Source organism: Atractosteus spatula, chromosome 6 (genome assembly GCF_055471065.1).
Source record: "Atractosteus spatula isolate fAtrSpa1 chromosome 6, fAtrSpa1.hap1, whole genome shotgun sequence".
NCBI lineage: Eukaryota > Metazoa > Chordata > Actinopteri > Semionotiformes > Lepisosteidae > Atractosteus > Atractosteus spatula.
In genome coordinates this window covers 25,507,545-25,629,440 of record NC_142711.1, presented here as the reverse complement: position 1 = coordinate 25,629,440, position 121,896 = coordinate 25,507,545, and the positions used below count along the sequence as shown (strand labels likewise).

Sequence of the window (121,896 nt, the reverse complement as noted above, 5' to 3'; positions counted from 1 at the left end):
GTTGACACAAGTGGTGGTTTTGTTAATGATCTCAGTAAGTGTACCCCATGGCACACATAAAAACCATGATATTTATCATTAACCCCATTAAAAGGCAGTGCAAAAAATGAATAATCTTATTTTAGTAATCTAATAATCCTGTGTACAAATATCTAAAGAATGGTGAGGGTTGAATAATTTAAATTTATCAAGCTTGTTTCATTTTTACATTTCCCTTCTGACTTGCTTTATGATGAAAGTTATCATTGAGACAAAAACATTTATACTTTTATACTGCCAGAAGTCTCTAATGTCTCTGTCACTGATAACAAACATTATCTACCAATTTCAATAAATTACTAGCAAAAGAAGCGACCACATTAATTTCAATATATGAATGGAGTATTACAATTAAACTTGGTTTATGCCTGGGCTGTCACCTGTGATCTGTGACCAAATAAAAGTATATATTGTCAGAGGAATCAACAATCCATGCAATGATGAATTGTCTGGCATGTTTGAGCTTGCAATTTTGTCACAGAAACTGTAGCACTTGAGAAAATAGGAACAATTACAAAAGTAGAGGAGGCAATTTGTCCCATTTAGCCAGCTTGGTAGTTTGTGGCTAATTTAAGATTTCATCCAGCAATTTCCTGAAAAAAAGCAGTATACTGGCTTCCAAAACAAGGAGAGAAAACTTGTACCAGACTCCTCCCCTTGGGTCTAACCCAGACCATTTGTGAAGAGAGGGCCTCCTTACTCAGTTATAATTGTACTTTCACATAGTTCCCTTCTATATCTTCTGGTTTGTGTTCCACTACTGATTCTGAAGAAATCCATTGGATTAACCAATGGATTGATTAATGTCTTTGTGGTCTTCCTCTGCATTTGAGGACTTGATCTCACATAGATTAAGCTAATTTGTGATTTCATACACATCAGTCCTCATCAGTAGAGCCATAAAGCAATTTCCACAACCTCTTTACATGGAGGGTCTGTTGCATTTATTTATTTCCAGAGACACATCATTACGTAGGTGTAAATAATGAGGTGAAATGGAGGTTATTGAGGACCAAATCAGATTTCAGTCAAAACAGACAAAATAATTTGGGTCAGAATTAATCTCTGCATGCCTGTCCATCCCAGTAATGACTCAATACCTAACAATTCCAGATTTTGCTGGAAGACAAAAGCACTACATTTACCACCTTTTCTTGAGGTTGATTTTATGGAATAAGAATTTAACTCAGCTTCTATTGTAAAGAGCAGTTAGATTGTATATATTAAATTAGTGAATTGACATTTAACTTAAATCCTTTCCTGACTCTTGTTTTATTTTTTTTTGTTCAAGTATTTATCAAATGGAATTAATTAAGTCTGTCTGGATTTCTCAGTGATGAGCAATTCTTCCATCTGCAGCCTTTAATTTCCTGGAAATCAGGTTAGCAGTATAAAAAATGCTCTTCATGCTATTTAGTGGGATGTGAAAAATTGGATTCAGCCTTTTTAACACCAGCAGTTGAGTTATGCTGGCATGGTTTAAAGTCCGTTTGTGCTGCAGAGTAACAAGGTGCTTTTTTTTGTAATGTTACCATATTCCAATGTTAGTACCCTCTCAAAGCATCACCAAATTGACAGGGTGAAATTTCTTAACCTTCCTCTAATCCACTCCAATCCTTTAATCTCTACAGCTTTAGGTATGTTATGGTATTAAAATGTTGATTAAGGCATGGTAACTACTGGCTGTTAGCAGCAGTGTCCAGGATTCATAACAAGCAGGTACTGTAGATGTTGATTTTTCAGACATATTTAGTTTTGTTCATAGTGGACATATCTAATGCATAAAAGCAAAACCTTACATTCATTTTTTAGCTTGTCTCATAGCAAAATGCCAGACTGAAAACTGAAATTTGTCATTAGACAACTGCGTGAAGGGTTGAGTGGACTCAACTTATCTAGGATATTCTCAGCTCAGCTTGCCCTGCAAACCAGCATTATCAGTGACAACTGCATGAGCCTTGAGCAGAGCAGAGGGAACTCCATGGGAGGAATAATAATAATAATAATAATAATAATAATAATAATAATAATTATAATATTTTTTTTAAACTCCTGAAGGAATATCACGCCTGTTGTACTAACCTGAGAGCACCATGTTCAAATTTGGATCGCTATTGCGACCTGATATTTTTCTTATTTATATAATATTAAAATATGAGAAATATCATATTAACATGTTAGAAAAAGAAATTATACAGTTTTTTTTTTCACAAATATACCCATTATCAGAGAGGCACACATATTCCATTCCTTATTGCACATACTCTTGAAGTATGTCTATACATTCATATACATTTAATCTTATATTAGCATAGTATCATATATCCAGCATTTTGTGTACATCTGTCTTGTATACATTCAGGCAACACTCATACTCACTTATAAGGTCCAAATCTCTGAATTATTCAAACCGGACAGTCATTCACCTTTAACAGAATTAGTATTCTTATTAACGAATATTAGCATTACAGTACCACCTGCTGGCTAATATAGGTAAATAAAAAAATACTTTCATTACCTGTGTTAGTTGACCAGATTGTTTCTTATGATTTTATCTATCTGAATATGGACTGAATTTTTCTTTTTAATTCAGTACACATTTTATTGTTTATAACATCTTAAATTCCCTTTGAAGAATATATGTATCATGTGATATGATTACCTTATAGCAGAAACCTCAAAGTATCATCAGAAATGATGCCATGAAACTGTAATACACAGTAACTTTGGTAAATTACAATTTAACTGTTAAGAGCTTCCCTGAGCAAGGATCTCTTTGAATAACCTTAGGAATTGTACTTCATCACATTTGTTCTCAATAGATTGTGAATACTGTGTTTTTCACTTTTTTGATCTGTTGCGTCTCTGGGTTATTATGACTTGCTGTACATTAAAGGACCAAGGCACAGATAAATGTTCTGACAAACATTTGGAGTCTGGAGTTGGGAACACAATAATCCACTTGCTCAACCACTGCCACTAAAGTCTTTATTGTTAATATTTTGAAATAACCAATTTTGCCAAGTAGTGCGTGGATTTAGTATACATTTTTGATGCTCAAAGTATGGAGTTCTGATTACCTTCTCTGACTCTTGGATATACAGTATGTATGATTCTGAATTTTTTCATTGACTTCAGTCTTTATCTTTGCCATAGCCAGAATGTTACATGAAACACTAATATTCTCAGAATAATTTGTACACAACACCTTAACCATGATTTTAGTCTCACTGGTATGTGTAATGTGCAGTAAGAAACAGGATGGAAAAAAGTCAGTTATTTTTTAAAAATGTATTTCCGTTATATGAGTTCTTGATTAAATTCATAAATCCAGCATCCAAGAATGCTGGATTCCACAATAGTCCAGCTTAGTTTGTACTAATACTTTGCGCTAGCACATTTTTACCTCTTTAATGTGTAGTTAAAGTATCTTTTCAGATTATTTTCCATTATTATATCCCATTGTTTCAAACACCTTGTATTTTGCCTTCCTTCAATAAAAGAGGAAAAACGTGAATTTACTTGCCTGCTATTTTGAAGAAATCTTTTTTGACTGACTTTGTCAAATCCTTTCAGGATTTTGAATACGTCATCTGAATCTTCCGGAACTTTTTTTATCCTGGAACAAAACAGGACATTAGAGAGATTTAATTAAAATCCTGGGACCATTAAATTACAGGTTCATATTTAACACACAGTTTAATACTGGAGGCACAAGCCAAAACTGTGTTTTGGACCTCTGGAGAGGTACTTGCGATCCAGTATAATTAGAAAATGGTTGCTGTACTTGCTTATGCTACTATAGTATTTGACACCCTCACACTGATACAATTACAAATCAAAATAAATTGAAAGGTGTATTTTGAAAATTCCAACTTTATAAACATATTTTTATTCTTAGTATGTCGAGTTTTGAACATGTTGTTAATACTGTGGCTACTGGAGAGGAAATTTCAAAGGCAAGAGCAAAGGAAACAAAGGTCTAGCTAATGCAGGCTACGTGGAAACTTTTGCTTCATCCCATTTACAAGTCTCTTCTCCTTGACTAAAGGTTTATGAACAGTTTCACCCAGCAGTCCATTCGTTTCCGAAACTTTTTATCCAATACAAGGTCGCTGGGGAGTCACAGCCAATCCTGGCAAGCAACGGGCACCAGGCAGCGTACACCATGGACTGGACACCAGTCCATCGCAGGGCACACACTCACACCAAGGCCAATTTTCACAGTAGCCAATTAACCTGCCAGAATGTCTTTGGAATGTGGGAGGAAACCAGAGCACTCAGAGGAAACCCATGAGAACACAAGGAAAACATACAGACTCCATGCAGAGAGAAGTCCAGAAATTGACCCAGGGCCACAGCATTTCAAGGCAGCAATCAATGCTAACCACTGCACCCCCATGCTACCCGAAGACGCAATTATGTGTTAGTGTGTACTTTGCTGTTCTTAAAGAAACATTAACACCTGCACTATATAAGAACAATTGAGATCTTCTGCAAATCATGCAGTTGGATTGGGAGAAACAAGAAGCCGTCACTCAATACAAGTTAAAGGAAAACGAATGTGTTTTTTTTTCTGAAAAAAAGAAGGGAGAATGAAATAAGAACTATCGTTTTTAAAACAAGGAGACTGTGAATCAAATGTGTTGGCCCAGAAAGAGCCAATCTAGTGTCGTTATATCTAGTGTCAATCTAGTGTCAAACAATGGGAAGGAAGTACCTAATGTACTTTTTATGGACTGAATGCATGCATTTGTCTCAGCTGTTTAGTGCTGATCTGCAAATGTGTTCTGAACAGTATTTCTGTATGATTTGCAATCTATATTCTGTGGCATATTTAATCAGAACAGCAATTATGTATACATTCTTGCATATACAAAAGCTCATAAATTGTGAAAATGTGCAATAGACAACAGAAATAATAGTACATATATCCAGAGCATATGTGTAGCAGAATAGTGGGTGAAACTAGAGAAATCCCTTAAAAGGAAATATTTTTTTGTTGTAAACCACAATAGTTTACCAGACTATACATAATTCAAAAGTATGGTGTTCTAACAGTAAAACTAGAGAGAACAAAAACATATGTTCACAGGAAATGCAGCATCTGTACCATTGGGTAAATTAAATTCGAAATACTCCAACTTAAGTTTTTTTAAAGCGCAGTAAGCTTGTCAAAATGTTCTGTCATTGCCCGTTGCTATGCAACTGTAAGGAGACAGAGAGTGTGGGTTGAGTAACCACATAATGCTACAATATAATTCAACCTTTTACCTCAGCAGTTGTCCAAGTGCAGTCTTTAAAGGGGGAAAGCTTCATTTCTCTGAAATATTATGTCACAGGCAAAGTTTTCCTATAATATTTCTTAGTGAAAATTCACCAAAGTTGAGAGATATGTGAAAAATAGACTCCTACACATAGGAGTCATGTAGGAATATGATTTAAGGTGATAGCACATTGCTTACATCACTCTTATCCATTTCAGGTGAGTTTTTATGTATTGTTACTAGTATTATAGTTATTAAAAAGGGCTCATAATTGCTCAGAGGCATTCTTTCCACTGGGGAGTGAGATATGAGCGGGACAAGAATAAGAACAAAAGGTCAAATGAACACTTCACTTCAAGTATTTTTTAAAATTTGATTTCAAAAGATGAATTACCTCATTGGATTTACTGTATGTTTCAGTGTTTTCGTGTACAGTTTCACATTCTGAAGCTCAGTTTTGGATGTAGTTCAGTTTAATGTGAAAATGTGTAACACAATTCAGAGATAGATAGCCACTTTAGACTTGGTACTGCACCACACTATATACTTCTGATCTACGAACTCTGTGGATTAACACAATTGTTACGGATACATTCAGGAATTCCACAGTTCCTGTAGTTATGATAACATCAAATGATTCTTTTTAGCAGTATGATGAAACCAAGCAAAGAAAGAAATTATTATTTACTGTCTTTCAGGTTTACTGCTCCCTATATATCTTCAGTCTAATCCATTATCTTCCCAGTGGTTGATAAAAGGCACAGAGATTGTGGGTTTAAATTTAGATAAACAAACAACAGTGTTTGAATAAATAAGGTAGTAAGACCTCTCGTGATTGAGATCAAGTTACATTGGTGGATTTGAACTTCAGTAAAAAACATATAAGGTGTTCATATATATCAAATTGTGAATATCAAAATATACATCACTCTGATTATGTATGTGTTACGACCCCAAGTGTCTAGGGGTAAAGGGGTGTAACATTTAGGATAATTCTTTTGGAAGCAGGTGGGTTTTGGTGAGGGACTAGGAAGCGTGATAACAAGGGTAAGGAACTAGAGTGGTGCCAAATGAAAGAAAATAACAAACAAAATGGAGCTGGCTAGGACAGTGAGGGAAAGCTAATCTGACTACAAAAGAAAATCCAAAACACACGGTCTTCAGCGTCTTCAACACCCTAGCTAACCTGCACTGACTACCCAAAACCATACAAGACAAACGGCACTCACCCGTACTAAACTAGTGTACTAATACAAAATCAACTAAGTGTGTAAGTGTACCCAACAACCTAAACTAACCTTATATACAAAAGTTCACACAAAAACACAAGTGAACCAGGAATACAAATAAGGGAAAACAAGAGTAATCAACAGGAGCGGGGTACAAAAGAACACAAAAGTTGAACATGTAACACTGGGGCAAGGTAATGGCAAAACAAGGATGAACACACAAAGAAACGAAAGTACAAAGAAACTAACAAAAAAAAACAACAAAACAACAAAGCCGAAGCTCTACGAAAATACACACACACAAAGCAAAACAAACCAACAAACGAAGCCGAAGCAATAACCAGAAGCGAAGTGAAGCGATAACCAAAACCAAACGGGACCAAAGTCAAACAAAAGGCCTTTTCTTCCTGAAAGCCTCCATGTTATATGCTGAATAAGATGTGTTCTGATTGGCTGAGAGCTAATGATGACATCAACTGAAAGTGTGGTGTAATGGTGGGCCAATGGGGAAGGGAGAACAATCAAGGGTCAACAGTGTGGACATAACAGAGAAAACACACACTGGGACGTAACAGTATGATTTTAGAAGAAGAAATGATACAGATTTAGAACAACAAATAAAAAATCAATTAATTGATCATTCAAAATTGTCTACTGTACACTACGTCACTTGAATAGTGAGAAAGTTGTTTGCACAGAGATAATGAAGTGATTTAACCTGTCCAATGTCCATTCAGGTGGGTAGCTGCATCAGCATGCGTAGGCTGCAAAGGAACAAGTAATAGGTTTATTCCATGCTGAAAAGAGAAGAAAGAAAACACAACATTTCGGCCATGGAGCCTTCTTCAGGTGTGAGTACACCCCACACCTGAAGAAGGCTCCACGGCCGAAACGTTGTGTTTTCTTTCTTCGTTTTCCAGCATGGAATAAACCTATTACTTGTTCCAATGTCCATTCAGGTGAAAATCATGCAAGAAAAACACAAACACGAACCGATACACCTTCCTAATGATGAAAACTATGTCTTTGTGCCATTGTCTTGATGAAGCAACATATTAATACCTGAGGTAGGCTCAGTAATGCAACCAAGTCCTTTTTAGGACTTCAGCAATTTGGTGAAAAACCAAGGAGTTGTGTTGAACACCACAATAAATGTCAGTGATCATGACACAGAGTTCGGAATGATATGCTAATCGTTACAACAGACCAATGAGGAGGTCGAGGTGTGATGCTCTAGCCAGGACAGTCTAGATAATACAAAACTCCACTTGTAGTGACTGATGGTAGCCTAACTATGGCACTGCAGTACGTTGATCAGGTCCTGGACCTTAACCCGACAAATACCAGCGAGACAATGCCCACACAAATGACAATGGCTGACTTGCAAAAAAACAGTTATGCACAGCATGACTACAGCCTCATTGAACATTTGTGAGACTAGCCAGGACAATATTATGTGGCATCTAGGGATCAGAGACTAGTGAATAGGTTCAGTACACGTCTGCCCAGCCTCGTGCTGTACACCCACAGCAGAAGAAATGGCAATCCTATGTTTTTGTGATGTAATTGTATGAAGGGCTGCTGAGATTGTAGAGAGCGTTGTATTTCTCAGCTTCAACACTTTTAAGTCTGGAATTATTTCCATCTTTGGAATTATTTTTGAATTAAGCTTTTCACAGGGGGTATTGGGCTGGTATGCTGAAAAAAATAAATAATATTTGTATTACATTTTATAGCAGAGTTCTATTTATATTCCACTTAAAATGTGTAGCCATGAAAAAACTGACATGAAGCATAAAACAACAGAACAGGATGCAAGTCATTGCATTCTGCTGCACTGCTGATGTGCTGTGAGTGTCGACAATGTTGTCAGTGCAGTAATGTGCAATGGGCACATAACAGGAGCATCAGACGTGCACAAAAGTGCAGTAAGTGTAGATCAGCCTTTAGTGTTCAACCCAGTAACTTCAAGCGAGAGGAAGTACAAATTAACTTTAAATACATTTCAGAGGGAAAATGTCAATATTTGGTTGGTTATCCTTTTGACAATAACGGCAGGAAGTCTGTAACCCATTGAGCAGACTAAGCTCTTTGTGTAATCATGTAATGTGTGTGTAATCACATTTCCAGAGGTGGCCATGCATGAAGAATGTATATATGATATTGTACTTATCCATCCATCCTTTTCTAAACCGCTTTATCTAGTACAAGGTCACGGGAAAAGCGAGAGACTAAACCAGTAAGCAGTGAGCACAAGACCAGATGCACCCTGGATGTGATGTCAATCCCTCGCAAGGTACACACAAACAAGCACAGCATATTTTTGGACTGTGACTGGAAACCGGAGCACCTGTAGGAGACTCAGGTCTCAGGTCAAACCCAGGGCCCCAGCCCCAGAAGACAGCAGTGTTAGCTGCTGCACCACCGTGTCGCCCTTTGTTCTTATCATTCATATTAATCCCATGATCATCAATACAAATAGCTTGACTGTAAAGCTAAAAGTTCTGCTTTTAAGGAGTTCTGCCTTTGCTGCCCAAAACAGTCAAACTAAATTCCCAAAAACATATCAATTGGTTAAACACCTAGAGCTACAATATACATGTGTGGCAGAAAAAAAGGTCAACTTAGAGTAGAAAAATATAAATGCTCAAGTAAGCAAATGCTGGAGGAAATGGATAAAATGCTAAATGACCTCATTTTCTTTTCTTGAAATTAACAAATGCAGGGAATGTACTTAATGAGTAAGTACTTACTGTACTCTGATGGAGTACTAGCAGAGCAAATATTAATAATGATATGCATAACTGCGTCTGCCTGAATCGACTACAACTGAGTACTGCACATAGATTTTGTTTCAATTAATCTCTCAATCCATTTTCAGCTTTTATTATTTTATAGACATTTTTCATTAAACGCATAGGATACTAAAACAATTTGTACATAAAAGTGTCTTCAGCCTTTTTGTGTTCTTAGGTTTAAGACATTTATTTACTGATTTTTTAATTCCCAGCTCTTATAAAAATATTTTACTTTCTATTGTACTTGAGCAAATCTGAAATAAATCATTACAAACTAAATAACTAAATGAAAATAGTTTGGTTGAAGCATTACCTTAAGTTCTTAGTTCAAAAAGGCCAGATAGAAATCACACCCTACTTCGTTCACATTAATAGATGATTAACATTACTTTTCTTAATGTGTGAGCGTTACATTAAGAAAATGTATTAATCACAAGAATTATTATTAAATCTACTGCTTACGCGTGGACATGTAAGGAAGTACATTGCTGCCATTAAGGAAAAAAATACTTATTGTGGGATGTCGTGTTTAGGCGAAATTATCTCATTATTACAATAGTACATTATCTCGTAATAATAATATGGTAAATTATCTTCTATTTACACGATAGGAAATTATCTTGTTATTGCAAGATACTAAATTATTTCCAATGACCATTTGAGTGTATGGACGACCCATTACTTTGGAGCGCATATAAGCTAGAAGCTACAGAATGTATACAGGCTTATTTTCAATTGGGATATAGTCATAACGAAATGTTACAATTTTTAGTTATATAATAACCATGAGGACACTCACACTTGTCCTTAAATAGGAGTGTACCGTGCCATCGATTCTACTGTTTCAATAAACTGAAAGTCGACTAATGATAATGTACATGTAGGTATTGTATGACAATTGTGCTATCATGTAATTAACACATACGCGATACGTACTAGTCTTGTAATTTCAAGATCATTTTCTTGTAATTAAGAGATAACACATGAAAGATTTTCTTTTTCCTTGATGGTAGCATTGTGCTTTTTTAAACTTGTAATGCTCACACCACTTTTCTCAAAATATGATATTGTGTATTTTTGAGTGTTACTTTTTCAGAGTGAAAGAGTTCATATGTGCTATACCTTTCCCATGTGAAACTGTCATGGTGAATTTATTCACCATTTCCTACGGATGTAACGTGCCTTCTCAGTGTAGTAAAACAAAGTAAATGCATATTGAAACCATTTTTTCATTTCAATAATAAAGATAATGTACATTTATTTTTGTTTTTCAGTGTTACACAAAAAATAAAAAAAATGTAAAATGCTTTATAAATGACATAGCTGTACTCAATGACTTAAAGAAATGGTGGAAGATTGTTGTCCTGCATTTGCTAAACAGAACAAAGTTCTCACAAGTACCATTAAACATTTTGATATTTATCTTGACACCAACCAACTTCAAATGTCTTGTGAAGGTATTAGGCATGAAGAAAACATTTCAACTTGCATTTAGAGATGCCTAATTGATTCTAATTTACTGCCTTTTAGTTGCAGAAAGCACATTAGTACCTATTATCTTTTCTATTAATGAGGTACATCAAAAGAGCCCTATGATAATGGATAAGGACTCATATGGTGCATTAGCCTACTGTAAAAACATTTGCAAGCCAAGTGTGTTTATTTTACACCCAAGGAGTAGTCAGTCAACAGAGGAAATGTGAAGCTTTTACAATATCATATAATGTTTAGAACATTAGTAATGCATTAAATATTGAATTGAATAACCAATCTTTTTTCCAAACTGGGAACTTTATTTCCTAATAGCAATGTTTAACTGTTTAAAACACAAACATAAGTATTTGACAAGACTGAAAAGAACACAATATTTTTATGGAACAAGTAATAGGTTTATTCCATGCTGAAAAAAAGAAGAAAGAAAACACAACGTTTCGGCCGTGGAGCCTTCTTCAGGTGTGAGGATGATATTTTTATTATTATGCTACGCAAATAAAAAAGAAATAACTTAAATGTACTTTTTAATTTTATTGATTGAACATATATGCCACATGTGAAACTAATTTTAAAATAGAGAGACAATAAAAGAAGGCATAGCCATCAATGATAAGATTGGGAACTCGATAAGAAATACAGAATTTCGTATTCCAAAAGCTTATAGCTACAACACACATCTAAGAATTCAATGATTGTGATTTTTAATGTCAAATATGATTGGTCTAAACAGACTTATGTTGTAAAACAATATATGTGTGAGAACTTCAATAAAGGGAGATTTGTGAGGCTTTCTAATGGAACGGTATGTCACTAAGTAAGATGATTTGGTTCTAGTTCAAGAAAGCCATTACATCTACAGTGATATAAAGTCAGATATGGGGCACAAAAATGGGTTAGGTTAGCTTCAGGATACTATTACTGTCACTGTAATAGTCTTCTTGTCTAACACTGGTGGACACTCCTGGAGTTCAAGTTTTTGGTCAGAAAATATAAATAGGTTTAAAACAGGAGTGTGTTTTAATTGGAATTATTGAGGGGTTTTCGTACACTACAGAACTTCACTGTTGTTTTAAAAAGCTGTCAAATTTCAACATTGCACTTATTCTCTGAATCAGTCAACTGGCTATGATGCTTTTTCTGTCTGTATTTGAGGTTATTTGTCCAATGGCTTCTGTTAAATAGTAGTTTCCAATGTACTCTAATTTAGTAATTTCCTTTGAGGCTTACCACATTCAAAATGCTGTAGTTGTTAATGGAATTCAAATTGCCCATGAAAGCCTTGTGGTACAATGTAGACGATGACACTTCCTCATACACCCATTTTCGATTTAAAAGAAATACTAAGACTAGTATGGGAAACAATACCTTAAAATGGGACAGTGTTGGTAAACAAGAGACATCCAGAAAATACATAGAAATGGTGCTGAATTTGAAATCTCTGTCAAAATTAGCTCATACTGCACAATTTAAATTCAGGATGATGAAAATAATTTGCAATGTATCTGTAATATCATTCATTAGGGTGAATTCTGGAGGGTGTGAGTTTTTACTGTAAGTGCTTAAATATAAACACTCTATTAGTTGCAATCAGTACAGTTTTGGTTGAACTCACATTGCCAACCTATGGGCAGAGGTCATGTCATTCGTTGACTGTGAGTTTCCTAAGCAGCAGCACACAACGGGCTGAGAATCTCCAGGGATGCGTGGGCTGGAGTCGGCCTTTAATGTTATCCTTGAGAACTGCGCTTGTCCTCCACTTGACACAGTACTGTCACGCCCTCTGCAGCCAGAGGGCGCTCCTACTCTGTCCTAGTTTCCTGTTCTTCGCTGTCCTTCTGGTGTCTCTCTGTCTAGGGCTATATATTTCCGGGTCACTCATTCCCCTTTGCTCAGCATTGACGTTCGGATGTCCTGAGACCTGCCTAGCACCAGGCCGCCGCTCCATCCGTGGCCTGAGGGCATTGGTTTCTATACGGCAATTCCTGAACTCTTGCACTGCTAAGCCCGGGCTAACTCCCAGTTCCGCCGCTTTGCATAGGGTCTTTTTCCGCTCTCCTGTCATTCCACGGTCCGTCCCTTCCGACATCCGTGACAAGTACAGTTCTGATCTTGCAGTGTGTGAAATGGCAAATGGCTCAAGAGTGTGTGTGTCATTACAGTATGTAATCTTGATTCCCACTGTGCTATTGCAAAGAAAATGAATCAGAATCACTTTATTTGCCAAGTATGTTACATGTACATGGTGACTTAGTGCAAAAAAGCATAGAAACAATTCAATAATGTTCAATAACTGGTCCCTAGTCATTAAAATGTGCTATTTTATCCTTCGTGGGAACAGGAATGATAGTAGAGGATTTGAAGCATGCAGAGACCCTGCACTAGCCCAGGGACTAGTTGAATATGTCTGTGAACATGTCTGAGATAGCCGAGCAACACAGTGCTTCAAAGGGGCTGGAGAAACCTGATCAGGACCAAAAGCCTTCTTGCAGTTTTAATTTGCAAAATTATGTTGACTGAGAGGTAGAAAAATATTTATATTTAAAATATTTTTCATAAGTGAAGAATGAGGAAATAGAATTAATTCATAAGACTGGTCACAAATAAGAAGAGGCCATTCAGCCCATCTATCTCATTGGGTAGTTTTAAGTGCACCTCCACATAGTGTCTACTCTTGCCCTTTGTGTTTCCTTGTTTACTAGTTTAGTTAATTTAGTTCAGGCAAAATGTGTTTGCACGAATCCTTATCACATTTTCCCAGTAAATTAATATTTTGTGCAAGCAGCTCAACAACTAAATTTGTGCATCGCATATACCTGTTTCATGGGTCTTGGAAGTACATCTACCTCTGAAGAGCCTGATCTCAAATGCCCTAAGTACTGGCCTTTCTGTGGCAGCTGGAAGGCAAAATTTAATACCCATATTCCGGCAGAACCTGTTTTTTTTGACCTGTTAGTCCAAAATAGAATCAGCTTTATTCTGGATAAAAAAGTACGTCATGCTGGGGCTTGTGTAAGTGCCGGGATCTCTGTCCCTTCAGGATTAGGATATCATCAGTGTAATGAAGCAAAAAAGCCCGTCCTTCCTGTCCTTGTGGTGTGCAGAAAATTGGGTTAGGATCTTTTCTGCTCAGTTCACAAGGTCATCACATTCTTGGACATAACTTATTAGCGGCATTTGTGGTCATCAGAAGCCCATCATCACCACATTGATTTAAATAAAAGAATGCCGTCCGTATGCAGGCTCCATTTATAGGAAGGGTTAGAAATTCCACATGGATAACGTTTTGCTTTATATATCATATTATTAAAGGCAAATTAAATGTCTTTTTTCACTGTCAAGGCTTTGACAGATAACCCTATAGAGTAGCTTTTCTGTGTGGCTAGTTATTTCTGCTGCCCATCCTGTTGTTGTTGTTGTCGTTGTCGTTGTCGTTGTTGTAATAATGTCTTTATCTCTTAACATGTAAGTATGGTAGTAGATTTTTCTGAAATACTTTTCCAAACAATCTTTATCAGATTAAGATCCATCAGCATAATGAGGCAAAAGGCATTAAAATAGATGAAATGCCCAGATTTGGTGTCATTGTCTTAAGGGTAGTTGGATAATTCCTATAGTATGTTAATGACATCTGAATTGCACTGTGCAATACCAGCGAAAGACGAAAGACATTATAGTTTTAGAGATTGAAAATAACCTGTTAGAATCATTTGTATGCTTTCTTTAAAAGGTGCAAGATTACTGATAACACAGTACAAATTAGGTTATGCACAAGGAAAAAATATATTTAAACAGGCCATGCATAGCAGAGAAGCAATTGCTAATATTCAAACAAGTGAAATGCCTAAAAATCTCAATGATTTTATATCAGTTTTTTTTATAAATTATTATGCATTTCTTTCTTTGTCATAAGTAAAATCAATGTCTTGAATTTGTAATATGTCGGGCTATACTTTGCCCAAAAGCAGGTCTGATTCCAATAAAAGAAGATGTGGCCTTTATGTATCCAGCTAATTTTGCATGTATTTGTAAGATTCGTACTTTGACGTGTACAATTCAGCTGGGTCTTATCGAGGTTTTAGGAGAAAATCAGGAGTGAAGACATCACAGACAGAACAATTGCCAGATGGTGAGACAGATAAACCTGATCCCTAAGCAAAACTGGCATAGAAACCAGGTGCCCTTTCTACCAGCCCAAATTTCTGCATTCTGAGGCAAGCACAAGAGATTATTGACCCTTAATGCTACATGAACTGTGAATAAGGACAAAATCCATAATAAAAAGCTGTGTAAGTCCAACGAAAATGGAAAGAATTTTAATTCCTGACGCATGAGCGCACTGTCTAGGAAGGAGCTTTTTCAAAGTCCCCTGTCAACAGAACAAAGCAATTAAACAAAACAATGGTTCAGGAGGCAAAATCATTTTTTCTCGTCTTGCATGACAACACTAAAGCACATGCTTGCCACTTTACTTCCCTTGCTCTGTACATCATCACCCTACCAGGCAATTAACTTACAATTGTTAATTAATAAGTGTCCAATCATCCATGTTGTGATTGTGCATTTTGGATTCATTCCTTCCTCCCTGGCTTCTACCTGCTTTTGTAGTTCTGTGTCAACATGGGGTGTGAAGTTATAGTATACTGCCTGGCCCAGCTATGGATTATCTCTAGTCAAGGATACATAACTGAAAAGGTAGATTGGGAAGTGTAGGCATGCTAAACATGTAATGAATGTAAAGTAAATGCTTAATAAACACACTTGTTTATCTAATAATAAACACAAGTTCATTATCTGTGAATTTGACTAATTTACTGACTATACCAGAATCTAAGTCTCTGATATTATTATGGAGCTGTCCCACTGTCACCTGTCCACTCTTCACAGCCTGGAAAATAATAAAATAATAAGTTCACACACTTTCATCAGGGATCAAAAATATGGCACTTAAGATTTCAGGAGTTCACACTTCAGGGCCACCGTGTCTAGACACAGATTTCAGAGGGAAAATTAGAGAAAATTATCCCTAAGGACAATAAGGCACCTATAGGGACATATATCTGTCTTCTAAAACTGTATCTTTTTCTCCTTCTTTCTCCGTCTTGATTAGATTCCTCTAATAAAAGGATTTTGCATCTAGTCCCAGCCCCAAACCCAACTCTTGAACCAGACTTCAAACGTGCAACTCTAGAAACCCTTGAATTTATATTTAACTCCTTCCTGAATAAATACTAACCCCCACAACTAAGGTAGTCAAAATAAACAAAATCCAGATGAGGATGGTCCAAACATTCTCACCCTCAGCATCATACTGATGACTTGCTGTATACCCAAACTAACCAAAATCCTCTTGTTTATGCCAACAGAGTAATGAGAATGCTACCAAGGGCAGGCCTTGCATGATCCAGTACTCCTCTGTTCTACATGATCACAGGAGCAACCTCTGTCCAAAATCCCAGATTAACACATTAGAGGTAAGAGCAAAATTAAGCTTTTTATTGTAACAGTTTTCTTAGTTCACTGTCTTGCCATTTTCCCCCAAGTGCTGGTTCCCACTTTACAGCATCAATAGAGGCAATGAGGAAACACAGATGGCGTGGTCTGTGTCTGTCATAAGAAAAAGAAAACAACCTGTCCTAACCCTAATGAGACATGGTCTTTAATGTCTATGTTAATTAAAATTAATTGAAAGTCTTACAGGAAAACAAGAAAAAACTTAGATACTGCTACCCTGTTCTTTCCAAGCTTCCTTTCCACAGTCGTACCAAGGGCATCCATAGTTCTCCTCCTACCAAACATAACAGTCCTTTGTATGGAATCACTCAATTCGGATGCTGGTATCCGGTTTGTTGCCACTGTCAATGTTTATATGCTCTAAGTGCTACGTTTGGAAAGTCCTAATAAAATTACATTGAAACACCACAACAGAAACTAATCTGCGCAATAAACTACCTGAATCTCCTTAATTAACCCACATCACAGAAATCTAACACAATAAAGCAGTACAATGGGAGTGACATACTGCTCTATGCAGAGGATGATTACTACAGTTAATTGGCTATTCAGTTAACATTATCAACAAAATTCCCAATAAAAGATGGCAGATGACCTTGTAATTTTGTGGTTGGATCTAATAAGCTAACATTATTACACGTGCACTTCCTACCAAGTCCAAACCACCCTAGCAAAAGCTGGAAAGGAAAATGCTACACTAACTCAATTCACCCACTAAAGATATCACGTTGATAGAGGCCGTATCTGTTTGAGATCATCTGGAGAGGATGAATGATTGTTCCATGGTCGCAAAGCAAGGTCATCTCTCCCAGGCAAAGTAAACTGTTTATAGTTCTGCAAGTGAGGTTTAGGTAATAATATTGGAAAGACCATGAATACTGGTTTTAAATGTGCTGAAAAACCAAATGAGCAGCTGTAGGTGTGAACAAGAAGCTTCCCTGAAAGTGTTACAGTCTGACTCCTGGGCCAATCAAACCAGAGACATGACTGCATCATAAGCAAATGAATTATATACACGTAAATGTAAATATCAACATTCTTGCAATATTCTGAACCCATTACATTTTTATCTTTAATATTTCAAGTGGGTATCTGCATCAGCTGAAACATTGTGTTTCCTTTCTTCTCTTTTCAGCAGGGAATAAACCTATTGTTGCTTTTTAAGTTTGGTTTCATGACGTTATCATACTTATGGCCTTCAAAATACAGATACTGTTTTTTTAACCCAGTCTTGACCTCTCCTAGCAGCAGAAACACATCTGCTTGGATGGTCAAATTGTGACTAAATAGATGCTGGTGCTGCTTTGTGAGCATTTGCATCTCCTACCCTGGGATCATTGGCTCCCGTCTTGGAAATGTTCACATGCAGCTGATGCGACCAAATCCTTTTTCCACGGCCCTTCTATCATAGCTGTCCCAACTTTAATAGAAGGTCGGAGGGGGTTACCACCGATTGTGGGGGAGGAGGGTTTTATGGGATGCTTGTGCATACGCAGCACTGTAACAAGACTCACGCTGTAAGAATTTCAAGCACGGTGAGGCCCGAGAACTTAATCGGGTATGAGAATTGTGAAGCACTACAAGCTAGAATATAAATTGCAACAAAGATAAAGCTACAATACATATTTTGAATTTTGATCTCCTTCAGTATTTATTCTGCAGTTAGTGTACAAAACTAATTTACGTTTGATTTCTGGCCCTTCGTCCACTCTGCTGTTATGTTGTGACGCATAAAAGAAGATGGCTAAAAAATTGGCTTCAGAAACTAGAGCATTTATACCTTCATGTTCCTATAATTAGGTTACCAACAAGAGGCAATTATTTAGCCCATGTAGCTCATTTGGTTGCAAGCTAATTTACTATTTATTTGGAGGAAACGTTTATTCCTAATGACTTACAGAAGTTACATTACCTATTTTTATATAATGCACATTTCATTTAAATTTGCTTTATGTCCTAGACCCTAATATCAGCAGATCTTGTTTCTTTAAACACTGGTTACAAATCGGTCTGCCAGGATCAGGTTTTTAACAGGGAGTCCTAATTAGGTTTCTTGCAATCACCATAAACTACAGTGAGACTTATGAGGATGGGGGTGCTCACCAGTGATTTTGCAAAGAAATTTTCAAAAGGAAAGCAGAAATTAATTCCTCTTATCTATAACCTACACACTATCATATATGAGAGGTACAGGAAAGATCCTTGTAGTAGAACATAATTATTTCATAACGAATTAAAGAAACATGTTAAGTTTGTGATGGGGAAATTTAACGTTACCATTAAGTTGACAAGAGATTACAAATATTTTACAAGCACTCAAAATATAAAAAGGATAATTTAAGAATATGCAAAATGCATGAGTGTGTGACCAAATCAGTTTTATCACTTTCAACCTTGAAAATATTTAAAAAACAACAAATATGTTGTTGTATGATGTTAATATAATATAAAATATATGGGATGAATGCTAATTTCTTCTACATTTTTTTGAGGTAAATGAATTACTGTTTTAAAGAGCAATTTGCATACAAAACTACTAAATGTTTAGGTATAAGGTGTTATCACACAAGCTATTACATTCCACTTATGTATGTCAAACTTAATTAGCTTAGACTTGTACCTAATGACAACTATCTGGATCATTTCCCAAGTTAACTTCCTTTTAAAAATAGCATATGGAGGACTGCAACAAAATAGACCTTTTTACTTTTAATTTTTAGAATTGGCAAAAACATAACATAGCAGGTATAATGCTGATGAAAACTGTAGCAACTTTTATGGGATTACTTTTCTTATCATAATAAAGCCTTTTTTAACTATTAAGAATGACTGTATAGAGTACTTAATCATCCTAGGAAACCTGCAAGCTTGAGCTCTAATATGCCTCTAACCACAGCTCAACCATGATGGCAAACATTTATCTGAAACAGTTAATTGGAAAGCATATGAAAACATATGTTCCACCATTATGGACTAGTGATAAATACAGAGGAGAAGAATAAAGATCTTAATCTATGAACCTATTAATCTGAGCTCAGAGATGTGACTATGTGCCACTTTCACTGTCCTAAAATGTTAGTATGGAACACAGAAGAAGCACTATTCAGTTGAACAGTCTTGTCTTTTATGGGGATTTCAAATTACAATTTGTGGTGTTGTTAGAGAAGACAGACACAGTAGATGTAAACACTTGCAAATGACCAATGAGCAAAACAAACCCAACCAGAAGGGAAAAATGAAAGTCAATATACTTTATACGTGAAAAAACAGAGAGCCTGTACTGTACCCAAATAAATTACAGAGGATTCTAAAAGTGATATATTATAATAAATCACAATTTGTTTCTAAAAAAAGGAGTAGCAATTTATTGGTCTCTCATGGCTGAAAAGGCCAATGTAATTGTCCAAATTTCTATTTAATTTGAGCTTTTTGATTATCAGTGCAAATGGCAATTGTCAGGTTCTCCCACTCTGCACTACAGAGAGATGGAATACATCTAGCTACATGTGCATGAGCAATTCAGTGGATTTAATAAACAGCCCAGTACAGCTGTTCTAAAAAAATAGAAATACTTCACTCTCAAGAGGCCTGTAGGCAGGAAACAAAAAGGTAAGCTCATCCATATTTGGAGAACAAACAATAAAAAAAAACAAAAAGCAAACTTAAATGAAGAAATAAAAGATGCTACAAGTGCTGAAGTACCTCTTCCAGAGATAAGTCAACAATGCATCAAAATAGCACTGATACTGCTGTAAAGATCAATTTATATAAGTGTTGCAATGTGACAATCAAAGGGCAAAAAGAACTGAGCAGGTGAAAGCTTTTAAATCATATATTTTCCATACTTAAAAACAGATGAACACACTCTGCATGTTCATGATGTTGACATAATAAGTAACTGTAACCTCCTTCCAAGTCCCTCCTTTCAACTGCAGGGCAGGTGTAATTATCCTGACTTCCTCTCCAGTACCACCTTAGAACTTAATTCTTTCTTTTTCTCCTCATACAGCCTGAGCAGATAGTCATCAGGTTCAATTCCAGACTCCTTCAATTCGGACATTATCTTCTCCAGTTTGGGCTGAGTCCTGGCACTGGTCACCTTGCGGCCCGTGATATAAAGTGTGAATTCCTGGAAATTCATCAGCTTGCAAGTATCTGCATCACAGAGGTTCTGAACAGGCTGCGTTTTGTCCAACTTTGGGAAGAAAGTAAGACCTGACATCTTCTCCAGGTATTGCAGACTGACCTGGTACTCTGTCAGAGGATGGTCAAAACTTATTGGCTTGTTTGGAACCACAAAGGCCCCCAGAGCAAGAGGTTCAGAAGATGACTGCTTTCTTTGTACAAGGATGACTTTGTAGAGGTGTGTGGGGACAGCAACGTCATCTTTTCCAATTACCTAGTTTAAAATAAAAGAGTGTTATGTAAATACAAGTCTGAATCAGTACTAGTGTGGACAAAATCCACATTTCTATGTATTAAATATTTACTTGAAAGCTAAAGAACATGACAAATACAGCCCCTTTATCAGATTAACTATACTGTACATATTTAAGAAGTGCTAGCTTTCTAGAATAATATTTCATACATAAATTAAACAACAAATATAATTCATTATTAATGACAGAAGCTATTGAGTCTAACCAGAGGTTTTACTCTGTATACATTTATATTACGATTTAGCAGTAAAATGAACATAGACTTCAAGATCATTATTTAATCAAATCAATCCATTCAACCATCCACTTTCTAACTGGTTTATCCAGTATAGCATTGCAGGGAAGCCGGAGCCTACGCCAGGAAACAACAGTTACACAGGATATATCTGGAAGGGACGCCAGGGAACCACACATACAAACTTGCACACACTCACACAAGGCCCAATTTTTCCAGAAGCCAATTAACCAACCAGTATGTCTTTGGACTTAGGGAGGATGTTTAAGAAAATCTGCAACTAAATTTGAACTGCAGTCTTATGAGTTCAAATGGATGAAGGGAAAAGAAAATATGGAAAGGATGAGAAATTTAGAACTATATGGGTAGATATATCCTAATTGACAGTATTGACAGAACTAAAACCTACGCCTACGTATTATATGCCATTATTAAATTCAAATAATGTTTAACAACCTTTCAAAAAGAAAAAAAACATTGTCTATTTGCACCAAAACTGTTATACAGAAACAGCAAAAAGCACTTAATCCAAAGAAAATGTCTTTATATAATATACGACCAAACTCAACCCTTAATATTAGCTGTTTCTTGTACAAAGGTCTTCCTTCATCCATGCTGGTAATTAAGTACTGCTTTTTAGAGAGCTGGAAAAAAAGTATGTGTGGGTGCTTAAGTGTTTGCACACGTAAATGGAGGAAAGCCTACAGGCAACACTTCCTTTTACATAAATACATTAGGACATTTTACACACTGTATTAGATTGTCTACATCACTAAGATTTCCATAAAGCACAATACTGACCTCTCAAGGACAAAGACAGGCACTGACAGCTCTCTTAAAAGGTACAGGGGCTGTAAGCAACAGTCTTGTATTCATCTATAGTTATATTAATAATTAACACTTATAATAATTGAATGGCCAACAGATTGACTTAGAACATCATGGCTAACACAAACATAAAAAACATATATAAATATTTACATAGGGGCACATGAATTTTGAGTGGGGAGTTGTATTAGCATACAGTTTTATTAAAAAACAAGTAAATATTAATCAATTCTATAAAGTATAAATAAATATATGAGTAAAAACAACGTTTTGACCATGGATCATTGAATTCTATACGTGAACCAAGACTTCAATAAAACGTGTATTTTATTTTTCATTTAAATTAACCTCTGCTTGTTCCTATTTATATTCATAATTATAAATACACGGTCATCAACACACTGAGATTACTATTTAGATATTGTATACTATATATTCTGGAACACAGTCATCAGGGCTCATTCAAAATAATTGCTACTGTAGCTAAGATGAGCTGCTTGACATTTAACAGTATACTATTCTGAAATTAAGACTTTCAGTCTAAACTCTACAAGAAGGAGTCTTTGTTGTTACAATGAAGAGTCAGAAGAAATGATTTACTACAAAACATTCCAGGACTATCTGTAACACTTAAATCATTTTTTGTACAGCCAAAATACCTTGCATTGTTTTTAGATTTTATTCATCACCTTACACTAAGTTTCATGGTGTTGACATTCATATGCATAAGGAAAATATAAATGAAAAATGAATCACAAGAATAAATTAATGGCTTCTCACTTCTGTAAGAAATGCATAAATCACTTTGTTAATACTGACCTTAGGAAGACAAAATGTTGCTTTTATCCAGATACCAAAAACCCACTAACATCACTAACATCAAAAATGAGAGATTTACTTTGTAATGGTAGGCAAGCATCATCCAGATGGCCTTGCTCAGCACTAATTACATTTAAAATGGTCTCTTTCTAGATGTATTTTTTCCCTGTGAAATGAGCTGCCACCTTATATACTATTAAATGCAAAAAAGACAAGCCTGTTAAGGGGCTAATTAGGATGCTTTCAATAATGTGCTGCTTGTTGCACTCTCAGTGTAATCTAACACCCTAATTGTTATCTGCCAAGTATAATAGCGACTCATGTTGTAAGCTGTGATACTATGTTCTCCAAAATGTAACTTACAGGAGACAAGGCATACCTCGGCACAAACATATGCAGATAATGGCTTTTTAGTGCTGTAATATGTGGTTCTGCTAACTGGTAACTTTTCCAGAAAGTGCATGCTATGCATCTATGACATTACCAGAGTAATTCTAAGGTACAGTATATGTGTGGAGCTATTAAGACATATTTCACCTTCACCTAGACCTAAGTTATTGCTGCTAAAGGAGATGCCATTAATTAAAAAAAATAATTAAATAGAAAAATTAAAATAAGTTGATTTTGTGTGTGTTATTTGTCAAATGATGTTAGTTTTATTTACTATTAGGACTTGGTAAGGACAAGGTGAAGGTCAAATATGTCTAAATATGATAAGCCAAAAATCTTTTCTGTTTTCTGTTTTTGTGAATTGGCTACTTTTCCTGAATGTGTATATGAACCATCCATGCCATTACCTGAGTAATGTACAAAGATTTTAACTTAAAAAAAACAAATATATTAGGAATGCATTTTTTTGAAAAGATAGATTTCATCTGGATTTTTCTTCAGTCCATTCTTTTCAATTGCCAGTCTTTTAAAGTAAAATAAACCAAGAGGTTTCTTTTCTTTTGTTCTTTTACTCATTTATGATTTAATTATATTATTAATAGTTATATTATAATAACAACTATATGAAAATCTTGGCACTCTACATATTCTGCAAACTGCAGATATGATATGCCACCACATTATTACTATAGACTGTCTTAAATTAGAACATGGTTGCACCAAAAATCCCTGGCATAGATCCAGTGGAAAGTGTAAGGATCCCGAAAAATATTTTTTAAGCAATTTCACTAGAAGGCAAAAAGCCTCTCTGACTATCCTGAAAGCATTGTCATGCTAAACATTTTCCTTCATGCTAATCAATGTTCACTAGCCTTTGCATTGTGCCCCCAATCATGACAGGTAGGGAACTCTGGCAGCTGCCCTTGATGATTTAGCCAGTCACTCACACTGGACACAAAGGGTTCCCAAGGAAGCCAGCTGTGCACATTACTCCTCTGCATGGCACTGGTTAGCAAACAGACAGAGAACTAAATGCACTTTTCCCCAGATGGCTCACAGAATATAATAGAATTCATTCCAGATTAATAAACATCATCATTTCACCCTAGAATACCTCAGACCGACACTGTACCAAATCCTCTGGGCATTAGCAGAGAAAAGGTTAAACCAGAATAATGTGAATTTACGGCTGATTTATTTTTCATAAGGTCGAAACAACATGTTTCTTTCAACAAATGAACTCTGAAGACTCCTTTGCCTACATGACAAATTAAGCCTGTGTTAGTATACACCCCACATATATTCACTGATGGGCAGTGGACTGGATACTGCAGCTGAACTGCACTGCAGCAAATTTTGCAACAGACATTTCAAGACCCCAAAAATATGACAAACAAAAGTTCTTCTACTCTTACATACAGTAGTGGAGATGTCTTGATGTGACTCTACATTTTAGTATAATTCTAGTATTATATTGAGGCCAGATGCAGATACATTTATTCTAATTTATTCTTGCCTAATGTAATTAAAACAATGCAACTTGCTTCAGCTGAACTGTACTGCCTGCCTATGAAAGCAGGAATGATATGCCTATGAATTCCTTTCATTACACATCTGAGACTCCAGTTGTTTATTTAATTAAAACCTGGGATTATTACTTTGAGCTTTTCATGAATCATAATCTACTAAAAGAAGGTGTAATTCTTTTAAACAAGGGTATTGTTCATGCAGATAAAACTGTTTATCCTTTGGCTTGGTTTGCTTGGGCTTTTGTGTGGTATGATAGTACAGAGGAAACACACTACCATCCTTTGTGAAAGAAGAGCTAAAGAGGATTTGAGAGTGATGCCACAACAACAGTTACTTTTTTCTAATTGTACCATTGTTATAATTAAAGTGCTTGTTTAAAACTGCCAAGTCAAATTTTCTGATATCAAATAAGTAACAGTATACATATAGCTTTTGTCTTAATATGCATTTGTACTGTATTGCCCATTTTGTTATTTATATACAGTATTATATATAAAGTGAAAAACTATCAGTTGAATAAATATGTATACACATACATACGGTCATGTGAAAAAGAAAGTACACCCTCTTTCAATTCAATGGTTTTACATATCAGAGCATAAATACCAATTTTCTGGTCTTCACCAACTTCTATAATTAGACAAATCTAGCCTCATAACAGATTTCACTGTCATTATTTATTCAACAAAAAGTAAGCCAAAATGCAGAAACCATGTGGGAAAAGTACACCCTTACTGCTTCCATAGGAATTAAGAAGGTAATTAGCAGCCAGGTGCTTCTAATCAAATGCACTTGATTAGTTTATCATCAGGAAATGTGACCACCTCTATAAAAGCAGAACTTTTGGCAGTTTGGTGGTCTGGAGCTTTCATGTGTGTGTTAACACTATGCCAAGGAGAAAAGACATCAGCAATTAACTCAAGGAAGCAATTGTTGCTGTACATCAATCTGGGAAGGGTTATATGGCCATTTCCAAACAATTTGAAATCCATCATTCTACAGTAAGAAGGATTATTTACAAAAGGAGAACATTCTTTCATCCCAGCAATTTCACCTCAAGGTCAGACTGTATAATACCCAGAGAAATCGCAAAGAACCCAAGTTCATGACGGTACGATCAGAAAAAGACTGAACAAGTATGGCTTTCATGGAAGGGTAGCCAGGAGAAAGCCCCTTCTCTCCAAAAAGAACATGGCAGCACGGCTTTGGCTTGCAAAGTTGCACCTGAACAAACCACAAGATTTCTGGAACAATGTCCTTTGGACAGACGAGACCAAAGTGGAGATGTTTGGTCATTAAGCACAACGCCATGTTTGGTGAAAACCAAACACAGCGTATCACCACAAACACTTCATACCAACCGTCAAGCACGGTGGTGGATGGGTGATGATTTGGACTTGTTTTACAGCCACAGGACCTGGGCACCTTGCAGTCATCGAGTCAACCATTAACTTCTATTTATACCAAAGCATTCTAGAGAGAAATGTGAGGCCATCTGTCCAACAGCTAAAGCTTGGCTAAAATTGGGTCATGTAACAGGACAATGACCCCAAGGACACCAGCAAATCTACAACTGAATGGCTGAAAAAGAAAAGAATCAAGGTGTTGGAATGGCCAAGTCAAAGTCCAGACCTCAACCCCATTGAGATGCTGTGGCAGGAACTTAAGAGAGCTGTGCATAAACGAATGCCCTCAAACATCAATGAACTGAAGCAATGTTGTAAAGAGGAGTGGGCCAAAATTCCTCCCAAACGATGTGAGAGACTGTTAAACTCATACAGAAAACAATTACTTCACATTATTGCTGCTAAAAGTGGTTCGACAAGCTCCTCAATCATGGAGTGTACTTAGTTTTTCACACATGGCTTCTGCATGTTGGCTTAGTTTTGTTAATGACGTAGTGGAATCTGTTATGTGTTGTACGTCACCTGAGGTTAGATTTACCTAATTTGAGGACCTGGTAAGGACCGGATGATTTTTTGTTATATCCTGATATATAAAATCACAGAATTGAAAGAGGGTGTACTTTCTTTTTCACATGACTGTATATAACTGTATCCCAAGGAAATGCAGTCATGTTTTTAATTAAGTTTATGTATTACGTAGGTTCTTCCTGTGAACATATAAGTTTCCTCTGGGTTCTCTGTTTTCCTCCCACAGTCCAAAAACATACAGGAAGGTTATTTGGCTTCTGGGAAAATTGGCCCTGACCTCAGTGTGTATGTGCCTGTGTCTGCATGTGCCCCGTGATGGACTGGCGTCCTGTCCAGGATGTATCCTGCCTTGTGCCTGTTGCTTGCCAGGATAGGCATTGACCACCCCACAACATTGTATCCATCTATCCATAACATGGATACATGGATACAATAAATAGAGAACAAGTGGGGACTAGTGTTCCGCTAGCATCCTAGAGGAAGGGTTATGAATTGAAATCCCAGGTGGACATTTTGCTGCTGTACCTCCAGAAGAAAGTAATATACTCAAAATTACTCCAGCAGTATCAGCTGTATAAATTGATACCAGAAGCCAAATGACTTAGAACAGTGGTTCTCAAACTTTTTGGACCAAGTACCACCCCTAATCCAACCAAAGCATCCAAGTACCACCTACAAGTCATCATCTCATAGGAACCCCAGAAATTCTTAATGACCAACATGAGCGCGAGTGCAAACACACTCACACATACATATAATAAATATTATAATAATAAACTTCGTAGCGCCTTTAAAGGTGGTTTCTCAAAGCGTTTTACAGAAAAAAAAAACGGTAACAACAACAAATAAAAATAATAAAAAAGCACCATTTCAGTGAGAGGGGTGAGCCTGTTTAGTCGAGCAAAGCAGATGTGAATTAATTTTTCGAGCCTTGATACAATTCACAACAGAGTCTAACAGATTTTAAATCGTCAGGCATTTTCTTGACGGCAAAGGTCTCGCGGTGGATGTTGCAATGCATCCATTAATTTCTGGAGCAACCTCTCTGCTTCGTGCAACTACACCGTTATGTCGGCTTGTCATTGCTCTAGCACAGTCTGTACAAACTCCGACACATTTTATCCAGTCGATGCCATTCTCTTCGATAAATTCATTCAGAAGCTGAAATATGTGCTCTTCTGTAGTTCCTGTTGGTAGCGGTTTACAGAACAGAAAGTCCTCACGGGACATACCCTCAAACCCGTATCTAACGTAAACGAGCAAACTGGCCAAATCGACTACAGACTCATCTAATTGCAGTGAAAAACATCTGCTCACCTTAACGCGCTCTATCAGCGTACTTTCGATATAATACTTCATTTCAATAATTCTATTAATGACTGTGTCTTTCAGGGGGGGGCAGCAGGTCGAGCTGTTCTGCACCTTTTTCTCCACACATAATAGTGTGGGGCTTACCTGCTTTAGCAATCCGCAAGCTTGCATTTTTCCACGTTTCCGTTTTTATTTCAGTGTTTATTTTATGTTTTTATTTCATGCGCATGGGAGAGAAACACAGAGACGCTCGGTGTATTTTTCTCAAACTAACTTAGAACAGTTCTTAAATATTTTTCTGTTATCTATCACGCTTTCCTGTGCTCACAAGATTACCAGCGTTCGTAGCACGTATTTCTATGCATTCCTGTGTTTACAACGTTGGCATTGTTCCAAAATCATGCACATTCTCTTACCTCCCTATTTGCTGGAGATACAGTAGCTTTTTTTAAATACAATTGGTCACTTGCGTCCATAGCACGCATTTCTATAGAGTGGTATTGAATTACAGAGTATCTCTTGTGTCCACTGAAGTATTAGCGCATGCTGTATCGTAGTACGTAGGCTGCGTATTCGACACGTCTTAAAATACAAAATATGAAAACCTGTCCCGATTTTTCAGCGCACACAACACAGTTCCAGGGTCATTTGGCGTACCACCTGGCGGCACTCCGCGTACCACTGCAGGTACGCGTACCACAGTTTGAGAACCACTGACTTAGAAAACAATAAATCCTTTGGGGAAAAAATGAATATATGTCACTCTGGATAAAACAAAAACTGCCAGACAAATAATGTATTTAATAATATTGAGTTATTATTTAGGAGTTATGGTTTGCAGTAATTGCATTAGTCTGCTCTGCTCTACTGTCTTAATTCCCAATCCCAAGTCCAACACTGCCATCTAGTGTACATTTAGCTGTTTATCTAGTCATATATTTGTTTCTGCTATGAAGGCCAGCTACCGGGTTAAATGTTTTCCTGTGTTTCTTTACCAAAACACTGTATTAGGTGTTAAAATTAAAGATATGTAAATATGCAAATGCCTCCATCTCAAAGATTACAACACCTTCTATGAACATTCTGAGTTAAAGGTAAAACCCCTAGAAAAATCATTGTTAGCTGACAACACAGGCCTAATAATTTAAATTAAATCACAGAATACAAAAGACATTCCTCAAAACTGAACGTAGTAAGATTTTAACTATGGTTAATTTACCTTCAAGATTTATCCTAAGCCTGCAATTAATAATCTTGTTCTGTAAACTGGCATTTCCAATTCATCTACAAACAACACTTACTACATTAGTAACAATCATAATAAGAACAATTATTACTTTGTATGATACAGTTTTGCTCCCATCAGCTCCAACTTCAGGCAAGACTAGGGGTCCTGTAATGATCCATACATCATCAAACCTCTTTGTCAGATCTCTGCAGTACATTTCAAGCCTGAAAAAATAAAACCAATAACATTAATGATCAGTTCTTTATTATTACAGAATTCTTTCCAGTATCCTGTTTTGAAAACTCACAAGGGGTAGTAATCACACAGAACAAAAAATATTCACTGGAAGTATTTAAAAAATCTTGGAATCTTTGGAAGATGATGGATTAAACAAGTCACATAAAATTAATGAGCGGATTGATTACAATATATTTCCACATTTCTCATGGACCGATAATTTTACAGCCAAAATGCAAGTGCTGGCTGAACAGCGGAATACATCTTTCCCATTAACAATTTTCTAAAACTGTATTTGCTTTACCTGTTCCAGAAACCACCATTGTTTTCAATGTTCTGTGGCACGATATTAGACAGGTAAAATGTTTCAGCCATTGACTGCTGTGTAAAGAAAGAGATATAGTAAAAAATCAATCCAAATGTGCTGAGATGTTAAATGGAACTTAAAGTAATCCACCAGTAAAAACAAAGAGAAGAAGTAAAAGAAAATAGCAGAAAGGATGAAAAAAATGAAACTTTTAAGGAATCTGGAGTATAGTCTCTCAATGTCTCGCCTTAGTCCACCCCTTTAGCTATCACTGTAAAACACAGACAATTGATCCCCTCACTCTCACTGTGGGACTTGGGTAATGACTAACGTATGGTCAGAAGGACTGCCTTATAATTTACCTCACTACTCCTTGCCCTAGCCCAAGAGAATACCTTTCTGTGGCACAGAAAAAAAAATCGAGCATTAAACTTTAAGATTTAAAAAATTAAGACTGTTCAGATAATACACAGCCAGAAATTAAAGAACCTGTATTGGCTCATGAAAGACAATCACTTTTGAATGCAAGGAATAGACAAAATGTAGCAGAATTTGTAAGTGTTGTCCAACTTCAACACAATTAGAAGTGCATATTCTCTGCAATATTTAGACTGAATACAAATGAACAAAAAGGTACATGTATTTAGTCTATTTAAAGACAGTCAAGTACATCAAACAAGTCTCAATCCTAAAGAATAATGGAGTTTTAAAGTCCATTATAAATGTATTCCCATTATCTGCACCTTAATTTAACCAAAAGCATATCAACTAAAGACAAAAGGGTTAGTACAAAACTTGTCTGTTGCCACAATTCAACTTTGCATCATAATAATAAGTGGAGAGAAGTCTCATGATGTGTGCAGGGATAAAATATTGTCTTATAAAAGAAACAAAGGTTATAGTCAAAGGGAAACAGAAGAATAGGGTAACAATACAACAGCAGTCAAAGCATGTGCCCTCCATATTACAGAAGTATGTAAAAACTGAAGTTAGCATACTACAAGCAAAAGCGAGAAGAATCCCCACAGAGCACTGCACAGAGTGAATTAAAGCAAAAAGAAGAGAATACTGAACATATGTACAAATGTAATACTTCTGAATATTTATTGTCACCCGCTGGTGCCATATGTCCTCGTGACCAGCCGCTGTGCAAATAGTCCTCGTTCACAGCTGTGAAAAGCAGAGGAACACTTGGGTCGGGCTTGAATTTGCAGTGCTTCCTGTCTGCTTTGCCTGAAGGACCAAAAGGAAAAGAACAATCACATTCTGACTGTATTTTCGTAAGACCATATGAGAGTTTGCAAAGGTGAGGAGGCCATTAGGCCCATCCAGACACCATTTGGTATTAAGTAGGTAATTGGCCAAAATATATATCTTTGGCCTCGATGATAGGGTTCAGATTTCAACAACATTTCTGCGTAGCATGTTCCATGTTCCACAATCCCACAAACTTGTGTCCTTGAGTTTATGTTTCATCGTTTATTTTGAAGTACACAGGTTGACTTTGGCAATGCCTTTGAAGGTGCTGAATACTTGTATCAGGTCTGTTAGTTATTTGTCTCTGTTCAAGATTGAAAATATTCTGTATCATAATGCTCCCCTGACTTTTCATATTGTAAAGTAACTCTTTTCAATTTCCACAACCACTACTCCAGACAGACACGGTTAACAAGTAGGCAATATGAATTCATAGACACAACTTTTCTGTGCATGTACAAAAACTATCAAGCTACCCTTTTTTATTATTTTGTCCTGCTATCATGACTTCTGCTGTTTTACTAGTGAGTGCTGCTGACATCCCAGTGCAGCAAAACTGCACGATTGTAAATGCTGATATGGCATTCTGAGCTCAGGCTGAATGACAGCAGAATGCATACTATAGAGACAGCATTAACCACATCACTGCAGCATGAAATACACAATGGACACCTTGAAAAATAATACAACTAAATTCTGTAGATTATTAATATTCTGCTTGTGGTAAATCATCGTTTATATCTGGCTGGCAATACACTGTATGACTTGCATGCCCTGATTGCACACCCTTGTTATACTGTTGTAGAATAAATATACTGGTATGTCAAAATTCTTATAGAAAATGCTACTTAAAGGGGAACGGCAACACTATTTTTATACTTTGGGGTTAGAACGAAATCAGCATTGATGAGTGCATTTTCAGCTACAATCAAAGTAAAAGGTACACATTAGCTTGTAAAACCTCCAATTTCCATCACAAAACAGACAAAATTTTCACCATATTCTGCGATTCAGAATGAGGGAACAAAATGTCCGGGGACGTGAAACAGCCCTCTTACATTTTTAACAAGCAAGCTTGTACATCCATCTGTTTTATAATAGAAATATTAAAATCACTTTATTGGCCATATACAATTTCTTGTTTTAGGAATTTGTCTTTTTGCATACCCCAGCTTGCTCTCCATGAGACACACAGACAGGGAGAGAAGCTTGGGGTCAGAGCGCAGGGTCAGCCATTTATACAGCACCCCTGGAGCAGCTGAAGTTAAGGGCCTTGCTCAGGGGCCCAACGGAGTAGGATTCCTCTGCCGGCCATGGGATACGAACAACCACCTTCCAGCCACAGCCGCAGATCCTTAACCACAGAGCCCCTGCACCTGGTCCTTCCAGTTCTTTTTTTGAGACTCAGTGCCCCAGGGTGAATCCATGTCTGATCACCAGTTACTAGGTCAGCAGAAAATGTACTGGATCAACAATGCAGTTTTATTAAGCATAACTTGTAGTGGACCAACCTGGAGCTTTTACTGGTAATAATTTTGAGAATTGAGATTTCTAGAAAATTTTCTTGTAGAGACCTTTGACATAAATAAAACTTAAGGATGATCCCCTAAGCACTTTCATGGGAACTGCTCCCCTCTTCTGTTTCACGTTGTGTTGCCATGAGTTAAGCACTGGACCCAGGGTATTTACCAAGGGACAGTGTCCACCCTTGAGTTCAGCTGATCACTCTGCTACAGTCATGTTTCTGGGCCCTCCATCATCACCAATCCTGATAGATTTCCATTAGTTTTGCACCTGCCTTAACTAGAAACATGAGAATTTGACCCAAAACCGACACAATAGCTTCCATTGGCTCCACAATAAAATTTCTCAGGAAAGAAGACTTTATGTTACACGTGTAAAGAGCAAGTAGCAAGTTCCTTCTGTGGATAAAGAGTGCAGACTGAGGAAACTGTGTGCCCACCAGGGCTCTGTTTTACACTTCAGGAATGTTTAGCTTTTGTGCATGTCTGGCTACCACTACATATTATTTTGCACTTTTTCATTGAGAATTGTGAGAAAATCAGATTGCAGTCACGTTAGGAAAAGCTCCCAAGTGATTTTATTATTTTTATTACTCACTGTGCGTTTTATTTTGTGTTTAATTACGGAACAGTAAGTAGAAGTGTAAGATAAGTGTTAGCTAATGAAATGTACAGTTTTATGAATTAAAAGTTCATTCTAATGTAGCTGCTGCATTTGTATGTGTATACTATATATGACATTTCATTATTCTAATTAGAGTTTTTAAAATGTTTTTTTCATTAATTGATTTATTTCAATATAAATGGGGGAAGCATCCTTTTTCTACCTCATGGACTGTTAACTACTGCTATGTTCTCTCTCTTACTTTCAAGCCCCCTCCATGATGAGCACACACACCTGTTAACCAGAGGTGGACAATAAACCTTGGTGATCCTGCAATTCTGCTCTATGGTCCTTCCTTCCTCACTGACAGACACAACAAAGGAAAATAATGGACAACCGCCGAAGTATCTTAGATGGTATACAGTATGTATTCGCACAACAGCTAAGAAAGGGACGCATTGATTTATGCAAGATTTGAGTTCAAGACTGCAGGAATTGAACCCTTATGTAACTCAGGGAGTTGGTGCACATCTAAAAAGTTGAACACACTGGAGGATGTTCATAGCTTACCTAACAATTTTGCACTTGAAATATGTTCAGCCACCCATCTAGGTATCCTTTTGGCCTGGTCATATGATAATGTATGGTTGGTGTAATATCTTAGTTCTGCACCTGTCAATGGAAAACCATACCTCCCCAACTCTTCATATTGAGGCTCTTCTGTAAAACAAACAAAAGTTGTTTTTTTAATGTACTTTCTCTGAGAAACAATGTAATCCATGAACCACCACAAAATTCTGCAAGAACATAAGGTTACAAACGACCGATTCCTAAACTGTTCCTCTTGTTATTTAAGGCTGTGTCCGCCTTCTTGCTACAGTATTTTGCGAAGAAAAAACAGTACAAAGTGTTTATGCCAAAATAATAGTGCTTCCTTGTACGTAAAACCCCTGCAAAGACAAAACAAAGTCTACGTGTAGTTACGTTCAGATGCAGGCATTTACGATTTTTATTTCAAACAACAAAAAAAGAAAACATACAAAATATATCTTATGTGAAAATCGTTTTATAACAAAACAATTCTCTTATCATATATATATAGCCTGGATTACAGTATCTTCAACCAGGTCAATACATTTCAGATACCAGTATCTGTCGACAACTCTACTAAAACTGTACTAAATTTTATTCCGTTTGAAGCGCTGGTTTTCTTTAATTTATGAATCTCGCTCGCGGTACGTGTGCATACTTACAGTCCTACGCCACATGGCGTACAAGGAAACACGGAACTCGTCTGTTAAAAAATTAAAGGAATTTGTCTTTGGTTACATTGCTGTGCAGTGTGAGTGAATTAAGTCGGTCCTACTGTACTTCATCTTACCATTATTTCTACTATCAATCTTTTCCGAACTATTCCGCTTGTAAAATTGCATCAGTGTAACGCATGTTGCTGTGCTTACTGCAGCACCAGACACAAAACCACTAATGAATTTGTACTGATAGAGTTTTTTCCACCGTAGGAACATTTTTTTTCTCCTTTTTCTTCTCGCAAGAGCAAAACGTTTTAGTTGAGCTTCAAAATTCCTTGCAGCACACACACAAAGCAAACCTACGGAACAAGAATCAACGTTAACGAAACAGGAAAGAGAGCAGACTACTGTAACGTTAATAAAAGATTGCGACTGACATCTAGTGGTAGTAAAAATGTACGCTCCTGTATAAACCGTGCAATCAACTTTTTCTAACCCCTTTTACCATTTGGAACAACAGATGTATACAAATTAGAAATAAAACCTTGTTTTTTAAAAAATTGGGTCAAAAATTGTATAATTTGGGTAAAACAATTAATAAATGCTAATGGTGAAATATATTATAATATATAATTACACCGAGTTTGTTAATAGATATATTTCAATATTTCACTGTAATTAACGCGAAATATTGACTCTTTTAAGGAATTGCAATAGTACTCCATTAGAAACGTTGAAAGAATTTACAGCTCGCATCAGACTACAAGGAAAGGACATTTTGAGTTGTGGATGTAATACATTTTTAAGATCTCTGTTGCAAGATGATAGTATCCTCACTGTTACAGTATATTGGAATTCCTCATTTGGAAAATGGATTTCCCAAACAAAATAAAATAACTGGATAATAAAAAATATAAGAAAATAAAAACTGGATGATGCCCAATAAATATTGTATAACTAATGAGGTTAAGGAGGTTTCATACAAAATAATTCATTGAATTTACCCAATTAAGACCCGTGTTGTCCAGTGATTTAAAATTAATATAAATGATAAATGTGTTTTTTGTGACAGAAAATAGAGTGAAAATTAATTATAATTAATGCCACTATTAAACATATAAAAATTAGAACTGCATATCCACAGATCCTTTTTAAAATTGTTTTAGCAGATCACATATTTTACTATTTTGAGCATTATGGGTTTACAGAATTACTATACATTAACATATACTAAAGGAACACAAAATCTGTTATTAAAAATTGAAATGAACAAAGAAGAGAAAAAAGACAAAAACGTATGTCAGTCAATTACAACTAATTTGACATAAATTATGAGTAAAGAGATAACAGAGTAGATAACACTGTCAGCTTTCTGTAGCCTTTAAGAGAATTACAGTAATCTACCAAATACAGTATGTTCCCTTTTCTGTTGATAATCAGCACCGGGTGAATGATAGATCAGATGTATTAAATACCTAAATTCTATATGGATCATTTTGGGAGTTAAAGTACTTTCAAACCTACCTCAAGAAACAAGTCAGTATTTTGATTTACTAAATGTTTATCTACCAGGGCTTAATATGCAGTTTCCAAGCATAAAAAGGGCCAGGCAATTGAAACAAAGGCTTGTGTGAACCACCCATTGAGTCCTTGCTCATATGACTGGGAATGCCAAGTCAAGAAAAGAAAAGTCTAGGTAGAAATTGCATGTAATTTTGGAATAAAAAAAACCAATGCACACCTCTTCTTCACTTAAAAACAGTTTAATACCATATCTTAAAAACACTATATCCTGTTGTTAGTCCTTCCTGGGTATGGTTTGTTTGACCTTCCACGTCTTTCAGGCAGAGGCGGGGGTATCATTGTTATTTACAAACTTTTTTACAATCTAAGTCCATTACTGTACCTCCTCCCTCTTCCTTTGAGTGTCTTGTTTTAAATGTTTCTATCCCCCAATCTACTATTATTGCCACAGTTTATAGACCACCCAAACCCAGTGAAGCCTTCTTAGGTGAGTTTGCTGATTTTCTCTCATTTTTATGCCTTAAGTTTAAAAGAATCCTTATTCTACTGGGCTTTAATATACACATCGATTCAAGGTCTTCCAGTCTGGCTAAAGACTTATTTTCTCTATTGGGATGTTTTGATCTTACTCAGTTTGTTTGTACCCTTACACATAACAAAGGACACACCTTAGATTTAATTATTGCAAATGACTCTTTTGTCTCCCACTGCTCTCCCCTTGATCTAGGCCAGTGGTTCTCAAACTGTGGTACGCGTACCAGGAGTGGTACGCGGAGCGCCGCCAGCTGGTACGCCATATGACTCTGGAACTTTGTTGTGTGCGCTGAAAAATCGGGACGGGTTTTAATATTTTCTATTTTAATACATGTTGAATACGCAGCCTACGTACTACGATACAGTGCGGCCTAATACTTCAGTGGAGATACTCTGTAATTCTTTACCACTCTATGGGAATGCATGCTACGGACGCAAGTGACCAATTGTATTTAAAAAAAAAAAGCTATCTCCAGAAAATAGGGAGGTAGGAGAATGTGCGTGATTTTGGAACAATGCCGATGTTGTAAACACAGGAATGCATAGAAATACGTGCTACGAACGCTGGTAATCTTGTGAGCACAGGAAAGTGTGATAGATAACAGAAAAATATTTAAGAACTGTTCTAAGTTAATTTGAGAAAAATACATTGAGCGTCTCTGTGTGATTGCTAAAGCAGGTAAGCCCCACACTATTTTTTAAGAACCTTATTTACAAAGAGGTTCTTAACCTAAAGAGCTGACACGTATTATTTGTGGAGAAAAAGCTGCTAAACAGCACGACCTGCTGCCCCCCCCGAAAGACACGGTCACTCATAGAATTATTGAAATGGCGGATATCAAAAGTGCGCTGATAGAGCGCGTTAAGATGAGTAGATGTTTTTCACTGCAATTAGATGAGTCTGTAGTCGATTTGGCCAATTTGCTCGTTTATGTTAGATACGAGTTTCAGGGTACGCCCCATGACGACTTTCTGTTCTGTAAGCTGCTACCAACAGGAACTACAGGAGAGCACATATTTCAGCTTCTGAATGAATTTATCGAAGAGAATGGCAACGACTGGATAAAATGTGTCGGAGTTTGTACAGACTGTGCTAGAGCAACGACAAGCCGACATAGCGGTGTAGTTGCACGAATTAGAGAGGTTGCTCCAGAAATTAATGGACGCATTGCAACATTCACCGCAAGACCTTTGCTGTCAAGAAAATGCCTGACGATTTAAAATCTGTTAGACTCTGTTGTGAATTGTATCAAGGCTCGAAAAATTAATTCACATCTGCTTTGCTCGACTAAACAGGCTCACCCCTCTCACTGAAATGGTGCTTTTTTATTATTTTTATTTGTTGTTGTTACTGTATTTTTTTCTGTAAAACGCTTTGAGAAACCACCTTTAAAGGCGCTATATCAAATAAAGTTTATGTATGGGTGTGTGTGCACACGCGCTCATGTTGGTCATTGAGAATTTCTGGGGTTTCTATGAGATGATGACTTGTAAGTGGTAAGTGGTCCAAAAAGTTTGAGAACCACTGATCTAGGCCTCTCTGACCACTTAGCTATTCTGTTCAATCTGGAATTACCTGTTTCAACAGTTCGACAACATCCGGCATCACATTCTCTCCACTACGCATATCATTTTCATACCTCCTCCCTCCTCATCCAACTTCTCTGGTTCCCTTCTCTCTTCTTGACTCAGCATCCCTTAATAAACTAGTTACACGCATGAAACCCACCACATCTATTTTAGATCCCATTCCCACCACTTTATTTCAGTCCTGTTTTTCTTCTCTCTTTCCCATTGTCCTCAATATTATACATGAATCCATGAGCACTGGCATTGTACCAACGGTCCTCAAAACTGCTGCCATTACCCCCATGCCAAAAAAGCCTAACATGGCTCTCAAAAAACCTTAACAATTTTCGCCCCATCTCCAACTTACCCTTTCTTGCAAAAATTCTAGAACGTGCTGTCACACTTCAGTTACATAACCACCTCATGGCAAACAACCTTTTCAAACCCCTCCAATCTGGCTTATGTCAACTTCATAGCACAGAAACTGCCCTGGTCAAAGTCACTAACGATCTTCTAATAGCTTCCGATTCTGGTTCTGTTTCTATATTCATCTTTCTTAATCTCAGTGCTGCTTTTGACACTGTTGACCATGACATCTTACTTTCTCATCTTGAGACTGTGTTTGGAGTTTCTGACACTGCTCTCAAATAGTTCAAATCTTACCTCACTGATCGCTGTCGCTTTGTCTCTCTTAATGGGTATAGGTCCGAAATTGGTCTTGTTAAGTCTGGTGTTCCTCAGGACTCAGTACTGGGCCCCTTGCTTTTCAGCATTTACATGTTTCCACTTGGTCAGCCTTTAACATCACATGGCCTCAGCTATCATTTCTACGCTGACAATACTCAAATATACATCCATACCAAACATGACACTGATGTGGCCATCTCTATTCTATCTAATTGCATCTCGGACATAAAAATTTGGATGACTCAAAATTTCCTTCATCTTCACTGTGACAAGACTGAAGTCATGCTTATTGGCACCCCCATCAACTTCGTAAAGCCAGTCCTATAACACTATCTGTAGATGGTTCTGTACTTGAGCTTCAATCTAAATTGAAAAACCTTGGGGTTATATTCGATTCTGGCTTAACATTCGACCCACATGTGCAGCATAGTGTCAAAACATCTTTTTTTCACCTCAGAAATATCGCTAGACTACCCCCTATGCTATCACTAACAGTGGCTGAAAAGCTGATCAACACATTTGTGTTTTCTTGAATTGACTACTGTAATGCTCTACTTGCTGGGGTGTCTAAATCTACTTTGAACAAACTGCAATATGTCCAAAATTCAGCAGCCAGAATCCTGACCAGGTCTAGTGCAAATGATCACATTACTCCTATCCTGGAGTCCTTGCACCAGGAGTCCTGGCTTCCTGTCAAATTCTGTGTAGACTTTAAAATCCTCATGCTCACCTATAAAGCTCTGCATGGCTTGGCACCTCAGTACCTGTGTGAACCATCATCGCCCTACTCCCCACCTCGCAACCTTCGCTCTTCTAATTCTAGTCTCCTTACTGTCCCCCAAGCCTGTCTGCATTGTATGGGTGACAGGGCCTTCTCCTGTTATGCCCCCAAGCTCCCCAAGGATATCAGAGAGTCACCTTCTCTAAACTCCTTCAAATCCAGACTCAAAACCTTCCTTTAGAAGAGCCTTTACTTAACTGGTTCCATTCTTCACCCCGTCTGCTTTTCTTAGTACCACCATCCACATTCTCCTCTGTATATTGTAATTGTGTTTTATCTTTTTATTTATTGTTGTCATTCTGTAAAGCACTTTGAGAAGCCACCTTTAAAGGCACTATATAAAATAAAGCTTATTATTATATGTAACTACAGTGCTTTGCAAAAGTATTCACTCCTTTCCAAAGATGCCCCATTTTTTTAATTACTAGTGACATACTTTTTAAATGACTTCAATCAAAACTTGAATGCTCAATCTGAGCACATTTATGGGGTAAAAGTCAAATGCCAGTGAAGCCTGCAGATAAAAATGAGAAAAACAAGTGCTGGTTGCATTTACCCCCCCACGTCAATACCAGGTGGAAGTGCTTTTTAAGTCACAGGATAGTGTCATGTCCATCCATTCTTATTTACAAATCTGCTCAAGCTCTGTTAAGTTCTGCTGCAAGGTGAATTTGAGGCATAATCCTAGGCCTTTAACACACAGACAGGCTTTCCTATAGTATTTGCCTATGACTTTGGTCTATCCATTTCCCCCACAAATATGACAAACCAAGTCCCCACTGATGAAAAGTGCCCTACAAAACAATGCTGCCACCACCATGCTTGAGTGCAGGCATAGTGTTAACGGAGTGATGCATAGCGTTAGGCTTACACCAGATGCGTTGCGTTTAGACACATAAGTTTGAGTTTTATCTTTCGGTAGTTTGGAAAGGTCCCTGGTCTTCATGCTCGAATCTTTATTTGAAATTACTGATTGATGGGCCGTACATAGATGCATTTACTCCGAAGTGATGCAAATCACTATTGTACACTGAGGCCTTTTAACTAATCGTCTGACTTGTCAAAGCAATTTTGTGTTCCTGTTCTAATTTAAGCTTGCCATAGTATGGAGGTTGAATACTTCTGTAATCAGTTATGTAATTTTATTTCTTGTTTTATCCCTGCATTTTTTAGTGACATGCAGCTTCTTTCATGCATAAAAATGCAGATTGAGCATTCACATTGATTAAAAATATTCAGTTTAAAAAGTGTATAATTCAACAAAACCAGACATTGGGAGTAGAAAGTACTTTTATAAGACACTAACTACTGAATACTTGGTCGAGGAAAATTAAATGCAATGGTCATTTTGGTTAACTATTCGCAGTATAAGAATTTGCACGAGTGCCTATTTGCAATTGACCCATCTAAATCATCTTTATTGAAAAAAAAGATGCACCCTCAAGAACTCCTAAAACTGGAAGAGTTTTTCATTTGTTTGGTAATAACAGACACCATCTTGAATGGTTTATCAGTATTTTATTTTCATATACAAAAAGATAAACTTGAAATAATCCTTTCTAGTATTTTTTCTCTACATGTTGGGGTGTAGTTGCTTCACACAGGGCAAATACTACATTCATACTGGTTTATTCTGGCACCCAGTGTCGAGAGCTGAAACAACAACACCCCAAAACTAGGCAAATCTAAGTCAAACTCCTGATACTCAGTTCTAAAATTACCACAGTAAAAATGAACAATAATCCACTGCAAATTAATGAACTATGTTACAATGATCGTTCAAAAAAGTCCTCATTTCATTACGGCAATACAACTGATGTTTTTTTCCAGGGCATTTCATATATATATATATAAAACTTAACATACTTCCATCCAAAAAAAGGGGATACAGCAACAAGTTTAATTCTCTGTATACATTTGTTGTCTTTTACAGGATACTTTTTAGTATAATTGTTAAAATCAGTAGTACAAGCCATTTCTGATCTACATTTTTAGCTACAATAGTGAAATATAACCTACAACATTTACATTTCACATCCTGGTATAGAAACAGCACTTGAGTGACCCCTTGACAAAGAAATCTCTTCTCTTCATCCCTACACAGATCCCCCTTTACTACTAACTCCCCAGCAGTTTATTTGGGAATCCCAGAGACTTGGGTGGATACATACCCTGCAAATGATGGAAACACACTTTCAAGTTTGCAATTGACATTATAGAAACTACGGCTATTGGTTTGAAAAACTGTCAAGTATTAGAAAAGGCCTTCCTAAATTCAGTCCACTAAAAAAGTTGAGTTTTCCCAAACACTACAGTTCAGACAACGTAGTGCTGACATCAGTTAAGAGCAAACGAAATGGTATTGTGCAAGTGTTATGTTGTGTTAGAGCAAAGCAGAAAGCAAGATGTCAGTAACTGCTTCTTAAAGATGAAGAATCTTTGACATTTCAAGAGCCATTAGCATTCATATTCAAACTTTTTCAATTAGGGGAGATATTAATACTTTTTTTACCAAAAACTGTAAATAACCTAGTCAGCCCTACCTGAAGTTCAATACTTACAGTAAACACTGATAACTTAGGAACATGAGGTAATGATTTTGATGTAGAAATGTGTACCAAGACAAAACTTTCCACAGCTCCGCCAAAATTCATTCCGAACTGTTTATTTTAAGGTAAACTTACTGGCATAAATATTTGTAAGACTTAATTTTAGAAATTATCACCATTAAATATTAAATACTGAAAATAATGAAACTGTATAGTTAGCCATAATTTTTTGCTGTTGACATTAAATTATTAAACTTTCCTGAAAAAATAAATCTTCTACAGTGCTTGTGAATGTTATTCAAGGAATACTATTGTATTTCATTTTCTACTACTTTTATTTTTTATTTTGTTTAGGTGTTTTTTTATAGTTCTATGGATTGGAAAGCCAATACTAAATGAAAACTTCACATAAATGTATAACACAGAAAACTACTTAAGAAATCCTCATTGTTATGGCTCAAGTACCAAAGTTGGGGACACCAGTATTTTAGGTCATCTACATCACATATGAAAAAAAATAAAGTAAAAAGGAAGCACTCTTGAATATTTACAGCACAATACCATTTCTCAGCTCAATTTCAAAGGTGTGAATCTGAAAAGAGGAAGGTTTCACAATTGGCAAGGGGGTCGTTACACGTTACACTGGTACAAAGAGGTTTCCTGTTTGTGTTTTATAGTATACATTATGTGATATCAAGGAGTATCCAGCTAGCAACACTGTTTCACATGAGGTTTGAGGTAATTGGTTCCTGAAATACCTGGATCTCTGACTGCATCCAGAAATTACAGCTGGCCATATTTTATGAACTTTTTGTCAGGTACTACAACAAAAAAAAAAAAGACTCACAGCAGTTGCTTTTACTTGTTTGAGGAAAAAAAAAGGCACAACATCAAAACACACCTTCATTTCTGCAAGATGGCCAAGTCTTTGTTCTCTGTATTTAAAATATTAATGCCACTGATACCCATACGCATTCTGATCTCGAGGACAGACTTTGTGACTTTTCTGTCATCATTTAATCAGGAATACACCAAGGTCAGTCTTTAGAATCTGTTGGATAACTACATTAAAGCTAATACATCGATTTGGAAAAAATCTGAAGTGATATTTTTGAAAAATATACGAGATTATCTAAACATCTACCCTGGTCTTATTTTATTAAGTAACTCAGAAAAGGGGAGCTAAAAACACTCCAGCAATTTCTCTGCCCACTCAAGAACCATTTGAAAACTTCTCAACATGGCACCTTATATTTCTACACATTTATTTTCAAAAAGTAAATAATTTAAAGAATTCCACAAGCTGGAAAAAAATAACCTCATGTAAAATGTAATGTTCTACAGAGCTCTGTACAACTATTGCATATTTTTGCAGATTTGCACAAACAGGAATTTTATTAAACATAATACTGATCACAAGACGTTGAAGTTAAACATGATTCCATCCCACGTCTTAACTTACTTCACTTATGACCTTTATAAAAATCATTCTAGAAGGTTATGCTACAATGTAAAAGCCAAAGAACTGTTCGAAGTTCCATGGTGAAATTCAATACTATACAGCACCCCAAAAATCCACCCCCCCCCTCCACATTTCAAATTCAAAGCCTAATCTAATTTCAACAATCAACACTGAGTTTATTCTGACTTGATATATGTAAAATACTCTATTGGCTATTTTATAGTTTACGGAATAAAAACAAACGTCTACAAAATTAAAATTTTATAATTACAATCCTCCATTTAAAAAAAAATGGAGAAAACTTGCCTTTATGGGAGAGTGAACAAATACTTGTCCTTTCCATAAAAAAAGCAATGTAGTGTGTGGTACATCATTTTATCACAGGCTTTTAAATATTTTGAGACTGCTCTTTTCATAAGGTCCAAAAAACAGCATGATGCTGGATTTACACAAAGCAACACAAGGCTAAACCTGATCATCTTACTATTTCCTGTACCAAATTAATATTTCTAGACATGATCAGAGCAGTCAGAAGCTTACATTCTTAATTGGCCAATAAAATTTCAATTTGGTTTTTTCAGAGATTGTCTAAAGTCAAAATTCTCATGTGCCTGAAAAAAATAATTAGAAAAGTCAGAATGCTGATCTAGCCATCCCTTACATTAAAAACAGACACAATGAAGAATATCCTACTCTACTAAAAAAATAAAACTTTGGTTATTTTCTAAGTAGTCAAATGCTTGCTTAAAATTAGAAGCATTACTGAAATACTTAACTAGGTTAAATTTGTCAAGGTATTTCACAATATGACAGTTACACATTTTATACTTGATAAACTTCACCTTAATACTTAAGTAAAATTAAAAATGTTCTAAAAAAATGTCAGTAAAACTGTTCTGACAATCATTAACAACAAATCATTTTTCATTAACTGGATCTAGTGTATTTCAAAGACCTATGGACTTTTTGTAGGACTTCCAAACCTTAAGTCTAAAACAGCACAGCATATGGTGGTCTTTATTAACAATTTGGTTGATTGCTTTAGGGCCATTTACAGTACCCAAGAGTTCATTTTTTAAACCTGAAAACAGAAAAAAATATATGCCTTAAGGCTATTGCTGTTGATATTGCTTGCTACATAGCTTGCCAAGTCCTTTTGTATCTCGCATCGGAAATTCAAATCACAAAGCAGAACCCTCTTGATTATATCCCTGTAAAAAGTAAATGATTTTTAAAAACTACATTTTAGCCTTCTGAGATTAAGCATGAACTTAAATTTAGAATTAATGGATAACTGAAGTTATTAATGATGCCTGAAAGAAAGAGAAAATGTCATTCAATGACACCAGTTAAAAAGTTTTAATTTCACAGATGTATCCAAAGCTAATGGTTGAATTCAATTCTAGGTTTCTGACTTGGTTGTCTTTATATGAAATGCTGCTTCACGAACCCAACTCACTGTTTTTAAGTAATACTCAACGTTATTAGCTGAAGAAATGCTGTAGATAGCACCCTTCCCATGATTCATAAACCTGACAATACCTTTGCCACAGTAAAAGAGGCAGACACCATTACAAGAGTGAGCTGCTTCAGTAAATTTTCTGGTAATCCATTTCAAAAGGGGCATTCTTCTACCTTTTCAAAAACATTGGTTTGAAAATTATCTACCTATTAAGCACTACTATAAACTTTAAACCTCAACTGAACAGAGCTGTACAGATATTGCTTACCCACAACAACCCTGACTAATGAAATACTTAACAGTAACTAGTTAATGAGATGATTTTTGACAACAAAAATGAAAAAGCCCAAAGTCACAATGTGTGTACCCTTTTCATGAAAAGTATCAGAAATCATTTTCAATTCATATGGTTCCAATTAAATAGATATCCGAGCAGAAAAGTAAAACCTCTAGATAAATATGGCACCATGAAAAAACAAAGCTCTTAGGAGGGAGAATTTTTTTTGAAAAAGCAACTGCTGTATAGCCTTAGTCAGTATGTGTAGAAAACAGCTGAAACAGCACAAAAACAGGGACACTAAACCTTTTTGATCTCTATCAATTCAGCCTTGTATCATACTTTTTATAAGCTTTTTTGTTTGTTTAACGGTATAATTATACAATTATATGGCTCCAGACTGAAATATGTGAAGAAATTTGTCCACCAAGTCAACAATAGCAAATTGGACAGATGTAACCCCATACCTGCGTCAAATCCCACGCAAAACTTAATTCCTTTAAGTGCATTGAATGATTACATTTCTTCTTCCATTTCTGTTCTGCACAAAACCAATCCAGAAAATGTGCTTAATAGATAGTATGTACCAGAAACACTTTCCAGATGTTTACTGAAATTCACCTGGAAATCTAAAAAGGTTTGTAAATGGGTAAAAAAAGGTTTGTTGTCCCTTTACATGTCAGACAAAAATGTACAAACAGCCAGCACAGAATGAATAATGCCCAGGTACCTTGTTTAGGCAGTATTCTACAACTGTATACAGTTATTTACAGGTTTTCTTTTTTGTTTATACAACATAAAATGGTAGCACTTCCTAAAAGATTTTGGAACTTTTTTTTTCAAAACTCCCTTGTCATAAAAGCCAACTTACATTAAAATATACTTACTACAAGACAACACAACTAACAAAATATATAATAAAACTGATACACGTAGAAAAATCTGAGGTATTTCTGGTTTGAGGTGGTCTGTGGTCATGAACTTTATAGTTTTGTTTTTTTTAATTTTGTTTTTACCTCGGAAGCCACGTGGTTTCTGTTTATGTGTGTTTGCATGTGTATGCTGTTATCTTCAGAATGTTGCACATTTTGCAAAAAATAATAAAATAATATATATATAAATTCATCTTTGAGTTGAAACAGCAGCATTAGGGACATTCACCGACTGTGTAAGTTATGGCATACTGAAATGTTTTCTATATAAAGAATATGCACCACTTTAAGACATAAGTTATCACTGTGGTTTGTGTAAGGAGAAAGTTACCACTCACAGCCTCTGTAACCTGAATGTGCAGTTGAATCTGTAGTTTGTCATCCAACCCATTTCCCCATGTGGACCTAACTTCAAAGTACGGCCTATATGTTCAGAAATCTTTTTGGTCCCTGTGAGTAGAAGTTAAAATTAAGGGACCTAACAAGTCAGATGAACTGAATCTTCTCTCCTAATACCTCTGTAAATGAAAATACAGGCTGATCCGAGGACTGAGTCTGGTCTCAAAACAGGTCCTTAACTCTTGCTGTCCCAAATATACACTGTTTAAATAAAGAAACTTGGACACATCAACAAAATAGTTGCTTAAGCCCACAATATCTTTCTTACACTGTATATCATGGACCTAATCAAAAACATACATACACTCGCACATCGATACATAGTACATACACACACACATACTTATTCCTTCACTATGGTCTTCCATCTGCTAAGGATTTGTTTGGGCAACTACCACTTTAGTCTATTAACCTCGGCTGCATTGGCCATTTTTAATGATGCCTAATGAACCCCTCCCCCCACCCAACCATCATCATCATCCCTGTTCATGAGTGGATGTTCTGGCTCTCTCCTTACGTAATTGGTTGCTGTTGACGACACCCCGCCTCAAAAGCTCTGCCCGATGAGACCGGTTACCTGAGAAGTAGTTCCGTACCTAACGAAATGTTTTGTCCAAATGCTGCAAAGCTCAAATCTCAATTTTGCCATATTCTCTTATCCTTTTTTTTCCTTTTACCCCCTCTTAAATATGCTTAACGAACCCCTCATAGACACCAGTCTCTTAAGAAACAAAGAAAAACAATTAGTCCTGTTGCCTTCCACTTTTTTTACGTGTTCTAGTGACACCCGTTAGTTCCGTAAAAGACACGTTTACCGTTATTTTGTTAAGCACTCGCTTTCAGCAAAAAGAAAAATAAGTGTAAAAGAAAAAATAATCCCTCGAGGAAGGTAAATTGTATGTAACAGTCTTAAGTTTCCTCCAGGGTTTTGCAGCATTGTTATATTGTCCAAAATGGTTAGATGGTTTATTTGTCACAGACAGTCCTGTCTAAATGACAGGAAAAAAGAAAAACTTGAGTAAAAAAATGAAATGAAACAGTTGAGGTACCTGCACCTTTTTCAGCATTCATAAGTCGGCACCTGAATGCGCTTGAGATGTCCATTTTAGCTTTTTTCCTCTCGAAAAAATACAGTAGAGAAGTGTGCTGGTAATATTGATCCAATCAAAAATAATAATTAATAAAAAAGTCAGGATAAAATAGCAGCTGCATTCATGTTTTTTTTTCCACTGTTTTCTGAAATCCACTGAGTCTGGAAAGACAAGGGTTTGATGGACTCAGATACTGGACTCTTTGGGTGGCAAGTCCACATTGGTGACAGAGGTCACCATGGAGACCAGGCAGTCCGAGGTAGTGCCGTTTGTCAGTCTGCGAATTTGCGAGATGCGCTCCTCAACGCATCCTGCCGACAGACGGGCCTCTGCATCGTGGTCCCAGCATTCTTCTATTGTCTCGCACAGCTGTGCCAAACCCTTTAGAACAGAAGAAAATTAAATTCATCATCATGGCCTCTTACACCATCGGTCAGGGCTCTATTAAATCTGTTTTCACCAGTCCTTTGGAAATTTCACATTTAACTATTTTTTTATGCCGGCACTGTGAAATTCAGGCTCTCCCAAAGTTAATAAAACCAGTGTATTTTAACAGCAAATTCTCATTTTAATCATTGATATGCTGCAGCATTCTAAAATCCAAAATATTTACAGATCAGTCTTTAATATGCCTTAGCTGCCTTAAGTGAGCCTGGAGTGAGCACGGCTCACCCTGCAACAGTTTTAGTTATTCTACTGTGGACATACCAGTCCATAATTAGGCACAGTTCTCTATGCTTGACATTTCACAGAATTGCCCAAGAGCTTTGCAAGGTGTGTATTTCTCTCTACCAGCTTCCAAAACCATAGCAACTTCTGCAGCAAAGTTGCTGTAACCATGAATAATACATTACAGATCACAGAGAAGAGTATGTCAACATCAGCATGCAGAATTTGCCTTACAAATCCATTCACATGATCTAATTTAGTCTTTAATAGATCGATGCTTACTAATATCCTTTGCATCTTGGCCATAAGTCATTATAAGTCGGATAAAAGCACCTGGCCAATGAATACATGCATATCTAAAGGTATACACTGGCCATTCAAATTACCATGACGAATTAGGACCTTCACAAGCACAGCGAGATTTCTAAGGAAATTCCCTGCCTCTGCTCCAACCCATGGGACTACTCTCTTACCTCCCAAAAAATAATTCATGAATCAGGGCATTTGGTTTTAATGTTCTTAAAAATGAAGATAATGGCATGGATGATATTTTACTGGATTTCATTGCAATGCCATTTATTAGATTTCAGTTTAAAATAAAGACTTATTTTTTAATATTTTCATATTTCATTATCCATGCCACATTTTTACAGTTATGAATTTGGTGAGGCTTTAATCATAGTGCTCATCATGGTATGGATTAGCAAATCCATTTTGTTGATTTAAAACAGCCAGTATTTTGTGTATTGATTGATGAACTGAAGGAAAGGGATTATGAAATCAGTTTCTCCACGATTATTACTTATACCTCCTTTGATGTTCCTAAATTGTCCCTTGCTGTTCAAGGAACAAAAAACACCACACAGGTATGGAAACTAAGTGTCAAATCAGAAGTATAATGAGGACACTCACAGAATGTTTGAGCCAGCAGTCCTTGAAAGTGGGCCTCATCTTTTTGTGGACAACCACTTCCTGCAAATCCTCCAGGGACGGGTGTTGCCCAATCTCCTCTTCAAATGGCAACATGTACTCATCTACAGGGCCTGAAAGAAAAGAAAGACCAGTTGATGAAGCGATACTGCCAATTAGCATACAAATGCTTTTAATTCTCACAGGTGGATAATGTTGGTAGATGCTGGAGCTGGATAACGTTGGGGCGGTGTGGTGGCTCTGTGGCTAAGGATCTGCGCCTGAGGCTGGAAGGTTGCCGGTTTGTATCCCGCGGCCGGCAGAGGAATCCTACTCCGTTGGGCCCCTGAGCAAGGCCCTTAACCCCAACTGCTCCAGGAGCGCCGTAAAAATGGCTGACCCTGTGCTCTGACCCCAAGCTTCTCTCCCTGTCTTTGTGTCTCATGGAGAGCAAGTTGGGGTATGTGAAAAAACAAATCCCTAATGCAAAAAATTGTATATGGCCAATAAAGTGATCTTATCTCACAAAATCCAGAGTGAAATAGTACATTAATAAAATATATAGATATGAAAATGTATCACGTCTAAACTAGAATTTTACATTTGCAGTTAAAATCCTTTGAATATCCAAAAAACAGGAGTCAGTCTGAATCTGTACTAGCAAGTGTATTCTGCTTTCTCAATGCAAGCTCAGTTATACCTACGTGATTTTCAGAATTCAATTCCATTAGGGACGGGTTTCTCATAATAGTTTTATGCCATTCAACCTTAATTCTCAGCAAAAGCTCTTTTTTCTGATTCGCAATTTTACTTAAAAATCTATTATTTTAACAATTCCTTAGAAGACGTTCAGGAAACTACTGAAATTCAAACTTATACCTGATAAACAGACACTTATACCATAGACAAGATGTCACCCCTTGATGACATCTGATGTGCAGTCACAAGATGACTGAAGACGTTGGCCGAAAAGTACAGAGGACTATCAGTCCAGTTTTAAATGACCTTCACTACAGAACTGTTCAGATAGGACAGCTGGAAAATGGCACAGGTGTACACCAGACAGAAAAGTCCTTTTCATAGGACTGAAAGTTTCTTTCAAAGGTTTGGGTAAGCCAAAGCAGCAACTGTTAGCACCTTAGTCTCAGAGAAATAATAATCGACTTCGTAGTTCTATCTATGCATATAACAGTAGGTCCCACTGAATTTAGTTATTTTTAGTACAGCAACTTTTGAAGTTAAACTGAGACCAATAATTCTTTGGAAGGTCCCCATTGCTTACCATCAGCAGCTTTGCATCGCGTTACCAGTTCCCACAGCACCAGGCCCATGGCATACATATCTATCCTCAGAAAGGCATCTCGCTGGAAGTTAATGGCCCCCTCCAACACCTCAGGTGCCATGTATCTCCTCGTTCCCACCTGCATACAAAGAATTTTCCAATCAATCCGCAACTATGAGCCACAATCCCCAACAGACAAACTTTCAGGTAACTGGTCACGAACATCGATCAAGAGTCATGTTAAGCCGTTTTTCATACCTGGCCATGTGTATCTCCTGGTGGCTTCCCAGGCTCAAATCGAACCGCAAGTCCAAAGTCTCCTATAATAGCTGTCAGGTCGTGCTTAAGCAATACATTCTTACTTTTAAAGTCCCTGCAAAGTTCCAGAAAAGAATGTCAGTTGTGAAGTAAAAGCAGAACCCATGCATCATAAGAGAAACGGTAATTTCAGTATATGATTTTTGCCAAATATGGATAGTGTATTATGCGTAAACTGTTCTGCTTGGTTACCAAGCAAAAATAGATTTAAGCACTAGCTTACTTTTCTGAGGAGCTAAGCATCTCCAATTTGTAATAATTTAACCACTAATTTGATGTGAAGTATATAAAGGTAAATGCATCATTTAGATTTTTTAATAAATTGTACCGTGCAGTTGAAATGTGAAATCTTTAACCCATTTTAAGTAAGTTCAGTAGTACAGAGAGTAAGATGTGCAAATCGGAGGCTTATAGTTTAACGGCTGGCAGCAAAGTTCAGTAAAAACAGGTCACATCACTGCTCAGCAGTCAATATGCAATGAGCACAGATACAACCACAGACTGTCGTAATGACTGAAGAGACTGGCAGAAAAGTGTGGATAAAACACTCAATTTTTAAAACTGGCTTTTTCACAGAATTTTTCCAGTTCATAATGACATTCAATATGAAACTGCTTAGACAGGACAGTGGGAACGTGGAACAGGTGTACATCAGGGAGAAAGGAGCACTTTTCACAACACTGAAAATTTGTCTTTCAAAAGGTCTGCTTGTCAAAAGGACAAACTGCAACACTAGCCAGAAAAACTGCACATCTCTAATGAACAGATAATTCAAAGGCATCTCCCAATAGGTTGGATGCAAACTGTTTAATTTTAAACTAACTTATGATTCTTGGATATTCTTATACAAGTATATTAAAAAAAAGTATAGGGAAAAAAACAGTATAAAGTTCTCCCACTGGAGGGCAGTGTCATCCATAAAAAATCAGTATAGAAACTTGCTTACTGAAAGTTCTGCAATCACATTATCTGCTTCATATGCACTATAACCAAATGTAAGCCCTGAAGAACCATTAAAATTGGTACATTTCTAACATCCACTCTCCATGTGCTGCCATTAACAAGATCTGTCATACAATAAATCACTTCTATATTAATGACTTTCATCTTAATTTGAAATTAATTGAAAGTCTCCCAGGTGCTTTATAGGATTATGTAGAAAAAAAAAGTTTAAACCCTTGATCTGTTCTACAGCACTATGTGCAGCAGGCTGGTGATCTTACCTGTGGGCAATGGCAGGCTTGGGCCCTTCGCCTTTGTACCGAGGCACATCCTCGTGCAGATAGGCCAGGCCACGGGCCATCGTCTCCGCAATGTGACACAGCTCATTCCAGCTCACGATGTTTCCTTTCAGGTAATCAGTCAGGGAGCCCTGTGCACAAATTGAAAACAAAAACATCATGATAATTAAATAAACACAAGACATACCTACTTTTCCTTTCCCCAGAACGTTGTGGTCTGGGGATGTTCATGTTCATCTGCTTTTCCTGAATTTATAACTTTCCACTTCCAAGGTCAGTTCGGAAGGATTAAGCAGTTATCTGGTCCAGAGATCTGCGATTTTATCTGGCCCAGGGCTGCCACAAAAGTGTGTTTTCTCATATATGCTCCAGACAAGTGGAGGCAGGCCTCAGATGGAAAAGGTTTAGGTTACTGGTTTGAAGGCTAACTTAGAAACTGGAGCAATGTTATTTTCATATGTTTGCAAACTCCATAGTCCCCCTCAAATACAAAGATATTTATATTTCTTGACTTTCAGTATGAGCTACATCAGTTTAAGACAATATATATCAACACAGTATATGAACTGTAAAAAAATTGTTTGGAATGTGGTTCACACTTCTCCTATAAAAAAAAATCTCTTCTTTAATCAGTGGTCACGACACAGTAGGCTCCCTCGGCTGTGATTTGTTAAACCCAGGCATCACTAAAACCTGCACCATAATCACCCAGCTTTCCAGGGCTCAGTTTTTTTTCTACATTTCAGAGCTTGAGTATTACCACCTCTGAGACTTCATTAGTTGTTTCTTTTCCAACAGTCACTAAGAATATCACCTTTTCCAGAGTGGTTATAGGTACCTTAAAAGCCAATTGAGAGGCAGCTTCAATTTCCTCTAGACTATTTATGTTCTTCCTGCAAGTACATGCTGTAGCATAGTTATTTAATTAGATAAGTGCATCTGATTGATTCCCAAATCAGTCAGTAAAATGGCTAGCAATAAACTGCAATGTTAAGGTTAACAAATTCTTGGCAGTTAAATGCTAGCAAATACTAAATAGGCATTGCAAGGGATACCTTTCAAGTGTACAACCACACAAAAAGCATGTGGAATGTATACAAAAGTAGAATCCAGAAATTCAAACTTCCTTTACTTTTTCAAGTGGCGCCATTTGAATTTGTGGACAAGTAAAAAAAACTGCAATGCGATTTTTCTTTAATACCGTCGAACCCTTCCTTACATTCAATCAGCTAATCTAGCCTGTAGCTAATTGATCCAAGGATCTCATCCAGCCATTTCTTGAAGTCAGACAGGGTGTAACAACATGGCTGGATATTGCACAGTATAAGCAGTGCCATCCTTCCAAAGACAAGAATTACTATTTGATCGCATTCATTTTGCGGAATTAAGTTTTAACACAAAATCACATCTTTTGATATAATGATGTAATAAAATTTGAGTTAGCAGCTACCCACCCAAACCATTCAAACTCCTAAGACAATATTACAAGTGCCCTACATATCTGCAGCAAGAATATGAACAAAAATTGCAGCTCAGATACTTACAAAGCAAAAAAGAAAAAGTAATCACATCTTTATTAGTGATTTACCAGACTAAAAAGTATTTTTTTTAAAACCACTAGATTGTAAATAAAATGGACTTAAACGACAAAACACTATAAAATTATTTTGTATAACCTTAAGCACTTCACAATAATTACTCCTCAACACAAATTAAATAAAATCATAGTAAGGTCTATTAGCAAAAGAAAGGCACATGATTGAAATGTCTTTAACATTATGCCTTACTTAAAACTCAGATACAGTTTCCACAATAATACTTGATACTTGAGAATACCTTGATAAATTCAAAATAAGCTATGCCTTACTACTTACAGTGCTTTGATTATATGAAAGGAAAACCATCAGCTGGCATCAGGTTAGTCTGTTCTTCCCATCTGGGATTTTTGTGTCTTTTTACTTTAGTGCAGCACCTGACTTACAGTTGTGATCTAACTGTGAAATTCCAGGAAAGAGGAGGCGAGGTGTAGCTTAATTTAAATTTTTTTCTAGCAATTTTACTGTACCATCCAATTGTATTCTTCTGGGATTTTCAGCATTAATTAAGTAGTGCCCTGGGTATATGAAAATTTTGGGAAAGGCCACGCTTGAAAAACTCTTGACATTTTTGGCGACCTCACAGCTAGACTGTCAAAAGTTATAAAAGTTGCTTTAAGTATATGCTACAACTCATTAAATCGAAAAAACACTGAAAAAATCACATTTCTTAAGCTTCCTTTACCTTGGCAAAGATAAATGCTTCACAGTTTTAATGTCCTTTATTATGCAGTGTTTCTCTTTCACAGTCACTTGCCAAAGTACAGATAGTGAAAGAACACATTCTTTACCTTTTCGTGAAACTCTGTGATCAGCCACAGCTCCATCTCCAGGTTGGTACCTCGTTTCTCTGCTGCAATGTAGCGGAGCAGATTCTCATGCTTCATTCCAGGAGTTATGAAGACGTCACGCTCATTCTGCCAGGACTGCTTATCCTTTAGAAAAAGGAGGAATTTCTGGTCACTTTTTACGATTTCATGACCATGGCTCTTTCACATGTGCTCCCCCTCCAAAAAAAAGTTTAATGCTCGATTAAAAATGTTTTTTTCCTAACATTTCTTAAAAGTAGTACTCCATATTAAAACCATTTCCAAGTTCTACAACCTAATTTCACAATGGAAAACACATAAATAGCACAAACAGTAAAATTCTGAAAACCAAAAAAAAACTTTAAAAAAAATCTGAAACACCTCAAACAGACATTATTTTATTCATGCCCTAAACATTAATACATGAGCTAAGTAAATAAATGTTACTAAATTACTTACTTGAATTGGGAATATCTTCACCGCTACATATTCATTCATTAACTGTGCCTTCCAGACACAGCCAAAGCGCCCCCTAGCTTTAATTTCCAGTAACTGTAGTGGTTTGAGGCCTACAAGAGGTGAAGGCGGAGGGGGACCAGGATCCTGGTAAGTAAAACAGGGAAAGGAGACTTATAGACTCACACAGATATAAGCACAGGCATTACAAGTCTAAGTATTTTCTGAACAGAAGATGGACAACTCCCTGACTTGCAACGATACTACTATACAGGCCCTGGCACAATCTGGTTTTACTCCATGTTAAGCACTTTGTCAGCTACCCTAATTCCATCAAAGATGTTTAATGCTTTTGTCTTTCCAAATATTCAGGACACCTGATAAGATATTAGTGTATCAGTCCTTATGGTTTTCATAAGCAATGCAAGAAAATATCCATACAAATTAGGCCACAGCAAACAAATCTCCAGAGATTTCAAGACATCAAGACAGAACGTGGTATCAGGATAGCCTTGAAGTAAAATCAACAGTCACTGGTAAAGGTGCTGAAAGCAAGAAAAACAATATACATTTACTACTACGTTACTATTGTCATGAGAGACACTGTAAAAAAATTATTCTAATCCAGGAGATTGTTAGTGGAATCATTTGTCAAGATCATATCCCTAAGCCGAGAATTAAAAGTAAACCCAGGCAAAGATAACGGAGACGCACACAAGCCCGATTCCTTCCCAGAAATATTTCTGGCTGCACTGATGGTTTGGCGGTGGTGTTGCAGGGCTTGCGAAGATGGATTCAGGCAGCCACGAAAGAGATGATCACAAATCCGAGAATGAGAAGAGATGGCCGCCAACCAAATGATGATTAAAGTTTGCATGCTCACAGATATGTTCTGGGGAAACATCTCATCCCTTTACTCACCTCATTGATGTCGACGTGGCCATATGGAGGTTTGCGGTGACGGTACATCCAGAAGGCAAGCAGCATGGCCATGGACAGGACAGTAATGGGAAGCAGCGAGTACACCAGGATGTTGATTAATGAAGGTGTCGGAGGAGGGGGCTCAATGTTGACTGCAACATGCACACATACAAAAATCAAAAATCACCTTGCGCTCGGTACAGTCGGAAAACAAAAGGCAGAAGCAACTTCCTTATGAAAGTACAGATCAATATTTTGGCAGAAAATGCAACAAAAGGGCAACTAAACTGCTTAAGGGGCACCTGATCCCAAAACGAAACACGCATGTTGTACAAATACAGCATTTAAAAAAAAACTAATGGTCAAAACTAATGAGCACTGCTTCAAGCCATAAGTAAGAGAAGGGTTTTTGCCTAGGTCCAGAAATATAATAGAAGATTATAATATAATCTTATAATAGAAGAATATGATTACCCCTGATGCACACATTTGAAAAAAATATATTGAGGTATTCAACTAAAATGACTTGCTAAAGAAAAACATTTTTAATCTTAAACACTATAAGTGGACAAACTCTATGGACGTGCAATTAAAAACAAGAACAGAAGGCACTTTTATTTTTTACCTAAAGATTTGTAAGACAATTGAAACAAGCTTCCTCACCCATGTTGTTGAAGCCTATATCCTAGCTTATTTTAAGAGCTAGCTGAATGACATCCTGGGATCAATCAGCTACTAACAAACAAACTAAATATGCTAAATAGTTGTAACCTTTCTTATGTCTATTTCATACTGGGGACTGACTTTGAAAAAATAACAGCAGATAAGTGTTTGCTAAATACCTGTAAAGGTATTTAAAGAAGATGATGAAATCTATTAACATCATTAAATCTTATCTGTAAAAGAGCTCTGCAGATGCAGGCCCAGCTTGACATAGTTGTTGCAGATGGATCTTGCACAGGTCTCTGGCTATGCATCATAAATAACGCAATGATACTTAAAAAAGCAACAATGTGGAGAAATTAATGAACAAGTTTAATATTAAACTGACCTTAATAGAGATCAATGCTGATAAAAGACAGGAAATATTTCCCTTACTTCCTGCAGTAAGCTATTAGATGCTATTCAAGCTCTGACTGGAAAGGCAAAATTCCGCCCTTCTAATCAAACACTGCCTATATACGTTTATTATGCAAAGCATCTGAAGTCACGTCTCATTGTGTGCAAAGATGGGCAGAAACATTTTACTGCAGTTAGATTTAAATTGCAACAAACATCCAATTCAATTTAAATTAGATTTACTGGCATCTGTTCTACTAGTATTAAAAATACACTACATTTGTTACCATGAATTGTAACAGCTTTGAAATCCTATAGCAACAGCATGCTAAATATAGCAGACTAGCAATTTGTTGGATTTTGCACAATAATACCATTCACGGAACAGTGCAGCTTTAAATACGTGTCTAACAGATATTTATTAAATGGTTAAAAAATACATTCTCACCACTTGGTGTAGTCACACCAGGTAAATGGGTAAATTTTTCATTGCAGTAGTTTCCCTCGCAGCAGCAGAAAAAGACTTGGGGGTTTTCCTCTGTGGCTACACACTCTTGTCTGTCAGGGTACAAAAACACGTCAAACAACTGATACAGCTTTGAGTGAAACATACCAAAGCCTGCACAGAATGACAGGTGATGGAGAAACTAAGCGTAAGAGAGCTTTGACACCAAGCTTTCTGTATTGACAAGTGACTGCAAAATTCTACAGCAGATCGCCATGAGACGGCATTTTTGAATTGGATACAAAGGACTTTTTGGGCTAATTCTGATCCTGAGTACAGAAAGCCTCAGTATGAAAAGTCACAAACAATCTACAAGAGCATTTGCTCCTTGCATAGGAGCCTGCAGTCACTTTAAGACTGGTTCGTGCCAGTTTAAGAAAATGAACCATAATCCATAATGGATCAACCAGTTTTAAAAAAAGTTATTTTGAATACGCAAAACCATTTTCTGAATTACAAATGCGCTGCGAGCAATTGTATACTAAAATACTATACTTTAACACCATTTGTCTTTGATGTCAAATAATGCAGGATTTCTTCCAATGACACCTCAAATAGAAGTCTCTATGTGAAATGCAGGTCACGTTCTCTAAACTGGAAAGATCCTGCTAAAATCTAGTTTGTACTACCTGGCTGCTATGATCAGGCAACATCAGTGGCAATACAAAATTGGTCATGTGCTGAAGGGAAAATCTGGAAAGAATCCAGCTAGAAAATTCTTAAAATTGTTCTACAGAATTGCTCTGCAGAAAGTGGCCAAGTAAGACAAGTTATTACAAACAGGGATTCCGTCCTGCACCTGAAGTTTAAGTTCCAGGGTCTCTAAGTTGGATGGACAAAAATAGAAATGACTCACTGACTTGATAGAATAGAAGAAACAAACTTTCTTAATGTCTGAAGTACAGCAGTCTTTTTATTCAAAAAGGCACACAGACTCTTTTAAAGCTTGTCAATACAATTATAAAAAAGGAAAAATTAATTACAAGCTTCATCCCAAAGAAAATAGTTTTTTTTTTCTAGTCAAACAATATTTAAACCCGTTTCAGAGGGGGAAAAAACCCCAACTTGCTCAACTTATTTGCACAAGAACAGAAGCACAGATGAAGACCTTTACATTCACCTGACTTTCAGTATTGAAAAGCTTAGTATGTTGGAACAAATCGCAGAAACATTTCACATTTAAGGTTTACAAATACTAAGAGCTTGCTTGATTGCAAAAAAAGACAGTTCAAAGTCACTGAGAAACCTATGCTGACCTGTCATAGCAGTTGAAGTCGTCCAGCCAGCAGCCCTTCTTCACCAGCTCGATGGTGCCCGAGTTATTGCGCCAGGAAGCATAGCAGTGGAGCCGCTTGTCCTTCTCCCCCTCGCAGCGCTCCACGCCGCTCTGATTCGTCTTATCAAACTCCCAGTTGGCATTGTAGAAGATGCACTCTCGGATCTCAGCCTCCCCACGGCCCGGCCCTGAGAGGGGGGGGGGAAAGGTTGAGGCAAACTTAGAAGCATTCCAATGAAAGTTTGGCACTTGCCACCGCAATCCACGGAACCTTTGCTGCATTTGAAATATCACGCGACGGGAAAAGTTATGTTCACGTGTATTTGTGTGTGTGTGTGTTTGGGAGGGGCGGGGGGGCGGCAGTTTTGGGTGGTGTCTTTTAGTTTTTCAGACAGATTCAATTAAGAACAATAGCCAATTGATATTCTTCAGGTAAGAAACTTTCATGTGCTGTACAATGCATCTGATAAAGGTGCAAATCTGAAGTGAGCAACAAGATTTTAAAGCATACCCATTTTAAGTGGAAATATGAGCTTTTGGAAACCACACATACATCAAAAGACTAATGCCATCACCGTTTTTAATACTTTCATTGTTTTAAGTCCAGGGGCTTGGCACTTTCTTTTGAGCCATGATGATAACTGCATTCCCAAACACTAAATGTATCCTACTGGCAGGAGCAGAGTGAAATAAATATCCTGTGACGTGGAGAAAGGTTCTCTCTGCTTTGATTTGTTTATACTGCTCCTCGGGATTGTGTGCATCTCAGAATATAACCATGATCAAAGGGACACTGCTGTCGTAAGGCCAACGCCACATACACGTTCAATACAGGCATCAAGCTTTGAGAGTAAAAATAGGAGCTTTGAGATGTCTCCCACAGTGCTAAAATAGCTATTGAACCCTTTTAAGTACTGCCAAGGGTACACTGCTATAATAAATAAGTAAAACTGTGACTGCAAATGTCATCCTGAAAGCTCTATTTGTATCCCTTGACTGTCACAACATGATCAGAACCAATTCTGATCGCACAGAGGTCAACTTTCTCTTTATGAAGCCTGCTATTTTAGTCCACCTTTAGTTTATATGGAACACATAGCAGAGTATTGTGAACCCAGTGTTCCACACAAACTCAGAAGAAATCTTTCCCTGATCACGTAACAAAAAGGTTCAATATGACAGATACTGCAACAGCACAGCCTGTTCTATATAAGCCACACTGAAAGAAGAACATGTACAAGCATAATAACTTTGGATTAATTTGACATTAATAAAGAAACGGACTAATTATTAAAATAATTTGACATTCCAAAAATAATCCAATTTAATCAAATTCTACAATAAGCTCACCCATTATATTAGATTGCAAACTGCTTTGCTACAATAAGTTTATAAAGCACATTTCCCAGTATATGAACATTTTGCATTACGGTGCAAGGGCTTTTTTAGGCTTGAATTTTTATGTTTTACTCTCTAAGTAGTTTTACAGAGCAGTTTAATCCTAAAAATGTACAGTTGCTGCTAAAGAGTATAATTTTTCGATAGTCCTTTCATATATGGTATCCAAAATGATTTCATTACCCAATCTTCCCAATTTTTAGTTTTTTTTTACAGTTTGAAAGCAGAGACATGTTAAACTTAAGATCTGACTGAACCATGGTCACCTTACACATACAAAAAATTTTGTATATTCACTTATTAACACAGCTTGCATTGTAAAATCAATCTTCTAACAAAATCAAAGACTAAAGATTATTAAAACGGGGGAAAAAAACAAAAGCTTATGCCTGACATTGAGGTGACAGAAAATCATTGAAATACAGATGTGATAGAAGGTCATCTGAAGGACTACAGCTATTTCATAGAACTGTGGAAAAAAAACACAAGCAAAAACAAAAGCTTAACTTCTTGTAAATTCTGAAAAAAGGGCAAAGAACATGACTATAAATATAAAGCAACTGCAATCTTCTCATTGGGGACCCAAGCGTGAAGCAATGTTTACTATACGACACAAATTTGGCAAGGTTGGATACAGCAGATGTTCCCACAAATCTGTGCATTACGGTTGCTAAGCAACATGAAATGTAGGGAGCCTTGGTGACAACCCATCCCCCGACAAGCCTCTCCTCACACACATACATGATACACAAACAGCTTATGTGATTGCTGTGGAAATGAACAGGAAAAAAAATGTCCTGTATACATTAATGTACAAATATTATAACACCCTGCTGCCTCAGTTAAAGACTCTTAACCACACAACAGAAGACATTACAAGGTCCCCTAGCAGACATTAAGGTTAATGGAAATTTCAAATAGTGGACATGGCAGGAAAAATCTTTTTTTAGGACAACAACTAGGTACGAGCACACAAGAACATTCACATTTTCAGAAAAGGATATCACCCAAGCTTCTTTCTATAACTTACTGGGTATCTGTCTCAACAACATGCTACTAATAACAGTAGCTTTTTCCACACTCCCACAAGGCTTTATGTAAATAACCTTTGTTCTCCGTTTAAAATGCATGTCCACAGTTTTCTTTGTCCAACATATGGGTCGTGTTTGCTTGTTGATTCTAAAGAAGTCCACTGTGTTGACATCACCAAAGCCACCAAGCAATCTAAAATCTTGAATCGGGTCCTCTCAGTTCAAGACTTAAAACATTTAGAGTGTATCTGGTTGCTTTTTTCTGAATTGATCCTAGATTTGTATTCTTAAAATGTTTTTTTTAATTACGGTGACTACAATTGTACACAATATTCCAAATGACGTTTTCCCATCCTATTTATTATACTATTTGAACATCCCTTAACTGAAATCCACCCTTTATCTATATATCTGAACAGCTTAGTTTTTATGACTTTTCCACAGGATAGATAATGCTAATGTGGGCACATCATTTTCATTTGTCCTACAGACATTTCCTTGCGCCGTGGAACAAAATATTTTTACCTGCTCAATTCAGCTGATTTGTCAGTCTTTCTATAGCACAGCAGATAGGATAGTCAGGCACGTTCTTATAAATACTTAAAACATAAAAAATGATTAGGATATTGAGGGTATGCACTATTTTAAAATCATTTTTAGTGTTGGCATTTCTTGTTCATAATAGTATTAAGCAGGTTAGCATGAGAATTATTAAACTCCTGTCTGTAATTTAGGATATGCCACCAAATATGCCACAAATAGAAAAAAAAAGCCCATACCCTAGGGAAAGAATACTGATCCAGTTCGAAGAAGAGCTATAAAACATTTCTCCATCTCAAAACAAAGCAAGTGGAAGAGAAGCTCAGGGTGAACCGAGGACACTGAAACTGGTGAAGCGCTTGGGAGTTTCACTGCAGACAGGAAAAAGTAATGGAAGGTACAACCAAAGGCCTCATAAATTCAGCACAGCAAATGTGTCACTACTGAAAAAGAAGTATTTTCAAGCATGGATATTTAATGGCCATACCAGAGAAAATGTTCCTTCAGGTTACAAAGGAAAAAAAAGTGTGTAGCAGTAATTTCATTTATGTGGCTACATACTATCTTTAGTATTAAAAGATACTAAAATAAGCTTTGGGAAAAATAATGAAATGTCTACTTTGCTATACTGTAAATTTATATGAAATGGATCTCCCCCTGCTGTAACTATCTCCAACCCCATTATTAAACTGAGAAGTCAGAACAGAACAGGCAATCCCTCAATGTAATGATTTTTAAAGTAATCTGTAACAAAATATGAAAAAATCTTTTTGCAGAGAAACAATCATAGATGAGTAGCAATCTCTCATGTGGTCTGATCATATGATCAAAGTTATCAGTGATCAAAGGCCCTAGGCAGGGCAGTCCAATCCTGGTCCTGGAGGGTCAGTGTTATTGCAGGTTTTTCAGGTCTCTTTAAAGCAGCAGCTTCTGAAGAGGTTGAAGAAGCTGCTAAATTGGTCCACTTAAGCCAGTAGCCAGACAATTTAGCTCATTAAGTGTCATTCTGGAATGAAACCCCTCAGACACACTGGTCCTCCAGGACAAGGAATGGCTGCTTTCTGTACCACGGGTGTCCAACCTAACTGCCTGTTTACAAAGTCTGGGTGTCTGCATTCTCCTTAAATAAAATCTGTTAAGTCTTTTGGTTTCTGCTACAAAGCTTCAGTTAATTTAATTTACCAATACAATTCATTACATTCTAGACTTTTTATTATACACTGGACTCTCTCAAGGTGCTTCAGTACATAACAGGTACTATAAGGTTGACTATATAAAGCTACAAGAAACAAAAAAAACTACAGTATTCAAACTTTTTTTAGCTCAATTAAAACCTTTTTATACTTTCAGTTTTATCTAGACTATTCTAACTTTCAAATCTACTACAGGACATTAGTAATACTGTAGTAGTGTTTAACCTGATTACATAGCTCCACCATAAAAAACATTTTAAAAAGCTACTGTCATGTGTACTAATCATCAGAATCTACCACTGTGATTTGTTTGACTTCCATAAAGTTATAAGTTGAACACCATTGGTAAGCAGTTCAAACAGAAAAGAACCATTGAGTGAGTGCAGGCTGACTTTTTAAAACAATTTGCTTAAACAAAACTTCATTTATTCAAAAGCTGCACACAGAAATCTCTTGCAAGCTTTTCACTCAGTTTAAAAAAAATGTTTTAATTGTTCTAAATTGTCGGTGTCTTTTAAATAAATCAATGCGAAAACATACATTTAATTTAGAACAGACTTGAGGATTTTACTGTCCCTCATTTTCAAATGCCTAAACTGTGTACACAGAGCTATCCAGTCCTTTAGTAGGATTAATGTTCCAGACTGTTATTAATGTTATTAAGAATTAATGTTCCACTTCTAAAACTTCACTGTCCCCATGCTGTCAACAGTTAGTGTCATCACAAGTTGAGTAAAATGTTCTCAGTCTCACGTCAGCTAAGGAATGGACTCCCCCATTACTGCTTCTAATAACATGCTGTGAACTTTAAAACAATACAGACTGTCATTTGAATAAGAATAAAAATCAAAACCTTACCACTAAACTCACAGACCTTTTCTTGTAAAACGTATTTAGGCTGAACTATGTTACCTCAACACAGAGGTAATTCTTGAGAGTTATTCTTTCCTTGACAGCACGTCTATCAGTGGTGCACTATTTTTTTCCTCGATAATGTTAAGGATTATGTTCTACAATCGGATACTCTGATTTTAAAATTATCCATTAAAATTTTGGGTACAAAACATCTGCAATGGTTCGCTGATTATGTTTTTATTTTTAGATGCCTACAGACAGGTTTCTTTGGTGCTGAACGAACTGCAGGAACAGGTCTCAATTTTGCATGTTGCCATCTTGCATTTTTATAACTAGGCTTACAGATTGTATGGACATGTAGGCTTCAAAAGCTATTTTAGTTGGCCAATACGGCTTTGGTGGTATTACAACAAGATAAAATACAATGGTTGGTGAACAGTGGAGTGGTAATGTATTAGGCATAAAACAACATTGGGAGACCTGTTTAAGGGAGTGTAAGAGTTGGACTGTACTACACAGAAAGAGGTAAAATCACCCGATACATTTTTTACAGTTTTTGTTAAATTATTGCAAAAATGTTAAGAAACACCATGAGAATTAGCTGGCATAAATTAGACATAGCCAATTGTCCAAAGGCCTGGTAAGAGGCTAGAACCCTTTTTATTAAAACAATATTCTACTTTTATGCAAACTACTTTAATTATTGGAAACGTTTTACAGCTGATTTAAAAAAAATAATTTAAATTTTAACAGTTAGTTTTCTCAAAAGTGTTTTGTAAAGTTATTCTACCAAATCGGTTGTAGCATAAGTCATTTTAAGGCTTTTAACAGATTTTACAGATTCCCTCACAACTCAGAGACATGGGTTATAATAAAAGTCAACCAAACATAAAATAGTCCTGCTCACCATACTGCTGAAGTCTGGAATTCATTTCATACATCCCATAAACATATCCCAGAAACAACCCTCCTACTGGATTCACATCCCACAACACAAACACTAAACCTCAACATTACACAGGCATTTCATACAACCACCAAGATCTCTAATTAAACACAGATGTGGTAACCACAAAACCCACAGTCAGTTTTTGTATCACATAAAACAAATTTAGGAGCAAAAATACCTTCATTTGGCTTTAAACCTCTTTTAAAAATAGCCTAAGGCACACCGCCGTTTTACATAAACCAATTTTGCCCTTATAGCCTTTAACAAGGCTGTCAATGAAAGTATAATCATTAGAATCTACAAGTTTGTGTTGCTGCACGACACGATTGTTTTGTAACTACAGGGAATGATGAATATCTGGTCTTGCATTATCTTATCCCAGACTTTTAATCAACAACCTGATGAAGGGACAAAAATGTTAACACAGTTCATATTAAATCAAGTGAGTTAAGCACATGGGTGGAAAATTCTTGTATGGGCAATACTGTATTACACACTCTAGGATTCTAGTTACTTTTTAAATTAAATATACAACCATTTTAAACTATACTTCAGTCTAAAGCAGTCTAACATTAGTTGAGAGCAAAAAAGGTTTCTCCACATAAAATTAACAAGTGGGAGTTATTACAAGGTCTCCTTGAACAAATGAATGAAAACATACAGCAGAATGTTAACAGAACAAAAATTTTGATAATGAAACTAAGACCATTTTGAAATTGTACAAAGCTCTACCAGATTTTAACTAAATATCCCTAGGTTCATAATTAACAGTTTGCAATTCTTTTGTTAGGTGTTAGACATTATATTAAGTACAAAAGATGTCATTGTTCAGAGGAACATTTTTTTTCTCAACTTCAACATGCATTACTGAGTTATGAATGTAAAACAAATCCTAAATAATATATTGCAAGACTAAAAGCACTTAATCTCTTGATTTAAGTACTGGAAACCAGGTACATTCCTATACTATATATCCCAGTCTAGTCATTTTAGTGAAATAACAGAAAGCGAGATGGACACGGACAACCCATGGCAATAGACTACCATTACAAACACGTTTTAACCATAGTATCACTTCAGGGAACAATTTCAGTTCCCTCTCCCCAGGAAATACACAGTTGGTTTGGGTAACTGCATACTATCCTTGGGTTAATTGGTCCCATCTGATTCCCAAGCACATGTGGTGAGTTCCCCTTGGTGGGCTGCCCAGAGAACTTATGAAAACAGTTAAATGGAGAGATTAGTGGTATGCGGTAGTAAGATTAGTGAATTGCCCCCAGACTAGCAATGCCCCAGTCTCCCACCAATTTAAGACTGCTGTGGCTTTTGGGAATAATAACTATAACAATTTTTCACACTTAGAGGGTGCTTTACATCCCAAAGGATCCAAAAGCTGTTTACACATAGGAGGGGACCCACATCAACCAGCAGAGTATAACACACAATTGGGTGTCATGTGGCAGCAATTGTAAGTCAGCAGCTCTACTTCAAAGTAGCAAGAGCAGAGCTAGTAGACAAAAAAACAGGAAATGCAGCACGTTATAGCCAGTTGTAGTTCTTTCACACTTGTTCAAAATGTAAGACTTCCCCAAACATTTGTTTTAGAATTCTTCTGCAGACCAGCCAATAGTCTTCATTCCACTCCCACCTTCCTCCCTCTCCATCAGAAACATTACTTAAAGACTGCAGACAGATGTGTTTTGAAATAATTTATTACTGTTCTTGTATGTGCTCTGGTTTTGTTAAATAAGTTTAGATACAAGAATTATAATTGGAACTTGCTGACTAACTTCTGGTGCCAAGAATCAGATTGCTAATTGGGCTGGTGACTGGATTATTACTGGATTATTGTAGAAGAAAAAAATCTTTAGTTTATAGTGTATAAAAGAGTCTTAAAAATGCATTCTTTTTCTATACTTAATATAGGATTTTATAAAAATTGAACTTTAAATGAATCCAAGATTGACATGCATATTCATTGCTTTAGCCTTGGTGAATTCTTCTTTATTTGTGATAATGGATAATAAACTGCTCCTGCTAACAAAGACATTTCAACTGGAAATGATACACTAGTCTTGGTGAAACATTACAATTCCCTCAGTGACAAGATGAATACCAAGTCACCTAAAACTCATGTATCCTTGAAACTGTTAAATGAGAATTCTTGCCATTACAGCTTTCAAACAAAGAAATTCTGTAAATTCTTCTATCAATGCACTATGTTTTAAAAAAATTTATTTATTATACCTTTTAAAGTCGCAGGCTACTGCATGAATATGAAAAAGGTTAAGAGAATACTGAAAAACATTAAATGGTCTCAACTATCTCTGAATATCAAGACATTGCATACAACACCACAAAGAAAAGGTGAAGTTACATACAAATGGCAGAAAACTGGATACACATGTGTATACATATTCCAACAACAATATGATCTTCTAAATTTGATATAAAAGAAACTTCCTTGACCATTCCCCCTCAGGCTTTGTGAATATTTCTGGAAGACACATCTGGCACTCATGCAGATAAAAGAAATTGGAGCCCAGTAATGAGAAGATTCACTGAACAATGAGGGGATATCAAGTAAGAAATCAGCATTGATGTACATCTTGGTGACAAATGCTTTTTCCCCCCCCATAAAACCTGTCAGTTTTATTGTACACAGTTTGAAATTGCTATTAGTCAAGACTTTGACAATGTCCCCCATAACATAAGGAGAAGGAGGAAGCTTCTCCAACTGCAACTCATGCTCCTGACCTTATCTCTGCAGCGACACAAGCTTCAACACTATGTGATGCACCTTGTTGACGTCAGCTCCCAAGATGTTGGAGGGGTTCGCCGTTTCACTGAAAGGCTAGATCCCCAACAAAATAATCCCAGCATAGAGCTTGGTGGTACTGAGCCAACTGTACAGCACCACATGGAGATTCTTGTTGGCTAGTAACACGACCATGTCTTGAACTTCTTATCTGGATCACAAAGCCAGCACTTTTTTCCACTTGAGTCACTTTGGTGCTTAAATATGAACATTTATGAAATGCCACTGAGTTGTTTCTTTTTCAAAATAAAGAAAAGTTTAACTTTGCAATGCGAGCAGTGGGACTGCCAGAAACAGTAGTTAAAACATGACTGAATTTTAAATTCCCATTTATTGGCTAATCACATTCCCATACATCATTAAACATCAAAGTGTCTGAATTGACATAAAACATTGGTAATGTTGCAGGTGGAGGTGGAAAAAGGGACTTCTAATCTTATCCAATTTGGTGCCGTGGGGATGCCACAGCCTATCCCAGCAAGAAGCGGGCACAAAATAGGATATATCCTGGATGGGACACCAATCCACCGCAGGGCACACACAAACTCATACCAGGACCAATTTTAACTATACTTCAGGACCAATTAACTTTCCACTATATCTTTGGACTGTGGGTGGGACCAGAGTGTCTAGAAGAAATTCACACAAACACGGAAAGAATATAAAAATAAGAAACCCAGGACCACAGCAGTGGCCTAACTTGATCCCAGAATTTCAAAGTCCTTTTTAATGAAATTTAGTTGGGGGAAAAAAGTTTAAATGGAATGGAAAAAAAAAACAAAATAGCTGCACATACCACCTAACAACGGCAGCTACTTCACTGGTCACATATGACCAGTGCATCATACACACACAGCTACAAATCCAACTCTGGTGATGTTTTAATTTACAGATCTCTGGAGTTCATCAGGTTTCAGTGTGAGAGCAAGTTTGAGTAGAATACCCTCTCCAGCAAGTCAGAAATGTCCATTTTTAAATAAATATAATCTGATGAGTGGTAGGAAGCTGACCAAGGTATCCATCCTTGATTAACACAATCAATAAAGGACGAGAACAGCCATATGCAAAATGTTCCCATCTCCGATGCTGCATTATTTTACATAGCAAAATGCTGGTAACCTGCTGAATTAAAGTGTGCCCTCCATTCATTTATGCATCACTTCAATTTTATAGCTCTACAATACTTAATTTTATTTTTCAGAAACTCCGAGACAAATTAAGAATTTGGTCTATATCTGAGTATTACAAGAAATGAAATTACTATTGACTCCAAACCATTTGGACTTTATTTTTCCTGAATTCAGCACTGTCCTAATTTGATCCCCACAAAAAAAGTATTTCAACAAATACACAGAGCTAGGGGAATTTTTGATCACACATCCCCAAATTGTTGATTATAACAAAGCTTCTTAGGAAAATCCACAAAGGCCACTGAAGTCTTTCCTTACTGTGCCCTTTCTTCAGAACACACCATGACACCCTTAATTTGTGGAAAGTAAAAAGCAACTGACAGTGCAAAGCAGAGCCTTGCAACATGCTGGGAGGATGGACTAAGTCCTGATTATCTCCAGGCAGCATCTGCCACGTGATCAAGCAAACCCTGTGGTAAGCAATCTTCCTACCGAGCCAACAACACACACTGTATAAATAAACCACCCCAAGACAGCGCTTAGACTTGGCAAAGGCACATACTCTAACAGCTAAGTATTAAGCACATGCGTCTTTAAGAGCAGGGGGGGGGGGGGGGGAATGGCATTATAATTAAGCAACACTCCTAAAAATTCTCCTGTAACAGGGTGTGTCTGTCTGCCATGATCATTTAATCCCCAAACCCTTCATAGCAACAGTAGCATTTAGTGTCCACATACATCACTGTCGACCAGCTAGCTGTAGCCAGGAGGGCAGTGCCAGATTGATGAGGTTTCACAAGCAAACAAGACTGCATTAGCCCTTGACTCGGACATAAGCTGTGGCTAGTCAGCAGACAGCCAGATTAAACTGTTCACAGGTTTTATTTCTGCAGCTTCCTAAATATGAACACCTAAAGCCACTCAGACTGTGTCCGTATTTTGCTTTCTTGAAAACAAAAAGGCCATCCAATTACAAGAAGGTATAGCAAATTTTGATTTTATCTAATCTTTGTCACAGATCACCACAAGGAGCTGAGCTCCAGGAAAAAATAGATCTCAGGATTGATTGTGCAGACAAAATGCTTTATTCACCTTAAACATTAAATATCATTCATTAACGTACCTTAACTCTATGATCATTAGAACACTGTGAATGTCTCATTACACCCTATGAAACAAACATAGTACTCAATGTTTTAACACACACACCCCTTTAATACTAAGATAACTAAAAGCACTTAAACCTTAGGTTTTTCCTTTTAATGGTGAATTCTGTTATTGGTATTTATGTATATACAGTATATAAATTGTTGATAAATACATCTTATAAATATGCCAAAAAATGCTACTTTGAACGTTGTGCCATCATCTACAATTGCTTCAAATCTTCAAGGTTCAAACGAACTTGAGGATATAACAAACATGAGCATTTTAATTTACACAGGCCCAAGGGCAAGTGTATATAAAAGATGAATTCTGGTGTACACAAAACACTCTTTTGTTCTGGAACATTATTATTAACATAGATTGTGAATGTAATAAATTGTAAAAAAAAAAAGATTAATTTTCTTCCTGAGGAGTCTTTGCGTGTTGCAGATATCTGGGTCCAAACAAATCTCACAACACAACATCCGCCAGCTTAATAAAACAATATAATTTTTACTTTGCTAAGCCTGTAATCGATTAAAGCTGAACTATGGTTCACAACCCATTCATCAGTTGTATGAACTACAGAGGCTGAGTTTTCCCTTATCCACTAACCAAGTGGTATTGACTATACCAATCTCGCCAACAGTACAGAAACATACCCAAGTAAAACTACACCAGTAACACTAGGCACTAGAGTTCTGGGACCACTCAGCTAAAATGGCAAATTCTTCTTCTGGAGTGTCATTAAGTACGAGTACCAAGTGGCTATGGAGAAAACCCCAAAACCTAACTATGTCTGGGGAAAAAAATGAAAAGGGGGCCCACAACATTCCCAGAGAAGAGAATACATAGAGGACTAAGTATTACCTGCATGTATCAGGGGCTCAAATTTTCTTCACAGAATGGAAGTGGTAAACTCGATGGGTCACTTTTTGTATCAGTACATCAATTTAATCTTTGTTAAACATGAAATGCATAATTCTTGCCGTAATAAACGCATAAGACCCAGATAGCGGCTATAAGCCACAAAGGCAGTCAACAAAAGGTCTTAAAAAGGCAAAAGGTCTTAAATGATCATCCCACTTACCTCCAACCCTATTAGATCTGGAACAAAATAAGATTGAACACTGAAGCTAGTGTCAGATATAAAAATATTTTGATTGTACTACATCTTCAGTGGTCATATTTCATTGTAAACTGCCATGTGGCAAGGCCATCTAAAAAAAATAAAATCAAGCAAAACGCAAAAGGATCTGTTAAATGTTTTTTCAACAAGACCCAGTTAAACTGAAGCAGTCACTGACATTTAGACAAAGTGGTTCTATTTTAAAACAATATTTTGTTCAGACTTAATTTTCTACAGTTCTTCACCAATGAAAGACATACAAAGATTGCATATTGGTGCACAACATCTGGTAAATTATATGCATACTACACAAAAATATGATAAAGGAATACTTCTGTTGGTAGAAAAATCAGAAATGTTAAATTCTTAATAAAAAAAATAATTTTCGATAAGGAACATGTAAAGGTTTATTCCAATGCTGAAACGAGAAGAAAAGAAACAACGTTTCGGCTGTGGAGCCTTCTTTGGGTCACAGCTGAACAAAAAAAGATGGATTAATCATTAAAATGAACTACGATGGCAAACTTTAGGAATACCAAGATACTTAAAAAATAAGGACCGTTTCATACGAAGCAAAATAAGTAAAAGAAGCCAGGGATTAAACTTGTCTGATCTATAAATGGAAATTAAATTATAAATCTGTTAAGGAGAAAAAAAAATCCTAGCAAATATCCAGCCAGGATTATTAAATATAAAATGCTATACAAGTCAATTTCATTCCTAATCCAATACTGAGTTCACAAAACAGTGTTAGAGAGGAGGTGCTACGATGGCACAAATGAAAACTAAAGGCCAAATCTCTCTAGAGACCAAGGAAGCTGAATGCTTCTTTATGACTGCAGGTCTTTGAAAAATGCTGAGTGCAGAATTCTCTCTTTGGCCCCATTTATTGCTCTCATCAACATAGCAATCTAAGGACTTAAGTTCAGATGCTTAAGAGACCAGCTCCACACAGACTTTGTTGGATAGCAGCTTCATGCATACTACTGATAAACAGTAATGTAAAGTCTCCTCCTGTGGATTATCGGCATTTCCTGACAATTTTTTACCCCGACTGCAAATCTCTACATATTTCACAGTCATTCTGCACCTTTCGAATGCTACACCACAGTGAACCGAAAGCCCCTAGACACCCATGTTGTTAAACCTGTTTATGTGCACTGAGGGCCATCTTTTTTTTAATGGAAAAGGCAGTCCTGAAGGCAAACTTTTGCAATTTTAAGAAGCCTCATTCCAACAAAAAGCAGCAGCTTTTCACTAAACAAATTCATTTCAGTGGAGTCAAGCACGATTCAGAAAAGACTGTGAAAGAAAGATAAATCACCTGAAATAACTGAGCTACGACCAACATTCTTACTCACCTTCTCACTTAGCGATGAAGTCTTCCCTACCAGTTTTTTTTGTTTTCTCTGCAAAACACGGGAATTAATTTGCAGAACAACTTTTACACCAAACACTTCTCTAGCCCTTAGCTTGTAGGATTTGAACCATTTCCTCATTATTGTCCAAATGAAACTTCTATGGAAAACAAAAAAGCAAGATACAATCTTGAGCTTTCATTAAAATCTTTTGGGAGACCGGCTACATGCGATACCCAAATAAAATGTGGACTTTTTTTTTTTTTGGGGGGGGGGGGGGGGGGGGATACTTTGTATCAAATATGAATGATAACATGTTATTGGATAAAAAAATAGTATTCCATACAATTCTCCTTTAATTAACTAAAAAGAAAACCCTTAGTGCCTCACCCACTGAAACTAGTAAATAATACTCTATAAACACACACAGCTTCTCACACGCCTTCCTGGCCAGGAACCCAGGACACTCTTTGTTTTATTGAGCTATAGCCAGCTCCGCTACGCCAGCTCTCAGTGGCACTTGGTCTTCCATGCTGCCCTGTCAAACTGCCTGTGAACTCAAGTGTTGTTCTTGGCAGAACCTACCTGGCCTGCATTTTCTTTCTTTCCAGGCTCAGTGAAAGGGAGTCACTTCCGAAACAGAAGACTCTCAGAAGGAGAATGCAGGTTCCACCCATGATGAAAGCAATAGTTTCCACATTTTCATTCATCTAAATCAGCTGCCCACCCTCTGCATATATGAAGCCTTTATTTAACCAGAAGGCAATTGAAAAATTCTCGTTTACAATGACGACGTGATGAGTACCCATTTATTCACCAGGGCACTTTACAGAAGCAATCTGGCAATCTGAGTGAAGTGTTACTCAAGGGTATACGAGCAGTACCCCACCCAGGACTTGAATCTAAAACTTTTCCCTGTCCAGTGCTGCCCCCATAATGATAGAAATGCTAATTCATCAAATGTGTGAATTAAAAAATGACAGCTAAGCTAAAAAAACATGACCAAAGAACATTTTATCAGCATCTTTCTCCATCTTCCATTGATTACTATCTGGAAAGAAAGTGAGCATAGCTACTTAATACTATTAAACACTCAGTATACATATTAAGCCTCATATCCACTACTCTCCTTCAATTATCCCCGTAAATTAAAAGATTCTGATAATTATATCATTTTATCTCTAGAAGGAACATTTCTCATGTCGAATCTATGGAGGGCAATAACTTGTTTGATTTTAGTAGCTTAGCTTCCATCTGCATTCATCTGGCTATTCAGTTTACTCATCAAGTAATAGAATAGGAAATACCCATCAGAAGTCTAACAATAAAGCAGGTGTTAGGCAAGATTTTATTTCTGATTACACCAAAACATTGTTACAATTTCAGAATTAATTTTATATTATTCTAGCTTCATACTCTTATTTCCCTTCCTGTTTTCAGAAAAAGCATTATATTGATTAAACAATTACAGAGATAATGTCTTCTTTATTCAGCAATCCCATGAGTTTTGTAATGGCTAAAGCAAACTATCTTACTGCTGAGATTTTATTGCCGATCAAAATAGAAAAACAACAGAAAAAAGAGTGTTGATGTCAAAGGGGCAAATAAGCAGAAGTCCTATCCAGATTGTAAAACTACAGTCTCCAAACTGGGAAATTCACAAAACTGAGCTCTCCTGCTTCCACTTCATTTTCTCACACTGGATCTGGTAAACCAGAAGTAAGAAATGTTCGCTCATTGCGATTCTGAAAGTACAAATGCACGAGAAACTAATTGCACTGGTCTCTAAACATACGTCCTTTAGAGCACTTTTCAAGAAGATTACAAAGGGTGTGGAAAAAGTGTAATTACTGGTAAAAGTAGCAGTTGTGTCTGGTACACCTGATTGCATTGCAGTTTAATGGAAGTGAAAAATGCTGCGTACTTACTCCAGAAGAATTTTCAATCAAAGGCTAATAACACTAGCACAAAAAACTTAATTTCATTTTAAACCTCACCACAATTTTGAAGCTGTCAATCACTTGTGCTCTTCATTTACTAAAATTCAGACTAATAGTCTGGGTTTAGAATATGCATCGTTTATTTTACATTAAAATTAGTTTCTTACAGAAATAAAAGTTAATCGCTAGGAGCTGCCTTCCCTTTCATGTGAAAACCTAGAGTGAGGTTAAAACTGAAGCAAGAAACAGGCTTCTTCATCTCATAACATCAAAACAGGGGGAATCCATTATCAGTTTTTAAAGTGTGCATTTAAGCTTACTTTTGTACATTAATTTATACTCCATCACAATAGTTACAAGTTGAAAGTAAGCCAGTTAACTTTTTATTTTAACCCCAACACCAGAGATGAAGAAATTATTAAAACAGACCACATAGACTTTCTGCAGACATACAATGAAATATTATGATTTTCATGCAACGACCGCAGTAATTTGGTAGTCAGGACTACAGTGGCTCAAATGTACCAAAACAGACTGCAACACTAAGTGCAAATCAATGATACACTGAATTGAATAAACACTGCCTTACAGCTCATTTTCAGAAAGGTAAAGCATTTAATCATAATCCGAATTAACTCTACATTACTGTTTAAAATAAAAACTGAAAAGAAAATACTTCTCAAATGTTTTACAAAAATGTCTTGTTGAATTGTAAAGTCGCATCATTATACCGCCTTGCAATTTCATGGCTTCTTATGTTCAATACATCTACATTCTTTTTATGATACAAATGCAAATCACAAATCGGCAAAATGAATGCAGTATATTGACTGAGCTACACTGCTGCTCATGTTCTGCAATGGCAGTTTTCTTTGAAGACTGGCATATTTAGAGGCCTTTTTTTCCACGGAACCCACACTTCCAACTACACTGTACTAATAATATTATTGTACAAGGCAGACTGACAACTTCATTCATCCATAAAAGTTCCAGTCTAATCTTTGTTCCCAAATACAATACAATTAGTGGTCTGTACTCACTTTGTTCTTATCTAAGAACTGAGCAGCTTCTTTTAGTCACATGTCCTGTGGTTACTGAACTGCTTGTGGTATTTTTTATGTGGTTGAGGCAGTCTAAAAAAAAATCAGTAAATGAGAAACACTCATCTCTCAATCTTTTAAACATAACAGGTTTTCAATACTAGTGTTGTTAATGACCTTGTCATGATGTACGCATATAAAATTACTGCAGAAACATTTAATTCCTGTCTAAAGGGTATTGAAACAGATCTTGCTTTATTTTTTTTAATTACCTGAAGTAGAAGTAACTGATTTTTTAATTTAAAAAATACCATGCAAAACAAAATACTCCTCAAGAGGCCATATATGCCACAAAGCACGCTCTGGTGGATGAGAATTAGACTTGTTAGAATTCCACATTCAGCCTCAGCACTTCAACAGATAAACAACTAAAGAATTTCTGCTACAGGCAGATCTGCACATATGCTGTTATTAACATCAAAAATGCTTAGCAAGCATTCAAGGATGTTAACCTCAGAAAGCAGTAGGACAGAAGTTAAACTGTAACTAAGATTATAACTCTGGAGGGGTCTTAATCTGTAAGAGAGAAAGCTGAGGATGTTACTCACACCTGAAGAAGCTCCACAGCCGAAACAGCGCGTTTCCTTTCTTTTCAGCATGGAATAAACCCGTTACCTGTTCCTTTGCATCAACTATATACTTAAGAGTGTGTGAAACATTACTATTAGAATTATGAAAAGTTTGAGCATAATTGTATGCTGCCAGTTTTTAAAGTGGTAGTGTCAGGGTAGTAAAATATGATATTTTGTACATAAATTCACAGACGCTCAGTACACCAAGACCAGAATCAGCAACAAGAGTTTGAATGTACATTAAAAAAAGAAATATAAATGGGCTTAATGATTTTACTGTACATGTCAGTACTTTTAAAAAATAATAATATTCTATTACGGAACAGTGCATGGACACTTGTTTGAAAGAGTAAAGAGGCCATTTCTCATTGCATCCTTTGTTACAAAGAGCAGACATACTGATGGGCTGAAGAGTTCAGATCCTTCCGCAGTGGAAATCAAAAGGTTTACCTGAATGTTTTTGTCCACACATTATATAATGTGTGTCTGTAAAAACAGAATACGTAGACTAAGGGCAGTAACCAAAGGAATGTTGCACACAAAAGTGAATGGAATGTATCTTGGCCTTGCACAGAGGAAGATGGGGTAGCTTGATAAAGGCCTACAGTATCCTGAAGGAGACTAGTAAACTAAATCATTGCAGCTCCTTTCATACACACTACAAATAAATTGTAGGTGTATAAAATATATGAAATGAAAGGTTACATTTATTTTTTCAGAAAGTTTCAGACTTCCCAAAGAACATTCATCCATAATCAGCTTAAAAAAATAGGCAATACTTTACAAAGAATGGCAAAGGTTAGGAACTAGTTATTAATGCACTATATTATACAGTTATGATTCTGTATCAATAGGTGCTTGCACGACTGACTCAAGCCATGTACAATTTGCATGGCAATTGTGTTCTTTGGGCTATAGAAGTTAATCTTGTGAATGATCGCTCCGGTTTACATCCTTAAGCAGAAACAATAGTCTACACACCATTGAATCATTTGATGTGGCATTTGACCAATGATAAATTTGCTTATGCCATTTTCCAACAAGGAGCATTACCTTCAACTCGGGATATCACACTCCAACACTGACAGGCAAACCGGCAAATTCCATTTACACTTGAATTGAAACAACAAAAAGGGCCTTCCCCACAACCTGGCCAGACCACAGCCCCTCTTGTGTGTGACATGGGTGGTGTTGACCTAGAGAACTCCAGGCTAATGGATTTTCCATCTTATTTAGATCTGTGGGTTATCTTAGACCGTGTCAGGAGTGGTTTTCTTGCTATAAATACTTTTCTGGGTAAATCAGAAACAAAGAAATTGAACACTATAAAAAATGAGGGTATCCAAGCAAGTCTAAGTTTGTAAATACTGATTACCTCTTAGACCAGTTGTGAAACCAAGCAAGGCTGAAGACCACTGCAGTTCTCTATGGGCAAAGTACACACTTCTTTATTCTGTTTTGAGCTACTCTAAATATTTAGCTTGATCTCAACAGATACCAGCTGTACTACACAGGGCATGTGAATCATTTGCTTTCAGTTAGTCTGGTGCAAAAAAAAAATGAACAACTATAATTAAATGCAACAATGTGTAAAACTGGTTTCCTTGTTTTAATAAGAAAATAAACCACATAAAATCAGTCTGAAATCCTGAACACAGGGAGAAACCTTAGCCGAGAACAATAAACCAAGATAAACGGAATCTTTTCAGGTTCCATATGGCATCACTAAATCCTGTATGTAAGAGCAGATTTTAAAACGCACAATATCAAGAGAAAAGACTTAAGTAACACAAGCAGGATATTTTTAATTAAAACATTCCCTAAGTGTTCACCTCATGTTGGGAAGCAGCCTGTTAACCAACTTCACTGGAAGTCTATTTTTTTCAAATTAGAAGCTATCAATTTTTATAATGCATGCCGTCAGATCATTTATAAAAGATAACTGTTTTTAGAGAGAATCAGCCATGAATTTGCCATTTCGTTCTTTTCTTGTACAATTATTTTAACGGAACTGTTATCTGGAACAACTAAGCTTAAATTAAAAACGAGCAAAACTATGTTCTCCATAAATTAAAACTTCCCCAGTTAAGGTTACAACGTGGAATGCAAATTTAAATAATTAGATTTAGACTTCCTGGATTGAAATGCTACAGAACTGAGTTATACTTTATTCCCATGGCTATTAACTTGGACAATTAGATTTTACTTTATATTTTTTCTCTCATCTTATATACATGTCTCTGTTAATAGGTCTGTGCCGTGTTAAATTTATTGTTAAAAGGAAGCACACAGTGTTGCATGGATTTGCTTGAACTTAAACGATTTCTCACTTTGTAAACAATTTGAAACAGGAGTATAGCAGTAACTTTTAAAACTTCAACTGGATCACACAAAAACAGCTGACAAAAAACACCCCCCCCCCCCCCCATCACTTTTTTACCCACAGTCCATTACACAGTTTCAGTCAATATACTTATCTCAAACATTAGTGCTTCAGCAACATTTTTAAATGGTTTGGCAATTTTCCTGTGCTTTATCATTCATTTAGGGCCATTCTAATTGAGTGCTGTCTGGCACTTTTGTGTGTGGTGAAACAAGAGTTGTTTTATAGACCTCAAACAAATAATGCATTTCCATCTGTATCTTTGGGCCATACATATTTATAAGGATGTTCAAGGCCCCATTTTCAAATGAAACAAATTAATCTATGCTGAAATGTAAAAAAGAAAGATTACACCCTTCTTCCGGGGTGGTTTGTGTTCTAATAGAGGAATTAATGACTGCTTTAGGTAGAAAACTCAAAATGTCATGTTTGCAGTAATGTATTATTCTATGATCTCTTTTTACAGTAATTATCTTTTTAAAAATCTTTGATATTAAAGGTTGTATATTACTGTTAGTTTGTGCCTCCTGTCAGTGAAATGAAATCTTTATTATTGCTAAGCAGAATAAATTATATGTAAGTTTACACGCATTTACATTCTTAAACTTTGATCAATGCGAATTTTATTACAAACTGATGTGGAAGTCTGATTCCACTGTTACAGATTCTCCAAGGTTAATGGAAAATTAAATGCAATAAAATGGACAATAGTTCATTGTGCAAACTAATATTGAAAGTTCAAATATCTATTCTACCATGTAATGCAATCCTTTGACAGTCAAAGTATATTCTTTACCACAGCACTGCTTGGGTTCCCACTTGGTGTAAAAGCAATAAGAAAAATACAATAATCATTAAAATTAGTCAAAATTAAAAGGTATCTTATTACTCTGTACCTGTGATTTGGACATTGAAATCTGTGTGAATAGTTTGCTAAAACTAAAAAATGTGCTAGCATTTTCCAAACACCTTATTTTTGCATTCTCCTTAAAAAAAAAAGACCAGGGCAAGCCAAACCAAAATTCTGAGATTTTCTTTCATGAAGTTTTTCTTTAAAATGTTAACTTGCAAATGTTAGTTGCAGGGACGCAGGTCTGTACTAGAACTTTAATGTTTAAGGCCAATAAACGTCCAAAATTCTATTAGTTTTTTTCCCCCCCATGGCTAACTCCATGGGGAGTTTCCTGTTGCATTCAGCTCAATATTTGAGTTTATGGTACACTTTGAGACAAAATCAAAAAATGGGTGTAATCTCAGGATGCAATTTGTAAAAAAAAAGTCTGAACTTTGCTTTCATCGCAATTCACACTGTGTTTGGGGGTTCCGAGCATAAATGTCCACTGTCCAGGACTAGAAATTAGATACAAATGTAACCGTATTTTAACTGTACCATACAAGAGAAAAAAATAAGCTGCAAAATTTGTTTTGACTCATTCACAAAACCCCTTAGTACTGAAAAGCCAGATACTCAGCACTCTCCTTACTATACTACCTCAAAAACACTCATCTGCTGAGCCAATCCAGTGTTTGGCAGACAGCCAGCTGGAAGCCAAATGGGGCTTTTCCTTTCCTGCCTCTCCCTCTCATTCAGATGCTAACTCTTACACAATTCTATTTATAGCTGTTGGCGAGAAACCAGCCACAACTCAACCACACAACCACAGTGCAAAAAAATAATAAAGAAACTGTACACACTCCCAACGATTCTGCTTTTGATATTCCTGGTGTGTGCCAAATAGCATCTCAAGAACAAACAGGGCAATCTGAGGTCAGGAGACTCATTAATTCAGAAGAGGACCTGCTCACTGGATCAGTCTTTTCTCTTCCAAGTTTAAAATGGGCCAAAGATAACCGAGACAACAGCTTGTGACATTATTATATGATCTTCTGACTTTTAAACTGCACAAAACACCTGGAGCAGAACAATGAAAAATGCATTTGGATCAATAAAACTAGTTTTGACAGATACATGCTATTGTACCTTTTGTGACACCCCAGCACTTGACACAACATTGACATTTTTCAGAACTCACTCGTTAAAATATGGTCTTAATTTTAAGTAAAAACCAAAGCCACTTATCTCTATCATTATAGAAATGTGACAGTCAAGTAAGTGAATACACTGCCATCAAATTTAGCATTAAAATATGTAAGAAATAATACACAGTGATCCTTATTTTCCTTGTAAAAAAAGGTAAGCTTTGCTCAAAGCTTGCAGACCGAAACAGAAAAGGTAGAGTTAGGAAAATAATTCACGGCTAACTTTAATAAACACATTAAGAACATGGAAAATCTTTAAGTAGGGAGAATTTATAGTAAGTGAATTGATTAAGGCCTAAGTAAAATTCTAGATCTTCATTAAAAGATGTCTGCTATCGCATGCCCATGCAAACACTGACCACAGCTAAACTTATTGAGTATGTTCACTAGGCGAAAGCGTCAAAGACGACAGTCACACAATACACAGCAATCAATCACCAAAATGGATCCAATCCTTTGTTTGGAAAGAAAGGGACTCCACAAAATGGCTGGATACAATAAGGAAAAAAGCATCTACTTGGGACAGGCCAGCAGTGCACATTGAATCCCCTATTTCAATATCTGCGATAAATGAAACCAAGGAAAACAGATTGGGCAAAAAACTTACATTTCATGAATCCAAAGTGTGCAAAACCTGAATTTTCTAGTAATTTCCATTCACCATTTTGAGCTTAAGAAAGTAAGGAATTTGGTGATGCAGTAAGTATGTGATGACACTACAGTGTTTTGGGTGAAAACTCTCCAAACTGGGTGAACCTGTTTAATGTCTACAAAATTAATTTAGTAGAGTATAATGCCTCCGAGTGAATAGTCTCTTAGTTGTTTATAATTCTGCATTTGTTAGTGTAAAAAATGCAATGAAAACAGGATGCATGCTGGGTTTGATAAGAAGGACTTCACAGATGTGTTAAACCATTTGTAGTATAAGCTTACTTTATAAATTAACCACAACTGTTCATGCCAATGTAGCACAAGGAACAGGAGAGAGAAGGTAAATTTGCGAAGTAAAGATGGTTTTATAATAAGCCAAGTCTGCTACTGCTGTCAATAATATTAGCCAATTAGAACTAATGTTCTCAACAGGTCTGCAAGAAAACGTAAATAGTTTGAGACAAAAGGATAAAGTCCAATTTTTAAACCCTGTAAAAGAAGAGCTAACTGGGCCCTCAAACTCCATAAATATTACCTATTGCTCAATCTGAGCTCTTTTATTCTTCCTCTGCCAACAGTCATTGTTGGGTCTCAGCATGGCAGGTGGTAGCCCATACTTTCCATGACAAAAGGCACTGACCTAAGATCACTCCCCCAATGACAGAACCCGTCATCTCAGGACAAGGTCTTATTTTTGCTACTGTCTAGCAAAAGATAGTTCTGTTGGTAGAATACATAACTTTCTTTTTAATTACATTTTTCATTAAATTTGCTTATTTATTAAATACTAAATCACAATTATTTTCTAATTGCTAAAATACCTTTTTGCTAGACAGCAACTACCTTAATGCTACTGAGCACTGTAGCTGTCTGAAACACGACAATCTTAACATTTAATAACTACCTAATCCAAGCTCCACAGCCAATTTACATTTTCACAGCAAGACAGAACTATAGGACAGAAACTGCATCTGGGTTTCATTTAAGGACCTGGGTTATTGTGTTTTCTGCTGCTGCTGTTATTGCTGCATTTATAAAAATACTGCCTGGTCTGGGCTCCGCATTTCGCATGTGACAGCTGGATTGGGAGACGGGAGGTCATGAGACAGGCTCCGGGTCATATCACTGTCAAGAGCTGAGATTAACACTAAATCTCAGTCTTAAAAAAACAAGCATCTGCTGCATCGCTCTCTTGAAATAACTTCTTTATGCAGAAGGAAGTGCTCTGACTAAATTACTCCTCCGGACAGTCAGCTGGTAGGGCTGCATTTTCATAACAGATGTTGCAGCTCCACTGAAAATATCTTAGATGACAACACTGCAAGACGTTTTAATAAATTCAATAATGCACTGTTGCATGTTGTTGAATCCATTTGTAACATAATGCTTAATTGAGCCTAACTATTTTTGCAATTTCATTAATATCTGACAGACAAAAACAAGAGTTACATGAAAAGCCCAATGATTTAAAAAGTCTCTCTCATACTACATAGGTATTAGCTTCTGGTAGTTACATTGCAGTTGTTTCTGATGGGGTTCTTTCTGATCTTGTGAATGCAAAAGGGAGCAAAATCTTCTGTACATTTTATCGAATTAAACAAGTGTCCAAATACAGAAGGAAACAGCAATGCAAGGTTTTGCTCCCCCCCCCCCACACACAAGACCATTTCAAGCAAAAGCCTTTTCTTTGCCAACATCAGCTAATATATTTAGCACATTTGCCAATGGGGAAAAAAAGCATGGCTTTACTTTGCTTGCTCTCAACATCTACAGTCATTACAGCAAAACAAGAAAACCACACTGGCTTCTGAGTAACAGGAATGGAACCAAATTAAGAAATGATTGTTTGAAATGAATTACTGGTTATCATCACTAAAAAGCTTCTAACTTCACAAAACCATACAAAGAAACATTCTTCCTGTACACAGTGCTGAAACAAATTTATTTTTGTATTGAAATCCTTGTACAAGTTAAAATGCTTATTTTATGGGAATTTCTTTCCCTAAACAGTAATATATCTATTGACGATAAAACATTTATATACAATTACGCAAGCAGCAGAACAACATTCACAAATAAGAGATACCATAATCCAAAACTGGCATTTTGAAGGACTGAAATTAGGTATAGTAATGCAACCCCAAAAGTAATGGAGTGTTTTGCTTTTATCCCAAAGTAAAAGCATGCACATTTTCTATAAAGTCAGGTGGTACCAAGCAATAAGGGAAACAGTTCATCACCATTTTACACTTAAATTAAGATAAGAAAATGTGTTACAGTGTAACAGTGTTGCCTACACATCTATATGAGTGTATTGAAGTCCCAAATGCAAAAAACTAAACCTGGCAAGATATTTACAGAATGACCCCAAACTGAGTTTAATGTCCCTCAATTTCTAAATAATATGAAGAATATAGAAAATGTTAAGTTTGCATAACACCTACATAGACATTTCTTTCAAGTTCCGCATTCTTGCCAGGAAATGTAAGAGCAAATGTGCTGCACAGGTTTTAACTGCCCATTGTGCTCAATAGGCTCTTAACTGTCTGCTATAAGATTAGAACATTTAAAAATAAATATAACAAATAATTCTGTAGTACTGCACAGCAATTAATTATTTTACAGGAAAGCTAAATCACTACGGAATCACAAAAAATCAATCAACTACAAAGTAATTAAGTTAATATGTAAATAGCAGCTATTTTAAGGTCTTAACTCTCAGCAGAGGTACAACTTTTTTAAATAACAGTAATCAGTTAAGGCCAAAGCATGAAAGAAAACATCTTAAAACAATTTTAATAATGGAAGGAACTTCAGTAGCTGGAAGGGGATTTCATTTTATTGCAAAGCAGTTACTTAGGAAAAGCTGTTTGTTGATCTTATGGTTTAGAAGCCATTTTACTCTGCACAAATCAATTTTGTGTTTAATGGGGAGTCTCAAAATGATGCTTGTTTTAGCCGTGTTTTTGTTTGCTTCTTGTTGCGCCACGACAACCACAGAAAAGGCAGTATTTTGTCTCAAAAGTATCCTAGGTACTAGAGCAGAAGATTACCAGCAGCCATTGCCCAACCCCCCCGCCTCAGCCATTTTTCCACAAACAAACCCTCATGACCTGACATACCTCAGCACAGACTAGATGGCACAAAAGCAGAGGGGGGCCTCTACGGGGACCAGTGTTGTGCCTCTAGACAAGGCCCGTCTTATTTTTTCACACTCCCAACAAATGGCTGACAAAGGAATCTCCCAGCAGGGGGGAAAGGAGCCTTTTTAACTTTTCAAGCATGAGGCCTTCACAAACTATCAATCCCACACTGAGCAGCCTTCTCCAGAATCCAACCTCCTGCTCTCTCCCTACCCCAAGAAACCAAATCACCCACAAAAGAGAACATCCGCAGAAGAGAAACACTAAACCAGCAACCTTTCCCACCCCCCCCCCATAGGATCAAGTTGAACTTTTCTTCCACAGGACCAGATCAAATATGAGTTTTGTGTCATTTTATATTTTAAAGCACAAGAAGCAGAAAAGCAATAAGAGAAATGGACAGCAAAATAATTAATCCATCATAAAAACACAATTCAATAGGTGTAGTGTAACGACAATCGAGAACTATACGTACTGGAACAAACAGAAGATAACTGCATGCTGAAGAGTTAAAAGAAAAACACTTTAAAAGGAAAATGGTTTGGCTCTAAAGGCTAGTTTTCAGTGTGAAATTAATCTCAGCTTTTCTCTTTTGCAGCACTGACAATGAATTAGCTCCTCTATTTTAAAATGGCTTCACTTAATGCATGTGGTACCAACAAATCTTTTCATTTGCAGCTTAAAAGCTATATTTTATTCACCACTCCAATGCAAAAAAACAGTGAAAAAAAACAGTGGATTACTGCGATATGCACTTACAAAACAAATAAGCAGAACAGTACTGAAAGAACAAATTGTTATATAACAGGTTAACTGATAGTTATGTAATAATTACGTTGGGCTATTTGCTATTTTGTTTTGCCGGTTAGGCCAATACATTCTACGAAAAAGATCCTCCTCTCTTTAAAATAATGTATTTCATGTTTCAAAAAAGGATTAAAACACCAATTTTATTCCCCACAAACACAATAAAACATGTTTTTTTTACCCAGTGTATGCAGGCCAATATGTTTAGTTTAACCACAATTTCAATTCTTTTAATGAAGCAATGTCAATCTGTCACTTATCAACCTGATCTGTTGTGTATTGCACTTGGTGGGTGATGCATAATGTTTTCTACAGATCACATCGCTTAGGTAGGTGCTGGACTTTATTTGATGAAGTGAGTCCACAACTACGTGAGAAACAAGAACAAAGTAAAGGTTTATTCCATGCTGAAAAGAAAAAAAACATTTAGGCTGTGGAGCCTTCTCCGTGTGCAAGATGTTTGTGAAACAGTTCTGGGATCCTTTGGGATGAAGAGCATTATGCATATGCAAGGAAGTAATGCTTCTGTGATTCCAGCAATATCACAGTCATATGCTAATGTGGTAGCTTTTATTTCCTACATTTTTTGTAGGACAAACACTCCTGGCATTTAAGTGCCTACTGTTTTTCCCTGACGGTCTCACTTTGTGTTCTACTTGCTAAAGATTTCCTATGCAGCTTCTCTTTGGATTTACCTCCCATTCAAATTTGAATTTGTTCATCTATCTGCAGATTCTTCCCTGCAGGCAGATTAAAGTACCCTTAAAGAGTTTAAAGTTTAATCAACTCAATTTTTATTTATCACAGCTTGATTTACTCTTCACTTCCCCCTTCAAACTCCTCAATGCTATTTCCAAAATTCTACTTTATAACGTTTAATGCTGACAGGTATTACCTGTATGAGACAATTAAAGCACAATAATTTCGAAGGCCTTTCTTTACCTCAAGCTTCAGAACCAGCAACAGTGTTGAATTAAATCGGGTCTGTCTATACTACACCATCCCTGTATAAATTTGTAATGAATGACAATACAGGTTGAACGCTATAGTACTACAGATGACAACTTACATTCTGGAGCTCTGTCTTTTAATGTGTACAATTGCATTTAATTTATTAAAATGCTCCAAACCACTGCTTCAGTTCCTAAATGGTATTACATGTATTATGGACAATAACAAAATGCAAATATCCACTTAAAAAAGTATAGCTGTTTGCACCTTGTTCATTTACCTGTAACTTACCCAGTTACTCACTAAGATCAGTGTCCAATAAACATCGACAAGATTTAACTGATAAGCATAACTCAACCCCGATTAATGATGGATGCCAATACGCAAGTCTGAAACTAAGCTGTAACTAAGAGACCTTGGCAACAACACTGCACTCAAACACAATACAGCAATAACTTTTACATTTTGTAGACCAGCAGGAATTTCCGTTGCTAAATTAGTATTTATTTTTTGCATCCAAAACTATTTTCAGCCCACTCACCTTCAGACTTCAAATTCTATAGATTCATTGTGCTCATTAAACACTCAGTAGAGGCCAACAGAGGCACTTGGTGTTCTCTTGATGTGACCTCTGCCAGAAACATTCCAGCAGGGAAGAGAAAATGGTCTTGTTTAGCTGCTTCTTCACAATACATGTCAAGTGCACATGGTTTGAAAGCATTTAGTAAGGGACAACCAATGCAAATACAGAGGATTACGTAAACTTTAAAAGAAAACCAAAGCACTAGCTGGGAATTATTGCTGACACTACAATGATAAACTTGAGAATTTCCAGTTTGATATAAAATGTTTAGAGATGTGTATTTATCAGAAATCTCACCACCTACACCATTACATTTATTTTCATTTCTTGTATTTTTCATTAAGACCTTTCTGTATTTAAACGATATGTCACAACCATAGTAAACAGCAGGAAATTCAGCAGTATTACTTCAGGGTTCAATTAAGTACCACCTGAAGGCACATGAAATACAGAGAGTGCCCACAGACCCACTGTCATGTACAGAACCAATGTTTTTATAAGACTGCACTGATTGATCAAGGGGACTTCAAATAATCTTATTGGTTGCATTATCTCTTTTGTAAACAGACTGCATTACAGATGTATTACAGCGAGTAAAGAGACTACATTGTGCTGCATAATTAAAAGTCCATTTCAGATTGTTAAAATGTCAGTTACATATCATTTTAAAAACTAATGTTCCACAAAATATCCATATAATCTGTGCACCTTTAGAATTTAACTTGCCAATTTATATTCGTGCAGCAATAAGAGTTACTAAAATTAAAATGCCCCAGGTGGGCAAAATGTTTTATCTTGGGATTCTCGAGGTTCTAAGGCTACACTAAGCAATGAAAAAATACTGAAATTAAAAGGAACATATTTAACTGAGATCAAGACAAAAAGTTGAATTTGGCTCTACTGTGACACTAAATATTCTTCGGCATTAATTGTATGAATCAATCCCGAACAGAGAAGATTATGAGGGAACAAGTATTCAAAATCCTCAAACCTCAATTCTCCATTTCTTCACCCAAAGGGCTGTGTATGAAACAACTTACAATTTACCAGAAATAGGTAACGCTGAAAAGAGACAACATTTTGGCTGTGGAGCTTTCTTCAGGTGCTAACACCTTCAAGTGACACCTGAAGAAGGCTCCACACCCAAAACGCTGTCTTTTCTTTCTAGCATGGAATAAACCTTTACCTGTTTCTTTGCAGCCTATGCATTCTGACGCCGCTCCCTACTTGAACTTCTTTCAAGAAATGTGCGGGTGAGATCCCTGGATCAGCCTACTACCAAATAGAGTAGATAAGCTGAGTGGTCTCTTCTCATTTATAACCTATGTTCTAAATAGGAGCTCAAAATAAAGTTAAGAAATGCATTGGTAATGAACATTAAAACAAGACTGGTATGTGCTTACGCAACGTTTTGTCATGTTTCATTGTTATATGAAAACCAGTTCACAATGGATGGAACACCCTAAAGCTTTGTGACTTTATGAGGCAAAAGACACTAGTACAAATGCAGGGCATTTACTTTTGTCATGTTCTGCAGGAAAAAGACCGTCCTCTTACTTTTGGTGGTGTTTACTGTGGGAGTACCCCAATGTCACAGCAAATCTTTCTATGCACACAATACAGTAAAACCTCAGTTTAAAAGACTTCAGATTCAATGGACAAAATCTGTAAAAGGGGAATTTTGTCTGTAAAATCAGAAATACCAGACGTTCTCCACAGTAATGTCAACAATTGGTATAGCAGTTGACTGCGTATGATGCGTGTTTGTGTTTCGTATACTTTATTGAATTTTATACAGTGTATATACAACACATGAAATAAATCTCGTACATTTATAATAAAATGGCACTGGCACCAGATCGTGTTAAAAATTAAGTTAAAAAAACAGAAAGCATATATATTTTTTCAGAGGTTTTGAGCTGAAAAACATAATTAATGATCTAACCGGCATTCAGCAATAACGGACACCCCCCCCCAATTAGTCAGTTAAACTGAGCATTCACTGTACCTTCATAATTTTATACATTTAAAAATTCTTGTGATATATTCGCCTCCTATTGAATTCAGCCACCCCTTTGTCCATAATGGGATCACAAGTGCTAAAATGACATTTCTGTGCACTGCCAGCTCCTCTTGGGAGACTTGTAAAACATCCAGAGCTCTGCTCAGAAGGAGCTCAGGCTGCAAGCCAGAAATCAACTGTACTTGTGAAATAAGCCACACTACTGCAGGCAAACATCTTGAATTAGCCAGTAATATAACCTTCAGTACAGAGAATATTATGGATATCCTTCTCTTTTTTTTTTATCAGGCATCCGTCTCAATTACAGTAAACCATCATGTGCAGAGTATGAGATAAATATAACCCACAGTATTTGTTAAATATAGATTATCTAATGTTGTCCATGTACTGTAGAACACATCAATGAAAACTATGAGTACTCAAAAAATATGTAACAAAGTTCACCTATGTTTTTTTTTCCGAAAAATCCAAAACACTACATTACTTAGCCACCACATTACTCACAAACATGAGTGCTCAACTATTCTTCATATGTGCTCAGTAAAACTAGGGATCAAGCATGATATTTCTTTAAGTCTCTATTGACAAAATATGGATGTATTAAAGGTGTCCTCTATCTGTATGTTAGGAACCTGTTACCTTTCCTGGTAGCTTCGTTACAGTTAGCTACACACATTTACGTGCAAAGGAGTGGATATATAAGACAGTGATAACTTAGTGAAATGTGGATATAGTTTTATCATACATTCTTTTAGATCAGTGCTTATGACATGACTTTTAAGACTCAGGTTTTTAACTGGTTACATGTCAAAAGATAGTAGTAGCTAGACATTCTGATTTTACTGTCAAACTGGTAAACTTCCTATATACACAATGTACATTTTAAATAATTCAAAGGTATGCTGCTCAAAAATAAATCTAGGCTCAGGGAGGGAAATAATAGCAAATATAAATAATATCAGCTACTGATAATTAGTATTCACTAGTAGAGTCGGATAATGTTTTGTAAAAGATAAAATATAAGTTTAAACAAGTATAATTTAATATTGTACCTAAAACTAAACTGTAATATTAAGAAAGCAGTACTCATAGTAGTACCATTTGACTTACGACTATTAGGAATTCATTCAAACAATACAGAGTTTACTATATGATGTTAATCTAAGATGATAAATTGCAATATGTTGTGCTCCAAGTCTTATGAACAAATAGGGTTCCATTTTCCAGAGCTTTAAAATTAGTTCTGTTTAAGCTAAATGTCTTTGAGTTTTATTTGCCTGCTGTAATTACCAATCTTCAAACATTACATGTGTGAATTCAACTTAACTAGAAGCAAGTGAAACTAGCAAATGTTACTAAACAGTATGATGACATGTATAAATGTAAATAGTGTGAGCAGACCTACTCGCTGGGTTGAGAAACAAGCTAAACGGTCCTCTCCATTTTGTTTTCCTCTCAATTCAAGAGAAGGTATATGGCTGAACACTACCAGACATTTTGACAGACAAAAAGGAATAATGGACAACATGAAGTACACATTTAACATACAAAAAACTAATGTGAATGTCCAGCATAATACTTCAAGTGTGGCTGAATACATCTGTCAGTTATGTCTACATCGACTTGACTTCTATCCTATGCATTTCAAGCTTCATATTGCATTTGTGCATTTTAACATGGAAATGGTAATAAAACAGACCATTCAGTTTGAAGGTAATGTTTTATGTTTCATAAACCTATGTGGAAATACTTTTCATAGCATGTTTAGGTACCATATTAGCATATATTTGCAAAGAGTCAATTACTGTATAGGGGGCATTTAAAAAAAAAAAGATGTGACGTTGTAAAATGTTCAGGTGGGTAGCTGCGTCAGCATGCGTAGGCTGCAAAGGAACAAGTAATAGGTTTATTCCATGCTGAAAAAAAGAAAAAAGAAACATTGTGTTTTCTTTCTTCTTTTTTTCAGCATGGAATAAACCTATTACTTGTTGTAAAATGTTGATGCGCATCTTCAGAAAAAAAAAGTTAATGGTGCTTTGAGAATTTCAACCCCAAGCAGGTATTTGTTTAAATTCCAAAACCTGCACAGTTAAGAATCCTGGTTATAGCTAATAACATCTGCATCCATGCAAGCACCAGCTACACTTCAACACAAGAATAGTACCTTAAACGGACAAATTCATAAAAATTGACTTTTAAAAAGTCAAAATAGTTTAGGTATTGTATTTCTGCTGCCATTTTTTGAAAGACTGTTTCTAAAGCTGCTGAGCATCTGATCATAGTAACACTTCTCGCCTCCACAGTAAGGAGCTGACAGCATGACCATTTCATGTGCATTATTTCCACTAAAGAACCTGCACAGCATTTAAACTATACAACACGAAGGGAAGGGTCAATTACTTGATTATGCTAAAATTAAAATACAAGAAACTGGAAGCACCACAGCACTTGAGTTTCACAAAATTTCAGTACTCTGGCTGTACTGCTGCAGCAACCACATGTAGCAATAGGAGGACTCTTTCTTAAAAACCTCACTTTCTAAGCCGTCAGCAGGTAGCTTCATTAATTACAACTGAACCGTTGAAAAGGTCGGCATTTACAACACTTTAGCACCTATCACGTTTACACATTTAGTTCAAAGCCTGTATTGAGGAAAATTAAGTTTCAAATGAGACAAAACCATTTGACCCATTTGGTAGTAGCAAATTGATCAAAGGATCTCATTCAGCTCTTGCCTAAAAGAATCCACGGTCTTGGCAATAACACGGCAAGCCTGCTCCACACCATCACAACCCTTACTCAAGACAGGGAGCAGCCTTGACTTTGATTTTAGAAAACTGATGGCTGCTTGCAAATTATATTCCACATGACTGACTTTCCAGTCAAATCTTTCTTGTTTGTCACATAATATTCTGTTCTGTTACACATAACATCTTGACTATGTCAACTTCAAGTGGACATTTTACAAGCTATCCTCAAGACAATTTATTGCATCGTATGCTGATTACTTTAAACTAGGAGCTGCTATACACCACAGGAGCTTCACAGTAAAGGCTACATGGTTGGAGATTGGAGATCAAAGATGGTATGTTCCAACTTCAGTTGGTACCAGTAACTACCTCAGTTACCTAAAGTGATGTTATGATACCTGAAGGGATTACCCACCCCTAAGTCCATGTATGTCAGAGGCTCAATACCAATGTCCTAATGAGTTTGTGTGCAGTACAGTAGCTGGGGTCACCCAACCAGCTACGTCACTGTATTAACACCAACATCTTCCTTGTCTCTTTAAGGATGTGTAGCGAGTAACAGAGTGACATACGAAAATAATGACAGAAACTTGTTTTCAGAAAGCCAAGGTTACACACACACACAACAGTTATGCTCGTCACACAAACTAGACTGCGAATCTTGACACCAGCCCTCAGTTTGCTGAATATAAAAGATGAGGGCACACAAAGGACAGAATGCACAGCTACTTCTTAGATTCACACAGAAAGAGTGGGCTTCAGAACACTTCCATTTTAATGGCCTGGGCTATATTAAGCCATAAAATGCATTTTGGTAAGAATACATAGATCAAATGCAAAAAGAGACCTTAGATTTGCTTTTAGCAAAAAAAGACGCATTTCTCAACTCCCAAAAGAGTTGGTGGTCTCCTAGCAGAAGTAATGGCTAAGATGCAAAGTGTCCTCAAGAAGAAGTACCAAAAAACAAATGCACAGACTCAGACAAGGGCTTCCAGAAAGCGGTAAAGATCATGTTAAATTTCCTTCTCACCTACAAGTCGGTCCATGCACTTTACACCGGAACAGTAAAATAGCCTGGAAAAAAGATTGATTTTTCCAAGGCATGGGGAAATGGCGTCCAGATAAAATTTCAGCAAGGCTGTACATTTCTTAAGGATATATATCGACAACTATAAATTCTAATTCTGGGTATCTTAGGATAAGTGCTGTAACAATCCTGAGGATTAGGTTTCAGGTTCAAAGGATTTTTCAGAAATGCTCCAAGTCCAATAGGCATCCATGCCAAAGTCGACACAGCAGTATGCATTGCCTACCAAAACAACTTATCAAGATGTTAAAAGGTAAATTGAGAGCATATCTGTAAAATATCAGTGAACAATCCACGTGATCACCCATTAGCTCTAGTCAATCTAGTCTGTCCATCTTAACAATAATGCTTCTGCTGGCAATTACAGTTTATCCCAGATATAAGTGGTCATCTCACATTCTCTCAAACTTGCTATTCTGTCCAAGGGGTTTAATGTTATACCAACACCAGCATCACAAATACTTTTTTTCTTATTTTATGACTTTTAGGAGTCTATTTCCAAGCATGGCATAGAAAGCTTTAATAAGAATGATTAACTGTTCCATTAGAAAACTCTGGCTCCGTTTTAGCAATTAATCCTAAATTTTCCTGACTGGGTGTGATCACGGTCATTTGCATTGCTGAGCACAAGTCCAGTTACTGTAAAACCGATCAAAAAAATCCATTGCGATATTTAGTGTGCTGTGAGGCAAGAAACCTTTGCTACAGTTGGAATCATGTATTTCTGGGCTGTTTGTTCAGAAATTATTTAGACATTTTTCATCAATTTCAAATGGCAAGAAATTGTTTTGCTTGGTTTTAAATGTTTCTCCATGATTATGTCACTGAAGTGCTGAACCATGTGTTCAGGAGAGAAAAATACAAGATAAAATTGTTTGTTCAAGCTTGCCCGTTTGACAAATCTGATTTGATCTCAAAATCCCCCCCCTACATCACAAACAGCACAAATAAAGCCATTACTTCTAAAACATTGTGGAGTAGTAGGTATAACTTTTTATGTGGGTTACCTGTAATAAGATTGTGAATCACAAATGCCAACTAAAAATAGGAACTATTATATTCCATAACTTTTCTCCACTGTAGCCCAAGGCAGTCCCAAAGCTATAAGCTTGTGTACTAATATTTGAGCTGAATATATTGTTCGTTCAGTCTTAGTAAATCCCATGAGTCCTTGTCCATATTCCCAGGTAGAATTCTTTGTAGTTTTAAGGGAAATTTTATAAGAGTATAAGCAATGAGTACAGTCACATTGCACTGATTTTTTTTATTATGCTATGACAGCTTTTATCATCTTCAGAAATAAAATGTGGAAACAATCTTACCAGAAGGTTTGGAGCAATTTTAGCAATAGCAATGCAGATGACTAGATATTACTACACACACACATTGAGAACACATTATGCTGTGGCAGGAAGAGGTTATAAAATATGCAAATAATAGATAAAATTAGAGAAGTGCTTATTGGTTACATCTTTGTGGTTTTTAATATGCACACATGAACAAACACCTGAAACCACAGACGCACTTCTGCATTAGAGAGGAAGAAAGAAAAGGGCTGAATCACATTAACATGGAGGTGGGTCAACTGTAATTTGATATTTGCACCATGGGAGCAAAACAGAGTCCTATACCAGCAGTACTAGTGAAACTAGCAATGTAGCATTGTATGCCTCTTTCAGTCTAAGATTGTCAAGGCCTTCAAATTAACTAACGCAATCAATCATCTTTCTTTCCTCCCAGTGGGAAATGATGCACAATCACCTCTAGTCAAACACAAAAAACCCACAGAGGTCATTTTTAACCTACATGTCAAAAATTAAAGTTTAGCCAAGCCACAAACGGAACACTATCAATATTACTACAGGCTGCTGCAAATCACAAGCGGTAGCAATCACATTTTTCACTTCACGCGTGGATAAACATTCAGTAACTGGCTTTACCCGTTAAAAAACACATTTAAAAACACAACGTAAAATGTTAGAGTTCTACAAAACGATAGATTTTATGACGAGCCATAAGAAGAATCTATTGTATCTCCAACAGCGTTAGGTACAAACTCAAGATTATGGTTTAAACAATAGCTGTAAATAGTAAAACCATAACATCGGAAGCAACGACTCCCGTCCCCTAAGGATTTACATTTAGGGAAATGCTGTTCGAATATGTAACATTATTTGAGACAATGAAGTATAAGTTCTAAAATTAAAGAGAGGCTTTTGTTTCAATATTTTTACAAAATAATATTAGCCTTGGTGCTTAGTTGAAACACATTAAAATGCATACTCCTCAACTTTTTTCTTTATTATAACAATGAAAGACTATTAAATATGATCATTTTCATAGCAAATCTGTAAAGTTTTATCCAAGCAAACATTTTCGCAGTCCATTGTGAATTGTCTATCTTTATACATCCTTTCGATATGGACGAGGTGGATAGAGAATAAAAGCTCAATTCTACCATAATCAAAAATATTAGCAACAACACCTTTGTTCTCTTAGAGAAAAAAAAATAGTCCCTGCCGCTTTAAATCCTGGCTCTTGCTGGAGTGTGCCCATCCCCCCCATTTCCCCAATGTTTATCTCTACCCTCCATCAAACCAAAATACTACAAAGCAAATACACTGCAACAAACTAACCCCAGCATTTCTCTATTTTATCAGCTTGGTAAAAATAATCGGGTTATGCTGAATTTGAAAGTGATCAGATTTTACAACACTCAAACATGGTACCACCATAACCTTTTTTCTCCTCTTTCAAATAACCATGCGGCCAAAAACCTTTGAAAATTTGCAACTGAACAGAGCGCCCAGTAGACATGGTAGAGATACGCTGTTAATACAGATCCAGCAGTCATGTGATAAGAGGTCTATTACAACATCATCCCACCCCACCCCCTCAATCCCTCACACACAAACAGAAGCCACACACCCAACAATACTGAAGACCGAGCACGGATTCACTGAGACAGCAGAGTTCAAAACCTACAGCATTCCTTTTTTGTGTTCGGTTATCGACAATAAAACCACGATAAGGGTGTAGGTGCTACTTTATCGCCACACAGATTTGAATGAATACACATTACCAAGGAAGCGCTTTTATATGGAATCGCACATTTAAGAAGGAAGTCGTTTGGAGCTGCATCTCAAAACATCTGCATTTGAAAGAGAGGGAATCCTTTATCTTCTCCGTTTGAGTATTCCGGAATTACAAATTAAATTATGATGGTTTAATCACTCAAATTATGTAATTATAAAATGTCCCAAACACCAATGCAATACATGCACCAAGTAAAATGATAGATTATATGAACTTTTTTCCATAGGTCACAAACTTCTGCAAATTTCAGCACTACATGCATTGATTGCATGTTCACAATTAATCACCACAACTACTGTTCTAATAAATTATATCTATCAGTTCATTTACTATTGTTTTTTTTTCTTAAATTAACGCGTTTGTCTAAAAAACATTTAATGGACAAAAAAGCTTGAAGAAAAAATACTAACTGCGATTACAAACGAACTTTTTGTGAAATAGAATATTTGTCATCTGGTTAAAAAATATAGTATACATAAAATCCTTCCATAGAGTAGTCTTTTAAAAAATGGCATTTCACTTAGCTCCCTATATCGTCATAAAGTAGCAATATGTTGATACAGTGTTGTTTTTTCGATAAAGTCGGTCTTATATACAATGTGTACAAACCCCATTACAGTTACATTAACAACCGATGAGTTTAATTTTAGTTTTAAAAAATAGTAGCATTTTATTATTGTTGGAGCCCAAAATCTCCAATACTCGACCTCGAGACCTATTTTATATTTCTACTCAAAGATGCACACAAAAACTGACCAGGCAATTGCTGTTTAAGTCCTTCTGATAATATAGAAACCTCTAATAACTTCAAGAAAATATACATATGCAACTTGTTTAAAACTTCATGCTTTCATGGGAATCCTCCCAGGTTTCTGTATCATCTTAAAAGCTCAAATAAAAAAAATGTGAAAATTACACTAATTTCATAGTTGTCAGTAAACATTTTTATCAACTTTTTTCCAGAAGTAAATTTAGCAAAACAGCTTAAAGACGCCACAGAGCTCAAGCCAAAACTGCACAAAAATCCAAAACCTGACCTTAAAAAAAAAACAAAAAAAGCAAGATACGATGTAAAGCCAATAACAATAGTTCAGTTTAGGATTGTACAGGAAAAGCGAATTAGCGATGATCAAAATTAAATGTAAATTATGAACAATATTCCTTGGTTAAAGTCCACGAACAGATCTAAAAACAAAGAGCAATAACCACATTTTACTTGCTACGGTCACACTTTCTCTTGAGCTTATTACATCAGCATTTATTACATTCAAAACGCAAACTATACAAGAGCCTTTGCGCATTTAACGCAGGACCTAACAAAGAAAAACAAAGCTAGCCCGAGCAATTTCACGTGCTCATTTTGTAAACATTTTGACTAAAAGGAAAATAAACGCAAATACGTGACTAAAGTCCGCTATATGAGTGTTAAAATAAATTGGAACAACCGTCTTTGTGATTCGTGCTTTAGTTCTCTTACGAAGCAAAATTGCAAAAAAAGAGCTTAGTTCAATTGCCATATAAATAAGGAAAAGCCGTGATTTTGTATACAAAAAAAAAGACCTACATCGTTATTTAACAATTCACCAAATTCTGTGCATGTTACAGAACAGCGTCGTTTTGATATTTTGGAAGATGTTTTAATATTTACTTTCAATAAAGGGAGAAAGTAACACTTAATTCGAATTTAATTTCCTTACTATGAAAATACGCACAAAGGGTTGTTTTCACTCCCCCCAGTACCCCTCCCCCAGACTCGTCAAAACAAGGAGGGAACTGCACAACAAAGCAGCCATGCAGGATCCAAAATTCAATTATCTGTATATTTAAATCAAAATCAGTGTTTATGAATGTAATTACTAACGAAACAGGTAATACGGAAATGCATGTTTCACCAAGATCAGTTAGCATGCAAGTTTGATATCGTGCCCGGAGAACAAAACATCCAGGCAGTATCGTGTACTTGATTATACTATTAGTTTTGCCAATCTGGTTGAGGGACTAAAATGGTTCTATCAAAAATGCTGAAGCAATTACACCCACATGCCAAGTTTCATCTCACCATTCTCGGTTATGTTGTGAAAGATGGACATTTGAGCTAAAACAGACTGCATTAGCCAAAGAAGGAACACCGTTTTCTGTCGCACGTGGTAATTTAAAACGAGGGATTTAATGGGAAAAATGCGAAGGAATCCGAAACCAGTGCGGTTGGTATTCTACAACTTTCAATTAGATCATTCCTATCGCAAACCAGCCCACATGACTACTGGGTAAAAACAAAGTCCACTCTTTCATTTTTAAAAGTGCACATCTCTACAGAAACATTTTTTGCAGTAACCTAAGCAATGTTCATGAAATCGTCAAGATAAGGACTCGTCTAAACAACAAAAATAATTTGTTGCTACTTGAGCTACAAAAAATGTTAACAATAACGATTCAATGAGCAAGTAGTGGTCGGAGAAACATTTTCACAAATTGCTTGCAATTGTAACATTTTCGATTGTTACAGAGCCCTTTATAATGTAATACCATGAAGTGTACCTTTAACAACCCTGGATCATTCAAATTTTGATACCCTGTTCAGTAACACCAAAAGTACACATAAAATAACGAATTAGAAAGTTCCTAAATGGGACGTTACTCTTAAGGTAAAAATGACTAAAGGATTTGTACCACAGTTACGAGTGAAAAATATTTTAAGCAACATTTTAAAACTGAAATCAAACTGCAAGGAAAATATTCTGCCACTTTCGGCCACCCCTTGAACAACGTCCTCGACCAAATTCCTGTGGGTTTTACGATTATATCAAATTCATTAATCGCAATCAAATGAATAAACAAGTCCTTACCTGCACAAAAAGTTCCCCAAAGAAGCGCAAAAGTCAGCCAGGACGCAAACATATTCCTTTAATTTGAGAAAAGCGCACCAGATTTTCTCCGTTTAAAGCGCTTTTCCTTTCCGAACATTTAAAGAGCTGATCAGCACAACACAACGAGCCAAATGACCCAGGGCCCCAGATGTCCAAAGCACCAAGAGAGTTTGCGTTGCTTTTGTGTGTGGAGCCCAGTGGGGAAAAATGTTCGGGTACGGATAATAAAAAAAACTTTAAAATATAGGCAAATCCATCGGGAGAAAATAATTTCCAGATATTAATGTCAATAATAAAAAACAACTCTGCCTGCTGTATTGTAGTGTTTTCCCCCCGTCTACCTTCCGCGCTACCCCCGTTTTTGCTTATAAACACTGAATAGCCAGAGAGACTGGGCTAAACTGACATGCAAGAAACTGAACTGAGTCCAAAATGGCTTCTGAGAGGAGAAGAGAGTAAAGCAAAGCCAGTTGGGAAACCCGGATGTTTAAATACAAAGAGAGGAATGCAATCAAAGAGGCAGGGTAGGGGGGTGCAGTAATGTTGTTATTGGGCTTGCGGTGGCGATCTAGTAAGAGAGCCCGCAAGCCAAGTGGAACCACGGCGAGAAAGGAGGATAGTAATTACAAACCGTTAGTAAGACATTCCCAGGAAGTGTAAGGTCGATTGAAAATATTAAGAACGCCGATTTAATTATCAGTTTATGTATAGACTCTAGGAGTCCATGGGAAAGCAATAAAGCACAGCCCAAAGCCTGTAAACAATTCCTGTGATATTGCATATAGTCTAGGATTCATACCATTATCTCTGCAAACACGTGAATACGAGATGAAATCTACGAGAAGATATGTTTTAAAAACAAGCTACTCCTGTATAGCATGTCACTCTGTGGCAACAATATCAGTTATGCTGAACTAACTGTTATGGTCATGGCCTGAAAGTTCAGAAATAAGTGACATCATTGTACATAAAATTGTACGTAGGCTAATTCATACCCAGGAATTTTAGAATGAAAAGGGAATAGTGCATATTCTATAGAATCAAGACCAGCCTTATCAGTAATAAAGGAAGTCGGTGGTTGTTTATATTCTCCGTTTTTGTGATAACTAAAATGTACTGTAGCTTTCAGCTGTATTATAATTATCAGCAGTAGAAATACATTGGGTTAAAGTGTATGTAAAATCAACACAATTTAATATTAGTGTGGGAGATTACAGGAAGACGTAGACAAAAAAAAACATGTATTAGCATCAGATAGTGATCGCTGTTAAATATTAAGCATGTTTTAATTTACACTAAGGGTTGTTAAAACCATTACGGCATCGTCAATTTTACATTGAAATTCACCTGACTTATTTCTGGGACGTTTTTTTTTCTTCCACATTTTGAGACGTTTAGATATTTTAAAAAGAGATACAAAGATGGAGGAAGTGCAATTGCTGTGTATACATTTGAGAGTTTTGCCACAAACTAATTTACCCCCTAAAAATAGTCTAATATCCAATTTTTCATGTTATTTTACGTTTGATAAAGTGTACCAATACAAAAGTGTAAACCGACATTCACATAGACAAAAGAGGTATTAAAAACAATCAAGTACTTAGAATAGCTGTTGCATTTTTAATGCCTCTCAGTATATGTGAAAGTATTAATGTATTAAAAACTCACTTTCTCTTTCAGGCCACATGAAAGCTACCCCTTAAGAAGGTGACTTCTTCATTGCTCTCCAGTAATTGATTTGTGAGAAAGAGCTACTGAGTGTTTACACTGAAATAAAAGAGTTTTAAACCAGTTGAACTGAGGTAGCTTACTTTAAGGGAAATATATGATTTAAGGCTGCGTAAATTTAGACATGTTAAAGATGGAGAAAAATGCCTCACACATTCATACATTGTATGATTAGATCAGGCTTTCAAGTAGCACAGATTTTTAGAGCACTATCTTTGCTCCTGTCTTAGTTTCTTTTTTCCATTTCCTTCTTTCTTTCATCTGATTCCCTGGATTCACAGAAGACAGTGAACAGCTTGAGAGTTTAGTTTTACTACAGAATTCTGCAGGAGCCTCTGACACGCATTCTGAGGTCTCATAAGAACTTATGAAAGGTTTCAAACTAGAGGAGACCACTCAGCCTATCGAGCCCATTTGGAATGGTAATTAGTAGCTAATTAAGCCAAGGACCTCGTCCTAGGGATACACCAAGGACAGAAAGCCAGTCTATCTCAGAACACACACAAAGACACATTCCAGGTTCAGTTTTTAAAGAAGCCAATTAACCTACCAGGAAGTCTTTTGGACTGTGGGAGGAAATTGAAGCACACAGAGGAAACACAGACAAACACAAGGAGAACATACAAACTCCACTCAGATTGCAACCCCAGAACTGAACCCAAGTTCTCAGAGCTGCAAGGAAGCAATGCCAACCACTGTGCCACCATACTGCCCAATTGTACCAGTTAGTAGTACAAATGGAACAGTTCATAATATCATTCAGTGCAAATGCAAAACATTAGTACCAAGAGTGATGAATATAAGAGGGACTGGGCATTTTTGATGTTGGAATGCTGGAATGTTACAGCATTTGGTTGCAGATCATCTACTGTAAGTGTACATGCAGTAACCGTTTGCTGTTAGTGCCAAGACAACTGGTGACAACTGGTTGTGTTAGTGGTAGTCTCTATTCTGGTACCTTACATATCACTGCAGGAAGACATGAGAGGAACTTTTCTTTATCAGCACTGCAACCAGTTTCAATGAAGCAGAGACGCAACAGATGCTGTAATCTGAACCTAAAACATTCAAAATACCGACAGAATATTTTCTGCAGTACATCAAAGCCTTATGGTAGACTGTGTATTGTGGTGTCGTTGGCTTTATCATAGCCAATTCTTACCCATTAACACTGATTCGCCCAGCAGAAGCAGGCAATTTAAGAAGCTGACGTCTGTCATTTAATTTGCCATTTTCTCCAGTTAAAGAAATTTGCATTAACACGTGTTTTGTTAGAGGAGGAGTGATAGTGCAGGGTGCAACTAGTTCAGCTCAGGGCTTATCAGAATCTACTATTCAGGGTAAACACAGCCCCAAGTGGGCAAAATCATGCAATAGGTCTTCCACAAAACTAGTTAATGCAACCTGGCAGACAAAGACATCTTATTTTCTAATCCAATAATGCCAGCCTCCACTCAACTAGGGTTACGCAAGCATTCCTTCATGCATACGATTTTCAAGTGTAGGATTGACCTTCAAGTTCACCTGATATGAGTGCAGCTGAACCTTTGTAGTATGTGTTGGGCCATCATATTCAATCATGATGCAGTATCTTCAGCCTTAGGCCATTGCAGGAATTTCTGCAGGATGTACAGCTCTCTCAAAAGTCTGTTTAAGATGTGTATATGTTTATGGCTTGCTTCAGGGCTCCAGGTGGTCACACCTGTTACTTGGCATCTGTGATCCCCGCCAAAGCCTGTCCATATAAGTGTGGAATGTGTTTCATCAGCTTTTTGCAGTGATAAACAAAGCAATGAATTTACCATATGCATCTTCTGTCACAGGGACATATTTTAGTGTGATAAAAGTATTTCAACCATGGAAATGTGTTTTACTGTCACTCTGTACATTTAATGTGCCTTCAAGAACATACACCCTTTGTTTCTTAAATATATTTATCACAAAAGATAAAAATGTTTCTTTAAAGTTCAATTAAATTAAATCAATATGAAACTCACTCTGAAGTTTGTTTTGTTGAAAGAAAAGTATTACTGAATTTTAGCCTTCTTGATACACAGTCCCATTATTTGCAAATCTGTATCTCAATTTCATGGTCTTAACACTTAAGTTTTTGTTAGCTTTGAAGCTGTTACATTAAAAGCTTTATGGAAAAGGTGCATTTATATTTTGTGCATTTGAAAAGGTATTGTGTGTCCTGCACCAACAAAATGTACCTTATTAGTAATATGGCATAAATGTATAACTTCTTAACTTCTTTAATATACTTAATAAAAGTATATTATTGCTTTCAGGACCACAATTCAAAAAGAAATTTTTAAAATGTATATCATTTTTATTTTTTCTGATTTTTTTTTCAGTGCTGCACTAAAAATATTTTAAGTACAGTTTTCACACCCTTTGTGAAGTGTGAACTGTATGTGTGCCTTTGCAGTAATAATGATATCAATAATGAGATGGTGAAACAATACCAACATATTTGCTCAAATATAATTCTGTTTATGAAGGTAACAAAACTTTTGACCCTTTAAACATGTTTTATACAAGTGGTGCATAAACTCTACCACAATTCTAAACCAAAGTTAAAAAATCTATGATTAAAATGAATTAACGTCAGTGAACCTCGTTGTATATGTTTTTTACTTCAGAAAAGCAATATATATATTTTTTTTCAAAATCAAACTTTGACAAAATAAAAATGTCCTTTAGAAGCAGATACCAGATAACATCAAACATGTTCATAAAATCTTATCAATATGTGAAGAATTACAGGGAGTAGGAGGCCCTTGGCCTGTATTATTCTTCTGATTGCTAGAAACTAAAAGATCTAAGAATCTGGTCTAACTGCATCTTGATGTATGATGACTTAATACAGTAGCTTGTTAAAGACTGACAAGTCTTTGTGAAAAGAAGTGCTTCATATTTATACTCCATCACTCAATACCTTTCAAGATTCTGAATAGTTATGTTAAGTCACCTTGTTACTTCATTTTTCTGTATCCCGAAGACATTCAATTGCTTCAACCTGTCTATGCATAACTTTTTTAGACTTAAAATTATTGTGATCACTCCTCTAGAAACTCTTCTTTGGGCAACACTGTCATCTTTGTTGTATAGTAACAGAAAACATGCACTTTACATTGTGAAAACTTACTATAACTTCCATTGATTTGCATTATGCACTTTGCACTATATACCCTAGATCTTGAGCCAAAATATACCCTTAAAGCCTAGTAACCCTAGTAGAAGTAATTGTTTTATATCCTATCTGATACTAATTACTTGTATTCTTTTTACTCTCTGCATACATTGATTTTTAAAACATATTGATTTTTTATTTTTTGCAACTTTTACATGGTTTGCAGTCACACTGTTTTTCTTTAAACATTAAAAAGCTTACTAGCAATTGCACTGTCAAGATTATGTAAGTTACTGTAGGAACAACAAGACTATCCTTTAAATGTAGTTTACAGCTAAAGATTCTTGTTGATTCTAATGTCTTCAAAACTTTATAAGTAATGAAGACTTACTGGTCTTTAGGTGACTGGCTAAGATTTTACCCTCTTTTAGTGGATGGGTGTTAGATGTGCAATTCTCTTATCTGTATATACAACTGTTAAAAGAGTAATGATTAATTGACTATGAATAATATCTAATTTCTTTGAAAACCGCTGAAAATAACTTCAGGCAGAGGTGATTTGCTTATGTGTTCCTCAACACTGCAACTTCCATCTTTGGTATACTAAGATTAATCAAAACTGAACTGTTTACTTTATTTTTCTAAAACTGGAAAAACACAAATTATTTTACACTCAGATTAAATTATAAAAATGGTATCAAAGCATTCATTCAAAGCCCAAATAAGTGAAGTTAGCATTTCAGTTTTGGCCGAGAAATGGGTGGCACGGTGGTTCAGTTGTTAGCATTGGTGCCACACTGCACCAGGTTCAATTCCTGGAGTGCTGTCTGTGGGGAGTTTGTTTGTTTTGTCCCTGTGTTCATGTGGATTTCCTCCCACAGTCCAAGTCATACTGGTAGGTTAATTGGCTTCTGGGAAAATCGGTCCTGGTATGAGTGTGTGTGTTTGTGTCTGTCTGCCCTGTGATGGACTGGCTTCCCATCCTGGGTGAATCCTGCTTTGTGCCCATTGCTTGCCATTATAGGCTCTGGCTCTCCTGCTACACTGTCCTGGATAAAGCAGTTAGAAAATGAATGGATGGATTCCACTATGCAACAGCTAAGTTTATGGAGGAATAAATAAAACTTAAAACTACATTGCATGTATGCATTTTTTGGTATCTCTTCAATATAATGATATGATATTCTTTTGTAATAGAAACATGTTACACCATGTGGTCGTTCATATTTAATTACTTGGAAATAGCATTTCCTTCCTAGTGTAATTGCTTCATTATTTAATTTCAGTGATAAATGAATGTCCATCATGTTATCTGATGTACTTTTGTTGCAGTAAGATCAAAGGTCACAGGTTAACAAAAAAGCAACAATAACTTTTACATTTCATGACATAACTTCGGTAAGAGGACCTAGGAAAGATGCTCATACTTTCTCTTTTAGATTCTATAGTAACTGACTGTTAACTTATATTGAAAAACAATGGTAAACCTTGAAAAAGTGGAATATTAAAACTGTAAAAAAAGTCATTGTACTTTGGCAACTGAAAACTTTTACAGCCCCTAGGGTCTTTATCTTATTTTTAATACCATGGTCTTAAATCACACAGGGAAGCACATACTTAAATAGTATAGTACGAAATGGTAATCATAAAAGAAAATGATAACCTTGGCTTCAGATTATCATATTTAATTTCCTACTAGGCGAAGTGTAGGATTTACAGCTTTACAAAGAGAATATTAAGCGATTTCAGTGCTACAATGTCACAGTGTAAAATGGTTAACTGTAATTGGATTTTTCATGAGTGGTCACAAAAAAGTGTCTGTTTATTATTGAAAAAAGTGTTTATTCGATTTTTTATTGTCAATCGAAAATGCGTTAAAATTGTCTGTTTTTCAAGCACTAAAAAAAACTCATCCAGTTTCCCAGGTTTGCATTAAATCAAGAACTGATTGTCAATACTTATGTTCAGATCCTGCAAACCAGCCTGATCTTTTGATGTGATGTACATAAGCGCCATCTTTTTCTGAACTGTAGAAGCTTTGAGAATGGTTCCCAGCCAAGACTGTTAACTTTGATCAGTAAAGCTTCACAATGTCTGCCTAAAATCATTAATTATATTCATAGCCATATCTCTGAAAGCCATGCTACTTAGAGTTTTCTGCTGTGTTCTGTGTTCTGGATTTCTCACCATGTTTATACTTCCGCACTCCCTTTGTGAAGAAAGAAGCTTATTCGATGAAACTTGTGTGAGATGTTTAAATATTTTAGCAATATTTTCTGCCAAAGGCTCCTTGACGAACAACATCATTATCATCATAATCCCTTGCATTTGTTATAGGCATTTCATTCCAAAGGATCCGGGAGCCCTTCTCAAATATAGAGTGAGACCCACCTCATTCACCACTATGGTGCAGCAGCCACACTGGTGATGTGAGGCAGAGACTGTGACATAGAGGCACAGAGGCTCAGAGACTGCACCTGTAGCTTCACTTCCCAGCAGATCTGGTGAAGTGAGAAGAGACTTCACCAATTGAATTAAGGAGGATGTTTAAGTAGGCCAACAGACTGAGCAAGCCTGAGTGGAATTTAGCCAGGCACAAAGACTGATACCCTCACTTATTCAGTTCCAAGGTATCTATAATATACAGGTAGGACCTTGGTACAATAAGTCATCATACTAGACTTCCAGACAGTGATAAGGTCATATTTCAGCTTGTACATTTTTTATACATTTATACAATATACATTTTTTTTATTCTTACACGAAATACTGCTATTTACACTTTTCAGTTTAGAAAACTGCTATCACTGTACTTGACAGTTTTCACTTGCATATGCAACATTTCTCTTCTTTATTACAGAGTAAGTTGAATCTGTCAGTTCCTTAAGTTTCAAGGAAAAATAAAATTCAGGCATATTAATATAATATTAATTAATATTATACACTGAGCTGCAAATAAGAACTTTATAAAGGATTGTCTTAGCAATTGGAGGTTGATGGCAATCACAACACTCCATGCGGTGCAGAATGTCTGTAAACAGCTGAGAATATGCTAATAAATGGCTAGAGCATTATTTGATTAGTCCTCCCAAGATTAAGGTGCTGCATAATTTTAGATTTTTAATATAGTTATTATAATTAGATATGCATCATTTAGAAATATGAATCTGTACTCCTCCCACCTCGAGACCATTACTTATTTATATTTTAAATTATCTCAAATGTTTTTCTGAACTGAGAAGTAAATTCATTTTTCTCATCTATGTAGAATAGCCAGTGCTGATTTCACAGCGTAGCTGCAGCCCTCACATGAGCAAATTGGAATGAAAGTAGATGAGATGCTGCCAATCTCCCACCTTAACTAGATCCTCTTTACACTGGGTGAATCTGTTAAGTGGAAGGTGCCAAACTACTGAGGCCTGAAATGTCACTGCATGCATGTTCAGGGCTTGTGGATGGAGCATTATTGTGCCAGGAGGCAAACCAATCATAGTCAGTTTTCTTAATCTAACTCAGAAAGAGTAAATCACAATCCTCTAAGGCCCAGCACAAACTCAGCAGCTCATAAATGACTAGACTTGAACCAGCAATGTGCTCAGATGCACTGTATGCATGCATTTTGGTTTTTACAGCTTAAGGCAGCTTCATCACAAGAGGCTTCTGGAACCTACATGTACAGGTTGGTAGAGCACCCAATATGTTTAGTAATATGACACTGAAAAATTAACCACATGTTTTGAGGTAATATTTCCTAAGTTAAAGATATTTACTCAAAGAGTAAATTTTAGAACAGGCGAGCAGCATGATGGCACAACGGTTCCTGGATTCAGTTCCTGGGGTGCTATCTGCATGAATGTCTCTCCACGTTTACATAGGTTTCCTTCAGGTGTTCCTGTTTTCTTCCACAGTCCAAAGTCATATTACTAGATGAACTGCCTTCTGGAAAAATTGACCCTGGTGAGAATGTGGGCATGACTGTATGTGCCCTGTGATGCACTGGCTTTCCATCCAGGGTGCAAGGTGAATCCTGCCTTGCTCCCATTGATTGCCATAATATGGCCTGTCCCCCCCTTCAACCACGTATCAGATTAAACAGTTCGAAAATGGACTGATGGATGTACAACAGGCCAATGTTGAAGAACATTTGCTTTAAAGTAAACATTGTGATCACCACCTTGAAGCCAGATATGCTGGTCGTGGAGATCACCAAACACATTTTCTTACTGGAGCACACTGTTCCTTGGAAAGATCGCTTGGAGAAGGCCTTTGACAGGAAGCTCACCAAGTGCGAGCGACTAGTCAGTGACTGTGGCAGCAGGGGCGGGACAGCAAGGTGCATGCCGGTCGAGGTCAGGTGCAGAGGTTTTGCGGCTCGATCTGTTTGAGACGGTCAGTGCACTGGGCATTGTGGGGGAGAGGAGGAGACGAGCCATCTGCAAAACAACCAGAGCAGCAGAAAGAGCCTCAATCCATGGGGATTAGTTTAGTGCCACCTAGACACAAGCTGAAGTCTGATCAGCCGCAGCTGGGTTATTTGGTGGAGGGTGTGTGATGTTGAAAGACCTGAACCCCCAATGACCCTAGGAACATCACTGATGATGTGTCTAGGAGCATCAGTAGATATATTAATTCAGAAGGCAGAATTCCAGATCTGCCATTTTTTAAAATATTTGTTATGTGTTATTTGTTACAGTACGTCTTATACAGTTTTATTGTGAAATTTAGATTTTTTAACACAACAATAAGTACTTTATGTGCCTACAATTCATACTGATTTATATACACAGAATAAAATGTTTTTGCAACAGTTAAAGAAATGCATAAGATACATAAGGCTAAAATTGTGGTGTCTGCTTGATGTATTTTACATCAGCCTGATTCATTACTGTCACTGCCATGCACTGCTGTAAAGAAGACAAAATACACTGTTGTTACAAAATGTTAGTCATGGGTAAACATGATCTTGTTTCAGGAAGGTATCATTTCTACCATGTTGTTTTTAATGTCTGAAAGACTTCAAATGAAAAGAGTTTGTTCTGCATGTCTCATGTGATGCCTGCTCTGTTTATCTGTATCTGTTTAGCCACATTATAAACTTTTCTTTCAACCTTCTATGTCAGACACTAATACTAATTCAGGTAAAAAATCATTCCTTTAGCAGCCTGTCTGTGGTGCTGAACCACTGCCTAAATGATTACCTTGTAACTGTCTTACTATTACTTACTGTAGATAATATTTATTTATACAACAGGTACAACTGTGTACTTAGTATCTGTGGCATTCTTTAGTGGCGTTTGGTAATTACATATGTATTTACATTACATATGTGTACTCACATACATAAACTTTTAATATGTATTGTACTGTAAGTACATGATAAAAAGTAATAACTATGGCATGTAAGAATTTTGCAAAAAACTTTAACATTTCCAGCATGTTTATTATTTTAGTGAATGTGATTAGTGAAGTTTAAAGTGGCATTGAAAATAAGCACTGCATAAAAGAAAGCCAGAAAAAAAAACACTTCACAAATATTGAAGTATATTTCACTTTGTAGGCTTTTTTGCAATATGAATACTTTATGTGTCAAGGGTCATGATAGTTCCTTCAGCCAGTGAGGAGGCAGGAGTAAAGTGCTAGATGTATTTTTACAACACCAATCTTTTGTTTAGATCTGACGTTTTGCCACAACTGGTCTAAATGCTGAAGTGTACAGTTATTAAAATAAGTGGCTAAGCAGATGTAGAAAATATTGCTTTAACGTGGGTCAAAATACCATTTTATTTGACCAAATATGAATCATTTTAAAGTTATATGTTTCATGAGTAAAGGAAAAAATGCAGGGAAGAAGTCGTTAAATTCAGAATTTAAAGGTGCTTATTTCCTTAAACTGTTATAAATCCAATAAGGTACTAGATGGTAAAGACAGGATTAAGTAAAAAATATTTGATTTTATTTATATCGGTAAAGCCAGCTTAACAGATCAGTAATAACAGAGATAGCATAAATGTACATTTTTTATTAAAGAAAGAAACAGAGCAAACTTGATCCCGGTAACTTGGACCAAATGACAAGTTTTGAAATTGATATGCTGGCCTCTTCGCTGGACTGACATTTATCCCACTGAAATGTAATGTGATAAACCTGAAAGAAGATAAGAGCACAAGAAAGGTCACAAATTAGAGAAGGCTATTTAACTCATCTTGCTTGTTTGGAAGATAGTAGCTAATTCATCTTATAATTTTATTCATCAACTCATTTTAAGGATCCTAGAGTGTTACTTTCAATGTCTTCTATGGACAGTTTGTTCCACAACCCCATGTGTTTTTTGTGTGAAGAAATGTCTGGTATTTTTAAACCCATAGAGGTTACAAATGGAAAAGAAAGTAATAATCAACATAAAAATTCTGTAAGAGAAGATTATGTCTTAATGGGCAAAAACTGAGAGTGGGACTTTATGACAGAATACCAATGGTTTTGTTTTGATAAGAACTATTTACAGTAAAATTCCTTCACATTTAGTTTCTAGTTTTTTCACATTGAGGGTAATATATATTTGCATATAAAACCAAGTGATGGTGAGCTGTGTTTTTTTTAAATAGAGTACATTTCCTTGATAATAATAAAAATATGAGATTTTTTTAATATTGTTTTTTATCATTATTGTTAAAATATGCAGAATAATTATTTATGTTAAAATATTCTCCTTAAAGTTCTTTAAACAATAATTGAAATCAAATGATTTAAAAAAATATATTTTATTTTCCAACATAAGAAGCTAAGGAAACTTTGGTTGGAACAAATTCCAAGAACACCTTAGTGAGAGATCTAATACTAGCATGTAAAATTTGGATCTCTAGTGAACATTTTCTTTTTTTCAATTTATGAATATATGATCAATTAAGCCAATTTCTCAAACTTTATTATTTATCTTTTGAGACTACAAAAGAACATCTAGATTTATAAAAATATGAATACTACTTTTAGACTATTATAAGTTTTTCTTAAACATTAAACTATTCATAACCTATACCCACAGGATTTTGTTAAGCTAGGTAAAATCACTAGGGTCTGCACACAGTTGTTTCATTTGTTTCCCACATTTTGTTATTAATTCACCATTTCAAAATAAATGTGCTTTCACATGCTCTGAATGAAAATTTAAAAATACAAGTTATATGTTTACATAAAAATAAAATAGTAAAATAATAGTTTCTTGATCTAAAACATTCCTCTTATTTTTTTTAAGTAGAAAAATCCAAATCCATACAGTATATATGCTGCAGTTATTAGTATATCAGGTTTGATATTTGTGTTCCATTGCTCTCCATTTTTTATATAATTATTTTTATTGGCAATTGAGCATTTGAGAGATGGTTCTGGTTCTGTTTTCTATCCACGTGCTTATACTGCATGCTGTTGGCTCAGAACACAGGATGCTGAATTTGTCAATGTCTCTTCATGGAAACTACAGACGAAGTCATGAAATTTTCTCACAGCTTGAAGATATTTAACACATTTCCTGCTCCTGGCAACTATAATCAACATACACACTTTTGATCAAGCTGATTTCTGATCAGATGCTCATTGGTATGTAAAATGCTTTTCAATTGTAAGAACATGCTTTGAATAATTAAAATCTCGTTATCGCCATATTATTGATAAGCAAGTTCAGGCCTGGTCAGCACCGAGAAAGAAGAATCCAGGAGACTGCTGCAAGATGTTGGTGGACCAGGAGACACTCTTTCATCTGGATGAGAATTTCAAAACCAGTAACCAAGGATAAGTATGTCAAACCAATTTCCCGACTACTTGGTAAATAAAGATCCTGTAGCCTTTTTAAAAAGAATAAGGCTGTTAACCCTTCTTTCCTTGAGCAGAGCAGACTCTGAGCTTGTACATTCTGACCTAAATTCTCTCTTAATCCAATGACTGAAGCAATTTCTCATTTCTCTGCATGATCTGTGACTGTTATAGCATAATGGCTGAATTCTGAATACAGTATTTGTGAACATTTCACCTATATTTTCCTTGCATTCAGGTGCATTTGACCTAACTCGGTATCATACTAATGGGTTCAGGGTAGCAATGAGATCTTTCTCAGAGATACAGAAGTTCGTTCATAATTGTATGCCCTGTGTTGTGACCTTTGTAATACTATCTGTACTTAATGTTCTCTTTTGCTTATCAAAATGCTGCCTGTCAGTGGAACACGACGTATGCATTTCAAATGCCTTTCTGGAAATATTTTCAAGGAAATAATTTTGCACTCTGGTTTTAATTACTGTTGTTATGGGCACATTATATGTTCTGAACATTATATACTCATATAATAACATCATGTGTTATTGCTGACTAAAACATACTGTTTGTAATTACTTTATTGTGAAATATTTTAAATTATAGATACAGTTTCCCACCATCCATTTTCTAACCAATCCAATACAAGGTCACAGGGTAGCTGCAGCCCATCTGTGCAAGCCATGGGCACAAGAAAGCATTCGCCACAGACAGGACAGCAGTCCATCACAGGGCACACAGAGACACAGACACATGCTCACACTAGGGCCATTTTCCAAGAACCCAAAAAACCTACTAGTATGTCTTTGGACTGGTAGGAAACCAGAATACTGGAACATGGGAGCATACAAACTCCACACAGATAGCAACCCAGGTCTGGAATTAAACCCAGGGCTCCAGGGCTGCAAGGCACCAATGCTAACCACTGGGCTACCTGCCCTCCACAAATTTTTATAGTACATAATTACTATCGAGGACTTCACAAGTAATAACAGTATTTTTTGTCTGCTATGTCTGTCTCTTATGGCTTTAGGGTATTCATAATATTTTGTAAGAGGAGCTTTAGTTCGGGATAAAAAAGACATGTTTTTACTACAACACTGCCACTAGATTTATCACTGAGGTTATAATCAAGCAACTTGAATGAGGGCCTTTTGTCTTTTTTTATGAGTTGACTTACTTCAGACTATTATAAATATGGATTTGCCTAAATATATAACCTATCACAAATCATTGCCAGTCAAGGATTTGGAACGGCTTCACAGAATGTGTTTGTCTTAATACTGGTGCTGACAAGGGACTTTAAGATGTTGGTCTTGGCATTAATACCACTGCCATGCTGCTTTTCAACAGCAGTGGAAACTGATAGTAGTCTCTCAAAGACTGAATGCTATGTACTTCTCTCAGTGTGTTTCCTAGTCTTTCCAGGTTTTGTATGGAACATTGCGATTTTGTTATTATATAAAAGCAGACATTTACATTTAAGTAGGGTAATGAAGGTTTAAAACCGTAGGGGAACGTCAATAGATTCAAAGAAACAAATTAATAAAGAACATTTCAATTCATTTAAACAGGTTGTTTGACATTTCAGTTAGTATAAATATAATTATATGTAGTAAAAGCTGTAAATGCTGCATTTATCTGTTTAACTACTATGAAAATTGATGATATTACCTAATTTGTGAAGGTGTTATTCAGTGTATATTAATGCAATAAATTATTTACATAATAGGCTACAATGCCAATTTCCAGTATCTTTCTATGCATTGCAAGATATATTCCCATGCATCTTAATATCCTTTGAAAACTAATGTTGCAATAAACATATACAAAAATGCAATGATCACACAGAATATTGCAGCAGGGAAAATGTATTTTGATCTTTATCTTATTTTAATATGATATATCAATATATCCACTTTAAAATATGTTCAATTAATTTAAGTTAACATATTTCATGAATATAAATGCAAAATTCCTTGTTTTTTAAGTTATTAATTTGTCCAGAAATTGTACTATATATGTATTGTATTTGTCAATAATATGACCATGAGAACATACAAAAGGTTGTCAGATGAGGCCATTCAGCTCATCTACGTTGTTTTCTCATCTAGGTTGCTGATAACTAACTGCTACCTTTTCTGCCTTTACTAAGCAATTGTTAATCCTATTTCACTAGGTTAAGATTATCTAGTGAAATATCTAATTTAAGGTACTGGTTGCCAAAACTAATGTTGTCAACTCTATGAATAACACTTGCAATTTTTTTATACTTCACCAACATTTCATATTTTATTCTATATTTTGAATTAAATTATCTACAGGACATTATAACATCTTTATAGCCTGTTTCACCGTGTTTGTGTGGGTTTTTATAAATGCACAATCTTGCCTCTCACCTTCCTTGGAAAATAACGTCTCATATACGGCCCTATCAAAATAATTGTGCTGGGATTTTTTATTTATAAGGTACAGTGTACGGTGAAATAGCAAAAGAGCAAAGGATGAAGCATTCTTTAGGCAACGTATTAACCTTAGCATCAGGGGGTTGGAAATTCAAGTCACAAAATCAGTCTCTTGCTTGGTGACTATTAGTATTGATGAGTGTAAGTAATTTGGGCCTCTAAGGGGCTATTTCACTGGTGTGGAATGTTATTCCAAATATCGTCCAGGTCCTTCTGCAGGTCTGTGGTTAACTAGGTGTCAAAGACAGCAGTCTGTTTGTTGCTCTTGTACTCAATTGGAGAAATATCTGTTGAATTACCCTGCCATGGAAGGATTAGGATCTGTAGCTGTTACAAAAACATACAACAACATGTGAGTTGTGGGGGCAGTAATTAACCTTTCCGGTAGATGACTCTCATGAACTTGCATGAAGGAAATAATGGAAAGGTTGAAAATGTTATTGCTCTATTCTATCACTGTAATGTTGCCATTAATGATCATTACAAATGTTCATTGAGTGGATTATATGCCATTTACAGAACCACCAGCAAATCTATTCTTCTTTACAGCTCAACCCTATGCCAGCTTTTCATTACATTAACTATTCATTACTGCTACTGTACATATGCTACCTACACTGATCTGCAAGATGTGCTTGAATTCAGTGGCTGAAGTAAGTGTGGTATTTCTTTCTGGTGACATGTTCCATTGCTTTCTGTTTCTGGACATTGCTGAATTGCTGGTGTAAGATAATAGCAAATGGAGAAATGATTACCACCAGATAGCATTGAAATGTGAGTTTTTTGGGAAAATTATTTTTGAGAGCGAGAATTGGGTTTTTGGGATGCTTGTAAAACCTCAGCTGCCCTGTTATTTATAGAAAAGACACTGATGTAGGGCAGGGAAAGTTTGGAGAAAACCTTCGGTTTGGTTTTATTTTCTTCACTGTAAATAAAGAGCACTGTTTTCACCATTTGGATGCACGTGTGTCTAATTTCTTGAGACCCACCTACATTATACAAGATTATGTCATGATACAATGCCCCTGGTATGCAACACTGGTCATACTAGGGGACAAATTCCAGCTGATGTAAACAGGCAGATATTTATGTTATGCTTTAAAATGTATGATTTTATTTTGATATATGTAGAAAAGTTTTCTAACATTCTTAAATGTTAATTAAAAAATATTTGTAAAATATATAAAATAATTTTTGTATATGTCTCTTCCATATGAGTTATTGATATACAATATTAACTGTTTCAGATGGAAGCTTCTGAAGGGAATTACAGAGCTATGGTGCTTACTCCTAATCCAGCAGCCATGATTTTCTGATTTTCATCCCATTGAATAAGTGACATACTGGGTAAAAAATAAGCATTTCTTAAAAATCAATGTTAAGCACACAAAGACATGCTTTTCTGAGTAATATATTTTGTATACAGAGACATAATTTTATAATTTTTATGAAGTCACTAAAATTACCTGTGTTTGAAAGTGATTAACTATGCATAAAAATGCTGTTAAATTATAACAAAACTGTGTAGGTCTTGCTTTTTAAGTACTGTACTAGAATGCAATTAAGAGATTCCCAATTAATGTTTTAAAACTACTAAGAAGACATGAAGAAACCTTAAACTAATTACTCTGCTAAACCAGACTTCTGAAGTTTCTGTAGAAAACAGGTCACACCAGTGTGTGAACAAAAAGAGCTAGTTGTTATTTGTGCACTACGCATACATACAGTATTCAGATCCTTGCATAGTTTTCATATTTTGTTGCTGTAGCGTACTTTCAGGAAGCACTTTTCAGGACCCTATGCAGACGGCAGAATATGGAGAAGAGTGAGACAAACACGGGGAAAAAGACTAGGATTGGGGCTGGAAGAAGAACAGGGGGGCGTGTCCAAGGTGCGCTGGTTCTTGGGGACGGGGGGGATTGAGCCGGGTAATCCATCCTTGACAGACACGACCGGAGTTAAAAGCCAGATCGGGATCCGGCAAAGGGTCGGGGGAATAAAAAGGGGTAACGGGGCCAGGCGCTCCAAGCCCCGGACCCAGATGGTCAGGATGCAAAGCCTATGCTGTTGAGCCTCTCCTAGACTCGCTGTTAGGCGGGTTTCCAAGCATCCATCTTCCAAAGCTGAGCCCAGATTGGTAGGAGCATCTGGCTTTTGTAGGAAAGGGGCTGGAACCAGAGGCAGGTGAAGGAAATCAAAGGTAAACAAGAAAGGGCTGGAGTGCTCTTAAGAGGAAGGGCTTACGATCGTGAAACATGCAGTCTACACTTTGAAGTATTAATTAATATTTGTTAGAGTATACACACAACCTACTTAATTCATTCAAAGGAAAAAAAAACAAAAGAAAGAATTAAATAGATCATCAATATGAAAGAAAAATGTAAAAGTCATGATTGCTTAAGTATCCACACCCTTTGTTTTGGCTAACATCAATTAAAGTGCTTGCACAAATTTGCCGTAGCAAGCCATACAATTTGTTGATTGTTTTTTGTCTGTGTGCAATAACAGCGGATCACATTATCGCAGAATAAATTCAACAGTAAGGTCCCTCTGCCTGTGGAGAATTTTTAATCAAGGATTCAACCATCCAAGGAGCTTACAAAATAACTCGGGGATAAAGGTGTAGAAAGGCACTGATTAAGAGAAGGATATAAAACATTCAAAAACACTGAATATCCCTTTGAGCACTGTGAAGTCATTAAGAAGTGAAAGGTATATTGTACTAACTAGACACGACCTAGATCAGGCTGTCTTTCCAAACTGAATGCCTAGGCAAGGAGAAAACCTTTAGGGATGCAGTCCATCCTTGTGAGTAGTGAGATGACATTGAGATTTACAGAATTTAATGCCTGAAAATGCAGAAAATGTCCATGAGTCAATAAAATTCCAGCAACTCCATAAAAGGGGCTTGTATGTAACTGAAAACAAAACATCTCATCTCAAAACATCTCAAACCCTGCAAGGAGTATACAAAGCACACAAAACATCTAAGTTATACGCAGTTCAAGTAGGCAGCTGTGTCAGCATGCATAGACTGCAAATATACAAGTAAAAGTTTATTCCATGCTGAAAAGAAAAGAAACACAATGTTTTGGCTGTGGAGCCTTCTTCAGGTGACACCTGAACAATCCAAAGCATAAGGCCAAAACTACACTGAAATGCCTTATGAATAAGAAAGGGAATGCCCTTGACTGGCCTAATGAAAGTCTTGACTGAATCCTATAGGGGATTTGTGGAAAGCCACTACTGAAAAATGTTGTCCATAAAAGATTCTCAAGCAATGTGACAGAGCTTAAGCAAATCTGCCAAAAACTGCACCAAACCAGTGTGGAAAGTTGCTAAAAACCTACTTACTAAGATATGTCTGCAACTGCTGCCAAAGGTACAAATATCGAGTTCATGGGTCTGAATGCTTATGCAATCAACATATTTAACTTTTTTGTAGTTTTTTTTTCTGTAGTTCTTGATTATATTTACTGTGACCTTTTTTATCCATGGAAGTCTTCAGTTTTAGCCTTCAGGTTAAAAAAAAATGTATATGCATCCTTTTGTAAGGGTCAAGACATTATACATCACCTCATTCTCCTCATTCTCACTATACTGTACATCACCTTATTCTGAGCTTTCAGCCTGTTATAAAATACAGGTCTCAATGTTGCACTTAGCAACTATTTAGGAATCTCTATGGCATCTGATATGTCCTTTTTATTTTACATTTTATCTGATGACTTCAGCTAGATTCTGTAGAAGAAACAAGAACTCAGAAGAAATTATCTGGTGTTTTCTTGTGCTGCACCAAAAAGTTTTACATTGTAAGAGGGCGGTCCAAGTGTATTCACCATCAGATGTATTACAACATGAGAGGGATGCAACATTGTACACCTAGCTTGATAAAACAGTGTGTTGCTACACAAGCTGCTTTGTGAGCATGCAGGTACAGGATAGATATAAAACCTCAATTAAATAGATTGCAACCAAATAAAAATGTACGGCTTGATGCACAGCATAAATTCATTATGGTAAGATTAATCAATTAAGAAGAATATAAGGAGAAACAAAACATTATATAAAACATGAAAAAAGGAATAGTATTCAGTATAGACAAGGAATAAAATGAATTGCATTCACAGGCTGAAAATGATACTAGAAAGGTCAGGAAATGAGATGGAAAAAAACATATTGGAGGACAATACAAATGTATTTTTCAGTATTACAACAGCCAAAAGAAGAGTGAAGAATGAAGGAAAATGTTTCACAAATAAAAATTGGAGAGCTTTATGTGATGAAAGGAAAATAGCTGATGTTTTCAATTAATATGTCACTCAGGTGTTTACCAAGGGTAAATTTAAACCCTGGCTTCAAGCTGAGGAAAGACAAAGTTCAATATTAAATAATATTAGCACAGAAGTAGCAGAAATGTTACAGGCACTAGAAGCACTTATGTAACAGATCTCCTAGGTCCAATGGTACTATACAAATTGTACTTAAAGAAACAGATATTACTCATAGGCCATTAACAGAACTCTTCCAACAGTCTCTGTAGAAACACCCACTGCTAATGTAGCACCCATCCATAAACAGGGTTACAAAACCACATCAAGTGGTTATAGTACAAATGTTTAAGCATGGCAAAACATTCTAAGGTCCAGTTAAAATGGATTTAGCAAAGGTTGATCTTGTTGATCTATAGTATACAGACATTGAATTACATGCTACATACTAATAGTAATACAATAATATGTACTGATACATAAACAAGCTACATTATTACAGAATAATCCATATAAACAAACCTCAATATGGTATATTTAGATTTTCAGAAGGGTACAAATAAGGGGTAAATGCTCACATTGAAGTGGTGTAATTAGTGGAACACTACAAGGTTTTGTATTAGGTCACAGACCATCATAGACACAGTACTTATCCTGATTTATACCAATGACATAGATGTTGGTAAAGTTAGCTAACAAATCACGATTTCACTTGAAAATAAAATATGAAGCTCAGAAAACAAGGTAGGAGCTGCAAAAGAATCTTCAAAAGACTCTGACCAAATTCAAGATTGAATTTGTCATCTGGTAGAACACAGGTGTCTCAATATAGACAAGTGCAGGATGTAAACAGGTAGGAAAAACATAAAACATAAGCTATAAATATAAAGTGGGAAATAGTAAACACTGAGTTTGAAGTTTGTTGTTTATTGTTCAAATAAACACATTCACATGCAGTATATCACACATATCATTCACAAATACACATATATTCAATAATAACAAATATAAAAGACATAGGATACATTGATAAAAGTTCATTATGTTTAAGTTCATTAACATAACACATTAAATATTACTCTAGAACTGTACAATGAACTAGTAAAACATTTTTAGAATATTTTGTACAATTTTTATATGTATTTATATTGCTTTGGAATCAGATACATTCTTGGGCTCAAAGGAATGTCCTATACAGGCAGACTAAAAGAATATTAAAAAGATAAGACAAATTATGGCTTGTATAAAATATTCGATGCTTTCAAAAGCATAGTTAATATCAACCCAAGGAAATTCTCCACAATCCACAGTGATACACAAACCACTTGACACACAACTGGAAGCAACAGGGAATGAAAACAGAAGGACCTTCTTTACAGAAAGGGCTGTGGAAGTATGGAACAAGCTACTGTCCACTGCCAAATTCATGAAGCTGGTACCCTGGCTTCCTTAATAAATCTATTAGATCTCAATTTGCTGTTAAATCACAAAGACCTCAATGAGCTCTAATTTGTAACTATTCTTAAATTTCAGTTAAGTATGGTATTTTAGATAATGTTTGGCCTGTCAGATGATGAACCTTTAAATAAATGTATTGTATCATTTAACTAAGGGCAAACGGAACAAATGCAACATATTCTAGACCAACATATCAAAACAAAATTGAAAATTGAATATTTGTTAGGTCAAGGTCTCTTTAGACAGGGTCTAATGTGTTTCTCGGAGTCTAATACTTTATTTCCATCCTTCTTTTACTTTATATCTATATTAATTGGATTAACAGATCATGATGTACCAACTTGTCACAGCTTTTGTTCATATTTTAACTTTCAATGATATTAGTGTGGAGAATAGCTTGGGTGTTTTTAAGAAATTATCAATTTGTTTATGCCCTTTTAAAATAACACCATTGAATGTTTTGATGTTCATTCATTTTTAGTGAACTTCAAGGAATCTAAATCCCTTACTAGAGGAACCTCAATTATTTGTTGAATTCGAAAATAAAATGTTTTTAAAATTGCTTTTGCCACTGTAGGTGGAAGTTTGACACATTGCCAATAATCCTTTATTGGATAGTTTTCTCAATGATGGCAGCAACATTACAGTAACAAAAAGCTGGCAGCCATAAATTGACAGAGCCACTGTCTGTCTCAAATTGAGAGGTGAGTACTCCCGTGCCCAGTCCAAAAAAAATCTATTAAGTAAGCTTGCCAAGCACCCCTTGGCAAAATAAAAAAGAAAACCTGCACAGAGTGTTATTAAGGATTAGTCACAAATCCAGCAAAACTATCCATTAAATAACATCTTTTTGAATAGCTGCCAGAGTTTTTTGAGGAATTCACCTTACAATGGAAAATGTGGAATTATTGACAGGTTTCTTACATGCTGAAAATTCAATTTCAGACTCTTGTTTCATCTAATTTCTTTATTATGTATGTTGGATTTCACCAGAAATACTAGCGGATTTGCACAAACCATTTCTCTAGCTAGATGTTTATTTCTTATTCTCTTGTCTTAGTCCATTTGCTTAACATTCCTTTTATATTTTGAAAGTGATTATAAATAGAGAGCATATTTATAAAATCTGGTTGCTCTTTAAAAACAATTACCCTAGGAATTATTGTGTTTCACAGTGGTCTGAGAATTGCCGGTGGATTGAATTAAATTCATTTCAATGATAATGTATATAAATCATTTTTGTATTGGGTCATCATTGTAGCATTGTAGGGGCAGCACAGTGTGAAGACCCTGGGCTCACCCTGAGATTGTGGGTTCTAGCTGTGTTGGGCTTCCACTCACGAGAACACAGGGAAAACAAATAAAATCCATGCAGATAGCACCACAGGTCTGGAATTGGACCCAGGGCCCCAGGACTGCAAAGCAGCAATGCTAACCATCGTGCCACTGTGCCACCCACCTAACTAGGTAGATCTAGAAAACACTGAAATATCAAATATCATTGAAAAGAAGGATTTTTTTTTATTTTCAACCCACAAAAATGTTGCACATAAAACCATTACACAACTCTGTATATATAGTACTGTATGCGCACCACAAAAGCAAAATTCAAATCATAGACCAAATAGGACTTATCCCTAAAGATTAGGCTTGAAGCAAATTGGCAGGGTAATGTAAGACAGGACATGTTGCAAATGCCTGGGGTCGGCCAGGATATAGAAAAAGACTTATGTTGCTCTATATTCGAGATGCCTCACAAACAACACACACACACAAAAATAAAAATCTTTTTATTTGTGTGTCAGTTGTTTACAGTGTATTGCGCATATCAAGTACAGATATATTTTAAGGCCATATTTTTGGAATTTGCTGGAATTTGATTTTCTTTTGTAACATATCAAATTGCAGTTGAGATATAGGTGCTTGGAAGTGTATTTAGAAATGAGAACAAGAAACACTTCTTTGCCCCAAAAAGGTGAGTGTTTGGAACTAGCTACCCAGCCGTGTTATTGAAGATCGTACCCTGGCTTCTTTCAGTAAAGAGCTGAGTGAGATCCTTGGATCATTTTACTACTAACAAACAAGCTAGATATGCTGAACAGCCTCCTCCAAACAGAGTAGACGGACCGCATGTCCACTTCTCGTTTGTTACCTTTCTTATGAAGCAGACATGCATTCAACAAGATTAATGGCTCTTTGTTGTTGAGGTCACTGCAGTGTTTTGAGGGTGGATGTGCAACAAGTCTCATAGTGCAAGATGAGACTGGGACTGAGAAGGACTCTCGTGAACATTAGAATTCCCTGCAGCAACAGACTGGTCAGAGGCACAGAACTGTGCCTGGGATAATGGCTCAGATCCGAAAGACTACTGCACACCCATTCTATAGCCCATTCATTCCATTCCATACATGCATTGTAGAAAATAACTGGGAAAGATCTGATTCAAAATCATCCTTTAAAAGTCATAATTACTTACTGGACCAATGGTACTGAAGAAGTAATTGTATCCATTTGCCAGTTGTAGCCAAAAGACCAGTACTTTCAAATCACTGCATAACGCCTACTTAACAATAATGGAGCCATTACTCAAATTATATTTGAATTGTATAGTTATGTACCAGTACTGATTATGTCATGAATGTATAGAATCATACATTTTATTTTTTACACAGTTCAGAGATGTGTACCTTATGGGTATTAAACACTGATCCAGATTTTCATTCATTTATTGTATGTAATTAACTGTTGAATTGGCACACACTACCTTTTGTATAAGATTTAGAGGGCTTTCGAAATAACTTTCTGATTATACAATGATAACTTTATGCTTTTAGATTTTAAAAATAATATGTACCCAAAAATGCTGAAATTACACAAACACAAAAGAAATTAGCAGTGCAACACAGAACGCAAGAAATATCAAGTTAAATGGAGAAAAAAATGATTTGGTGGTGTTGTATG

The 121,896-nt window shown here is 36.2% G+C and overlaps 2 protein-coding genes across 2 annotated transcripts; both read right to left on the bottom strand.

Annotated features, from left to right (window-relative positions):
- Positions 1-19,444: 19,444 nt before the first annotated feature.
- Positions 19,445-34,635, bottom strand: exog (exo/endonuclease G). The gene is made up of 6 exons (XM_088918758.1): positions 34,362-34,635; positions 33,551-33,700; positions 30,690-30,829; positions 29,594-29,670; positions 29,162-29,276; positions 19,445-20,737 (listed from the first exon to the last, which is right to left on the bottom strand). The coding sequence occupies exons 1-6, from the start codon at positions 34,504-34,506 to the stop codon at positions 20,285-20,287; spliced, it is 1,080 nt and encodes a 359-aa protein (XP_088774884.1). The 5' UTR covers positions 34,507-34,635; the 3' UTR covers positions 19,445-20,284.
- Positions 34,636-40,823: 6,188 nt separating this feature from the next.
- On the bottom strand, positions 40,824-98,373 carry acvr2ba (activin A receptor type 2Ba). The gene is made up of 11 exons (XM_088919528.1): positions 98,057-98,373; positions 58,518-58,725; positions 57,205-57,314; positions 55,698-55,849; positions 54,780-54,923; positions 54,303-54,446; positions 51,899-52,047; positions 50,616-50,730; positions 50,358-50,496; positions 49,079-49,209; positions 40,824-47,878 (listed from the first exon to the last, which is right to left on the bottom strand). Exons 1-11 carry the CDS (start codon positions 98,106-98,108, stop codon positions 47,684-47,686), a joined length of 1,539 nt encoding a protein of 512 aa, XP_088775654.1. The 5' UTR covers positions 98,109-98,373; the 3' UTR covers positions 40,824-47,683.
- Between the last annotated feature and the right edge of the window lie 23,523 nt (positions 98,374-121,896).

Bases quoted from the DNA above. Each gene is read 5' to 3' on its own strand.
- exog (XM_088918758.1), bottom strand. From the start codon at position 34,506: ATGTTCCTACGGTGGAAAAAACTCTATCAGTACAAATTCATTAGTGGT. The intron at 30,830-33,550 runs GTAAGCTATGAA...TTGGTCCTTCAG, and splicing joins TTCAAGTGCAAAATTGTTAG to GCAAAGCAGACAGGAAGCAC. The intron at 20,738-29,161 runs GTAATAATTGTT...ATTTTAAACTAG, and splicing joins GCAAAACTGTATCATACAAA to GTAATTGGAAAAGATGACGT.
- acvr2ba (XM_088919528.1), bottom strand. From the start codon at position 98,108: ATGTTTGCGTCCTGGCTGACTTTTGCGCTTCTTTGGGGAACTTTTTGT. The intron at 52,048-54,302 runs GTAAAGAATGTG...ATTTGTGCACAG, and splicing joins TCACAGAGTTTCACGAAAAG to GGCTCCCTGACTGATTACCT. The intron at 50,731-51,898 runs GTAAGATCACCA...GGAACTTTGCAG, and splicing joins AAGCCTGCCATTGCCCACAG to GGACTTTAAAAGTAAGAATG.